Below are 134,908 nucleotides of genomic sequence, written 5' to 3'. Positions count from 1 at the left end.
GTATCCCATTCTTCCCGGATCGAAGAAAAACATATCCATCTCCTTTTCAAGGCCAATAGGCCTGCGTCAAAAGGCACGTCCAGGTCAACAGGGGGCGTAACAGCAAAAGCCTTCGATGACTGTAGCAGCAGAGGGGCCCATGGCATAGCAGTCGGATCAGTAAAGGAGCCCGCAGCTCCCTCACTGTCTGGCAAGCCACATGTTTGTGATTGTGGCTCCACATGGCTCTTTAAGACCTCAGAGGCTGCTCGCCAGGTGCCGAGCAATCCCACTGCAACCTTGTCGTTTTTAGTTGCAGAGTCCCACACCTTGACCTCAGTTGGGTCCCATATTTCAGTCTCATAATCTGTCCGATTGTTAATAAGGAGAATAAGCTGTAAGGTTACCAGGACAGTCTTTGTTCCTAAGGACGTATGATTCCCCATAATGTGCAACTGCTTACCAGCGAGAGGCAGTTGTGTGCACGGGTCCGCTTCTCTCAGATCGAGCTTCTCTCCAGCTCCAGTGCGCCTGTTTCCAGCGACTTTCTGTATGAGTTTCTCTGAGCATTTGCTGAGTTTGGCCGAACCTATCTTCATGAGGCAATCAATGTGCCTGTTCCCGTCCTGGTCTCCATTCTGCCAGCCTGTTCCTCTTCACTTCTTTTTCCTGCTTCTTTATTGATGTAACTGTGATAAATTAGTAGGGGTTTGTTCATTGTCCTTGAGAATTTAAAGAATCTACTGAGGAGATAAGGTTTCACAACTCACGGCATTGTAACATGGGGACAAAGCAAGACATCCTGTTTTGCCCCCACCTGAACACAAGCACAACGCATGATCACCGGAGGAAGAACAACGACCCCCAACAACAGACTGCGCAATCTCAGGACAGGTCTCGACAAGTCGACAAGTCTCGACAGGTCTCGACAAGTCTCGACAAGCCGGAACTTCAATGCTATAAAACAGCGACACTGGAAAGGGGAAGTTGCGTGCCGTGGTGGAGCAGAGACTCCCCAGCCGCCCAGCGCTGTTTTGCTTGTGTCTGCTTACTTGATTAATAAAATAATTTCAATAGACCAGTAAATTGTGTGGTCTAATTTATAACAGTAACTTCATCGTGTTGCCTTTTTCTTTATCTTGAGGGCAGCCTCCCCTCTTATACCCTTCTCTCCACAGCAGTTCTTTTCAAAACAACTTTTAATTGGTAACAACAACAGCAAACACCCAGAAACATCCATGCCTTAATGGCTGGAGAACAAGAGAACCATCTGGAGAACAAGAAACCGGAGACTGCATGGAGTCTCCTGAATCACCCTTCTTTGTTCCCTCTAAACTCTTTTATATTCCTGATGGCCTGGTCGTTAAGAGTCTAATGTTATCTCAACCAGGGGGCTTTCCAACCCCCATGGCCACATTCCCAAATCTCCCCCTTCTTTATTAACATCAACCATTTTCTCGACATGAATTACTGCTCCATATATAACATGGGGAATCATACGTCCTTAGAAACAAAGACTGTCCTTTTTTTTATCTTCATATTAGTTGCATTTTCATGTAAAGCCACACACATCAGGCCTGACAATCTTTTTTGCCAAAACATTTATTCTGAGAAATTTTAACTTCCTTTCTGATCTGGAATATCCTTTGATACAGTAGATATCACTAGTTTCTGTATTAAAGGAAATGCAAAAATCTTTGTAAATACCCTCTCATCCTATCCAAAGATGCAGTCCTCCTTGTCCTGGTCCAGCACTACCACATTTCCATCAGCCTGTTTCTTTTGAAGATAAAATCTGAAAGGGATAAAGAGCGTGCTAGTAGCCGAGGAGCTTGTGAGGAATGTTTTAACAATTGGACCCTCCAAGAACGGACTGATGAAATCCAGTTATTAACAACAGAAGAGACACGAATTGAGGATATTAAAAAGAAGATAAGGGATTGTGAGGACTGTTTTAACAATTCGTGTCAATAAAGAACAGTCCTGTCTGCCTCTGGGTCCTGCACTAGCAATTTAATTCTTGAACCACAGATGCAGTGTGTCCCAGTCTCCCCCTCATTCTAGTCGATTTATCAAGTCTTCAGAAAATACTCCTCAAATTTATGAACCTGTTTGCTTTTGTTATTCCAAACTTCTATTTCTAACAGTTACAGCCTTTTTTTTTTTTGTCTTCTTGGAGATTAACTTAACACTGCTATAGGCGTGACTGTCCCTGTGAATGGCTGGTGAGGAATGTTTTAATTACTGGTGAAGTGTCAATAAGAAAGCTATTTGTGTTTGTATGAAGTCTTTGATGTCTGGGGGTTTCAGAAGAGCTTGGTCTGTTTCAGAACAACTGATAACAACTAGTGACTGTTATGGGATACTATGCAAGCCTCTGATATCTGGCCAGGTGGCCAAGAGATTAAGAAGAAAAAAAAAATTCAGCGTGAAATCTCTAGGGGTCTTTCAGCATGAAAAACCCCTAGAGACCCCCAGAGGGACCACCGGAGACTGATGCGCATGCTCCAGTAGGAGGGTTTGGATTCCGGAAACTAATTATAATAACCCTGTTTTTTTTAGAAGTAGTAATGAATATGTATTAGTCGAGGAGTATAAAAATCAGCTACTTGATGTGGCTGGGGTGCGTCCTGGTGGAGTGGAGACTCCCGGTGCACCCAGCGCTGTTTGCTTACCTCTATTCTTTTAATAAATCCTATTTTTTTATTTAATCCTATTTTGAAGACTGAGCCATTTCTAACAAGCTGACACAGAGAAATTGAAGCAACAGATTCCCTGATAAGTTGTTTCAGGTTCAAGGTCAGTCAGACATTTTCCAGTCAAATAAGATTCTTAGTCCCTGTGTACAGCCAATTAAATTGCCCAGCTTTCTTATCTTCCTTCTGCCTCAGCTTTAAACAGCATGTGTATGGATACTGCACTGGCCCTTACTACAAGAAAACTTTGGGGAAGAGTGTCCTTCATTACAATGTCTCAGGCTTGTTATATATGGAGTGGTAATTCGTGTCAGAAAAATGGTTGATATTAATAAAGAAGGGGGAGATTTGGGAATGTGGCGATGGAGGTCGGAAAGCCCCATGGTTGAGATAACATTAGACTCTTAACAACCAGGCCATCAGGAATGTAAAGAGTTTAGAGGAAACAAAGAAGGGTGATTGAGGCGACACCCTGCTGTCTGGGGTTGGTAATCCGTAGATACTGGAGCGGAGAAATAAACTATTAGAAAATTACCAAAAGGGGTTAAGGAAGGAAAGAGGATTATCATGGTAGTAGGAGCAAAAGGTGAGCCCTTTAAGGTTCCTATATTGGAAAATGTAGAAATAGAATCAGAAAAGAAACTGTGTCTCAATGACCTATTGCTGGTGCCTGAAGCTGAGCAGAATCTATTAGGAATAGTAAGATTAGGGTTGGAAATCAAGAGCCAGGGGGGAGAATTAAAAATTCAGCGATATACCCTAACCCAAGAAGATGAGGGAGAAGTAGACCCACAGGTATGGTATTAAGAGGGAGATTCAGGAAAATTAGATATGGAACCCTTGGTAGTAGAAATAGTGGATCTGCAACAGCCAATAAGGATTAGGCAATATCCTATCCCATTGGAGGGGAGAAGAGGACTCAAACCAGTTATAGACAGGTTGCTCCAAAAGGGGATGCTGGACCATGTATGTCCCCACATAGTACCCCCATTTTGCCAGTAAAAAAGGCTGATGGATCATATAGGTTGGTTCAGGATCTTAGGGCTGTGAATCAGCGAACCATAACCAATTTCCCAGTGGTGGCAAACCCATATACTTTATTAAACCACCTAACACCTCAGCATAAATGGTATAGTGTAATAGATATGAAGGATGCTTTCTGGGCCTGCCCATTAAGTGAAGGGTCTCGGAATTACTTCGCCTTTGAATGGGAAGACCCCGAAACAGGAAGGCGACAACAGCTTAGATGGACTGTACTTCCTCAGGGATTTACTGAATCCCCAAATTTATTTGGCCAAACCTTAGAAAAATTATTACAACTTTTTGAGGTAAAGGGGGAAGTGAAATTGTTGCCATATGTGGAAGACATATTAATAGCGGGGGAGACTGAAAAAGGGACACGGAGAAGCACTATTGAATTACTTAATTTCTTAGGGAATAAAGGGTTGAAGGTCTCAAAATCTAAATTACAGTTCGTGGAAAAGGAAGTAAGGTACTTAGGACATTGGCTTAGCCAAGGAAAGAAAAAATTGGATCCTGACAGGGCATCTGGGATTTTAGCCCTATCATCACCCAAAACGAAGAAGGAAGTGAGGCAACTGCTTGGCCTCTTGGGATATTGTAGACCCTGGATTGAAGGGTTTAGCGAAAAGGCAAAATTTTTATATGAAAAACTGACTGGAGAAAAAATTAAGTGGAATGAGGAAGATGAGGAAAAGTTGAGGTTGATCAAGAAAACGTTAATAGAAGCTCCAGTGCTGAGCCTCCCAGATTTAGAAAGACCCTTTTATTTATTTGTAAATGTTTCTAAGCAAACTGCATATGGAGTACTAACTCAAGAATGGGCAGGAATCAAGAAACCTGTGGGATATTGTTCCAAGCTATTAGACCCTGTGAGTAGGGGGTGGCCAGTGTGCTTACAGGCAATTGTGGCTACTGCCTTACTGATTGAGGAAGCTAGAAAAGTCCCTTTTAGGGCACCTCTGAAGATATATACTCCACATAATGTTAGGGGAGTACTCCAGCAAAAGGCTGAAAAATGGTTAACTGATAGTAGGATGCTGAAGTATGAGGCCATCCTGATCGACTACCCTGATTTAGAACTAAAAGTAACTGCTGCACAGAGCCCTGCACAATTTCTATATGGGGAACCCCTAACAGAACTACAACATAACTGCGTGGAAGTGATTGAATTGCAAACCAAAATCCGACCCGATCTCGAGGAGACAGAATTAGAGACAGGGGAAAAATTATTTATTGATGGATCATCCAAAGTAATAGATGGAAAAAGAAGATCAGGGTATGCCATCGTAAATGGGGATATGGTCCTAATAGAATCGGGACCACTCAGCGCTGCCTGGTCCGCTCAAGCATGTGAACCTTATGCATTATTACGAGCCCTAGAACTATTGAAAGGAAAAAGTGGCACTATTTATACAGACTCTAAATATGCTTATGGAATAGTCCACACATTTGGGAAAATTTGGGAAGAAAGGCACCCAGGGAAAAGGGCTGATTCACCAAACTTTAGTTACTCAAATATTGCAGGCATTGAGAGGACCTAGGGAGATTGCTGTGGTACATGTCAGAGGACATCAAAAGGGAACTGGCTTCCACATAAGAGGGAATAACCTAGCGGATAGAGAAGCTAGGGAAGCAGCTCTTAGGAAGCATGATGTAGTCCTAACCCTACAAGAAACGGATAACGGAAAAGGAACACAAGAGAAAAAGTATACAGAAGCAGAAATAAAAATCATAAAGACCATAGGAGCAGAACTGAAAGAAGGAAAATGGATTCTGCCTGATGGAAGAGAAATACTGCCAAAGGAACAAACTAGGCGTGTACTTTTATGGTTACACCTACAAACCCATTGGGGAACAAAAGCATTGAGTGATGAATTTCTAAAATGTTATGGGTGTGTAGGAATATATGAGATAGCCAAACAAACCGTCCAAGGATGCTTAATGTGTCAAAAGGTAAATAAGAAGGCGATTAGGCAAGCACCTGCTGGAGGAAGAAGGATTGCATATCAACCATTTGAGAGGATACAGGTGGACTTTACTGAACTACCAAAGAAACAGCTATAAGAATGGTGGAAAAGGGGCGTACACATGCATCACGAGTAAAGGGACCCGTAACAGGAACCTGGAAGGTTGAGTCTACTCCTGGACATCTGAAAGTTAAGCTTAAAAGAACTTGAAGTATATCAGGGCATACCTACCCTTTGGATGCTAATTGTATGCATATTAAATCTTGCATTGATTAGAATATTAGCAACCATTGGAAACTCATATAAAGGCCCTAATAGAAGGATTTGGGGACCCCAAAATCCCATAGGGGGAGTGCCACCTCCAGTAGAGATACCCGCAACATTTTGAATTACCTGAAAATTTAAAATAATAGGTGGGAAAATTTACCTAGATGATTGGTTATCTGCTTTGAATCGAGCCCCCAGTAACTCGTGGAAAAGTTGAACGCAAATAGAAGAACCATCGGGTGTGTAAGTCTGGACCATTTCCTAAGAAGCATCAGGGAGAGGGCAAGACCGGAGAAGGGACCAGTACTGCGGCTCAAGAAGGTTTACCAAGGGCTGCAACCCCTTAGGGTAATAACCGCCGGGTAACATGGCCTTTACCGGACCTCTCCTAATTACATGCTATTGGTCTCAGAATTGTAGTGAATGTATTGTTAACACTGAGGGGAAGAATTCAGGAACAAACACTACTATGCCTGTTAAACCTATGCTATAGAAATCAGAATATGCTCAATGTAATGAAAGCAATAAGATAACCAGTTATGAGCCGAAAGAGGTCCCCCATTAATGGTGGATAGAGGTAAGAGCTAATAATGAAGGAGGGTTAATTGGGAAAAGTACAATTATTATACACCCTGCGGAATCATGAAATTGAAACATGAGCTAAATATGGGATTCCAACCATTGCTAAAAACTTGTTTATAAATCTTACAGAGAATATTGTGAAAGCATTCTTTTATGGTTCAATTGGCCGTGGCCAAATTCGAAGACAAGACACAAATTAATGACATTCAAAAGAAGAGGAGGGATTGTTATATATGGAGTGGTAATTCGTGTCAGAAAAATGGTTGATATTAATAAAGAAGGGGGAGATTTGGGAATGTAGCGATGGGGGTCGGAAAGCCTCATGGTTGGTGATAACATTAGACTCTTAATGACCAGGCCATCAGGAATGTAAAGAGTTTAGAGGAAACAAAGAAGGGTGATTGAGGCGACGCCCTGCCATCTGGGGTTGCTTGTTTTCCCCTCTGTTAAGGCATGGAAGTTGCGGGGGGGGGTTGCTGGTTAGAACTGTTAACATTTATTGTTTAATGTTATATGATAATAATATTATTAGTGTGATTTCAAGGGTTAACGAAAGGCGGGAAAAGCAATCACGTTTTGTTGCTTTCGGGAACCTTGTGGTGGGCAGAGCATGTGCAGAAGAAGAGGGAGACAGTCGAAGCCGCTCCTGCAGTCTGGAACAAAAGGTTGCTAATGGTGATGGGGAAACCGTGAGCCTTTCACCCACAACGACCATGTAGTGGGTTTACGTGGCAAGGTTTTGGTAGCAGGGGGCCATAGGGGTGGCTTCTGTGATAAGGATCTAGAAGCTGCCCCATGTTTGGCAAGGGCCCCACTGTTTTCCAGAGCTGAGCCAATAAGCGATGTTGTTTTGCGCCTCTGTGAGAGCATGTTTAAGACAGGGAAAAAAACGCTGTGCCACACAGCAGCTGGGAGAGTGAAAAGAGTGAGGAACAGCCTTGCAGGCGCCAAGGTCAGTGAAGAAGGAGGGGGAGAGGTGCTCCAGGCGCTGGAGCAGAAGTCCCCTGCGACCTGTGGTGAGGACCATGGTGAAGCAGGATGTCCCCCTGCAGCCCATGGAGTACCACGGTGGAGCAGGGTTCCACGCTGCAGCCCGTGGAGGAGACCACGGTGGAGCAGGTGGCCCTGCACCGACGGAGGCTGCCGCCTGTGGAAGACCCCTGCCGGAGCAGATTCTGGGCCGGACCTGTAGCCCGTGGAGAGGAGCCCACGCAGGAGCAGGTGACCTGGCAGGAGCTGCTGCCCGTAGGGGACCCAAGTTGGAGCAGTTTTCTCCTGAGGGATGGACCCCGTGGTACGGACCCATATCTGGAGCAGTTCTGGAAGAGCTGCTGCCTGTGGGAAGCCCACGCCGGATCAGTTCATCAGGGACTGCATCCCGTGGGTGGGACCCCACAGCACAGGGGACAAGAGTGACCGAGAAGGAGCGGCAGAGAAGCGCTGTAGACTGACCATAACCCCCATTCCCCGTTCCCCTGCGCCGCTCGGGGGGAGGAGGTGGAAGAGGGTGGATGGGGGGGAAGGTGCTTTTGGTTTCTTTCCTTTGTTTCTCACTTCTCTAGCTTGTTAGTAATAAGCAATAAATCTTACTATCTCCTTATGCCGAGTCTGTTTTGCCCCTTACAATAATTATTGCGTGATTTTCTCATCCTTATCTCAACCTTTGAGCCCTTTTCACATATTTTCTCCCCATTCCTCTTTGAGGAGGGGGAGTGAGAGAGTGGCTGTGGTGGAGCTCGGCTGCCCACTCGAGTGGAACCACGACAGACCACCACAAAGAGAATTATAATATGAAGCGGGGATAGGATATACATATGTATAGGCGTACTCGGGTTTCTTGTAAATATGTAACAGCAATGTCCTATATATATTTGGAAAGTTCGACGGTTGCGTGTGCGTGTTGGTAGAGCATAGACTCCCCGCGCACCCAGCGCTGTTTACTTGCCTTTTATAAATATTCTTTTATGTTACTAAATTCAGATTGAGTTGAGACTTCATTTATAACAGGCTCATTTGTTTTGTCAACAAACTGGAGTGTTTTTGAAGCTGCCGTGTGAACCACAGGGAAGATGCTACAATAATGTATTATCTGGAGAAGCATTTAAAGATAGTGAGGAAGTCGGATGTCACTGGGACATGATGCTTCTTGTTTCTATGGTGAGGGTGAGCAAAGGGAAATAATCCATGAAAAACACACAGGTACACTCTTTCCCTCCCTTTCATTATTATCTGCATCAGTTATACCAAGATAGGATTTAAAATAATTGTTTAAACATTATGAGTTTTAAAATAGCTTACTGCTGACAAATAGTGTCACATTCTTACTGTCTGTCTGCCTGCATTTCTAAAGCTTATATTTGTGCAAAATCTATTTTGGCACCTGCATATTGACAGTAATGGAGAGTGATAGTTATTTGCAGAGAATGAGGAGGCAGTATGATATTCCCCTTGTCTCGCAAGCCCAGGTAGGTCATATCTGAAATAGACTGGTCACCTTTGGGTGAGGGGGAAGTGGGTGTACTACTTTACACAGCCTTTCTATATTTGGCCTCTTTCTTGATCCTCCCTATTTTTTACAATTTATATCTCATTAATGGGCATAATCAGGTAAAGAATGTAGCACAAAACACAGGCATGTTGTGCCTCCTAGCATCTATCAGTCTCTGGTCTTGGTTTCAGCATTCATGGTAAAACTAGGGGGCTTAATCAAAGAACTGTATGCATTTGCTTTCTCTCCAAGACAATTCACTGTGTGCTACATATCTACAACATCACTTCATTAACTGAGCTAAATGAGATGCAGATGACTTTATAGGCTTTAGTGATCAACCTTAGCCCTACTTCTTATTTCTTTTCTTTTCTTTTCTTTTCTTTTCTTTTCTTTTCTTTTCTTTTCTTTTCTTTTCTTTTCTTTTCTTTTCTTTTCTTTTCTTTTCTTTTCTTTTCAGTGATTTACCAAAAACAGTGAAGCCCAGTGTTACCAGTGTCCTATAGCTCCATTGACCCAGGCAAGTTACTTAATCTCTCCATGCACAGATTTTACAATCTCAAAAAATGAGATAACAATTCTCTACTACTTTTTGCACAGCAATATGACAATAAAAGTTTTAGAAGAGAAAGGTGCTATCTAATACTATACTGCAGCTGGTCCTTCTCCCTAGATAGTGACAAGGATTAGTTTTGTCCCATCCATGAGAAAACTTTTATGTAATTATATCTGGATGTTTACAAACTTCATGTTTTCGGGCAGCGCTTGCTTCTGACCTCTGTAGTGTCTGCAAGAAGCTTGGAGAATTCTGTGGTCTAAAATAAAGAAAACCAATGTGTAATGAAAAAGCATCTAAATGTGGCATTCTTGTAAAGCTTGAAACATGAGCAGTTAGTCAGGGATACATAATGCAATGCCCTCATTTTCTCAAACTGGAGCTCTTTTAAGCTTGAATCCCCTGCCTTTGCTGTTGACATTCAAATTGACTTTTTGCATTTCATAATGGTAGTTCCTGTCTTGCTTTCCACTTTATCTGCCAAACCTACTGCTGGGTCTTTCTGAGATGCACAAGAGTCAAGGATAAAGCTGACTGAAAAATGCATCGCTTATTTCAGTCATTTTACTAAAGTACACTCTAGTACGAGCAAAGCAAGACAGCAAATTATTAGAATTGGACTGCTGTCATCAATTGCTTTCTCATCAGTGGCTCAATTTTCTGACAAGCCCCAGTTCTTCTTAGATTACTGCCATAATAATAATAATAATAATAATAATAATAATAATGCAGTCCAGTAAGCACTCAGATAAAAACAAGGCAACCTCCCAGTTGTTTGGACAGGAAAGTGCCATGTTATTGTCAGAGAAGGCTGTAATCTACAAGCAACCTACAGAAGTGCCCCCAACCCACTGCTCCCAAGCTACAGCACTGCCAGGGGCTCTTGTCTGCATGTTCTTCAGTATCCTTGTGTCTGCAGGATTGGTATGATTTATCTGCTTTCAAAATTCATTCCTGTCTGTTGGAGAAAGAATTAGACACTAGAAAGGAACTTACATGAAATGCAAGTCATGGGGGAGGAAAGGCTGCACTTTCACTCCCTGAGCTCCAGTCCTGAAGGTACAACTTTATACTTTATGGCTTCTAGCAACTTTTATTGTTATGAAGAAACACCTGTTGGCATTCCAGACCCTGGATTTGTGCATCTGCTAGCCTGCCCTACAACAGGAGTTCTTCAGACACAAAACATTCCCTCTTGTACAGTTGGAAAGTGTCTAGCCTGCATAGCTCTGCAACAAATAAGTAGGTAGATTTGGGAACAGAAACCACACATATTTTGTTTTTACAGATGAACCAGGGCAAATTGTATTGTCAACACCACCAGTCTGTATCCTGATAATCCCATTGACCTCAGCAGAGTGTAACTGAGAAGAAAATTCAGCCGCAGTGCATATCCCTTATGGCTTACCATAGTACATAATTATTGCTGTTTGTTATTTCTGTTGCAGTAGAACCCACGGGATCAAATAAAGATCTGGATCCCCATTGTGCTAGGTGCAATGCAAACATATAAGCAGTCATGGTGCCTGCACTAAAGAGCTTACAGCCCTGTCTCTTAGGAGAACATTTCTTAGTCTAATAGACTTCTTTATTAAGAACTGTTAATTACTTAATTCAGCCTAATTTTTTTCTTTGCTCAGTTTCTTCTGTTTTTCCTGCTTAGCCCCCCTAGACCATCTGTAATAATTCTCCTTCCTCTGTAGTATTGACAGCTTTCTACACCATGCAAGCAACTATTATTCCCCCTTTTGCTTCTTGATAGTCTCATCAGACACTTCTCCCTCAGCCACTTTCTGCTTTTCAAACATTTTTGTTAAAAACAAGCATTTCTTTTTATATTTTTCATTGCAACATCTTCTTTAGATCATTATTATTCCAGTATGGCTGAGTGGCACTACAGTTGTGCTGTAGTGCCACAACAGCACAAGTTGTGCTGTAGTGCCACATGGCCCTGGGCCATGACGTGAAGTTTCCTTGCAGAACTCCTCAAAAGCACAATCGCACTCTCTGTTGTTCCCTTTCCTTGTCTTTTAATACCAGAGAAATGGCTCATTGTCACCTCACAGGCTTCCTTCACTGTTATTGCAACCTAAATATCACGTCTTCCATTTACTGAATGTCTGTTTCAGACTACCTCTTTGAGCACCTCTCTCCAGAGACTGACTTGAGAGATCAGTTAAAATTTTACAGGTGCATTGGGATATATGAGATTGCTCTGCAAATTACTCAAGGGTGTCTAATATGTCAGAAGATAAATAAGAGAAGTGTGAGGCAAGCACCTACTGGGGGACGGAGGATCGCATATAGGCCATTCGAAAGAGTACAGGTTGATTTCACCGAGCTACTGAAAATAGGACGATATAAATAATTGTTGGTGATAGTGGATCAACTAACCCATTGGGTAGAGGCCTACCCCGTGGCGAGGGCAACTGCTTCTAAATTTGTGATTGAAAATATAATACCACGCTTTGGGTTGGTAGGGAGTATTGACTCTGACCAGGGGACACATTTCACATCTAAGGTGTTACGGGACTTAACCACAGCCTTAGGCATTAAATGGGAATACCATACTCCATGGCATCCACAAAGTTCAGGACGAGTTGAGAGAATGAATCAAACAATTAAGCAACAATTGGCTAAATTAATGATCAAAACCCAACTGTCTTGGATAAAATGTTTGCCATTGGCATTATTGAATATTAGGGCTATGCCCCATAGTGAAACAGGTATCTCACCTTATGAGATGTTATATGGAATGCCATATTCCCAAGGAATGCCATTGGACTATTCTTTGATAGAGAATTATGAAAGCCAGAAATATGTGATCATGACAGGGAAACAACTACAACAATTAAGGGAAAAGGGACTTTTAGCACAAAACACCTGACTGGGGTTTGCTATTCATAAGATACAACCGGGAGACAAGGTCTTAATAAAAACCTGGAGGGAAGAATTATTGAACCCCTGATGGGAGGGACCAGGGTGAGCGAACGGCTGTGTGGTGTTTAGCCAGCCGGGTTAAACCACAGCAGACTGTTATATTTAGAGTACATAAGTAAGTCAAGAAAGGCTAACTCCTGCAGTGTCCTAGTATTGATAAGGATTGTATCAATAACCAAGTTTCCATAGTATGGAAACAATGACAAATCTGGCCTCAGTTCTTGACAACTTACAGAATCACAGAATCACAGAATTGTCTAGGTTAGAAGAGACCTCAAGATCATCGAGTCCAACCTCTGACCTAACACTTAAAAGACTAGATGTCTTTTAAAGACCATTACTTTATATGTTTTTTAAATTATAGAAGTCCATCATTCCCATCACCCTGAGTAGTACAAAACACTAACCTTTGATTTGTGTGAAATTAATTCTATGTTTTCCAGTGCATGGCAAATACTATTTATTCACAATTTTTCTACACAGTTTTTCTACACAGACATTGCAAGGTATTTACATTTTGCATAGCTGTGAAAAGGCTGAACTGAATCAGCAGCATGCTGAAAATCCACAAACCTGGCTTAAAAGACTCCTCTCCTCTCCTCTCCTCTCCTCTCCTCTCCTCTCCTCTCCTCTCCTCTCCTCTCCTCTCCTCTCCTCTCCTCTCCTCTCCTCTCCTCTCCTCTCCTCTCCTCTCCTCTCCTCTCCTCTCCTCTCCTCTCCTCTCCTCTCCTCTCTCTGAGGTTCACAAAGACTTAATTAATACAAGATTGAAATGGCTGTGCAGCTGGGAAGCCAACAAACTTTTTGGTGCTCATCTGATTTCCATTCTGTCCTGTCCAGTCTTGTCTTGTCTTCTTCTGGTTCATTATGCAGTCTCAGTCAGAAAACTATGTATTTATCCAAGTTGTTTTCTCACCAGTTCAAACAGAAACAAACAAACAAACAAAAAACAAATAAATAAATCCTGTTAATTTCTGTTTTATAAAAATATACCCATTTCTATGTAACTGTTAAGAACAGAGGAAATCTAAGACACAAAAAGATTTTTGCTCTTGATGTGGGTATTGATCTTTAAGAGGTTGTTATGCAAACTGGGACCAGAAGCAAGAAATTGTGAATTAGTAACTACAATTTTTTAAATTTTGTCCTTACTGGAATTTTCTAAAATAATATGGAGAGAACTCAACACACTGCAGAAATTTACTTTGGTTCAGGACTAAGGAACATTATAAATAACAGAAGTAAAGTTGTACTTTGTAAAAATAGCGAATGAAAACAAGTGAACATGACTGTTTGGGGCATCCATCTTCCAAGCCAGGATGATTCGCATTGCATTTGTGTAAGTATCTGGATTGAATAGTATCCATTGCTGTGTGATTTTATTTTTTCAAGGTATATAAAGAAAAAAAAGCAAAACCATAGAATGATCCTCTCCTCATTCCTTTTTTCTCTGACACACCAACATTGACAATTAAGAGTCAACACTGAGAATTATACTAGCTTGGGCATCATCAAAAATTGTGTGGTTGGTAATTGAATAGTTTGTCCTTCGTTATATAGTGCAAGCTAAAGAAAAGTACTGGACTCACAGAACATTATCTGGGATGTGATTCAAGAACAAGAAAACTCTGTTTTACTCATGAAAAGAAAAAAAAGTGCGACTTTGTAAAGATTATTTTTGTCTTCAGACTTCTCTTTCAGGCAGTGTTTCTGGGGCTGAAGTTCAGATATTATTGTAAATATTAAAAAAAGCATTATTCTGGATACTCAAAACTGTAAAGTGACAGAGGTGTTGTGTTGTAAAACCCAGTGTAAAAAACAAAGCATCATCACTGCTCAAAAAAACTCATTTTATACCAAAAGATAGATGCTAGGAGGCACAACATGCCTGTGTTTTGTGCTACATTCTTTACATTCTCTATATGATCCATCAGCCTTTTTTACTGGCAAAATGGGGGTACTATGTGGGGACATACATGGTCCAGCATCCCCTTTTGGAGCAACCTGTCTATAACTGGTTTGAGTCCTCTTCTCCCCTCCAATGGGATAGGATATTGCCTAATCCTTATTGGCTGTTGCAGATCCACTATTTCTACTACCAAGGGTTCCATATCTAATTTTCCTGAATCTCCCTCTTAATACCATACCTGTGGGTCTACTTCTCCCTCATCTTCTTGGGTTAGGGTATATCGCTGAATTTTTAATTCTCCCCCCTGGCTCTTGATTTCCAACCCTAATCTTACTATTCCTAATAGATTCTGCTCAGCTTCAGGCACCAGCAATAGGTCATTGAGACACAGTTTCTTTTCTGATTCTATTTCTACATTTTCCAATATAGGAACCTTAAAGGGCTCACCTTTTGCTCCTACTACCATGATAATCCTCTTTCCTTCCTTAACCCCTTTTGGTAATTTTCTAATAGTTTATTTCTCCGCTCCAGTATCTACGGATTACCAACCCCAGACAGCAGGGTGTCGCCTCAATCACCCTTCTTTGTTTCCTCTAAACTCTTTACATTCCTGATGGCCTGGTTGTTAAGAGTCTAATGTTATCTCAACCATGGGGCTTTCCGACCTCCATCGCCACATTCCCAAATCTCCCCCTTCTTTATTAATATCAACCATTTTTCTGACACGAATTACCACTCCATATATAACAAGCCTGAGACATTGTAATGAAGGACACTCTTCCCCAAAGTTTTCTTGTAGTAAGGGCCAGTGCAGTATCCATACACATGCTGTTTAAAGCTGAGGCAGAAGGAAGATAAGAAAGCTGGGCAATTTAATTGGCTGTACACAGGGACTAAGAATCTTATTTGACTGGAAAATGTCTGACTGACCTTGAACCTGAAACAACTTATCAGGGAATCTGTTGCTTCAATTTCTCTGTGTCAGCTTGTTAGAAATGGCTCAGTCTTCAAAATAGGATTAAATAAAAAAATAGGATTTATTAAAAGAATAGAGGTAAGCAAACAGCGCTGGGTGCACCGGGAGTCTCCACTCCACCAGGACGCACCCCAGCCACATCAAGTAGCTGATTTTTATACTCCTCGACTAATACATATTCATTACTACTTCTAAAAAAAACAGGGTTATTATAATTAGTTTCCGGAATCCAAACCCTCCTACTGGAGCATGCGCATCAGTCTCCGGTGGTCCCTCTGGGGGTCTCTAGGGGTTTTTCATGCTGAAAGACCCCTAGAGATTTCACGCTGAATTTTTTTTTTCTTCTTAATCTCTTGGCCACCTGGCCAGATATCAGAGGCTTGCATAGTATCCCATAACAGTCACTAGTTGTTATCAGTTGTTCTGAAACAGACCAAGCTCTTCTGAAACCCCCAGACATCAAAGACTTCATACAAACACAAATAGCTTTCTTATTGACACTTCACCAGTAATTAAAACATTCCTCACCAGCCATTCACAGGGACAGTCACGCCTATAGCAGTGTTAAGTTAATCTCCAAGAAGACAAAAAAAAAAAAGGCTGTAACTGTTAGAAATAGAAGTTTGGAATAACAAAAGCAAACAGGTTCATAAATTTGAGGAGTATTTTCTGAAGACTTGATAAATCGACTAGAATGAGGGGGAGACTGGGACACACTGCATCTGTGGTTCAAGAATTAAATTGCTAGTGCAGGACCCAGAGGCAGACAGGACTGTTCTTTATTGACACGAATTGTTAAAACAGTCCTCACAATCCCTTATCTTCTTTTTAATATCCTCAATTCGTGTCTCTTCTGTTGTTAATAACTGGATTTCATCAGTCCGTTCTTGGAGGGTCCAATTGTTAAAACATTCCTCACAAGCTCCTCGGCTACTAGCACGCTCTTTATCCCTTTCAGATTTTATCTTCAAAAGAAACAGGCTGATGGAAATGTGGTAGTGCTGGACCAGGACAAGGAGGACTGCATCTTTGGATAGGATGAGAGGGTATTTACAAAGATTTTTGCATTTCCTTTAATACAGAAACTAGTGATATCTACTGTATCAAAGGATATTCCAGATCAGAAAGGAAGTTAAAATTTCTCAGAATAAATGTTTTGGCAAAAAAGATTGTCAGGCCTGATGTGTGTGGCTTTACATGAAAATGCAACTAATATGAAGATAAAAAAAAGGACAGTCTTTGTTTCTAAGGACGTATGATTCCCCATGTTATATATGGAGCAGTAATTCATGTCGAGAAAATGGTTGATGTTAATAAAGAAGGGGGAGATTTGGGAATGTGGCCATGGGGGTTGGAAAGCCCCCTGGTTGAGATAACATTAGACTCTTAACGACCAGGCCATCAGGAATATAAAAGAGTTTAGAGGGAACAAAGAAGGGTGATTCAGGAGACTCCATGCAGTCTCCGGTTTCTTGTTCTCCAGATGGTTCTCTTGTTCTCCAGCCATTAAGGCATGGATGTTTCTGGGTGTTTGCTGTTGTTGTTACCAATTAAAAGTTGTTTTGAAAAGAACTGCTGTGGAGAGAAGGGTATAAGAGGGGAGCCTGCCCTCAAGATAAAGAAAAAGGCAACACGATGAAGTTACATCAATAAAGAAGCAGGAAAAAGAAGTGAAGAGGAACAGGCTGGCAGAATGGAGACCAGGACGGGAACAGGCACATTGATTGCCTCATGAAGATAGGTTCGGCCAAACTCAGCAAAATGCTCAGAGAAACTCGTACAGAAAGTCACTGGAAACAGGCGCACTGGAGCTGGAGAGAAGCTCGATCTGAGAGAAGCGGACCCGTGCACACAACTGCCTCTCGCTGGTAAGCAGTTGCACATTATGGGGAATCATACGTCCTTAGGAACAAAGACTGTCCTGGTAACCTTACAGCTTATTCTCCTTATTAACAATCGGACAGATTATGAGACTGAAATATGGGACCCAACTGAGGTCAAGGTGTGGGACTCTGCAACTAAAAACGACAAGGTTGCAGTGGGATTGCTCGGCACCTGGCGAGCAGCCTCTGAGGTCTTAAAGAGCCATGTGGAGCCACAATCACAAACATGTGGCTTGCCAGACAGTGAGGGAGCTGCGGGCTCCTTTACTGATCCGACTGCTATGCCATGGGCCCCTCTGCTGCTACAGTCATCGAAGGCTTTTGCTGTTACGCCCCCTGTTGACCTGGACGTGCCTTTTGACGCAGGCCTATTGGCCTTGAAAAGGAGATGGATATGTTTTTCTTCGATCCGGGAAGAATGGGATACATAAGGCCTGAAGACCGAGTTGCTTGACAACTTAAAGCGAGACATATTGTTCAAAAGGAATGGAAAATGGAGACTTGTTTGTAATCAAGAAAAGGAATGGAAAATGGAGACTGTTAAGTCATGGAACTTAAAGGATCGTTTGTTACCTTTTCTGATCGTACATATGTATAGGTGTACTCGAGTTTAGTAAGTCATGGAACTTAGAGGATTGTTTGTTACCTTTCCTGATTTTATGTATGTATAGGCATACTTGTGTTTAGTATGTAAAGCAATGTTCTGTATATTTAGAATGTTTGATGTTCGTGTGTGCATGTTGGTGGAGCGTAGACTCCCCGCACACCCAGCACTGTTTACTTGCCTTTTATAGCTTTTAGAAATATTTGTTTTATAAATATTACAAAATTCAGATTGAGTTGAGACCTCATTTATAACACCCATAATGCGCAACTGCTTACCAGCGAGAAGCAGTTGTGTGCGCGGGTCCGCTTCTCTCAGCCTGAGCTTCTCTCCAGCTCCGGTGCACCTATTTCCAGCGACTTTCTCTATGAGCTTCTCTGAGAGGTTTGCTGAGTCTGGCTGAACCTATCTTCATGAGGCGATCAATGTGCCTGTTCCTGTCCTGGTCTCCGTTCCGCTAGCCTGTTCCTTTTCATTCCTCTTTCCTGCTTCTTTATTGATGACATAACTTCATGAGTTATGAGTCTGCTGAGATTTCTGTGTGCAAATTACAGAAAAGATGAAGAAATTACACAAAGGAACCTGGAGACTTTAGAAATATGAGCAGGAAAATGTGAAATGAGGTTCAGTCTGGAACAGTAGAAAAAAAACATCATCTAATGTCTCTGGAGAGAGGTGCTCAAAGAGGTAGTCTGAAACAGACATTCAGTAAATGGAAGACGTGATATTTAGGTTGCAATAACAGTGAAGGAAGCCTGTGAGGTGACAATGAGCCATTTCTCTGGTATTAAAAGACAAGGAAAGGGAACAACAGAGAGTGCGATTGTGCTTTTGAGGAGTTCTGCAAGGAAACTTCACGTCATGGCCCAGGGCCATGTGGCACTACAGCACAACTTGTGCTGTTGTGGCACTACAGCACAACTGTAGTGCCACTCAGCCATGCTGGAATAATAATGATCTAAAGAAGATGTTGCAATGAAAAATATAAAAAGAAATGCTTGTTTTTAACAAAAATGTTTGAAAAGCAGAAAGCGGCTGAGGGAGAAGTGTCTGATGAGACTATCAAGAAGCAAAAGGGGGAATAATAGTTGCTTGCATGGTGTAGAAAGCTGTCAATACTACAGAGGAAGGAGAATTATTACAGATGGTCTAGGGGGGCTAAGCAGGAAAAACAGAAGAAACTGAGCAAAGAAAAAAATTAGGCTGAATTAAGTAATTAACAGTTCTTAATAAAGAAGTCTATTAGACTAAGAAATGTTCTCCTAAGAGACAGGGCTGTAAGCTCTTTAGTGCAGGCACCATGACTGCTTATATGTTTGCATTGCACCTAGCACAATGGGGATCCAGATCTTTATTTGATCCCGTGGGTTCTACTGCAACAGAAATAACAAACAGCAATAATTATGTACTATGGTAAGCCATAAGGGATATGCACTGCGGCTGAATTTTCTTCTCAGTTACACTCTGCTGAGGTCAATGGGATTATCAGGATACAGACTGGTGGTGTTGACAATACAATTTGCCCTGGTTCATCTGTAAAAACAAAATATGTGTGGTTTCTGTTCCCAAATCTACCTACTTATTTGTTGCAGAGCTATGCAGGCTAGACACTTTCCAACTGTACAAGAGGGAATGTTTTGTGTCTGAAGAACTCCTGTTGTAGGGCAGGCTAGCAGATGCACAAATCCAGGGTCTGGAATGCCAACAGGTGTTTCTTCATAACAATAAAAGTTGCTAGAAGCCATAAAGTATAAAGTTGTACCTTCAGGACTGGAGCTCAGGGAGTGAAAGTGCAGCCTTTCCTCCCCCATGACTTGCATTTCATGTAAGTTCCTTTCTAGTGTCTAATTCTTTCTCCAACAGACAGGAATGAATTTTGAAAGCAGATAAATCATACCAATCCTGCAGACACAAGGATACTGAAAAACATGCAGACAAGAGCCCCTGGCAGTGCTGTAGCTTGGGAGCAGTGGGTTGGGGGCACTTCTGTAGGTTGCTTGTAGATTACAGCCTTCTCTGACAATAACATGGCACTTTCCTGTCCAAACAACTGGGAGGTTGCCTTGTTTTTATCTGAGTGCTTACTGGACTGCATTATTATTATTATTATTATTATTATTATTATTATGGCAGTAATCTAAGAAGAACTGGGGCTTGTCAGAAAATTGAGCCACTGATGAGAAAGCAATTGATGACAGCAGTCCAATTCTAATAATTTGCTGTCTTGCTTTGCTCGTACTAGAGTGTACTTTAGTAAAATGACTGAAATAAGCGATGCATTTTTCAGTCAGCTTTATCCTTGACTCTTGTGCATCTCAGAAAGACCCAGCAGTAGGTTTGGCAGATAAAGTGGAAAGCAAGACAGGAACTACCATTATGAAATGCAAAAAGTCAATTTGAATGTCAACAGCAAAGGCAGGGGATTCAAGCTTAAAAGAGCTCCAGTTTGAGAAAATGAGGGCATTGCATTATGTATCCCTGACTAACTGCTCATGTTTCAAGCTTTACAAGAATGCCACATTTAGATGCTTTTTCATTACACATTGGTTTTCTTTATTTTAGACCACAGAATTCTCCAAGCTTCTTGCAGACACTACAGAGGTCAGAAGCAAGCGCTGCCCGAAAACATGAAGTTTGTAAACATCCAGATATAATTACATAAAAGTTTTCTCATGGATGGGACAAAACTAATCCTTGTCACTATCTAGGGAGAAGGACCAGCTGCAGTATAGTATTAGATAGCACCTTTCTCTTCTAAAACTTTTATTGTCATATTGCTGTGCAAAAAGTAGTAGAGAATTGTTATCTCATTTTTTGAGATTGTAAAATCTGTGCATGGAGAGATTAAGTAACTTGCCTGGGTCAATGGAGCTATAGGACACTGGTAACACTGGGCTTCACTGTTTTTGGTAAATCACTGAAAAGAAAAGAAAAGAAAAGAAAAGAAAAGAAAAGAAAAGAAAAGAAAAGAAAAGAAAAGAAAAGAAAAGAAAAGAAAAGAAAAGAAAAGAAAAGAAAAGAAATAAGAAGTAGGGCTAAGGTTGATCACTAAAGCCTATAAAGTCATCTGCATCTCATTTAGCTCAGTTAATGAAGTGATGTTGTAGATATGTAGCACACAGTGAATTGTCTTGGAGAGAAAGCAAATGCATACAGTTCTTTGATTAAGCCCCCTAGTTTTACCATGAATGCTGAAACCAAGACCAGAGACTGTCTTTATTCCTGACTGAGAGGCAATGATCTGGTTCCTGGCTTTCTGAATCAGTTGCTGCATGATGATAAATAAGTAGTTTATATGCTTTTTGTCTCTGTTTACCTGTATGTCTGACAGTGACCCCTCTCATGAGGTGCTGCCAATCTGTAGCTCTCAAGCTCTAGTCTGTTTCCTGATAGCAGCTCTGTGTTTCCATCATTTCCCCTCCCTGCCTGAGCAAAACTGACACTGTAGAGGTATGGTTCATCCAAATTTGAGATGTCTGTTTTAGGGTGAGGTGAATCATGCTTGTTTCTTTCCATTTACTACAAAGGGAGATAAAGGGTGACTAATCAAGACATAGATGTCTGTAGCATAGACATCTAACATTAAGTGAGATGAATTCCACTTTCAGTCACCTCAAGTCTGACAAAGACTGTGACAGCCAGCTGAGTTCATCAGGTTTCTGGGTGCATGGCACTACGTGAAAGTATATCTAAGGTTGTTTCAAGACCAAATTATCACCTTTTCATGATGCTCAGAGCCCAAGTTAGTTAGCATGGAGGACACAAGCTGGCCCCATGCAGAACCAGAGTATCTTTGCATGATTCACTTTAAATAAATGTTTCTGGGAAGTTTGGTGCAGACAAGACCATAGTAACTTTATAGGTTTGACATGATTTGATGCTCAAGCATTGTTCTTTCTGTGCATGAGTTGGGTCCATGCAGAACTTCTTGTGGATTTCTTCTTTCCAAGTTTCTAAAGCAGCAGTGCTGCCCAATGCATTTTCAAAACAAAACATATGTGCTGGCCACACTTGCCTCTTGAATCTGTGGAGAGAAGCTGTACCTGTGTTTGTGGAAACCATCCTGGGTTTAGAGGTACTAATGTTTTTAATGTATATTTTTTTTCTATCGTCTATATTATGTCAAACCCTATTACTTGGATAATGACAATCTGTCTGAATAGGTTGGATAGTCCTTTTCCATGACCACCTCACTGTGTTTGACGTAAAGAAAAGCTCAAACCTGCAAAGCTTAATTTTCTTAGATGTTTAGCCACTAAAGGCTTTTGGAGAGATTTGGTCAGCCAGTACATATCTTCTCTCCCAAACAGAGCCAAACAGAGGGCAGTGTTTTCAATAAAAATAATATTTAAATAAAATATTTTATTCCTGTAAAAAGTCTGTCTTGATAAAAAACACATTCTTCACTGAAAGCAACATTTCAAATGAAAATATACACAGAATAGATGTGTTGTGCAGAGTTAAGTCTGAGCACACAGGAAGATAAATTATTGCTTTTGTAGAGTGAGGGAACGAACTGAAAGACCAGCAAGGGAGGCACAATAGTAACCAATGGAATCAATGACTAAGTCAGTTTTATTTCTAGCAATAGAGGTAGAGAGGAAAAAAAGACACATTTAGGAGATATTAAACAGGCAAAAGTGACAGGATTTAGAGTCTGAATATGGAGTTCTTCCTTAAGAACAAACTGGCTTTTGAATTAAACCATCCATTAGCATAGTGTCTTCAAAAGGAAATGAAGCAAAAGCTGCTACATATGCATCTTCCCACTAACAAAATTATAGACCATTACAATCCAGGAAACAGATTGTTCGCTGACAGATCAGTTATGAGGAGGGTTTCCAATAGCACTGACTATGATCAAGGAAAGCATTTAAACATATGCTTAAGTTCATCCATCCATCAAAGAAACAGAAGTAAATAAACCTCAGTGTGATAGTAACTTTGTAGCTCCCAAGTTTTAATGTATTTATTCTTGCCATCTTGCCAGTTAAAAGTTCTATTTATTATCCCTGATTTACAGGAGGGATCTTAAACACATTTAGAGCAAGTTTCTAATTCCCACTGGCTTCAGTTCTTTGGAGGATCTGGGGCTGTAGATTTGCATGGTGCAATGAAGCACAGTACAGAGAGACCTGAATCACTGTCAAGTCTGCTTGCAAGCTGAGCACAGCACCATCCTAACGCCACAGTGTTGCTTCCAGCCCTGCAATAGAACTCCTGCATGGCATTGTCTTTCCGTGGGCACATCATCTCAGAATAATGCTAGCTTGGAGGGTGCTGTGCTCCGTTAAGCAGTGTAGATTTAAATATCTTTGCATAGGTCACCCCTCAATTCCCCAGCATATAGCAGGTCTGAATCCAGCTTTATGACTGGCACTATTATCCTAATGGATACACTATTTTTCTCTAAGAAGCTGTCCTGGTTTTAGCTAGGATAGAGTTGGTTTTCCTCCTAGTAGCTGGTAGGGTGCTATGTTTTGGATTTAGGATGAGAAGAATGTTGATAACACACTGATGTTTTGGTTGTTGCAGAGCAGTGCTTACACCGAGCCAAGGACTTTTCAGCTTCTTGCTCTGTCCTGTTAGCGGCCAGGCTGGGGGTGCAGCAGGAGCTGGGAGGGGACAGACCCAGGACAGCTGACCCAAACTGGCCAAAGGGATATTCCATACCATCTAACGACATGCTGGACGATATACAGGGGAGGGTAGCCAGGGTGGAGGGGGCCGGGCTGCTTATCAGTCAGCTCATAGGCTTGGCATTGGTTACTGGGTGGTGAGCAATTGTACTGTGCATCACTTCTTTTGTACATATTATTATTATTATTATTATTATTTTATTTTCTGTCCTAATAAACTGTCTCTATCTCAACCCACAGGCTTCAGTTTTCTTGTTTCTCTCCCCCATACAAGACAGGGAGTGGGGAGGGTGAGTGAATGACTGTGGTGTTTAGCTGCCGGCCGGGTTAAACCACAACATAGTCCATGACTGACTTCAGGCTCCATCTGTCATCGCAGTCTTTCAGGGCAGAAGAGACGGTGTGTGTTGTTGGATTGTCACACACTGAAGCCCATTCTCATTCCATCACATTGCTTTGCTTGTCCAATTCTATCAAAATTCATTCATCAGTATCTGCGTGGTTGTTACTGTGATACCATTAATAGGACATGGACATAGAAATTCTAATAGTGATGACATACAGTATTATAGAATAATTAACATGATACAATTCAACTCATGGGCTACTCTCACCCAGTATTCAAATCCCTTGAGATACACACCGGACCTCCCCATTCTTTTGCATTACCCACCAAGTGCATCCAGGTCCCTGAGCAAAAGCAATTCCACGAATGGGTTTGCCTTTTCCTGAGGCAGGAGTAGCCCAGACTGTTTTACCCAGCATATTTCTTACATGCACTACAGGAACTTTATCCCCTTCTACAGTATGTAACAGGTTTGATTGGGCAGGTCCAGCTCGGTTGGCAGATCCCCTAGTATTGACTAACCAGGTGGCCTTTGCCAAATGCGTATCCCAATGCTTGAATGTCCCAGCACCCATTGCTTTCAGCGTAGTCTTTAACAGTCCATTGTATCGTTCAACTTTCCCGGAGGCTGGTGCATGATAGGGGACGTGATACACCCACTCAATACCATGTTCTTTGGCCCAAGTGTCTATAAGGTTGTTTGGGAAATGAGTCCCATTGTCTGACTCTATTCTTTCTGGGGTGCCATGCCGCCATAGGACTTGCTTCTCAAGGCCCAGGATAGTGTTCCGGGCAGTGGCATGGAGCACAGGATATGTTTCCAGCCATCCGGTGGTTGCTTCCACCATTGTAAATACGTGGCACTTGCCATTGCGGGTTTGAGGGAGTGTAATGTAATCAACCTGCCAGGCCTCTCCATATTTATATTTCAGCCATCGTCCTCCATACCAAAGAGGCTTTTGACCGTTTGGCTTGCTTGACTGCAGCACATATTTCACAGTCGTGAATAACCTGTGCTATAGTGTCCATGGTCAGGTCCACCCCTCGATCACAATCCCATCTGTATGTTGCATCTCTACCTTGATGGTCTGAGGTGTCACAGGGCCATCGGGCTATAAATAATTCACCCTTATGTTATCAGTGCAGGTCCACCTGAGCCACTTCAATCTTAGCAGCCTGATCCACCTGCTGGTTGTTTTGATGTTCTTCGCTAGCCCGATTCTTGGGCACATGAGCATCTACGTGGCGTACCTTTACAGCCAGGTTCTCTACCTGGGCAGCAATATCTTGCCACAATGCAGCAGCCCAGATGGGTTTGCCCCTGTGCTGCCAGTTGCTCTGCTTCCATTGCTGTAACCACCCCCACAGGGCATTTGCTACCATCCATGAATCAGTGTAGAGATAGAGAACCGGCCACTTTTCTCATTCAGCAATATCTAAAGCCAGCTGAATGGCCTTCACTTCTGCAAACTGACTCGATTCACCTTCGCCCTCAGTAGCTTCTGCAACTCATCGTGTAGGACTCCATACAGCAGCCTTCCATCTCCAATGCTTTCCCACAATATGACAGGACCCAGGGCATATTTCTTCTTAATTTCTGGTAACTTGTTGTAAAGTGGGGCTTCTTCAGCACGGACCACCTCCTCCTCTGGTGATATTCCAAAATATTTGCCTTCTGGCCAGTCCATAATCACTTCCAAGATTCCTGGGCGAATGGGGTTTCCTATTTGAGCCCTCTGAGTAAACAGTGCAACCCACTTACTCCATGTAGCATCAGTTGCATGATGTGTAGAGGGGACCCTTCCTTTGAACATCCAGCCTAGTACTGGCAGTCGGGGTGCCAGGAGCTTCAGTACCGACCACTTCCGAAGCAGATCGAACTCCTTCATATGCTGCCAATATCTCCTTTTCAGTTGGAGTGTAGCGGGCTTCAGATCCTCTGTATCCCCGACTCCAAAACCCCAGGGGCCGACCTTGAGTTTCCCCAGGCTCTTTCTGCCAGAGGCTCCAGGTGGGGCCATTCTCCCCGGCTGCGGTGTAGAGCACATTGTTTACATCTGGTCCTGTTCGGACTGGCCCAAGGGTTACTGCATGAACTATCTCACGTTTAATCTGTTCAAAGGCTTGTCGTTGCTCAGGGCCCCATTGAAGCTCATTCTTCTTACGGGTTCCTTGGTACAGCGGGTTTACAATCAGACTGTAATTTGGAATGTGCATTCCCCAAACCCCCATGACACCTAGGAAAGTTTGTTTCTTTTTAGCTAGTTGGTGGAGACATAGCTGTTATTTTGTTGATCACATCCATTGGGATTTGACGACGTCCATCTTGCCATTTTATTCCTAAAAACTGGATCTCTCGTGCAGGTCCTTTGACTTTATTTTGTTTTATGGCAAAACCAGACTTTAAATGGTTTTGGACTATTTTCTTCCCTTTCTCAAAAACTTCCTAGCTGTGTCACCCCACACAATAATGTCATCGATGTACTGCAGGTGTTCAGGAGCTTCCCCCTGTTCCAGTGCAGACTGGATCAGTCTATGGCTGTGTTTCCACCCCTGGGCCAGCCGATTCCAAGTATATTGGACTCCCCTCCAAGTGAAAGCAAACTGCGGCCTGCACTCTGCTGCTAGAGGGATGGAGAAAAATGCATTAGCGATATCAATTGTGGCATACCACTTGGCTGCCTTCGATTCAAGTTCGTACTGGAGTTCCAGCATGTCCGGCACTGCAACACTCAGTGGTGGTGTGACTTCGTTCAGGCCACGATAGTCCACTGTTAGTCTCCACTCGCCATTAGACTTTCGCACTGGCCATATTGGACTATTAAAAGGTGAATGAGTCTTGCTGATCACTCCTTGGCTCTCCAGTTGACGAATTAGCTTATGGATGGGAATCAGGAAGTCTCGGTTGGTGAGATATTGCCACCAGTGTGCAGTTGTGGTAGCGATTGGTGCCTGCTGTTCATCAACCCTCAGCAACCCTACAACAGAAGGCTCCTCTAAGAGACCGGGCAAGGTAGACAACTGTTTAATGTCCTCTGTCTCTAAGGCAGCTATGCCAAAAGCTCACCGGAACCCTGTTGGTCCTTGAAATATCCTCTTCTAAGAGGATATTTCCTCTTCTATGCCAAGGATACACGGAGCACCCAGGCCAGTCACAATACGGTGCTTTTGCCACTCATTCCCAGTTAGACTTATTCAGCCTCCAATACAGTTAACTGCTGGGATCTGCCTGCCACCTCATAAATACAGATAGGTTCTGGCCCTTTATAGCTTGATGGCATTACAGTAGACTGTGCACCGGTGCCTACTAAAGCCTTATACTTCTGTGTGTCTGATGTGTCAGGCCATCGAATCCACACAGTCCAATAAACTCGATTGTCCCTTTCCTCCCCCTGGCTGGAGGCAGGGCCCCCCTAATCCTGGTCAGAATCTTAATTTCTATGTCTGGAGAACTGTCTGATGGAAGTTGTAGCAGCAAGTTTCTCAGAGAGCACCTTTTTCCTGATTGTTTTCTTTTGCAACTCACGTACCTGTGCCTCTAGGGTCACGGTCGATTTTCCATCCCATTTTCTCATGTCATCTCCATGGTCACGTAGGTAAAACCACAGGGTGGCACTGGGTATGTACCCATTATGTTGTCTTCCTTGCACAGAAGGACACTTACCCCTGATAGCTGAGACAGTGGTTTGTACAGGTGGGGAGGAAGATAAATTCTCTTTAAGTTGGTGGACCTCTTCAGAAAGTTTCTCCACAGCCGAGACGCAGGCCCGTAGGGAAGAGGAGAGACTTTCTTCATACTGCTGGAGTTGTTTAGCCACTTCATCCACTGTGGGTTCCTCATCTTCTTTTCAGGCCATTATTGCCAATGAGCTGGCATATGATGATGGTGCACTCCGTACAAACTTCCGCCACATGGGTCGTGTACACCTGACTTCATCTGGATCTGTGGATATTTGTCCGTTGCCTAGGTCTCTATAAATCACCTCCTGTTCAGCTAATTCCCTCAGGTACTGGATTCCCTTCTCCATAGTGGTCCACTTGCCTGGTAGACATACAAGTTCTTCCTTGAAGGGACACCTTTCTTTCACAGCTGAGAGGAGACGCCTCCAGAGGTTGTAAGATCGTGCTCCATCTCCAATTGCTTTGTCAGTGCCTGCATCTCTAGCAAGGGATCCCAGCCTCCTGGCTTCCCTGCCCTCTAATTCCAGACTATTGACTCCAGTGTCCCAGCACCGAAGCAGCCAGGTGACAAGCTGTTCACCTATACAATGACCAAAATCTTTTTGCACATCTCATACCTCATGCTTGTATAGGTTTTGGTTAGATACTGATGTTTTTGCGACATCTTCATCCTCCTGCTCCTCTGATGGCCTGGCCTTGTCTTCTCTATACTTCGACTTAGCAGAAGACTCTCTGCGTTCTAAATGACCTGACTCTCTATACCATTTTTTCACCTTGGTTACAGGTGCAACTGACACTGGTACAGTTTGTTTCCCTGGCTCAGCGCTGTGGCCCATTGTAGGGCTTGGAGTGGTCACTAGGCCTGTCTCAGGGGTTGAAGTGGCCGCAGGGTCTGTCACTGGGGCTATATTGTCATTCAGTGCAGCTTGGTAAGCATAGGCCAAGGCCCAGCATGTTGCAGTGATTTCTGTATGTCTGGTACTGCCAGGATTATGACACACCTCTTTCAAGCACTCTACCAGTTTTTTAGGATTTTTCAGGTGTTCAGGGGTAAATTTCCAAAGCACTTGTTATAAATGGCTCAGGATTCAAATTAGGATTAAATAAAAAAAATAGGATTTATTGAAAGAATATCACAGAATCACAGAATTTCTAGGTTGGAAGAGACCTCAAGATCATCGAGTCCAACCTCTGACCTAACACTAACAGTCCCCACTAAACCATATCCCTAAGCTCTACATCTAAACGTCTTTTGAAGACTTCCAGGGATGGTGACTCCACCACTTCCCTGGGCAGCCTGTTCCAATGCCTAACAACCCTTTCAGTAAAGAAGTTCTTTCTAACATCTAACCTAAAACTCCCCTGGCTCAACTTAAGCCCGTTCCCTATAAGCCCATTAAGCCTATATAAAGGAATAGAGTTAAGCAAACAGCGCTGGGTGCACCGGGAGTCTCCGCTCCACCAGGACGCACACCAGTTACATCAAGCAGCTGATTTTTATGCTCCTAGACTAATACATATTCATTACTACTTCTAAAAAAAAAAGATTATTATAATTAGCTTCCAGGGTCCAGTCCCTCCTACTGGAGCATGCTCAGTCTCCTCTGGGGGTCTCTTCTGGGGGTCTCTAGGGGTCTTTCATGCTGAAGGCTCGTAGTCTTCCTCTCCCCCTTTGTACTTACTTGGCACCATGCCAAGTTTATAGAACATTCTCTGCAGGTCTTGTCTCCCAGCCTTCCTTCAGCTCCTTTTTCCTTCCTCTTAATCTCTCGGCCCCCCTAACCAGATACCAAAGATCCGCATAGTATCCCGTAACAGTCACTAGTTGTTATCAGTTGTTCTGAAACTCCCAGACATCAAACACAAACAGCTTTCTTATTTGACGCTTCACGAGTAATTAAAACATTCTTCCCCAGCCATTCACAGACACATCTATAGCAGTGTTAAGTTAATCTCGAAGAAGACAGGAAAAAAGGCTGTAACTGTTAGAAATAGAAGTCCGGAATAACAAAAGCAAACAGGTTCATAAATTTAAGGAGTATTTTCTGAAGACTTGATAAATTGACTAGAATGAGGGGGAGACTGGGACACACTGCATCTGTGGTTCAAGAATTGAATTGCCAGTGCAGGACCCAGAGGCAGACAGGATTCAAACAGAATTGTTCTTTATGGACACGAATTGTTAAAACATTCCTCACAATCCCTTATCTTCTTTTTAATATCAACAATTCGTGTCTCTTCTGTTGTTAATTACTGGATTTCATCAGTCCTTTCTTGGAGGGTCCAATTCTTAAACATCATAATTGACACATCCCCTTCCTTTTTTAATGAAGTTATTACAAATGTACTATTTATCACCCGGTGTATTAATAATGTAAGACAAGGTATCATATAAGGTATAAACAATAACATCATTACACCACATAACAATAAAAATAACACTCTTTTAACCCATGGTCCACCAGGCAGCCATGAAAATAAATCCCACTCCATATCCTTCCAGGTTTGTGTTTGCTCGCTCACCTCCCCCCTCCTTCTCTGGGATGGGAGAGAGAAATGGGAAAGTGAAGCCTGTGAGTTGAGATAAAAACAAGAAAATAATAACAATAATGATGATAATAGTACTACTAGTAATAATGTGTACGAAACAAGTGATGCACAATGCAATTGCTCACCACCTGCTGTCCGATGCCCAGCCTAACCCCGAGCAGTCCGGCCCTCCTCCCAGCCTGCCTGCTGGCAGGACAGTGAGAAGCTGAATTTGGCTTGGTCCTTGGCTTGGTGTAAGCACTGCTCTGTAACAATTAAAAACAATTAAAACATCAGCATATTATTAACATTCTTCTCATCCTAAACCAGAATATAACATTCTATCAGCTACTAGGAAGAAACACCCTTTTTATCAATCTTTAAACAGCAATTACTAAAGCTAAATTTTCCACAGACTTCTCCTTCTTGTGCTAGTAAATAATCCAAAGCTAGGCAATTTTGATACAAAGCAGTTTTCATCTTTATAACTCATTTAGATCAGTTTTCATCATTTATAACTATTTCTATTACAGCTAATAACCTAATTATTCTATTAAGTATATATACTGGAGTCCTATAGCCCCAGGATCTGTCTTCTGCCCATGTAGCTGGATCATAATAGGCAAACGCCTTCAGGGTCGATTCAGGCTTGTGTTACTGTTCAGCCTGTCAGGGTGATCCAGCTCCTGGAAAACGAATCACAATTTTATATAGGTTAAAAAAAGGTTCTTATGTTATTTTCTCAGGACAACCTGACCTTAGTGTGGGAGAAGTCCGGTCGAGGCCCTCTCACTCGGCAGTCAATACCCATAGGGGTTGCCTCCCTCGGTAGACCATACACACCGCAGTGGAGGGTCCTGCCCCGGTCATGCCTTCTCCCGCCTTCTCCCTTTTCTCCCTTTAGGCTTGTCCCCTTTATTTGGCATCCTTAATTCATGCAGAGCCTCGTTGCCAGAATATTAGTTCTTCCTTAGCTTGAGTTTCAGTTTCCCAGGAGCAGACTCAACCCTCCAAGTTTCAGTAGTTACTGGTCCTTTTATTCTGGATGCGTGGGTCCCTTTCTGCAGTTCTCACAGCTGTTTCAGTAGTCAGTAAAACAAGGTACAGTCCCTCACATCGGGGGTTCAGTGATTCTTTCCTCTCGTGGCTGCTTGTTGAAACACTTTCTTATTTATCTTCTGACAAGTTAAGCAACGGTTATGTAGTTTGCTTTGCCGTAGCAGGATTCATCTGATAGCCATGGCTACATTCACATTTGTAGCCACCTTTCAGGTTGATACACATTTGACTACAGATACCAGGGTTTTGGCATTCATCAATATCTCCACAGTTTCTCTTGTTTACAAACTCAAACTCAGCTGGACAGTCACATTCATTTATGTTGCATTCCTTCAGGGGCTCATCACTCCAGTCCTTGCAGTCTCTCTGCTGGTTACACACTTTATTGATATCTATGCATTCTCCACTTCTGCACTTGAATTTGCCAGGTCCAGAGCACTGAATAACATTGTTACAGTTTGCTTCATCAGTGCCATCCAGACAGTCTCTCACACCACTGCACTGCCTACTCCCATGGACACAGTTCTCATCTTCACATCTGAACTGGTCTGGTCCACAGGTCCAAGAAGGGCAGTTAATTTAATCACTTCCATCCTTGCAATAAGGATCTCTGTCACATCGCCACTTCTTGTAGATACATTCACCTGAGCCGCACTGCACCTCACTCACAGAACACTTCACCGGAGGTGCAGGCTGGCAGCCACACTGCTCCAAAGATTCATCCGAGTGGTCGGAGCAGTCACCTTGACCATTGCAGACAAAGCTTTTGGAAATACATTGTCCACTACTGCATGTGAACTCTGCTGCACTACAAGTCACATTGCCACAATTCTCTTAATCTTCTCCACTGTCACAGTCTTTTTCACCATCACAGTTCCATGACACTGTTCTCATATGACACAGCTCAGCACTTTCGTCAGACCCATCTTCACAATCCGGATCCCCATCACACTGCCGTCTGTTTAGCACACACTGACCACTGTTGCACACAAAGTCAGATTCAGCACACATCTTCTTCACACATCTTCTTCACACAAGCACTCTCATCACTGCCATCTGAGCAGTCTTCACATTTTGCTCTAGCACCGTCGGCAGCAGTGCACAGGCCGGCGAGGGCGAGCAGCAGGCAGAGTGCCCTGCACCGTCACCTGTGTCACTTATACTACTCCTATTACCCATGCTGTTAGTGTCAGTGGCATCCTCCTTGTACCGTTTCTGTCTTTGTCTCCCCCCTTTTCTTTTTGCCACTGGCCATTCACCACAAATGGATAAGACACATGATTACTAGTTAGGAAAGAGAGTGTAACGTCTGCTATACGGCTGCAGGCAGTGCCAGTTGCAACCTTAGAAGCTGTTTGTGAAAGAGCCTGCCAGTGGTCTTTTGGCAGTGTAATCTGCGTCTCTGCACTCCTGCCCTGCAATAGAGCTAAGTCGTCATTAGTAATAGTTATAACACCGATCTGGGGACTAATAGTCTTTTTTGCATTGCAAGATAAACCTTTTATAAAAAGAATGCTAGAGTGAAGCAGCACAGCCGCTGCTGCCGCTGCCTCCATGGTTATGTCAGACAGGCTGCAGGGTCCTGATGTCCGCCCCTCTGCTATGTGCCGACTCGCCTCACGGTGAGAGTCGACTGCCGGTGTCCACTGACGCCTCTGGTCTCCCGTAGCAACTCGATCTCGGATGTCCCGAAATTACTTCAATTTCCCCGCGTTTTGCAGCTTCTGTCAGGTCTATTCTGTGTCTCTCAGAGCCGTCCGTGGCTCTGCAGCGTCTCTCAGGGCTCTCTCCGTCCAGCGGTAGTCCCTCCGTAGTGTCTCGGGTCTCCCAGTGCCGCTCCGGTCTCTCGGCCTGTTCAGGTCTCAGTGAGTCCAGGTCTCGGCCTGTGCGGGCCTCATATGTTTCAGGAAGCATGTCATATCATGCTTCTGCCTTTTTCTTGTCACAGTCAAAACATTTAAGAGCAAAAATAGGATACACAAGATACACAAGATACACCGGGCCCATATATTAGGCACCACCACTCAAACTTGGATAAAACAGCACTTCTTTTCAGTCTGTCAAGCACTTCGTTCGTCTCTGCCCACTCCCCTTGTGGAGAGTACGGAACAACGGATTGGAACTCTGCACTCGCTTTGCAGCAATGCTGCGTCTCACTCACACAGCACAATCGCACACGGAGGCCTCCAGCACATCTCATTCATACCACAGGAACATAATTTAGAATGATAACCAACCAAACAAGTATTGTCTCTGACTGTGTTCTTCGTGAAGTGACTTGTAACACTTTGTTTCAAACCCTTACATTTACACAAATACTTTCAACACAAAATACATACAATATGCAAATATTACAATATACAAAATGTCAACACAAAATACATACCTAAAACACATACAATTATTAACACTCCAGTTAGTATCCCTCCAGCAGCTGAAAACATACTGTTTGTCTGCAGTTTCAGGAGATCTCTGCTCCTGCGGTGAGCAGCTGAGAGTGGAGTCCCCTCCGAGCAAAACACTCAGGGTGCACCTAGGGGCGTCCACGCCGCAGCCGATCCCGCAGCCGAGCAGAGTGTCTCCTGCCTGGCTCACCAAAATGACTCACAGAAAGCTGACTCCACAATCCGTAAGATTGTAAAGTAGGTATGTTTACTCAGTTCTGGGCAGCACGGGGCGGGTAGTCCCACCAAAGTTGTGCATGCAAACGTGGCAACTTGCTTTATTGAAGAGTTACATATACATGAACATTCCTATACATATACATATGCATAGCCTGTCCCTTTGTGAACAGTCCTCCTTATCTCAGACCCCTTGATTAAAGTCTGAACCATGAGGTTGTTTTTGATCTGGTTCTCGGGGTCCGAGAGGCTCCTGTTATCTGGTGGTATAAGTGCAGCACAGGCACAAATGTAGCACATATTCATTCTTAATCAATTGCTCTCTAATTTCTAATTCCAATGTTTCAGCTTGCTCTTTTCCGGATCCACGGGTATTCTACTATTAATGTTCAAAGCCTGACAGACCCCGTCCTCCGTGGATCAAAATACATGGGGTCTTAAGGGTTCTTTTGGTCATTCTATCATATAATACTGGATCATTTTCGATTTACTCTTTAATTTTCTGGGGCCCCTATTGTTCCAATTTCTAATCATTATTCATAATGGACTTTTTGGTCATATATCTGGTAATTTGCTCCCTTTCTGGTCCTTGGTCTTCGATTTTATCTGACCCATCCGGGAATTTTACTTGTGGCAATTCCCACAGCCCTTGGTTGCCCCCAGTGAGAATGTCTTGCAGGGGGTTTAGGACCTATCACCCACCCACGTATCACTCCATTCACCCCCCAACAGGAGATTAGAACCAGTGAGAAAACAAAAAGACCTCCACGCTGACTTTAGAAGTCTCAGTTACACTCTCACACACAAACACTGGCAACCGCACCTTTACCCAACTGGACGGTATCTTACGAATCAGTCGTCTTCGTCCAGAATCCAACTGGACGGTATCCACAAGCATCTCTGCTGTCTTCGTCTGGGATCGAACCAGATGGTATCCACAAACGACTGTCGTCTTCATCCGGTTCGATTTCGGACACCGGAATCCAACCGAATGGTATCCAAACGACCCTGTCGTCTTCGTCCGGATCTTCGCGTGCAGAATTACGGGCAAAAAACAGCCGGCAAGGGAGCTCAAAAAAATCAAATTCTTTGCTTACCTTTATTCAGGTTCAGGATGGCATTAGTCCCGATCTGACTCAAACAGGAGCCACCAAATGGTGGGGCGCCTCTCCTAGATTAAATCAGAATTCAGGAACTATAGCCATCCCGGACGAGCCCTCAAATTGTTATAAATGGCTCAGGATTCAAATTAGGATTAAATAAAAAAAATAGGATTTATTGAAAGAATATCAAGGAATAGAGGTAAGCAAACAGCGCTGGGTGCACCGGGAGTCTCCGCTCCACCAGGATGCACACCAGTTACATCAAGCAGCTGATTTTTATGCTCCTAGACTAATACATATTCATTACTACTTCTAAAAAAAAAAGATTATTATAATTAGCTTCCAGGGTCCAGTCCCTCCTACTGGAGCATGCGCAGTCTCCTCTGGGGGTCTCTTCTGGGGGTCTCTAGGGGTCTTTCATGCTGAAGGCTCGTAGTCTTCCTCTCCCCCTTTGTACTTACTTGGCACCATGCCAAGTTTATAGAACATTCTCTGCAGGTCTTGTCTCCCAGCCGTCCTTCAGCTCCTTTTTCCTTCCTCTTAATCTCTCGGCCCCCCTAACCAGATACCAAAGATCCGCATAGTATCCCATAACAGTCACTAGTTGTTATCAGTTGTTCTGAAACTCCCAGACATCAAACACAAACAGCTTTCTTATTTGACGCTTCACGAGTAATTAAAACATTCTTCCCCAGCCATTCACAGACACATCTATAGCAGTGTTAAGTTAATCTCGAAGAAGACAGGAAAAAAGGCTGTAACTGTTAGAAATAGAAGTCCGGAATAACAAAAGCAAACAGGTTCATAAATTTAAGGAGTATTTTCTGAAGACTTGATAAATTGACTAGAATGAGGGGGAGACTGGGACACACTGCATCTGTGGTTCAAGAATTAAATTGCCAGTGCAGGACCCAGAGGCAGACAGGATTCAAACAGAATTGTTCTTTATGGACACGAATTGTTAAAACATTCCTCACACACTGGAGGTGCCCATTGCTCTAGATGCCTGCCCATATCCTCCCACTCTCCCTGCCACTCATAGCTATCCTGACTCAGGACAGATCTCTGGATGGCACTCTTAAGTATTTGTTTAACCTGAGACAAAACCTGAAGTGCATTCAGGAGACATAACAATAAGGACATGCTGATCTGAACATCCCAAGGATATTCAAAGATTTGGAAAGCTATCATAACTCACCTGGAGAAGAAAGGGAGAGTGAACAAATGGGAAAAAACATCTTCCCCTGACCCGTCCATAGATTGTCTCCCTGAAGAAAAAGCATGAAAGTTGTAATTATTAATAGTTTCTGAGGTAGGATTCCCAAAGTATGGAGTTGATGACAATGCTGAGTAGAAATACGAGATAAGTCTCATGGCCGGTAATTTTATCATATCATAAGCCAGTGTTACACAGTACAGCAAAATAATAGCCATATACCAACTCCCAGAAGTGAGAAGCAATATGACAGGGAAAACATACACTAAGTAATGTGTTATATAACTCAATTCGGAAAACAGGCACAGCAGACTTGAGATCACAAAAATAGGCATTTTGATTAGTAACTATTAAACTGATGTAATTCTTATCAGAATCTTGTTTTAACACACTCTAGTCAGATCCGTCACTATCTCAACCCTTCGTGGCCCCACATTGGGCACCCAAAGGTCTGTTGTGGATTAACCCAGCCGGCAGCTAAACACCACAGCCGTTCGCTCACCCTCCCCCCTCCATCTCTGGGATGGTAGAAAGAATCAGGAAAATGAAGTCTTTGCCTTGAGATAGAGACAGTTTATTAGGACAGAAAATAAAATAATAATAATAATATGTCCAAAAGAAGTGATGCACAGTAAAATTGCTCACCACCCGATGACCGATGCCCAGCCTATCCTTGAGCAGTCCGCCCCCCCCAACCCCGGCTACCCTCCCCTATATATTGTCCAGCATGACGTCAGACGATATGGAATATCCCTTTATGTTGTCGATGGAAGAAAGACAAGCGCACTCAATATGAGCGATCAGCAAGCTCCATTTTATTTCCCGAATAGCCTAACTTTTATAGTGAACTTAACAGGGGCGGACAGTGTCTCACACAAGATCATTGGTCAAAAGCACTCAGACAAACAGTTACAAGAAAACAACCCCACCTGCAAGAAAAGAACCCCTTGTGATTAGCAGTCACGTAAACCTTGTCCTTGAAGCCAGCTGCTGGTAACAGTATTTTTCGGAGTTCCTTAATTGGGCGATGTGGGAGTCATTGCCGTGGGAGCTTCTCACAGTTACTCTGGCAGCTTGGTTTGCTCAGCTACAGCAGGCCCTGAGATTTTCTAAGGCCTACCCCTGGTTGCTTAAAGCAAGCTCAAATTGAACAATTGTTCCACGGGCACATGTCCACGTCCTGTATGCCAATTCCCAACAATTCCCCCTTTTTCTTTTTGTACAAACAGTTCTTGGTTTTACATCAGATGTCGAATACATAACATAACACAACTATACAACTTAACCCTAATAACACTACAATTACTATAAGCACTTAATGGTAACACAATTTAATAGTAAGTAACACAACTTAATAGTAACACACTTAAACCTAATCACTTGATGGTGATCGAAGGCTGTTCTTGACAGTCCTTGAGGTGTCACAGCCCACGTCATTGTCAGAATAATTATCAGGAACCTCTTCATGGTCGTCTTCGGTGTGTGCAGATTCTAAAGCTGCTTCAGTCCACTTTGCAGTGATCCACTGGGTACCTGTTTCCGGCACCACTTCAAAATCTCTATAACATTTTTGCAAGTAACCCTTTAACCACATTTATCACAATACTACATGCAATGATGATTGACACCACAGCGAACAGAATCCTTAATCCCCCTTTGACTAATCCCAGTAACCATCTATGCATTGTTTCAACCAAATCAGTGAACCATTGATTGAAAGGATTGATACCATATTGAATCTTTCTCATGTGCTCTTTCAGGAAAGTAATGAATTTGTGAGTTGACTCATTATGATCAAAAAGGTTTAAACAGTACATTCCCTTAAATTTCTCCAAGTGGCTACTTCAAACAATGACTCCGTACTTGTGAAACATGATTTTGCTCGACCGATCGCAACTAGTCCTGCTAGTTGCTTACAATCGACTCCCCGTTTTTCTAAAAAGCGCTGTAATAAATCTAGGGCTACTTCGTCCTCCATTTTTCTATGATTTTTGCCGGCACCAATTTCCTATGCTTTCAGCCTGCACTATGGCAATATCCTGCACTATGGCAATATCCTGCACTATGGCAATAACCTGCACTATGGCAACCTTCCTTCCTGCACTATGGCAATAACCTGCACTATGGCAAAAGCGCGCTCTCACTCACACAGTACACAGCACAATCGCACACACAGAGCACAATCACACACCCAGAGGCCTCTGGCACATCTCAATCTCAGTCATACCACAATCTCATTCACAAGAATATAATTTAGCTGCTGACTCTATCTGCTGTCTACTCTTCAATATTCTCCTTCTGGCGACAGCCGCCTGTGTCTTCAACGGCTGGTTTTACGCATTGGCTAGGCACCCAGATTGCACCTGTAGGGGAAGAAACACAAGCGTAACCGCGCCCCAGGTAGATCACTTCAGCAGGGCCTAGCCATTGCCCTGTTTTCATGTCTCTGTATAACACCTTCATGCCTGGTGGCTTAGAAGTTTCTGCCCCGGCATGGTGACGTACTATAGGGGGCTCAGTGCTGTCCCCAAACACACATAAATGGTTAAGTACAAAGAGAGCCTTTCCTATTCTTTCTTTTACGTCTTCAATGTCTCTGAACTTTTCTAAGTATCGTTTCATTGTTCCATTTGCCCTTTCCACTATCGCCTGTCCTGTGGAGGAGTGTGGGATACCAGTAACATGATTGATATTCCATAATTGCATAAATCGTTTCAGTGGCCCACTATTATAAGCTGGACCATTGTCAGTCTTGATAGTGCTAGGTACCCCTAACACAGCAAAACAACTAGTGAGGTGACGCCGCACATCCCAAGCCTTTTCCCCGGATTGTGCAGTATCCCATATCATGTGGCTATAGGTATCTATCGTTACATGCAAGTATTTTAACCGTCCCAAGGCTGTAACGCGAGTGACATCCATTTGCCACACTTCATTAGCTTTCAACCCTCTTGGGTTAACTCCACACCCGAGTCCCATTCCTAAATTATGATGACTACATATGGGACAAGCCTTCACGATTGCTTGAGCGTCAGCATTAGACAAATTGTAGGCTCGAGCTAGTCCCTTCGCGTTCTGGTGAAATATGGAATGAGCTTCTCGAACTCGGCAAAATGGTGATAGTGGAGCTTCAGTGACTGTAGCAGCAACTAATCGGTCGGCTCGGGCATTGCCTTCTCCGAGCCCTTGTTCCCATTGATGACTGCGAATATGAATCACTGCATACGGCTTACTTCTCTGTGCGATTGCAAGCTGCAAACTTGTCAATAGTTGAACCAGTCGTCCATTCTGCACTTCTCGCAAACTTGAGTCCTCAATGCGATTGGCTATGCCTACTACATAAAGAGAGTCAGATCCAACATTCAACGGAACATCTTTCCATTTTACAAACGCCCATACTACTGCGAACAGTTCTAGTGTCTGTAATGAATCCTCTTTCTGAGCTTGCAAAATCTGATGTTGCCAGCCATGCTCATCCTTCCATGTCACTGCAGCAGTTCTGGAGTGCTTACCGGCATCTGTAAAGACTGTTATTGTGTCTGCAACTGGTTGGGGTGATCGCTTTGGTCTACTTATCCAGCCCTGGTTTTTCATCCAGGACAAGACAGGAGATTCATAGAATCATAGAATCATAGAATATCCTGAGTTGGAAGGGACCCTTAAGGATCATCAAGTCCAACTCTTGACACCGCACAGGTCTACCCAAAAGTTCAGACCATGTGCCTAAGTGCAGAGTCCAATCTCTTCTTAAATTCAGACAGGCTCGGTGCAGTGACCACTTCCCTGGGGAGCCTGTTCCAGTGTGCAACCACCCTCTCTGTGAAGAACCCCCTCCTGACGTCCAGCCTAAATTTCCCCTGCCTCAGCTTAACCCCGTTCCCGCGGGTCCTGTCACTAGTGTTAATGGAGAAAAGGTCTCCTGCCTCTCGACACCCCCTTACGAGGAAGTTGTAGACTGTGATGAGGTCTCCCCTCAGCCTCCTCTTCTCCAGGCTGAACAGGCCCAGTGACCTCAGCCGTTCCTCGTACGTCTTCCCCTCCAGGCCTTTCACCATCTTCGTAGCCCTCCTCTGGACACTCTCCAACAGTTTCATGTCCTTTTTATACTGTGGTGCCCAGAACTGCACACAGTACTCGAGGTGAGGCCGCACCAGCGCAGAGTAGAGCGGGACAATCACCTCCCTTGACCTACTAGCGATGCCGTGCTTGATGCACCCCAGGACACGATTGGCCCTCCTGGCTGCCAGGGCACACTGCTGGCTCATATTCAACTTGCTGTCTACCACGACCCCCAGATCCCTCTCTTCTAGGCTGCTCTCCAGCGTCTCATCACCCAGTCTGTACATGCAGCCAGGGTTTCCCCGTCCCAGGTGCAGGACCCGGCACTTGCTCTTATTGAACTTCATGCGGTTGGTGATCGCCCAGCTCTCCAACCTGTCCAGATCCCTCTGTAAGGCCTTTACGCCCTCATTTGAGTCCACAACTCCTCCAAGTTTAGTGTCATCAGCAAACTTGCTCAAAATACCCTCTATTCCTACATCCAGATCGTTTATAAAAATATTGAAAAGTACCAGCCCTAAAATGGAGCCTTGAGGGACCCCACTGGTGACCGCCCGCCAGCCTGACACAGCCCCATTTACCATAACCCTTTGGGCCCTGCCCGTTAGCCAATTGCTCACCCATCGTATGATGTTTTTATTTAGCTGTATGGTGGACATTTTGTCCAGTAGGATCCTATGGGAAACCGTGTCAAAAGCCTTGCTGAAGTCCAAAAAAATCACATCAGCTGGTTTCCCTTGGTCCACCATACGGGTGATCTTATCATAAAAGGAAATCAGGTTAGTTAGGCAGGACCTACCCTTCACAAATTCATGCTGGCTGGGACCAATGACTGCTTTGTCCCCCAGGTGCGCCTCAATAAGTCCGAGAACCAACTTCTCCATGATTTTACCAGGCACTGACGTGAGACTGACAGGCCTGTAATTGCTAGGGTCTTCTTTCTGACCCTTCTTGAAAATTGGCACAACATTTGCCAGCTTCCAGTCTACCGGGACCTCTCCAAATTCCCAGGATCGTTGAAAAATAATTGAGAGAGGTTCCGCGATGACGTCCGCCAGCTCTTTCAGCACCTGGGGATGAATCCCATCCGGACCCATGGACTTGTAGGGATCCAGGTGGAGTAGCAAATCCCGCACACGTTCAGGGTCGGTTGGGAGTTTGTCATCCCCACCGTCCCGGCCCTCCAGCTCAGGGTACCCTGGGTCCCGAAGCCCATCATCGGCATTGAAGACAGAGGCAAAGAAGGCGTTAAGCGTCTCTGCTTTGCCTATGTCACCGTCTGTGAGGAGACTTTCCCTATCAAGGAGCGGCCCTATGTATTCTTTAGTTCTCCTTTTTCCATTTACATATCTAAAAAAAACCTTTTTATTTTCTCTCACAGACACAGCCAGCTTCAACTCTAGCTGTGCTTTGGCCACACGAACTTTCTCCCTACAAACACGAACAGCATCCCTGTATTCTTTCCATGACGCCTGGCCCTCCTTCCAGTAGCGAAACACTCTCTGTTTCCGCCTAATCTCCATTAGAACGTTCCTGGTCAGCCACGCCGGCCTCCTGCCCCGCCTGCCTGACTTGCGATATTTTGGAATTGCCTGATCTTGTGCTTCTAGGAGGCATCGCTTAAAGAGTGACCAGCACTGGTGGACATCGAGGCCTTCAAGAGCAGTTTCCCAAGGGACCTTGCTGACTAGTTCCCTGAGCAGCCTGAAGTCCGCTTTCCCCATATCTAGGGATGAGGTTTTGGTGGCACTTTTCCTTCTGTCACCATAAATTTTGAACTCAACCACTTCATGGTCGCTATGACCGAGGCGGCCACCAATCACCACATCTCCCACCAGACCCTCTCTGTTTTCTAGCAACAGGTCTAGGAGGGCACCTTTCCTAGTTGGCTCCGTTAGCACCTGCACCAAGAAGTTATCATCTAGGTGCTTCATGAACCTCCTGGACCTGCTCGTGTCAGCCGTGTGGTACTCCCAGTTAACGTCCGGCAAGTTGAAGTCCCCCATAAGGACAAGGGGAGTTAATCTCGAGGCCTCTCTTAGTTCTGTAAAGAATAATTTATCGGCGCTATCGTCCTGGCCAGGCGGTCTGTAATAGACTCCCACAACGACATCCCCTTTATTCGTTCGTCCCTTGATCCTTACCCAGAGGCTCTCAACTTTGCCATCGCCGACCTGAAGTTCCACACAGTCCAGCCCCTGCTTCACATACATCGCTACCCCACCACCTCGCCTACCCTGCCTGTCCCTCCTGAAGAGCCTGTAACCATCTATCGCAACACCCCAGTCACAGGACTCATCCCACCAGGTTTCGCTTATGCCGATGATGTCGTAGTTGCGGGACTGGGCCAGGACTTCTAGCTCATCTATTTTATTCCTCATACTGCGTGCGTTTGTGTAAAAGCATTTCAAGTGTGTCTCCTTACACTCAGCACCTTGTGGATCTGACCTAAGGACCTCACTGGCACACAGCCCCTCTGATTCTAGCGTACCATCCCTTAGGTCTTCACCGGTGTGCCTGGTTTTAGCCCCTTCCCCCTTCGACTCTAGTTTAAAGCCCTATCTATCAGCCCTGCCAACTCCTGACCAAAGATCCTTACCCCTCTCCGAGAGAGGCGCATCCCATCCGGTACCATCAGGCCCGGTGTAGCGTAGACCTTCCCGTGATCAAAGAAACCGAAATTCTGCTGGTCACACCAGTCTCGAAGCCACGAGTTTATGTGAACAGCACGCCTTTCAGCTTCGATCCCCCCTATCGGAAGGACAGAAGCAAACACCACCTGCGCCCCTGATCCTCTAAGTAGTCGCCCCAAATCCCTAAAGTCTCTTTTGATCGCCTTCGGACTTCTCGTTGCTACTTCATCGCTACCAGCCTGAAAGACCAGTAGCAGGTAGTAGTCAGTGGGCCGTACCAGGCGCTTGACTTTCTTGGCAAAGTCTCTCACCCGAGCCCCAGGGAGGCAACAGACTTCTCTGCGGGTTGGGTCCGGTCGGCATATCGGTCCCTCTGTCCCTTTCAGAAGGGAGCCCCCCATAACAATAGCCCTTCTTTCTTTTTTGAAGGATGATGTGGCAATGCGACGTGTAGGTCGCCTTGTCTTAGGCGCCCCCTCCAACTGGGACGGGTTTTTATCTACTTTGTCATTTAGATTGTCTTGTTCTAGTCCTTCATATCGATTATTTAAGGGTAGATGAGAAAGTGAGGTGGGCAGAGAGAGGGCTCGCCTACCACCCCGAATAGGCACCTGCCTCCATTCCCCCCCTTGATCTAGGTCTCCTCCTGCTGCCTGGCAGGAGGAGGGAACCTCCGTCTTCTGCGTAACAGGAGATGCCTGTGCCGTGGCAGTCTCGTGAGCCTGCCTCAGAGAGGGTAGAGTGCACCTCCACCAGTCAATTTCCCTCTCTGATTCCCTGATGCTCCTGAGCCTGTTCACCTCCTCCCGGAGCTCCGCTACCTGGCTGAGCAGTTCTTCAACCTGGGCACACCTCCCACAGGCATACCCACCACTGCTGTCGGAGACCGACAGAAGGCTGGGGCACACTCTGCAGCCCAGGACCTGGACGGCTGCGTGTTTCCCCGAGCCCTCTGTCTGAGTAGCCACACTGGCGACCGTGGCTGGAGATGCCGCACGAGATGCGGAGGCCACGGTTTTCTGCCTGGTCGATACCATGGTCAGGTTCTACGCAAGCAGGTTACAAGCACCGAAGGGAGAGGCAGCTGCAACAGAGCGACGATGGGCCCCCCGCTCGCCCTGCCCGCACGAACTGCGGCGCAAACTGCCACGCCCTTCGACGTGCCACGCCCTGTTTGCCCGTCCTGTTCGCCGCGCTCCTGGTCGCTCGCGCTCCCTAGGGGCAACTTTTAAACAGCCTGGGAGGGGGCGCTGCTGGCTCCGCCCTCGCCTCGTCAGCCTCCCTCGCGAGGACAGCCGGGTCCCGGCGGCTCCCCCGAGTGGCCTCGATGCCGGACAAAAAGCCCTGCCCGCCTCGGTCCCCTGCTCCGCTGCAGAACACGTCTGCCCCGGAGCCGATCGCCTCAGCAAATGGCTCTAAAACGGTGGCAACGCCTGATTTAAATAGCCCGCCACTGACGTTGCTGGCTCCGCCCTCGCCTCGTCAGCCTCCCTCGCGAGGACAGATTGTAATGGTTTTGCTATTAACGTGGCTCCATCATGCAATAGAGCAGTTTGCAGTTCCTCAGAATTTTGTATATACCATTCCAGATCACTTGACTTTATGGGTAACCATATGGTGTTAGGAGGGACCCCGTCTACTTGCAAGGTTCTACTTCGTCCCTTTTTAATTAATTCTGCTAATGTGGTGATTTTTTCTTGAATTGTTCGTCATGGCCGCAATGGAGGAGCTAGCCATTCTAGTACCACCGTATCTCCCTGCTTCTCCCCCGTTTTTATTTTTTGCTGTGTTATCGCACCCATCAAATATTGGGGGCCACACAGAATGGTTAGATCAAGAGGCGCACCCTCTATACGCCGATGTGTAGCCCGTGTTGTAATCATTGAGGCTATTAGCTGTAGTGCTTGTTTTTGTTGGTCTGTAAGCTGAATTGGTGCTGCTGGATCTGTCCCTCATAGCAAAGGTCGTAGTTGATTTAACAGCTCGTTGGGAATACCAACCACTGGTCGAATCCATTGCAAATCACCCATCAACTTCTGGGCGTCGTTAAGAGTCTTAAGGTCTGATTGTATTGTCAATTTCTGCGGTTGGATCGTAGCATCGGTGATATGCCATCCAAGATATTTCCATGGGCTTGTCTCCTGTACCTTCTCGGGGGCAACTACTAATCCTCTCTGTTTAAATTGCTCCGTTAGTTCATCCTTTTGCTGTGAAGAAAATGGTGTTGACTGGGCCAATAGAATATCGTCCATATAATGATAGATTATTGTTCCTGACCATTTTCGTCGCAACGGCTGTAGAGCATCGTCGACATAGAGTTGACATAGAGTTGGCGAATTTCGCATTCCCTGTGGCGGGACCATCCACTCAAATCTCTGGTCCGGCCCTTCTCGGTTTATTTCAGGAAGTGTAAAAGCGAATCTTTGTTTATCATTTTCATGGAGAGCAATTGTGAAGAAACAGTCCTTTAAGTCCACTATGAGTAAATGCCATCCTTCAGGTATCATTGCAGGATTAGGCAACCCTGGCTGCACTGCTCCCATATCGTACATCTGCTTATTTACCGCGCGCAGATCGTGGAGCAGTCGATACTTTCCCGACTTCTTTTTAATCACAAAGATAGGTGTATTCCACGGGCTTGTTGACAACCTTAAGTGCCCCTGTTGAAACTGTTCTTTAACCAGCTTATGCACTTTTATCAGACTTTCCCTCTTTAACGGCCATTGCTCGACCCACACGGGATCATCATTCTTCCACCGGAGCGGGATCGGGAAAGTCCAAACAATGGCCATATCTATAAAGGGCATTCCGAGGTAAGGACCATTCCCATTTGAGCAAGGATGTCCCGCCCTATTAGTGCGTGCACTCCGTCAGGCAATGGAATAACAGAGACACAACATTTCACCACTTTGTCCCCTATTGTCCACTGCAGGGGTGGTGACTGACGGGCAAGTGTCATTCCTCCTACCCCGGCCACTGTGGCATTGGTTTCAGATGTTGGCCAATGCTGCGGCCAGTTTTGTGTGCTGATTATAGATACATCGGCTCCCGTGTCAAGTAACGCATTGATTCTTATGGCTTCTTCTTTATATCGCACCGTGACCACCTGTCGTGGTCTTTGCCGTAACCCCACAGTTAACAAAGCCACATTTCCCGTAGAGCCAAATGCTCCTTGCCCTCGCGGTTGCTCCTGCATGGGCGAGATAGCTTCAGCAAGATGTGATAACGGAACCAATTGCGCTACCTTGGTGCCCTTAGGCACAAATAACGGTGGAAACAACATATGGGCCATTATTTGAATTTCTCCTTGATAGTCTTTATCAATAAGTCCCACTAATACTTGTAGTCCCAGCATGGTCGCTGATGACCTCCCTATAAGTAATGCTCCCACAGCTTGTCCATTAATACAAATTGGTCCTTTGACACCTGTAGCAATGCAAACAGGTTTTGAGTCCATCAGCGTGCAATCTACTGCTGTTGCCAAGTCTAAGCCGAGGCTCCCTCTTGTGGCTGGTCGGAGAGGAACGGGTTCCCCCTCGGTGTTGCTGTGTATGCAGCCGCGTTTTGTGTCATCGCGGGGCGACTCTTCCCGCTGTTCTGGCCGTTTCCCGACACGTTGCATCGACATGCCACTTCATTGTGATTGCTCGACTGACAATTTGAGCACCATACTGCCCCAGCTTTGCAGTTTCGTCTCACATGTCCAAAAACACCACAACGATAACATCGCAAGCGGTGTGGTATTTGGCCACTAGGGGGTGGTACTTGACCACCAGAGCGTGAACCGGCGGTTTGCAAAGGAGCAAGAGCTGCAAGGACCTGACTCTGTGTAAACTGAGCATGCTCTTTCATAGCCTGTGCTTGTTCTCACATGCTGTCACCTAATTGCTTTACTGCTTCTACTAACATAGCCTGTGGGCCTACTGGTACCTGAGCCATTCTTTCCAACCCTTCCTCGATTGTCCATGTCCCGGGTAAGGAAGCTAATATATTGCGAGTAGAGGGGTTGCTATTCTGAATTGCGCACTGTTTTAATATCATGCCCTTGAGGTAATCAGGCACCCCAGCCGCCTGTATGGCGTTTGCTACGCAGTCAATAAAAAGCCCAAATGGTTCCTCTCTACCCTGTTTGATTCCCATGTAGGAAGGTATTCCCCCTGGCCCCTTTATCCGATCCAATGCTTTTCTGGCCATTCTCATTGATTCCTTCGCTTTATCAGGTCCCAGCAATGCCTGTGCTTCTGTCCTAAAATACGGTCCTACCCTCATCAACTCTTCCAGCGTGACCCCATGTAAAGGGTCCCCAGGTGCTCTTATCACTGCGACTGCTTCTTGACAAGCAGCCTGCCAATGGGCATTAAATAAGAGCTGCTGGTGTTGGGTCAAAATTAACTTCATTATGCTGCATATATCTCCTGGAAGCAAAATATTTGTTCCCCAAATATAGTTCAATATCTGTCTCGTAGGTTCACCTTTCAGACCTGACTCGTTTACTGTGGACCGCAGCTGAGTTAACAATTTCCAGTCCAAATTCACTAGATTAACCGTAACATTACCCTGGGCATCCGGTGGTGAATATACTACAGGGAAGGCCTCTTGAACCAACTGTGCAGCTATCCCGTGTTCACCCTCGCGTAGAGCCTCATCTGCTATTTGCTTCCACACCCTCTGCCTCTCTTGAACACCTTCTGTAAACGGGCTTGTATTTTTTCTTTCTGGTTTTTGCTCTCTTATTTCCTCATCCATTTCCCCACTTTCGTGAGAAGGAGCCAGTGGTGCTGCTGGTGATGGCGGGAGCACCAACGCCGGCTCTGAGAAGGATGATGAGAGAGGAGGAGGCTCCCATTGCCCCGTAGCCCCCTGAGGCAGCATTATCATCGTCACTGAAGGCGGCAATGGGTAATCCCCAGCTCCCCCCATCCCTCCCTGTTGAGGGTTAACACTACCAGCACTTCCTGGCAATCCCAGTCGTTCTGTAGCGGCAGCAGCGACTCTCTGCTCAGCCTGATGTATAGCTAAGGCATTAGTGACTGCTCTCCAAGGCTTCAATAATTTTTTAGCAGCCTTATTTTCATTAATAACTTCATCAAACAATTTGTCCCCAAATTTACACCACTCTGCTTGTTCAAAAACTGTATCCAGATTGATAAAACAACCCCGTGCTACTCCATATGCTAATAATCCTGGTAAATCCTTTTTCCAGTCTATACCCTGCGTGCTCCGCTTTTCTAAAAAGCACTTGAGCAAATCATACGCCACTTGTCTCTCCATGCCTTTATTTATGCTGTTGCAGCCTTTGCTAGACCTCGGCGGCGCGTGACCGGCTGGACCGTCTATAGGTGCTCGCGGGTGCGGGGATTCCGCGTTGTCGTCCCTTTCACCTTCCGAGCTGCGGGTGCGGGGATTCCACGTTTTCGTCCCTTTCACCTTTCAGACCTCGGCGACGCATGACTGGTGGTAGTCTCTCCGTGTGCCTCGGGTCTCCCGGCGCCGCTCCGATGTCCCGGCGCCGCTCCGATGTTCTGGCGCCGCTCCGATGTGTCGGTACCACGCCGATCCGACGTGCAGGTCCCGCGCCGATCCGATGTGCCGACGCTGCCGCTCTGATGTCCCAGCGCCGCTGCGATGTCCCGCTCCGCTGCGATGTCTGTCCCGGCGCCACTGCGATGTCCTGTTCAGGTCTCAGCCTGTTCGGGCGCCATTTGTTGTCGACGGAAGGAAGACAAGCGCACTCAATATGAGCGATCAGCAAGCTCCATTTTATTGCCCGAATAGCCTAACTTTTATAGTGAACTTAACAGGGGCGGACAGTGTCTCACACAAGATCATTGGTCAAAAGCACTCAGACAAACAGTTACAAGAAAACAACCCCACCTGCAAGAAAAGAACCCCTTGTGATTAGCAGTCACGTAAACCTTGTCCTTGAAGCCAGCTGCTGGTAACAGTATTTTTCGGAGTTCCTTAATTGGGCGATGTGGGAGTCATTGCCGTGGGAGCTTCTCACAGTTACTCTGGCAGCTTGGTTTGCTCAGCTACAGCAGGCCCTGAGATTTTCTAAGGCCTACCCCTGGTTGCTTAAAGCAAGCTCAAATTAAACAATTGTTCCATGAGCACATGTCCACGTCCTGTATGCCAATTCCCAACACCTTTAGCTAGTTTGGGTCGGCTGTCCTGGGTCTGTCCCCTCCCAGCTCCTGCTGAACCCCCAGCCTGCCTGTCAACAGGACAGAGCGAGAAACTGAAAAGTCTTTGGCTCGGTATAAGCACTGCTCTGCAACAACCAAAACATCAGTGTGTTATCAACATTCTTCTCATCCTAAATCTAAAACATAGCACCCTACCAGCTACTAGGAGGAAAACCAACTCTATCCAAGCTAAAACCAGGACAGGAGCTGGACAGTTCTGTTAGCTTATCTGTATATTTACTTGGAGATAAGCACTTCACAGATTCACAGAATGACAGAATTGTCTAGGTTGGAAGAGACTTCACTACAGCCTCCTTTAAGGTATCTGTAAAGAGCAATAAGGTCGCCCCTGAGCCTCCTTTTCTCCAGGCTGAACAAGCCCAGCTCCCTCAGCCGCTCCTCGTAGGACTTGTTCTCCAGGCCCCTCACCAGCTTCATCGCCCTTCTCTGGACCCACTCAAGCACCTTCATGTCCTTCTTGTAGCGAGGGGCCCAAAACTGAACACAGTACTCGAGGTGCGGCCTCACCAGAGCCGAGTACAGGGGGACGATCACCTCCCTAGCCCTGCTGGCCACACTGCTTCTTATGCAAGCCAGGATGCCGTTGGCCTTCTTGGCCACCTGAGCACACTGCTGGCTCATATTCAGCCGACTATCCACCATCACTCCCAGGTCCTTCTCTGCCTGGCAGCTTTCCAACCATTCCTCTCCCAGCCTGTAGCTCTGCTTGGGGTTATTGCGCCCCAGGTGCAGGACCCGGCACTTGGCCTTGTTGAACTTCATGCAGTTGACCTCAGCCCATCGGTCCAGCCTATCCAGATCCTCCTGCAGAGCCTTCCTGGCCTCGAGCAGATCGACACATACACCTAACTTGGTGTCATCTGTGAACTTATTGAGAATGCCCTTGATCCCCTTATCCAGATCATCAATGAAGATATTAAAGAGGACCAGCCCCAGCACCGAGCCCTCGGGGACGCCACTAGTGACTGGCCTCCAACTGGACTTGACTCCATTCACCACGACTCTTTGGGCCCAGCTATCCAGCCAGTTTCTAACCCAACGAAGCGTGTGCCAGTCCAAGTCAAGAGCAGACAGTTTCTTGAGGAGAATGCTGTGGGAGACGGTGTCAAAAGCCTTGCTGAAGTCAAGGTAGACCACATCCACAGCCTTTCCCTCATCCACCCAGCATGTCACTTTGTCATAGAAGGAGATCAGGTTCGTCAAGCAGGGCCTGCCTTTCATAAACCCATGCTGACTTGGCCTGATCGCCTGCTTGCCCTGCAAGTGCTGCTTCATGACACTCAAGATAATCTGCTCCATGAGCTTCCCTGGCACTGAGGTCAAACTGACAGGCCTGTAGTTCCCCGGGTCAGTCCTCCGGCCCTTCTTGCAAATGGGCATCACGTTTGCTAGCCGCCAGTCGACTGGGACCTCCCCCGATTGCCAGGACTGTTGATAAATGATGGAAAGCGGCTTGGCCAGCTCCTCCGCCAGTTCTCTCAGTATCCTTGGGTGGATCCCATTTGGCCCCATCAAGTTGCGTACATCCAAGTGTTGTAGCAGGTCGCCAACCATTTCTTCATGGATAGTGAGGGCCACATCCTGCTCCCCATCCCCTTCCACCAGCTCAGGGTACTGGGTATCCAGAGAGCAACTGATTTTGCTGCTAAAGACTGAGGCAAAGAAGGCATTGAGCACCTCCGCCTTTTCCTCATCTTTTGTAACAGGGTTTTCCCCCGCATCCAGTAAAGGATGGAGATTCTCCTTTGTCCTCTGTTTTGAGTTGATGTATTTGTAAAAACATTTTTTTGTTGTCTTTAATGACAGTAGCCAGATTGAGCTCCAGATAAGCTTTGGCCTTCCTAATTTTGTCCCTGCACAGCCTCGCAACATCCTTATAGTCCTCCCAAGTGGCCCACCCTCTTTTCTGAAGATTGTAAACCCTCTTTTTCCTCCTAAGCTCAAGCCACAATTCTCTGTTCAGTCAGGCCGCTCTTCTTCCGCACCAGCTCATCTTTGGGTCATGGGGACAGACCGCTCCTGTGCCATTTAGATTTCCTTCTTGAAGAGTGCCCAGCCTTCCTGGACTCCTCTGCCCTTCAGAACCGCCTCCCAAGGGACTCTGCCAGCCAGTGTCCTGAACAGTTCAAAGTTGGCCCTCCGGAAGTCCAATACATTGGTTTTACTGGTCCCCTTCCTGGCTTCTCCAAGAATGGAGAACTCTACCATTTCATGGTCACAATGCCCAAGACAGTTTTCAACCACCATATCTCCCACCAGTCCTGCTCTGTTTGTGAAGAGAAGGTCTAGCGGGCCACCTCCCCAGTAGGCTCTCTAACCAGCTGCGTCAGGAAGCTATCTTCCACGCTCTCCAGAAACCTCCTAGACTGCTTTCTCAGGGCTGTGTTGTGCTTCCAGGATATGTCAGGGAAGTTGAAGTCCCCCACAAGAACAAGCGCTGACGATTTCGTTTTGACGATTTCTGACGATAACAGACCCCCACCAGGATGCTTGCCTTGTTTGCCTTCCTGCTGATCCTAACCCAAAGGGACTCAACCTTATCATTCCCAGCTTCAAGTTCCATGACATCAAAACTTTGTCTGATACAGAGAGCCACGCCACCACCCCTTCTGTGCTGCCTGTCCCTTCTGAAGAGCTTATAGCCAGTCATTGCAGCACTCCAGTCATGAGACTGGTCCCACCACGTTTCCATGATGGCAACCAAGTCGTAGCCTGCTTGCTGCACGATGGCTTCCGTCTCCTCCTGTTTGTTACCCATGCTGCGTGCATTAGTGTAGATGCACTTCAGCCAGGCCATTGCCTTATCCCCCGGCCTTGCCATTGTTCCCCCAGCACAGCTCCAACAAGCCTTGTTTCAGCCCTGTCCCTCTTCTCACCTAGTTTAAAGCCCTCTCAATGAGCCCTGCCAGCTCCTGGCCTAGGATCTGTTTTCCCCTTAGAGAAAGGAACCCATCTGCGACCATCAGGCCGGGTGCCGAGTAAAGCGCCCCATGGTCAAAAAAAGCAAAATTTCTGTGTTGGCACCAGCCTCTGAGCCACATCAGGTGGGCTTTCCGTGTCCTCTCTGTACCCCTCCCTGCCACCGTAGGGATGGATGAAAACACCACTTTGTCAGGTGCTTCCCAGAACTGGGGCTGAAACATTACTACAGAGCAGGATTCCTGGGAAACAGGAAAAAATACTTGCTAAATTTCCAGGGAAATGGTATTCTCAGTCACACACACACATTTTATCTTCCTCTTTCTTTAAAACTTCTGAATAATTCTCAACACTTTTTTTATAAAATAATTTATTTATTTATTTTTAAAGTGAAACTTTACATTGCAACCTTTAGTAATCAACAACTGACTTAGGCATTAATGAACTAACTTTTCCATTAGGTAACAGTCAATAAATTGCTGCAGTCTTATATCGTCTCTGTGCTCATGTCCTGGTTTTCTACAACTGCTAATTTAAAATGTTTTTCACTGTTGCAAAGAGCACAATTAACTGCTAAAGAACAATTTTATTGCCCTAAAACAGTAATATATTTGCATCCATTACTATGAATCTTAAAGCCTATTACTGATATAAAAGAGAGGATAACAATATGAAGGGTTTGAAGGACAGTAGATAATAGTCTGAAAAGGAATTTGAAATGCCTGAAGTATCAGACTTAAAATAGGAATGATAAACAAGTTCATTATTTGTTAGTGATGGTTATGCTGGAGAGAACATTTTTCATATTATTTTTTTCCTTTTTAAAGTTTTATGGAGAATATATTTCAGTCCTAAGCTGGGCATAAATTAAACATGTTTTACCCAGCTGTTCAATTAAGAAATAGCAAGAACTAATGAGCTGTATAGTGATAAAGCTGTTAAGCCGATGTGAAAGGACTATATGGGGCAATCTATGACAAATAAATCAGAGAAAAGTAGTCCCATTTCTGTAGCTACTTGCTCCTGAACACATATTTGGGTTGAACTCAGCTCTATACTACCTTGAGGTACATGTGGAGACAATCCTACCTCAACTGTTTGGTGACCATAAAGGAAAAAATAGCTATAATGTGAAGGGACCATAAATAAAAATTTGATTTCCAAATCCTTCATTCTGAGAGGTTTTTAAGCAGTGCCTGATTTATTCAGTGGGACGGGGTAACCCTGGCTATACGTACAGAGTGGGCGACGAGATCACAGAATCACAGAATTTCTAGGTTGGAAAAGACCTCAAGATCATAGAGTCCAACATCTGACCTAACACTAACAGTCCCCACTAAACCATATCCCTAAGCTCTACATCTAAACATCTTTTAAAGACCTCAAAGGATGGTGACTTCACCACTTCCCTGGGCAGCCTGTTCCAATGTCTAACAACCCTTTCGGTAAAGAAGTTCTTCCTAACATCCAGCCTAAAACTCCCCTGGCTCAACTTAAGCCCATTCCCCCTCGTCCTGTCACCAGGCACATGGGAGAACAGACCAACCCCCACCTCTCTACAGCCTTCTTTAAGGTATCTGTAAAGAGCAATAAGGTCGCCCCTAAGCCTCCTTTTCTCCAGGCTGAACAAGCCCAGCTCCCTCAGCCGCTCCTCATAGGACTTGTTCTCCAGGCCCCTCACCAGCTTCGTCGCCCTTCTCTGCACCCGCTCAAGCACCTCGATGTCCTTCTTGTAGCGAGGGGCCCAAAACTGAACACAGTACTCGAGGTGCGGCCTCACCAGAGCCGAGTACAGGGGGATGATCACCTCCCTAGCCCTGCTAGTCACACTGTTTCTGATACAAGCCAGGATGCTGTTGGCCTTCTTGGCCACCTGAGCATACTGCTGGCTCATATTCAGCCGACTATCCACCATCACTCCCAGGTCCTTCTCTGCCTGGCAGCTCTCCAACCATTCCTCTCCCAGCCTGTAGCTCTGCTTGGGGTTATTGCGCCCCAGGTGCAGGACCCGGCACTTGGCCTTGTTGAACTTCATGCAGTTGACCTCAGCCCATCGGTCCAGCCTATCCAGATCCTCCTGCAGAGCTTTCCTACCCTCAAGCAGATCGACACATGCACCTAACTTGGTGTCATCTGTGAACTTATTGAGAATTCCCTTGATCCCCTTATCCAGATCATCAATGAAGATATTAAAGAGGACCAGCCCCAGCACCGAGCCCTCGGGAACGCCACTAGTGACCGGCCTCCAACTGGATTTGACTCCATTCACCACGACTCTTTGGGCCCGGCTATCCAGCCAGTTTCTAACCCAACGAAGCGTGCGCCAGTCCAAGTCAAGAGCAGCCAGTTTCTTGAAGAGAATGCTGTGGGAGACGGTGTCAAAAGCCTTGCTGAAGTCAAGGTAGACCACATCCACAGCCTTTCCCTCATCCACCCAGCGCGTCACTTTGTCATAGAAGGAGATCAGGTTCGTCAAGCAGGGCCTGCCTTTCGTAAACCCATGCTGACTTGGCCTGATCGCCTGCTTCCCCTGCAAGTGCTGCATGATGACACTCAAGAGAATCTGCTCCATGAGCTTCCCTTGCACTGAGGTCAAATTGACATGCCTGTAGTTCCTCGGGTCAGTCCTCCGGCCCTTCTTGTAGATGGGCGTCATGTTTGCTAGCCGCCAGTCAACTGGGACCTCCCCCGATAGCCAGGACTGTTGATAAATGATGGAAAGCGGCTTGGCCAGCTCCTCTGCCAGTTCTCTCAGTACCCTTATATGAATCCCATCTGGCCCCATCGACTTGTGCACATCCAAGTGCCGTACCAGGTCACCAACCATTTCTTCGTGGATAGTGAGGGCCACATCCTGCTCCCCATCCCCTTCCACCAGCTCAGGGTACTAGAGATGCTGGAGAGGAGCCCTGCAGAGAGGGATCTGGAGGTTGTGGCTGACAGCAAGTTGAATATGAGCCAGCAGTGTGCCCTGGCAACCAGGAGGGCCAACCGTATCCTGGGATGCATTAAGCACAGCATGGCTAGTCGGTCGAGGGAGGTGATTGTCCCGCTCTACTCTGCGCTGGTGCAGACTCACTTCTAGTACTGTGTGCAGTTCTGGGCACCATAGTACAAAAAGGATGTAAAACTGTTGGAGAGTGTCCAGAGGAGGGCGATGAAGACGGTGAAGGGCCTAGAGGGGAAGACGTATGAGGAGCGGCTGAGGTCACTGGGCCTGTTCAGCCTGGAGAAGAGGAGGCTGAGGGGGGACCTCATTGCAGTCTACAGCTTCCTGACAAGGGGGAGTGGAGGGGAAGGTGCTGACCTATTCTCCTTAGTCACCAGTGATAGGACCCATGGGAATGGTGTCAAGCTGAGTCAGGGGAGGTTTAGGCTGGACATCAGGAAGAGCTTCTTCACCGAGAGTGTGGTCGCACACTGGAACAGGCTCCCCAGTGAAGTAGTCACTGCACCACACCCGTCTGAATTTAAGAAGTGTTTGGACTGAGGACTTAGTCACATGGTCTAAAATTTTGGGTAGACCTGTGTGGTGCCAGGAGTTGGACTTGATGATCCTTATGGGTCCCTTCCAACTCGGGATATTCTATGATTCTATGATTTCTGAAATTCAAGAAATTCAGCTTATGATTTTTCGGTGCCTGATTTTTTAGATTCTGCTCTCTGAGGCTTTGTTTAAAGGTAGAGCTGCTCAGCCTCTCTGGGAATAAGCCAATAAGGGTATTTGGCTTGTAGAGAAGCTTGTCTTCAAACATAACACTTCCTTTGGAGTACCCGGGCATATACTGGTCATTTTCATCATGTATGAAATTGGACATGGTCAGACAAAAATTATTCACCTTCACTTAGAAATTTTCCTCCTCATATATCAGCTGATTCACTTGTTTTAGGACTCATGAAATTTAAAGTTTTCCACACAAAGACCAGTCTTACACATACTTGAAGACTCAAGTCGTCATTACTTTCTTTACTACTTCCAGTGTGAGTGGTTGAATTCTGTTCATTTTACTCTCTGTAGCAGTTGAGATTGATAAGGTATCTGAGCTATTTCCTTAAACTATTGCACTGCAATGTTTCTCAAATGGTTACAACTTCAAAATCAAGAGCTCATCAAATCTTTACATTTTCTTAGATTTTTGAAACTATAAGCACTCAATAAACCTTAACCTTCCAGATCCTTCTGGGAAAAAGTTGAAAAGACAAGTTTACCAGAGTGGCCCTTCTTGAAGGATGTTCAGTAGAGATGGATAGAGGTCTTTTGATTTACTCATCTTGAGATTAGATACCAAGAGTTTCACCATTAGAAATATAAATGGAACCAGATGCTTTAACAAGTGATTGCAAAGATGTACTCCACTTCCATTCACATCTCTTAATATGTAGAATAAATCCATATTTTAGTGTCTTTTGTTCTTTTTTTTCCTTTTTCTTTTGCATATCTTGTTTAGTTTAGTTTTGCATCCAGCATGTTTAATTAATTCCCCAAATTTCCATGACACTTAATATAATGGGATCCAGTCTGCTTATGATTTTCAGGTACCACTGCATCTTTATCATCATCATCATCATCATCATTATTATTATTATTATTATTGCAGTTGTCATTGTCATTAAAGCACCCTCATCTCTAAATAGAAGAGTTACCAGTATAAAAATCTAATTATGGAAATAATAAATAGGTGCAAATTTGTTGCCAGACTTAATTTTTTAGAATCCTTCTAAAGCCGATGAAGAGAAATTCACCTGAAAAGAAAAAGATAGAGAGGAGAAAGAAGAAGAAGAAGAAAAGAAACTAAAACGTTGATACTCCCAGATAGTTTTTATTCAGCTAGTCCAGAGACACTGTACTCATAAATCTGCACTATATTTTTGAGGCCTGAGGGGGTGTTTCAGCTAAATACAAGTGTCAAGACAGTTTCCAAAAATTATTGATAGGACAAAGGAAAGCTAATTAGATACAAATAGAGTACAAACAGACCAACACAAAGTTTCCATAAATATTATTCAAAGTCTGCATCAGTAGATTATTGTAGTTGTTAGCAGATTTGTATTTTCTTCAGTTATAATATTTATTTATTTATTTTCACTGAAAATTGGATTTATCATTACATAAAGTGAAAAAAAGAGCATCTGTATATGACATGAATGCAACGCTAAAGTTTTCATGGTGGGAGTAAAGATGGTCTCAGATAAGTCTTCAGCTGAACTCTGTGTGGCTGTAATAATGGTCTCACTGTAAGAATGACCAGGTTCATTACATAACTCCTTTAAAATGACAAAATATAAGGTTCAAACACCCTTAGGAAATGTGGTGGTTTTACTCAGGTGGGCAGCTGACCTCCACCACAACTGCTCTCTCACTCCCCCTCTCCTCAAAGAGGAAGGGGGAGAAAATACAACACAGAGAACTCGAGGTTTGAGATGAGAAAGGTTTAATTAAAGGGAAAGGGAATGGGGAGGAAAAAAGAAACAAAAGAAACAATCAGTCCGCGTGGAAGCACAGAGAGAGAGAAAAAAAATTATTCTCTACTTCCCATCAGCGAGCAGTGTTCGGCCACGTCCTGGGAAGCAGAGCCTCAAATGTGTAGTAGTTGTTCAGGAGGAACAGCCCCCTCCCCCACGAGAGCCCCCCCTTTTATTGCTGAGTGTGACATCAGGTGTTATGGAATATCCCTTTGGTTGGTTTAGGTCAGCTGCCCCGGCAATGTCCCCTTCCCATCACTTGCCCACCCCCAGCCTCATGGCTCTTGGGGGCTTGGAAGGAGTCCTGATGCTGTGTCAGCACTACGCAGCAATAGACACAACACTGGAGTGATATCAGTGCTGTTCCAGCTATGAGTGCAGAGCACAGCACTGTGTGGGCTGCTGCAGGGAAAAGGTGACTCCAGCTCAGACAGACCCAACACAACTTCCACCCCTTATTCCATAACATTTGTGTCACAATCAGTTACAGTTTAGTATATAGATGTTCTCATCACCATTGTTTTCTGTCCATTGAAGCATTTTTATGTCTGTACTTCTCTTTATTCTATAGGTCTTTTCCCAAAATGCTCATAAAAACTTTTGATGGTTTCAGCTTCATCTGTCAAAGTGGTCACTCAGGTCAGGTGGATTTGGATGTCTGGACTCCAGCACCAGCTTAGCTCACATCACTGTTGCACTTGCCCGGTTCCTTGCAAAGTTGACCTGTCATTGGTTCTGCAGTGTCCTCCTACAACACATAACTTGGATAACAGATTAATTTTCTCCCAGTGTTAAATCTCCTTGAGGCACACACTTGATATCCCCATCTTTCTGCATTACCCACCAGGTATACCCTGGTCCTTGGGCAAAGACAATCCCACGAGTGGGTTTGCCTTTTCCCATGGCAGGGGCAACCCACACTGCCTTCCCCATCCACTTCCCCACATGCACTACAGGGACTTTATCTTCTCCCACAGTGTGTAGGGGTTTTGTTTCATCAGGACCAGGACGGCTTTCAGACCCCCTTTTGTCCCAGCACCCAATGCTCGCAGCATAGTTTTTAACAGTCCATTGTACCTCTCAACCTTCCCAGAGGCTTGTGGGTGATAAGGGATGTGATATACCCATTCAGTGCCATGTCTCTTGGCCCAGGAAGTGACCAAATTGTTTCGGAAGTGACTCCCATTGTCAGACTCAATTCTTTCTGGTGTACCATGTCGCCACAGCACCTGTCTTTCCAGTCCCAAGATAGTGTTTCGGGCTGTGGCATGGTTTACTGGATATGTTTCCAGCCACCCAGTAGTTGCTTCTACCATGGTGAGTATGTACCGTTTGCCTTGGCGGGTTTGTGGAAGTGGTCTGATGTAGTCAATCTGCCAGGCCTCACCATATCGAAATCCAAGCCATCTCCCCCTTATTCCAGGGAGATTTTACCTTCATGGCTCGTTTGATTGCAGCACAGGTCTCACACTGATGGGTAACCTGTGTGATGGCCTCAATGGTCAGATCCACCCCTCGATCACGAGCCCATCTGTATGTGGCATCCCTCCCCAGATGTCCTGATGTTTCATGGGCCCATCGAGCTACAAACAGCTCACACTTACGTCCCCAGTCCAGGTCCACCTGAGCTATTTCAATTTTCGAAGCTCGATCCACTTCTTTGTTGTTCTGATGTTCTTCAGTAGTGCGACTCTTGGGCATGTGGGCATCTACATGACGTACTTTAACATCCAGGTTTTCTACCCGGGCAGCAGTATCTTGCCACAGGGTAGCAGCCCAGATAGGTTTACCTCTGCGCTGCCAGTTGCTCTCTTTCCATTTCTGCAGCCACCCCCACAGCGCATTTGCCACCATCCATGAGTCAGTGTAGAGATACAGTACCGGCCACTTTTCTCTTTCAGCAATTTCTAGGGCCATTTGTATAGCTTTCACTTCTGCATACTGACTCGACTCACCTTCCCCTTCCATGGCCTCCACAACTTGTCGTGTGGGACTCCACACAGAAGCTTTCCACTTCCGATGGCTCCCTACCACACGGCAGGATCCATCAGTAAACAACACATACTGCTTTCTGTCTTCTGGCAACTCATTGTATGGTGGTGCCTCTTCAGCACGAGTTACTTCTTCTGTCGGTGCTCTGAAATCCCTGCCCTCTGGCCAGTCCATAATCTCTTCCAGGATTCCTGGGCAGTTGGGTTTCCCCATTCGAGCCCGCTGTGTAATTAACGCTACCCATTTACTCCACGTAGCATTGGTTGCATGATGTGTAGTGGGAATTTTCTCTTTGAACATCCAATGTAACACAGGTAGCCGTGGGGCCAAGAGGAGTTGTGCTTCTGTACCCAAAACTTCTGAAGCGGCTCAAATCCCCTCATATGCCGTGAGTATTTCTTTTTCAGTTGGGGTGTAATTGGCTTCTGATCCTCGATAGCCCCGGCTCCAGAACCCCAAAGGTCGGCCTCGAGTTTCTCCTGGGGTTTTCTGCCAGAGGCTCCAGGTGAGCCCATGCTCCCCAGCTGCAGTGTAAAGTATGTTTTGCACAGCTGGTCCAGTACGGACAGGCTCAAGGGCTACTGCATGAGCTATTTCTTGTTTGATTTGTTCAAAGGCCTGTTGTTGCTTGGGGCCCCACTCGAAAGAGTTTCTATTTCGAGTCACTCGATATAGAGGACTCACAAGCTGACTATAGCCTGGCACATGCATTCTCCAAAATCCCACAAGGCCTAGGAAAGTTTGTGTTTCTTTTTTGCTAGTTGGCGGAGACATAACTGTTATTTTGTTGATCACATCCGTCAGAATGTGGCGACGTCCATCCTGCCATTTTACCCCCAAGAACTGGATTTCCTGTGCAGGTCCCTTGACCTTATTCTGTTTAATGGCAAAGCCAGCTTTCAGGAGAATTTGAATTATTTTCTTCCCTTTCCCAAAAACTTCTGCTGTGTTTCCCCTTATGATGATATCATCGATGTACTGCAGGTGTTCAGGAACGTTCCCCTGTTCCAGTGTCGTCTGGATCAGTCCATGGCAAATGGTAGGGCTGTGCTTCCACCCCCGGGGCAGTCGATTCCAAGTATACTGAATGCCCCTCCAAGTGAAAGCAAATTGTGGCCTGCATGCTGCTGCTAGAGGGAAGGAGAAAAATGCATTAGCAATATCAATTGTAGCATACCACTTGGCTGCCTTTGACTCTAGTTCATACTGGAGTTCTAGCATGTCTGGCATGCTACGAGTGCAGAGTACAGCACTGTGTGGGCTGCTGCAGGGAAAAGGTGACTCCAGCTCAGACAGACCCAACACAGGAAATCAGCCAGTTTCTCATTACAAGGTACCAGAGGCTAAAACATGTGGAATGTGGTCATGGTATGCAGCTTGGTGGGACTGAGGTAAACGCAGTCATAGATGGATCACTCAGTCTGCAAACGGTGATTCCTCATAAATCATTATGAAAAATATACTGACTGTATCAGTTCATAAATTCAAGGCAAGTGTCTATTTCCATAAGACCCAAGCAGACAGTGTTAGAGATGCAAACATGCCACCACCACATGCAGTAGTTAACGTGCTAGCATTTTAACAAATTGAGCCACTTCACAGGACTATTTATCAGTTCAAGCTATTTAGAAATGTTGCTACCATATGTTTTCCATTGAAATTAATGCTAAACACTGCTGTTAGGAATGTTTTAACAATTCGTGTCAATAAAGAACAGTCCTGTCTGCCTCTGGGTCCTGCACTGGCAAATTAATTCTTGAACCACAGATGCAGTATGTCCCAGTCTCCCCCTCATTCTAGTCGATTTATCAAGTCTTCAGAAAATACTCCTCAAATTTATGAACCTGTTTGCTTTTGTTATTCTGAACTTCTATTTCTAACAGTTACAGCCTTTTTTTTGTCTTCTTTGAGATTAACTTAACACTGCTATAGGTGTGACTGTCCCTGTGAATGGCTGGTGAGGAATGTTTTAATTACTCGTGAAGTGTCAATAAGAAAGCTATTTGTGTTTGTATGAAGTCTTTGATGTCTGGGGGTTTCAGAACAACTGATAACAACTAGTGACTGTTATGGGATGCTATGCAGGCCTCTGATATCTGGCCAGGTGGCCAAGAGATTAAGAAGAAGAAAGAAAAGAAGCTGAAGGACGGCTAGGAGACAAGACCTGCAGGGGATGCTGTATACACTTGACACGGTGACAAGGAGTACAAAGGACGAGAAAAAAACTTGGAGAGGAAGACTACGAGCCTTCAGCATGAAAGACCCCTAGAGACCCCCAGAGGGACCACCGGAGACTGATGCGCATGCTCCAGTAGGAGGGACTGGATCCCAGAAGCTAATTATAATAACTGTTTTTTTTAGAAGTAGTAATGAATATGTATTAGTCTAGGAGCATAAAAATCAGCTACTTGATGTAACTGGTGTGCGTCCTGGTGGAGCGGAGACTCCCGGTGCACCCAGCGCTGTTTGCTTACTTCTATTCTTTTAATAAATCCTATTTTTTTTATTTAATCCTATTTCGAAGACTGAGCTATTTCTAACAATTTGGGGGCTCGTCCGGGATGGCTATGGTTCCTGAATTCTGATTTGATCTAGGAGAGGCGCCCCACCATTTGGTGGCTCCTGTTTGAGTCGGATCGGGACTAATGCCATCCTGAACCTGAATAAAGGTAAGCAAAGAATTTGATTTTTTTTATTTTTTTGATCTCCCTTGCTGGCTGTTTTTTTTGCCCGTAATTCTGCGTGCGAAGATCTGGACGAAGACAACGGAGTCGTAAGTGGATACCGTCCGGTTGGGTAAAGGTGCGGTTGCCATTGTTTGTGTGTGTGAGAGTGTAACTGAGACTTCTAAAGTCAGCGTGGAGGTCTTTTTGTTTTCTCACTGGTTCTAATCTCCTGTGGGGGGGCTTGGCCTGTGAAGGGAGTGATTCTATAGAAGTGGTTCCTATAGAATTCAGGGATACGTGGGTGGGTGATAGGTCCTAAACCCTCTGCAAGACACTCTCACTGGGGGCAACCAAGGGCTGTGGGAATTGCCACAAGTAAAATTCCCAGATGGGTCAGATAAAATCGAAGACCAAGGACCAGGAAGAAGGGAGCAAAAAGTCCATTATGAATAATGATTAGAAATTGGAACAATAGGGGCCCCAGAAAATTAAAGAGTAAATTAAAAATGATCCAGTATTATATGATAGAATGACCAAAAGAACCCTTAAGACCCCATGTATTTTGATCCATGGAGGACGGGGTCTGTAAGGCTTTGAACATTAATAGTAGAATACCTGTGGATCCGGAAAAGAGAAACTGAAACATTGGAATTAGAAATTAGAGAGCAATTGATTAAGAATGAATATGTGCTACTGTGCTGTGCTGCGCTTATACCTCCAGATAACAGGAGCCTCTCGGACCCCGAGAACCAGATCAAAAACAACCTCATGGTTCAGACTTTAATCAAGGGGTCTGAGATAAGGAGGACTGTTCACAAAGGGACAGGCTATGCATATGTATATGTATAGGAATGTTCATGTATATGTAACTCTTCAATAAAGCAAGTTGCCACGTTTGCATGCACAACTTTGGTGGGACTACCCGCCCCGTGCTGCCCAGAACTGAGTAAACATACCTACTTTACAATCTTACGGATTGTGGAGTCAGCTTTCTGTGAGTCATTTTGGTGAGCCAGGCAGGAGACACTCTGCTCGGCTGCGGGATCGGCTGCGGAGCGGACGCCCCTAGGTGGACCCTGAGTGTTTTGCTCGGAGGGGACTCCACTCTCAGCTGCTCACTGCAGGAGCAAAGATCTCCTGAAACTGCAGACAAATGGTATGTTTTCAGCTGCTGGAGAGATACTAACTGCAGTGTTAATAATTGTATGTGTTATTCTTAAATGTCCAGGTATTTTGTGTTGAAAGTATTTGTGTGATTAAGGAGGTATTGGGGAGGTATTGGGGAGGCAAGGACAATCCCCAGACATGGACTGTATATCTTGAAACAAGACACTGGAACTCATGATAAGGAAGCGGCAGACGGACAGAGAAACAAATGTAAGGACTATAAATCTCAAAACTGGACATTGGAATTCATTATAAAGATACAACAAATGGAAGAATTAGCAACAACCAGCTCTTGCAATTAAGAAACCTGCCAATTCAGCAGATTCCTGACCAAAGGTGAAAAGTACACTGTGAGGAAGACTCGGGGTCTTCCTCCCAAAGACCCCTGCCCACGTCCCAAAGACCCCTGCCCACAATTCTTGGGAGGCTCTACACAGGCGCAAGGTGCCAAAAGGCTAATTAGCATGAGAAGCGAGGGAAGGCGGGGATAGGTAATGAATATGTATAGGCGCTTGTAGAATATTGATAGATTGATTGTATAAATTCAAGACTGCTTTCCGCTTTGGGTATGCACGATAGATGGAGAGATTCCCCGTGCATCCAGCGCTGCAATAAAAAATATACCACTTAAAGGAATTTCGGCTTCGATCTTTGAATCATGTGTAAGTGTAAGGGTTTAAAACAAAGTGTTACAAATCACCTCACAAAGAACACAGTCAGAGACAATACTTATTTGGTTGGTTATCATTCTAAATTATATTCCTGTGGTATGAATGAGATGTGCTAGAGGCCTCTGTGTGCGATTGTGCTGTGTGAGTGAGATGCAAAGCGAGTGCAGAGTTCCGATCCGTGGTTCTGTACTCTCCGCAAGGGGAGTGGGCGGAGACAAACGAAGTGCTTGACAGACTGAAAAGAAGTGCTGTTTTATCCAAGTTTTGAGTGGTGGTGCCTAATTTATGGGCCTGGTGGTGTATCTTGTGATCCTATTTTTGCTCTTAAATGTTTTGACTGTGACAAGAAAAAGGCAGGAGCATGATCTGACTCTACTGTCATGCTTTCGGCCGTGCTTCCTGAAACATATGAGACCTGAACAGGCAGAGAGACCGGAGCGGCGCCGAGAGCCTGGAGCGGCGCCGGGAGACCCGAGATCGAGTTGCTACGGGAGACCAGAGGCGTCAGTGGACAACGGCAGCCGACCCTCACCGTGTGGCGAGTTGGCACATAGCAGAGGGGCGGACATCAGGACCCTGCAGCCTGTCTGACGTAACCATGGAGGCAGCGGCGGCTGTGCTGCTTCACTCTAGCATTCTTTTCATAAGAGGTTTATCTTGCAATGCAAAAAAGACTATTCGTCCCCAGATCGGTGTTATAACTATTACTAATGACGACTTAGCTCTATTGCGGGGCAGGAGTGCAGAGACGCAGATTACACTGCCAAATGACCACCGGCAGGCTCTGTCACAGCTTCTAAGGTTGCAACTGGCACTGCCTGCAGCCGTATAGCAGATGTTACACTCTCTTTCCTAACTAGTAATCATGTGTCTCATCCATTTGTGGTGAATGGTCAGTGGCAAAAAGAAAAGGAGGATGCCACTGACACTAACAGCATGGGTAATAGGAGTAGTATAAGTGATACAGGTGACGGTGCGGGGTGGCGGCAGGCGCTGCCGCGCTGCAGGGCACTCTGCCTGCTGCTCACCTTCGCCTGACTGTGCACTGCTGCCGACAGTGCTAGAGCAAAATGTGAAGACTGCTCAGATGGCAGTGATGAGAGTGCTTGTGTGAAGAAGACGTGTGCTGAATCTGACTGTGTGTGCAACAGTGGTCAGTGTGTGCCAAACAGATGGCAGTGTGATGGGGATCCAGACTGTGAAGATGGGTCTGACAAGAGTGCTGCGCTGTGTCATATGAGAGCATGCCGGGTAAATGAAATCAGCTGTGGTCCTCAGTCAACCCAGTGTATCCAAGTGTCATGGAAATGTGATGGTGAAAAAGACTGTGACAGAGATCCTGATTGCAAGGATGGAAGTGATGAAATTAACTGCCCTTCTCGGACCTGCAGGCCAGACCAGTTCAGATGTGAAGATGGGAACTGTGTCCATAGGAGTAGGCAGTGCAGTGGTGTGAGAGACTGTCTGGATGGCACTGATGAAGCAAACTGTAACAATGTTATTCAGTGCTCTGGACCTGGCAAATTCAAGTGCAGAAATGGAGAATGCATAGATATCAACAAAGTGTGTAACCAGCAGAGAGACTGCAAGGACTGGAGTGATGAGCCCCTGAAGGAAGGCAACAAAAATCAATGTGACTGTCCAGCTGGGTTTGAGTTTGTAGACAAGAGAAACTGTGGAGATATTGATGAATGCCAAAACCCTGGTATCTGTAGTCAAATGTGTATCAACCTGAAAGGTGGCTACAAATGTGAATGTAGCCGTGGCTATCAGATGAATCCTACTACAGGAACCTGGAAAGGGCCATATGGCAAAGCAAATTACATAACTGTTGTTTAACTTGTCAGAAGATAAAAAAGAAAGTGTTTCAACAAGCAGCCATGGGAGGGAAGAATCACTGAACCCCCGATGTGAGGGACTGTACCTTGTTTTACTGACTACTGAAACAGCTGTGAGAACTGCAGAAAGGGACCCACGCATCCAGAATAAAAAGACCAGTAACTACTTAAACTTGGAGGGTTGAGTCTGCTCCTGGGAAACTGAAACTCAAGCTAAGGAAGAACTAATATTCTGGCAACGAGGCTCTGCATGAATTAAGGATGCCAAATAAAGGGGACAACCCTGAAGGGAGGAAAGGGAGAAGGCAAGACCGGGGCAGGACCCTCCACTGCGGTGTGTATGGTCTACCGAGGGAGGCAACCCCTATGGGTATTGACTGCCGAGTGAGAGGGCCTCGACCGGACTTCTCCCACACTAAGGTCAGGTTGTCCTGAGAAAATAACATAAGAACCTTTTTTTAACCTATATAAAATTGTGATTCGTTTTCCAGGAGCTGGATCACCCTGACAGGCCAAACGGTAACACAAGCCTGAATTGACCGACCCTGAAAGCGGGCCCAACCCCTTGATTGAAGGCGTTTGCCTATTATGATCCAGCTACATGGGCAGAAGACAGATCCTGGGGCTATAGGACCCCAATATATATACTTAATAGAATAATTAGGTTATTAACTGTAATAGAAATAGTTATAAATAAAACTGGAGATGCACTTGGATTAATTGCAAAGCAAAATACCAAGATGAGAACTGCTTTGTATCAAAATTGCCTAGCTTTGGATTATTTACTAGCACAAGAAGGAGAAGTCTGTGGAAAATTTAACTTTAGTAATTGCTGTTTAAAGATTGATGATAAGGGTGTTTCTTCCTAGTAGCTGATAGAATGTTATGTTCTGGTTTAGGATGAGAAGAATGCTAATAATATGCTGATGTTTTAATTGTTGCAGAGCAGTGCTTACACCAAGCCAAGGAAGTTTCAGCTTCTCACTGTCCTGCCAGCAGGCAGGCTGGGAGGAGGGCCGGACTGCTCGGGGTTAGGTTGGGCATCGGACAGCAGGTGGTGAGCAATTGCATTGTGCATCACTTGTTTCGTACACATTATTACTAGTAGTACTATTATCATCATTTTTGTTATTGTTATTATTGTTATTATTTTCTTGTTTTTATCTCAACTCACAGGCTTCACTTTCCCATTTCTCTCTCCCATCCCAGAGAAGGAGAGGGGGAGGTGAGCGAGCGGCTGTGTGTTGTTTAGCTGCCCACTGGGTTAAATCACAACAGAAAGAAAAGCTGTAAATGAACTTCTAAAGGAAATTAGAAAATTGGCACAAACCTGGAAGTATATGGAATGGAATTTATTTTCATGGCTACCTGGTGGACCATGGGTTAAAAGAATGTTATTTTTATTGTTATTTATTATTATGTGGTGTAATGATGTTATTGTTTATACCTTGTATGATACCTTGCCTTACATTATTAATACACCGGGTGATACATAGTACATTTGTAGTAATTTCATTATAAAAAATAAGGGGATATGTCAATTATGATGCTTAAGAATTGGACCCTCCAAGAACAGACTGATGAAATCCAGTTATTAACAACAGAAGAGACACGAATTGAGGATATTAAAAAGAAGATAAAGGATTGTTAGGAATGTTTTAACAATTCGTGTCAATAAAGAACAGTCCTGTCTGCCTCTGGGTCCTGCACTGGCAAATTAATTCTTGAACCACAGATGCAGTATGTCCCAGTCTCCCCCTCATTCTAGTCGATTTATCAAGTCTTCAGAAAATACTCCTCAAATTTATGAACCTGTTTGCTTTTGTTATTCTGAACTTCTATTTCTAACAGTTACAGCCTTTTTTTTTGTCTTCTTTGAGATTAACTTAACACTGCTATAGGTGTGACTGTCCCTGTGAATAGCTGGTGAAGAATGTTTTAATTACTCGTGAAGTGTCAATAAGAAAGCTATTTGTATTTGTATGAAGTCTTTGATGTCTGGGAGTTTCAGAAGAGCTTGGTCTGTTTCAGAACAACTGATAACAACTAGTGACTGTTATGGGATGCTATGCAGGCCTCTGATATCTGGCCAGGTGGCCAAGAGATTAAGAAGAAGAAAGAAAAGAAGCTGAAGGACGGCTAGGAGACAAGACCTGCAGGGGATGCTGTATACACTTGACACGGTGCCAAGGAGTACAAAGGACGAGAAAAAAACTTGGAGAGGAAGACTACGAGCCTTCAGCATGAAAGACCCCTAGAGACCCCCAGAGGGACCACCGGAGACTGATGCGCATGCTCCAGTAGGAGGGACTGGATCCCAGAAGCTAATTATAATAACTGTTTTTTTTAGAAGTAGTAATGAATATGTATTAGTCTAGGAGCATAAAAATCAGCTACTTGATGTAACTGGTGTGCGTCCTGGTGGAGCGGAGACTCCCGGTGCACCCAGCGCTGTTTGCTTACCTCTATTCTTTTAATAAATCCTATTTTGTTATTTAATCCTATTTTGAAGATTGAGCCATTTCTAACACTGCATTTATAAATGGTAATTTATGACTCATAAACGTCTCTGCTATTAGAGTCATTCTGCCACTGTGAATAGAATTGATAGCAGTTTCTGCACTTTGTGTTTTGTTGTTTTCACTTCCCTCATTTTAGAGATATTGTTGATATTAAATCTTTAGTGCCTCATAAAGGATGTTATTTAAAAGGCTGCATGTATCAGAAAGAGGTTATTTTTGTGTGCTATCCACTCTGTAAATTGATTTCAGCTTCCAAGGTAACTTTTAGGACTAAATATTAAAAGAAGACCTTTGGAATATGCAAAATGATTAAATAGTTTTCAGTTACAATAAAACTGGCTTAAAAATAATGAATAAGCAAACAAATAATACCCGTTTCCCTTCTCCTCCCCCTCACAGCAAATCCATTTTAACCTCTGTACAGAGAAGGTGAGCCTGAAGTTACATTCTCTTAAATCCCTCTCATGCCAGAATGCAAATGCTCAAGCAGATTTGCCTAAACAGTTTTGCTTGCTTCTTAACTTTGGATTTAATTTTGGTCAAAATTCTTGACAAAATCTTTTTAATACACTTTATGAAAATGTTAACTAAGAGCTTACCTGTGAATGCTACTTGCTAAGGATAAAGAGCTGCATAGTGGGTCTTGTTGAAAAGCCTGTGTTTATCAGAAAGGATTACTTTCACTGTGTAGGCTGATTGCAAGTTCCAAGGTGAATTTTAAGACTAAATTTCCAGAGAGTGCCTTTAGAGTGTCTCTTAAGATGGCAGTCATCCTGATGTTTATACATCTAAAGTTACTTTACAAATAGTTTTGTGAATATACATGTATTTTCCCACTATGGAAAAGACAGGTCACTTCATCCTGTCTGTGAACATGACATGAATTGCTCTCAAGAGGGCACTAAAGAAGGAGCTGTATGAGTTAATTTAGACCAGACACTTGATTTTTAAATAGCTCAGATTAGGAAGGTGGACTTTCAACCTGGGCAAAAAAGACTTTCACGTGTCTAGTGCATCTGTACAAACATCCAAAGATATCCAAGGAAATTAGATTTGTGTCTAGAAAAGACGGTCTCAAAATATATCATCAGTTTTCAAATATAAATCTGTGTGAACACAGATGCACAGCTGACTCCTCATTTTGAAAATTTCTCCACAATATATGGATGATATTTGTATGGTTGCCTGTGTTATCTAATCTGAGGAAATATGTTTCATTGCAATGATGTCACTCATTATTTTTGTAAGAACCTCGTTGTAGACACACCACACAGCACTGATGAAAACTGTTCTATTTAGTGCTGATAGATGTATTTTATACAACCCCCATTCTCCATGGTATTTTGCCTTTGACTGAGCAATATGAGTGTAAGGCTTCAAATCAGAAGTGTTTTGGGGGGATTACTTACAAAACATTTCTAAAGAACTACCCATGTAAATCTTCATTTCTTATTTGGCTGGCTACTGGCAGGGTGATCTACTATGGACATTTTACATATTTTTTAAAGTGTGACCTTTGTGACTATAGGCAGGTCATTCAGTCCACTATATTTTATTCAGCTGTGGCACAGAGATAACGGTGTGTGCTTACCTCAGAGATGCTGTGTAAAAAACATCTGTTCCTGAGTGAGACATAATGAAATTATATTATTTTGATTCTGGCTTGTACTTTGAGCATTATGGCTTTCACAGCTGACATGGAGTCCTGTGTGGTCAGCAGATGAGCAAGAATGCCGAAGGAAATAGAATTGGTATCATTCAGTTTTATTTCCCCGTTCTAAGTGTTGTTAATTGTTCAGTGAAAATGCCAGTTTGGGGTTGTTTTTATTATTATTATTTTTCTTTTCAGGAAACCTTTGCCATCTCACCTCAAATTGGAAGTAAATGGCCTTTCAGAGTTCTTGAACTGAAAATAAACAAATAAATAAAAGTTGTGATTCCCACAAAAATGTTTCCTTTAGAATCTTTTTTATTATTTAATTGTTATTCAAAAAAAATCTGTTTGTTTGTTTTGATGCTTATGAAATGCCAAAACAATTCATCTATTTATTTCATAAAGGCTAAATTAAATCCAGGCTTGAGAGCTTGACTTTCAGAAGTGGAGGTCACTTACTGCTCTGGCTAAAGTAAAAATCATGTTCATAAACTTAACACCTCTGACTCATGAAAATGTTACTTAGAAATGTTTGCCTTTGTTTTAATAAGTCCATTACAATATTTGTGTCCACTGACTGGAGAAAAAAAAAAAAAAAAAAAAAAAAAAGGTGCCTTTCAAAGAACCAGTTAGAAGTTTGGGCTCTTATGTATTGCTAAATTCAAGCATCAATCCTTTACAGTCAGTGTGATTTTCATTCAAAATCAATAAAAATTAAAACCAACAGATGGCAAGGGTTAAAGAATATTTTCTGGCAAAGGAATTGCTTTTCAGCTGAATGAAAAATTGGAAACCTTATTTATATTACTTCTAACTTGGATCTGCTCTTAGAGACCTTCTGTGCTGCAACCGCCTTCTTCTGAGGTCATTTCCAATTCTGAACTACTCGTGTGTGTGAGGAGAAAAGGGCATTATTTTACTATTGAAATAGGGTAAAATGCTGAGGGATAATAATTGTAATTTAGGATTTTTTTTTATGCTGAATGTTTTATATTCATTCTTCCAGTAGCAATGCCATATAAAAAAAAAATACATGGCATAAATAAATATTGAATTTTCAAATTGAAACTGTTTCCTTCTGAACAAGGTGGCAAGGGATTGAACGTACCCTGTGATTCATTTGATCTATTTTCAATGTCCAGAAAGGATGAGATAAACTGCAGCCTGGCCTGTCTGTTCCCAAATCAGACTAAGCTGACTAATACAACCATATAGGTCTGGAGTGTAATCTTTTTTTTTTTTTTTTTTAAATCAGCTAAATAACAGGGAAAAAAAAAAAAGAAGAAACGTTTCATATCCCTATATCCCTTGAGTTTCTCATGATAACCATAAGTAAGTACTTATGGGAAGATGGAAAAAAGAAATATATTTTAGAATGATATAAAAAATGGATAAAAGCTGAATCTAACCCTAAAAAGGAAGGAATAAATAAATAAATCACAGAATCACAGAACTGAAGGGATCGGAAGGGACCTCGAAAGATCATCGGGTCCAACCCCCCTGCCAAAGCAGGCTCCTTAGAGCAGGCTACCCAGGTAGGCATCCAGACGGACCTTGAATATCTCCAGAGTAGGAGACTCCTCAACCTCCCTGGGCAGCCTGTTCCAGTGCTCTGTCACCCTCACCGTGAAGAAGTTCTTTCGCATGTTGGTACAGAATTTCCTGTGCTCCATTTTGTGGCCATTGCCCCTTGTCCTGTCCCCACAAACGACTGAAAAGAGGTTGGCCAAATCCCTCTGTCTCTCACATTTAAGATATTTATATACACTGAGGAGATCCCCTCTCAGTCTTCTCTTCTCCAGGCTGAACAGACCCAGCTCTCTCAGCCTTTCTTCATAGGGAAGGTGCTCCAGGCCCCATATCATCTTTGTGGCCCTCCACTGGACTATTTTTATGAGAAATATATGATAATGATAATAAGAAAGAAATAGAAAAGAAAAATGCCATGTCTAGAATACATTATTTATGAGTTTTCCTTAAAATAATGCTCCTAAAAATCTATCTGATTTAAAGATGGGAATAAGCTTCAGAACAGCTATTGTAGAAGACCCTTCCACTAGACTGAATCTGGAAATGGTGCAGTCTGCTTAGAAAAGAAAGATCCTACTTAAACCGGTACTATAACAGTTTCTGGAATGCCATTGCCAGCTCCTCAGGAAATCTCTGTGGTGCTGACAACTTTAAAGGTATACATATAGGCTTCTAAATATGGATTTACAAATTTAATTTTAGGGATGTCTTTTGTTTCATTCTGTTTTTTTGTTTGTTTGATTGGTTTTGTTTTCATTTTTGTTTTAAAATATCAGCACAATGCTGATATAGAATTGACTTTGTTTCCACAACCAACAGAATAAAATCCTTTTTTTTCTTACCATTTGTGTTAACAGTTGTTTAAACAGTGATCTGTAAACATTTTTTGCTATTAATGTTAATTTCCCAATACAGTTGTTCACTATAATAGTTTTATTAAATGCAAATAAACCGTAACAGGCAGAAAATAAAAAAGAACATTGATAAAACTTTTCAAGTAATATCTCTTATTGTTGTCTGAATTTGAAATTATCAGTTTTCAAAGGCTGAAGCTCTGTTTCAAGATTGCTCCTACAAGCAGCTATTTTTCTCCATAAACTGTAGAGGGAATCTAGAGTGACTAGCTCAAGTGTAGCTATGTACACTGAAGATGTTAAACTTAGGTAAGAGGCATGAACAATATGTCTATAGAGTCTTCCAAATTCCTGAACTTGGTTGACAGAAGGTTAGATACTCTGAAAGACATGCTAATGTTGTTATCTTAGAAATATGGAGAGATGCCGTAGAGGGATGTAGAAGAGCAAGATATAGAAAGCATCAGAAAAGATTGCACTCCTTCTTGGGATTTTAATTAGACTTACCTCTGGACATTAAAGTGCTTCCTAGGAACTTAGAGTTAAGATTCTAAAAAGAATAGATTATCTTGCCTGCTTTTTAACTCTTTCCTGTGTTGCTTGCAAATAAAACAAATTACACTTAGAATACAAACAAGTTTCTTATCACTGATTTTAAATGCTATTTTACCCCTAAGGAGACAAACTTTCTTATGTGATGCTGATATCAAAAATAGATAATAAATTAGGGTCAAAGAGTGAAACAATATTTTAATTTTATTTTAACTTCAATTCCCCCTCCTTATTTTCCTCAATCTATTGCAAACTTTTTTTTTTTTTTTTCTATTTTTTCCCCCAAGCTTCTGGCTCATAACCAAAGAGGAGTACATTGAGGAAAGACAGCCCACTTCCTATTGAAAGCACCTGTTTTAAGGGCTGTCAGACAATTTGTCATCATAAACATCAACCCTACCCTTTTGTGGGGTTTATTTTTTTTTCATTCAAAATTACTCTATAATTTCATAATGTTAGAAATGGCTCAGTCTTCAAAATAGGATTAAATAACAAAATAGGATTTATTAAAAGAATAGAGGTAAGCAAACAGCGCTGGGTGCACCGGGAGTCTCCACTCCACCAGGATGCATGCCAGTTACATCAAGTAGCTGATTTTTATGCTCCTCAACTAATACATATTCATTACTACTACTAAAAAAAACAGGTTATTATAATTAGCTTCCGGGGTCCAGTCCCTCCTACTGGAGCATGCGCATCAGTCTCCGGTGGTCCCTCTGGGGGTCTCTAGGGGTCTTTCATGCTGAAGGCTCGTAGTCTTCCTCTCCAAGTTTTTTTCTCGTCCTTCCCCTTTGTACTCCTTGTCACCGTGTCAAGTGTATACAGCATCCCCTGCAGGTCTTGTCTCCTAGCCGTCCTTCAGCTTCTTTTCTTTCTTCTTCTTAATCTCTTGGCCACCTGGCCAGATATCAGAGGCCTGCATAGCATCCCATAACAGTCACTAGTTGTTATCAGTTGTTCTGAAACCCCCAGACATCAAAGACTTCATACAAACACAAATAGCTTTCTTATTGACACTTCACGAGTAATTAAAACATTCCTCACCAGCCATTCACAGGGACAGTCACACCTATAGCAGTGTTAAGTTAATCTCAAAGAAGACAAAAAAAAGGCTGTAACTGTTAGAAATAGAAGTTTGGAATAACAAAAGCAAACAGGTTCATAAATTTGAGGAGTATTTTCTGAAGACTTGATAAATCGACTAGAATGAGGGGGAGACTGGGACACACTGCATCTGTGGTTCAAGAATTAAATTGCCAGTGCAGGACCCAGAGGCAGACAGGACTGTTCTTTATTGACACGAATTGTTAAAACATTCCTAACAATAATGTTATAATGATAATTACAGAACAATAACATTTTTATATATTCAGCAGGTTCTTACCTAGCAAAAAATATCTTACGCATTAGTTAAAGTGATAGGCATATATTTTCAGTGAAAGATTTTTCCTCCATCTCCTCAGATGGAGCATTTTCCAACTAAATTATCACCAAGCTTGGTAGCTTCAGAAAAAAAAAATGCATTAAAAAAAATCAGTATCATCTTGTGACTTACGTAGCTGGGGAACAGATGACTCTACTTAACACAAGATAGGAGCTATGTGGGATATGTCAGTTTAGCAATATAGTGGTCACTTGTTTGGTTTAGATTAATGCATTTCTTCTTGCTTCTCAATGTAGAACAAGATCAGAAGATATAGAACTCATCCCTCCTCATGATAAAATAAAAGACCATGGCAACTATTACATGGATTTACCAGTGTAGGGTGAATAGTGGAAACAAATTCTCAGTGTACATCATTGACACAGATTTCTTTCTACCACCTACACTAGAGCCAGTCCTGGAATCAGAGGTGCAGAGCAGACAACTTCATATAGGATAATGTGGGCAATTCAGGTGTGTAAGAGTATTGATGCACCAGCAAACACGGGAGGATCTTGCCAGGAACTCAGCTGGGAGGGCTGCATGATTTACTGGATAACTTGTTGCTTAGTTTGGCTACAAGGTAACACCCAGGAAATTACAGGAAATCCGAGCAAGGGACAACAGTAATAAGTCCCAGAACTACAAATAAACTCCTGATCCCCCAGTTTGTATCTGGAATTTGGGATCTCTCTCTCTAGCAAAAGTATTTGAAAGATTAGTGTTCAAAATTAAGCTAGTTACCTCCTCCTATAATTCGTGGAGAAAAATAACTCCAGAGAATCCCAGACACAAAGATGGATCAAGTATGCCTCTGGCACATTACTTTGAGTCTCCTCAGTCAGAAAAAATGGGTCCAGCCCAGAAACTAGGTCTAATCAAAACTGTCATGTGAATACCCAACAAATTAATCCATAGTGTCCAAAATTTTGGTTTCTCCTGGGCCTGCATGACCATTTTCATGAATGCTTTTGGTCTGGATTTACCTCTGAGAGGTAACTGTTTTGTAAGGGGCTTGTCTCTTTCACTGCAGGTCAAAGATCATTTGCTGCTTAAAAAGTCAAACTGACTTGAATGATTTGATCACCAAAACCTACCCAAGATGGAATTAGTTATTCTCTATTCAGAAAATCAGTGGTGATCTAATCCTTTCGAATTTGCCATCTTGTGGAGATCTGGATCTCACACACTTGCAGAATGTAAACTCATATCCAGAGTGCTTCATACCCACTTTAAGTCACCCATGAGAAATTATGTAAGGTTTGGACAGGGTGCAACTGAAGTGCAACTTAATTAAAATTAGTAAGAATTAGCTACACTAACAGAGTAATATCCCTTCCACACCTCAGCTAGCCCACCCAGGGCTGGTATAGGTACAATCATATGAGCTCGTGTTTCATTTTGTGCCTCTAGGAGCCTGATCTGCTAAGATGCATTCCTGAAGATGCTTCTGGCTGTCTATATTTATCTCTTACCATCTACATTCTTTTGAAAGTTTGGTCCTAATTTCTTGTCTATATCATGGCTACTAACTGAAAATAAATACCTGAGTCTCAAATCCCCGCTGTTTCCATCTACCTTCCTGGATTTTTTTCCCCCTGTGTTGTCTAATGTATTTGTAAAAGAAGTCCCAAAACAACCACTCTGACTTCTCTTTTCAATTCAGTACACACTTTACTGTTCTTTCAACCTTTATAATTAATTTGCCTCCTTAAACATCTCTTTATCTTTCAGCCATGTCTCATACTTTTTAGTTTCCTACCCCTCCCAGTGAAATCTGCACCATCCTGCTATACCAAAGACCTCAAAGCTGAAAGAATAGCTTTAATTTCACTTTGCATTGCTTCGCTTTTATAATAATAAACCACCCGCAAACACAGGCAATTTTTTGACTTGATTTAAAGCCAGCTCTCTGATGTGTCTCCAGCTTTGCCTTCTGACTTTGTTTGTGCAGATGTAAATTATTCAATGAGGGATGTTGTAGGCATGCCGGCATGCCTCCTTCATTAACGTCAGTGGGACTTGTGAGGCTAAAGGAAAATCTACCCTCCCCACAGGCATCTCATGTTGGAAATTTATACTTCATGGCTGTCTAGTAGAACAATATATCACCATACTCTTCATAACTGTTATTCATTCTCTGGAAGGAAAACACACACACAAAAAAAATCTGGTGTTCTTTGCATTATACAGATCCTTTACTACATTAAAAAACAAAACAACAACAACAACAAAAAAAAAACACGTAAAAATAAAAAATGCTTCTGGTAGCATTTACCACTCAGTACTATCAAAATGTGAAAGGCAAAGAAGTGCCCAAAAGTGGGTGTCATTTGTGATGCTGTAATTAATCACACATAATTGCTTAGAGACTGTGTAGTACCTACTAAGTGATTTTGTAAAACATGGTTAGACCACAGATGTAATCCAGTTGTACCCTTTGTACCCTTTCCTAGATTTCTCTGCTGAATGGATTGTTTAGTTAAAGCACTGACAGCCCACCACCAGTTAATCATGTGATCCATACCAATTCACTATTTGGCCCATGGGCAATATAGTATCATCACTGTTGCAAAGCACAGAATAAGAAGACAGAGACATAAACTAACAGTTTGGGACAGACAGATTCATCTGATTAATTTTAATGAACAACTAGGCCAGGAAAGCAAACCCGACCATCTGTGCTGCAAAGACACTGAATGCTGGAATTTTTCCCCCCTCATCATCATATTGCTATCTCAGTACATGTGCTAACTTCAAACCTTTCCCATAACACATGCTTCAATTGCGATCATTTGGATGCAATTTGGTTTATGCTTCCATTTCCCCCCTGTTGATATGAGTGGGGTGGTTGTTGTTGCCGTTGGAAATGCTTTGACATCTCTCTCTCAATTTTCTTAATATTCTTCTCAGTGACCTTGTCCAATCAAATCTAACAGGTACTGGCATACACACTTATGACTCGATCTGAAAATATGCACAATTATGTGCTAGTCATTTCTGATTTGTAACTGACGGTGCTTAAAAAAATATGCATCTAGCTTCCTAATGAAGTAAACAAACTGCCCTGTTGCAGAATCTGAGGGTACAGGAAAAGGCATCTTACATGTTCTTTTATTGCATATTAAACTACTAAACTTGGAGTAGTGACAAGTGACCCACAAGCAAATACAAATAAATTAAAAAGATCCCAGTCACTTAAAGAAACCAAGAGCAGTGTGAGAGTCAGCAGCTCTTTCAGTCATTTTTGCCTGGACTCATTTACCCACATTTAGGCCCTCAGTTTATGCTTCTGGTCTTCCCTGGTTTCCTTTGATGCCATGAAGATGGACAGAGATGTCTTCTGCATCACCACGATGATGAGCTCCATTCAAGATCTCATTCAGCCTCTGGAAACACTACTTGCTCTGCATATAGGAGTGTGGAGGAAACAGGCTCCTGATCTCACAGAATCACAGAATTGTAGGCGTTGGAAGGGACCTCAAGAGATCATCGGGTCTAACCCCCCCGCCAAAGCAGGTTTCCTAGAGCAGGTTGCCCAGGTAAGCATCCAGACGGGCCTTGAATATCTCCAGAGAAGGAGACTCCACAACCTCCCTGGGCAGCCTGTTGCAGTACTCCATCACCCTCACCGTGAAGAAGTTCTTTCTTATCACAGAATCACAGAACTGTCTAGCTTGGAAGAGACCTCAAGATCATCGAGTCCAACCTCTGACCTAACACTAACAAGTCCTCCACTAAACCATATCACTAAGCTCTACATCTAAACATCTTTTAAAGACCTCCAGGGATGGTGACTCCACCACTTCCCTGGGCAGCCCATTCCAATGCCTCACAACCCTCTCAGTAAAGAAGTTCTTCCTAATATCCAACCTAAAACACCCCTGGCGCAACTTTAGCCCATTCCCCCTCGTCCTGTCACCAGGCACGTGGGAGAATAGAAAAATCTCCACCTCACTACAGCCTCCTTTAACATACCTGTAGAGAGCAATAAGGTCACCCCTAAGCCTCCTTTTCTCCAGGCTGAACAAACCCAGCTCCATCAGCCGCTCCTCGTAGCACTTGTTCTCCAGGCCCCTCACCAGCTTCCTTGCCCTTCTCTGGACTCGCTCGAGCACCTCCATGTCCTTCTTGTAGCGAGGGGCCCAAAACTGAACACAGTACTCAAGGTGCGGCCTCACCAGAGCCGAGTACAGGGGGACGATCACTTCCCTAGCCCTGCTGGCCACACTGCTTCTTATGCAAGCCAGGATGCTGTTGGCCTTCTTGGCCACCTGAGCACACTGCTGGCTCATATTCAGCCGACTATCAACCAATACTCCCAGGAGTATTGTTGGTGCGGAACTTCCTGTGCTCCATTTTGTGGCCATTGCCCCTTGTCCTGTCCCCACAAACGACTGAAAAGAGGTTGGCCAAATCCCTCTGTCTCTCACATTTAAGATATTTATATACACTGAGGAGATCCCCTCTCAGTCTTCTCTTCTCCAGTCTGAACAGACCCAGGTCTCTCAGCCTTTCTTCATAGAGAAGGTGCTCCAGGCCCCGTATCATCTTTGTGGCCCTCCGCTGGACTCTTTCCAGGAGATCCTTGTCTTTTTGGGACTCGAGAGCCCAGAACTGGACACAGTACTCCAGGTGAGGCCTGACCAGGGCAGAGTAGAGGGGGAGGATCACCTCCCTTGACCTGCTGGCCACGCTCCTTTTAATGCACGCCAGGATCCCATTGACCCTCTTGGCCACCAGGGCACACTCCTGGCTCGTGGTCAACCTGTCGTCCACCAGGACCCCCAGGTCCTTCTCCTCAGAGCTCCCCTCCAGCAGGTCATCCCCCAGCCTGTACTGATACATGCGGTTGTTCCTTCCCAGGTGCAGGACTCTACACTTGCTCTTGTTAAACCTCATTTGGTTTCTTCCTGCCCATCTCTCCAGCCTGTCCAGGTCTCACTGAATGGCAGCACAGCCTTCTGACGTGTTGGCCACTCGTCCCAGCTTTGTGTCATCGGCATACTTGCTGAGGGCAGACACTATTCCCTCATCAAGGTTGTCGATGAAGATGTTGAACAAGACCGGACCCAGCACCAATCCCTGGGGAACACCGCTAGTCACAGGTCTCCAGAAGGACTCTGCGCCGCCAATCACTACCCTCTGAGCTCAGCCAGTCAGCCAGTTCTCAACCCACCTTACTGTCCACTCCTCTATCCCATGCTTTCTCAGCTTTGCTGGCAGGATGTTGTGGGAGACAGTATCAAAAGCCTTGCTAAAGTCAAGGTAGATGACATCCACTGCTCTCCCCCCCATCTACCCAGCTGGTGATGCTATCATAGAAGGCAATGAGGCTGGTCGAGCACAACTTCCCCTCAGTGAATCCATGCTGACTACTCCTCATAACCTTCTTCTCTTCCAATTGCTTGGAAATGGCATCCAGAACAAGCTATTCCAACACCTTTCCAGGGACAGAGGTGAGCCTGACTGGCCTGTAGTTTCCCGGATCCTCCTTCTTGCCCTTCTTGAAGATCGGAGTGACACTGGCTATCCTACAATCTTCAGGCACCTCTCCTGTTCTCCAGGACCTTTCAAAGATGATAGAGAGCGGTTCGGCAATCACCTCTGCCAAGTCCCTTAGCACACGTGGATGCATCCCATCAGGACCCATGGATTTGTGTGTGTTGACCCCACTCAAATGCTCCTGAACCGCTCCCTTGTCAACAAGGGGGTTGATCTCCACTTCCCAGGCTCTTTCTCCTCCCTCCAGGGTCGAGGAGTCCCGGGGGGGAGTCCTTGAAGCAAAGACTGAAGCAAAGAAGGCATTCAGTATCACTGCCTTCTCCGTGTCTCCCATTACCAGGACACCCCCCTTGTTCAGCAAGGGACCTGCATTATCCCCAGTCTTCCTTTTACTGTTTACATACTTGAAAAAAACCTTCTTATTATCCTTTATCTCTTTTGCAAGTTTCACCTCCAGGTGGGCTTTAGCCTTCCTTGTCATGTCCCTGCAGGCCCTGACAACATTTCTATACTCCTCCCAAGAGGACAGGCCCTTTTTCCACATTTCATAAACCTTCCTCTCCCTTTTGATCTTATCAATGAGCTCCTTGCTCATCCACGCAGGTTTCCTGCCCCCCCTTCCCCAACATCCCTACTCTTAGGGATGCACCGATCCTAAGCTTGGAAGAAGTGCTGTTTAAATGTAGCCCAGCTCTCACAAGCACCCTTGCCTTCTAGCAACCTAGCCCATGAGATACTCCCAAGCAGGTCCCGGAAGAGGTCGAAGTTGGCTCTCTGAAAGTCCAGGGTTGCAATCCTGCTTTTAGCCTTACTTCTTCCACCAAGTTCCATCTTGAACTCCACCATCTCATGGTCGCTGCATCCCAAGCTGACCTTGACCTTCACATCCCTAACAAGGCCATCCCTGTTGGTAAGAACAAGGTCCAGGAGCACTCCCTTCCTCATCGGCTCCACCACCTGCGTCAGAAAATTGTCTTCAACTCAATGTAGGAACCGTTTGGACTGCGCGTGCCTAGCCGAGTTGCTTACCCAACAGATGTCTGGAAAACTGAAGTCCCCCATGAGAACCAGCGCCCGTGATCATGAGGCTACTACCAGCTGCTTGCAGAAGGCCTCATCGACCTTTAAGCAGAATCTGAAGTGCATTCAGGAGGCAGAACAACAAGACTATGCTGGTCTGAGTATCCCAAGGACATTCAATATCTTGGAGAGCTATTGTAACAAGCTCGGAGGATAAGAGGGTGGTGAAGGAGGAAGGGAGAATGATCAAGTAAGAAAAAATATCTTCCCCTTTCCCCTCCACAGATTGACTCCCTAATGGAAAAAAACAATAGGTATAATTGCTAATAGTTTCCAAGATACAGTTTCCAAAGTACAGAGTCGACGATGTTACTGAGTACAAATACCAAGTTAGAGTCATGACCAGATATCTCATCGTCTCGTAAGCCACTGTTACAACACACAGTACCATAATGATCTGAAACCAGGGCCCAGAGAGGATAAACAACATGACAGAGAGCAAATACGGAAAATAATGTACTATAATACTCAATTTGGAAAACAGGCGCAGCACAGTTGAGATTAAAGCAATCAGCATTATGACAAGTGACTATTAAGCAGGTCTAATACTTACACCAATTTTAGTTTAACACACTCTGGTCAGATCTGCCGTTATCTCAACCTTTCGGGCCCCACGTTGGGCGCCAAAAAGACTGTCGTGGTTTAACCCGGCCGGTAGCAGAACGCCACGCAGCCGTTCGCTCACCCTCCCCCTCCCTCTCTGGGACGAGGGAGAGAAATGGAAAGTGAAGCCCGTGAGTTGAGATAAAGACAGTTTAATAAGACAGGAAAATAATAATAACAAAAATATAATAATAATAATAATAATAATAATAATAATAATAATACAATGATGATAATAGTACTACTAATAATAATATGTACAAACAAGTGATGCACAATGCAATTGCTCACCACCCGCTGACCGATGCCCAGCCTAACCCCGAGCACTCCGGCCCCCTCCCCCCGGCTAGCCACCCCTATATATTGTTTAGCATGACGTCAGATGGTATGGAATACCCCTTTGGCTAGTTCGGGTCACCTGTCCTGGGTCTGTCCCCTCCCAGCTCTTACTGCACCCCCAGCCTGCCTGTTGGCAGGACAGAGCAAAAGGCTGAGATGTCCTTGGCTTGGTATAAGCACTGCTCTGCAACAATTAAAACATCGGGGTGTTATCAGCACTCTTCTCATCCTAAGCCAAAACATAGCATTCCACCAGCTACTAGGAAGAAAATTAATTCTGTTCTAACTGAAACCAGGACAAGCAGTTTGCTCCTGAGTGTAATAAATGGCTAAGTCCCAAATAGGATTACAATCAAAGTTTACAATTTATTAAATGAATAGAGGTAAGCAAACAGCTCAGGGTGTGCCGGGAGTCTCTGCTCCACCAAGATGCACACCAGTTACGTCAGGCGGCTGGTTTTTATGCTCCTAGGCTAATACATATTCATCACTACTTCTAGAAAAGGCAGGGTTATTATAATTAGTTCCCGGAATCCGAACCCTCCCACTGGCACATGCGTATCAGTCTCCCGTGGTCCCTCTGGGGGTCTCTCGTGCTGAAGGCTCGTAGTCTTCCTCCCAGGCTTTTTTTCTTGTCCTTCTCCTTTGTCCATCTTGGCCGGATGTCAGAGACTTGTGCAGCATCCCCTGCAAGCTTTGTCTTTTAGTCGTCCTTCAGCTTTCCCCTTCTCCTTAATCTCTTGGCCAGATATCAGAGACTTGCATAGTGTCCCATGCAATAGTCGTAATAGGTAGCAGTTATTCTGAAACCCCTTTGTTTTCTTATCCCCTACTGACACGAATTGCTGGACCATTCCTTTGCAAGATACAAGAACAAGCACTATATACGTTACCAATCTGTTTTTCTTAGACTTGTGGTTATACAAGGGTATGTGAGACAGAAGGTCACATTCATCATACCATGTGGCCCTAGCATTGTTCCATATTGACACAAACCAGATGATGGACCCCGTGGTATGGACCCATATCTGGAGCAGTTCTTGAAGATCTGCTGCCTGTGGGAAGCCCATGCCAGATCAGTTCGGGAAGGACTGCATCCTGTGGGAGGGACCCCACAGCGCAGGGAATGAGAGTGACTGAGAAAGAGTGGCAGAGATTAAGTGCTATAGACTGACCACAACCCCCATTCCCCTGCGCTACTCGTGGGGAGGAGGTGGAAGAGGGTGCATATCTCCCTATGCTGAGTCTGTTTTGCCTGTCATCTCCCCATCCTTATCTCAAACCTTGAGCTCTTTCTGTCATATTTTCTCCCCCTTCCCTTTGAGGAGGGGGAGTGAGAGAGCATCTGAGGTGGAGCTCAGCCGCCCACCCGAGTAAAACCACTACAGTTCTGGCTCTTTATAGCTTGATGGCATTACAGTATACTGTGCACCAGTGTCTACTAAAGTCTTATACTTCTGTGTGTCTGGCGTGCCAGGCCAGTGAACACACATGGCCCAATAAAACTGATTGTTCCTTTCCTCCCCCTGGCTGGAGGCAGGGCCCCTCTAATCCTGGTCAGAATCTTAATTTCTGTGTCTGGAGGACTTCCCACTATAAGTTGGAGCAGCTAGTTTGTCAGAGAACTCATTTTTTCCCGATTGTTTTTCATTGCAACTCACGTACCCGTGCCTCTAGGGTTGAAGTAGATTTTCCATCCCATTTTCTCATGTCATCTCCATGGTCACGTAGGTAAAACCACAGGGTGGCGCTGGGTATGTACCCATTATATTGTCTTCCTTGCACAGAAGGACACTTACCCCTGATAGCTGAGACAGTGGTTTGTACAGGTGGGGAGGAAGATAAATTCTCTTTAAGTTGGTGGACCTCTTCAGAAAGTTTCCCCACAGCTGAGATGCAGGCCTGTAAGGAAGAGGAGAGATTTTCTTCGTACTGCTGGAGTTGTTTAGCCACTTCATCCACTGTGGGTTCCTCATGGTCTTTCCAGGCCACTACTGCCAATGAGCTGGCATATGATGATGGTGCACTCCGTACAAACTTCCGCCACATGGGTCGTGTACACCTGACTTCATCTGGATCTGTGGATATTTGTCCGTTGCCTAGGTCTCTATAAATCACCTCCTGTTCAGCTAATTCCCTCAGGTACTGGATTCCCTTCTCCATAGTGGTCCACTTGCCTGGTAGACATACAAGTTCTTCCTTGAAGGGACACCTTTCCTTCACAGCTGAGAGGAGACGCCTCCAGAGGTTGTAAGATCGTGCTCCATCTCCAATTGCTTTGTCAGTGCCTGCATCTCTAGCAAGGGATCCCAGCCGCCTGGCTTCTTTTTCCTCTAATTCCACACAATTGTCTCCGGTGTCCCAGCACCGGAGCAGTCAGGTGACAAGCTGCTCACCTATACAATGACCAAAATCTTTTTGCACATCTTGTAGCTCACGCTGGTATAGGTTTCGGGTAGTTATTGTTGTTTTTTTCGACATCTTCATCTTCATCCTCCTGTTCCTCTGATGGCCCGGAGTCATCTTCTCTATACCTTGTCTTAGCAGGAGTTTCTCTGCGTTCTAAACAATTTGACTCTCTAAACCATTTTTTCACCTTGGTTACGGATGCAACTGACACTGGTACGGTTTGTTTCCATGGCTCAGCGCTGTGGCCCATTGTAGGGCTTGGAGTGGTCACTAGGCCTGTCTCAGGGGCTGAAGAGGCCGCAGGGTCTGTCACTGGGGCTATATTGGCATTCAGTGCAGCTTGGTAAGCATAGGCCAAGGCCCAGCATGTTGCAGTGATTTCTGTATGTCTGGTACTGCCAGGATTATGACACACCTCTTTCAAGCACTCTACCAGTTTTTTAGGATTTTTCAGGTGTTCAGGGGTAAATTTCCAAAGCACTGGAGGTGCCCATTGCTCTAGATGCCTGCCCATATCCTCCCACTCTCCCTGCCACTCATAGCTATCCTGACTCAGGACAGATCTCTGGATGGCACTCTTAAGTATTTGTTTAACCTGAGACAAAACCTGAAGTGCATTCAGGAGACATAACAATAAGGACATGCTGATCTGAACATCCCAAGGATATTCAAAGATTTGGAAAGCTACCATAACTCACCTGGAGGAGAAGAAATGGGTAGGGGAGTAAGGGAGAGCGAACTAGTGGGAAAAAAACATCTTCCCCTGACCCCTCCATAGATTGGCTCCCTGAAGAAAAAGTGTAAAAGGTCCAATTATTAATAGTTTCTGAGGTAGGGTTCCCAACGTATGAAGTTGATGGCAATGCTAAGTACAAATACCAGGATAGTCTCATGAATGGTAATTTCATCATATCATAAGGCATTGTTACACAATACAGCAAAATAATAGCCATATACCAACTCCCTGAAGTGAGAAGCAATGCAACAGGGAACACATACACTAAGTAACGTGCTTTTTGACACATTTTGGAAAACAGGCATAAAAAACTTGAGATCACAAAAATAGGCATTTTGATTAGCAACTATTAAACTAATGTAATGCAAGAATCTTGTTTTATCACGCTCTGGTCAAATCTGTCATTATCTTAACCTTCTGTGCCCCACACTGGGCATCAAAAAGGACTGCTGTGATTTAACCCGGTCGGCAGCCAAGAGCTGTTCACTCACCCTCCCCCCTCCATCTCTGGGATCACAGAATCACAGAATTTTCTAGGTTGGAAGAGACCTCAAGGTCATCGAGTCCAACCTCTGACCTAACGCTAACAGTCCCCACTAAACCATTTCCCTAAGCTCTACATCTAAACGTCTTTTGAAGACTTCCAGGGATGGTGACTCCACCACTTCCCTGGGCAGCCTGTTCCAGTGCCTCACAACCCTTTCAGTGAAGAAGTTCTTCCTAACATCTAACCTAAAACTCCCCTGGCTCAACTTAAGCCCATTCCCCCTCGTCCTGTCACCAGGCACGTGGGAGAACAGACCAACCCCCACCTCGCTACAGCCTCCCTTGAGGTACCTATAGAGAGCGATAAGGTTGCCCCTGAGCCTCCTCTTCTCCAGGCTGAACAAGCCCAGCTCCATCAGCCGCTCCTCGTAGCACTTGTTCTCCAGGCCCCTCACCAGCTTCGTCGCCCTTCTCTGCACCCGCTCGAGCACCTCCATGTCCTTCTTGTAGCGAGGGGCCCAAAACTGAACACAGTACTCGAGGTGCGGCCTCACCAGAGCTGAGTACAGGGGGACGATCACCTCCCTAGCCCTGCTGGTCACACTGTTCCTGATACAAGCCAGGATGCCGTTGGCCTTCTTGGCCACCTGAGCACACTGCTGGCTCATATTCAGCCGACTATCCACCATCACTCCCAGGTCCTTCTCTGCCTGGCAGCTCTCCAACCATTCCTCTCCCAGCCTGTAGCTCTGCTTGGGGTTATTGCGCCCCAGGTGCAGGACCCGGCACTTGGCCTTGTTGAACTTCATGCAGTTGACCTCAGCCCATCGGTGCAGCCTATCCAGATCCTCCTGCAGAGCTTTCCTACCCTCAAGCAGATCGACACACGCACCTAACTTGGTGTCATCTGCGAACTTACTGAGGGTGCACTCGATGCCCTCGTCCAGATCATCGATGAAGATATTAAAGAGGACCAGCCCCAGCACCGAGCCCTGGGGGACGCCACTAGTGACTGGCCTCCAACTGGACTTGGCTCCATTCACCACGACTCTTTGGGCCCGGCTATCCAGCCAGTTTCTAACCCAACAAAGCGTGCGCCAGTCCAAGCCAAGAGCAGCCAGTTTCTTGAGGAGAATGCTGTGGGAGACGGTGTCAAAAGCCTTGCTGAAGTCAAGGTAGACCACATCCACAGCCTTTCCCTCGTCCACCCAGCGCGTCACTTTGTCATAGAAGGAGATCAGGTTCGTCAGGCATGACCTGCCTTTCGTAAAGCCATGCTGACTGGGCCTGATCGCCTGCTTGCCCTGCAAGTGCTGCATGATGACTCTCAGGAGGATCTGCTCCATGAGCTTTCCTGGCACTGAGGTCAAACTGACAGGATGGTAGAGAGAATCAGGAAAATGAAGTCTTTGCCTTGAGACAGAGACAGTTTATTAGGACAGAAAAGAAAGGATAATATTATAAATAAAGATACAACTCAATCTGAATTTAGTAGTATTTATAAAAGGCAAGTAAACACCGCTGGGTGTGCATGGAGTCTATGCTCTACCAACATGCACACACTAATATCAAACTTTCTAAATATACAGAACATTGTTTTTACATATTAAAAGCGAGTACGCCTATACATATGTACAATCAGAAAAGGTCAAAGTTTTAAAAGGCAAGTGTTTAACAAACAATCCTTTAAGTCTATTACTATTAATGTCCATGACTGGGGGAGTGTAGTTGGAGTTGGTAATCCTGATTGAAGTGCTCTCATATCTTCCATGACTTCATTAATTTTTCTCAGATCACATAACAGTCTCCATTTTCCAATCCTCTTCTTGATTACAAACAACAGTCTCCATCTTCCATTCCTTTTCTTGATTACAAACACCGGAGAATTCCAGGGCTAGTCGTGGGAACAATATGTCTCGCTTTAAGTTGTTAAGCAACTCAGCCTTCGGGCCTTATGTATCCTAATCTTCCCAGATCGAAGGGAAACATATCCAGCTCCTTTTCAAGGCCAATAGGGCCTGGGTCAAAAGGCACGTCCAGGTCAACAGGGGGCGTAACAGCAAAAGCCTTCAATAGCCGTAGCAGCAGAGGGGCCAATGGTGTAGCAGTCGGATTAGTAAACGAGCTCGCAGCTCCCTCACTGTCTGGCAAACTACACATTTCTGACTGTGGCCCCACATGGCTCTTTAAGGCCTCAGAGATTGCTTGCCAGGTGCCGAGCAATCCCACTGCAACCTTGTCATTTTTAGTTGCAGAGTCTCACACCTTGACCTCAATTTGGTCGCGTATTTCAGGATCATAAACTGATTGTTAATAAGGAGAATAAGCCGTAAGGTTACCAGGACAGTCTTTGTTCCTAAGGACGTATGATTCCCCATAATGTGCAACTGCTTACCAGCGAGGGGCAGTTGTGTGCGTGGGTCTGCTTCTCTCAGTTTGAGCTTCTTTCCAGCTCCGGTGCTCCTATTTCCAGCGACTTTCAGTACGAGCTTCTTTGAGCAGTTTGCTGAGTTTGGCCGAACCTATCTTCATGAGGCGATCAATGTCCCTGTTCCCATCCTGGTCTCTGTTATGCTAGGCTCTCCTCTTATACTCTTCTCTTCACAGCAGTCCTTTTCTAAAACAACTTTTCATTGGTCAAACAACTTTGCCCAGCAACAGCAAACACCCAGAAACTTCCATGCCTTAATGGCTGGAGAACAAGCAACCCGAGAGGCCATCATTAAGAGTGTGATGTTATCATCAACCATGGGGCTTGCTGACCCTCATGGCCACACTCCCACATCTCCCCCTTCTTTATTAACATCAACCATCTTCTTGACACGAATTATTACTCCATATATCACAATAATAATAGTACTACTAATAATAATGTGTACAAGCAATCCCTGAGCAGCCGACCCCCCCCCCCAAGCCAGCCACCCCTATATGTTGTTTAGCATGACATCAGATGGTATATAATACCCCTTTGGCCAGTTTGGGTCAGCTGTCCTGGGTCTGTCCCCTCCCAGCTCTTGCTGCATCCCCCAGCCTGTCCGTTGGCGGAACAGAGTGAGAAGCTGAAAAGTCCTTGGCTTAGTGTAAGCACTGCTCTGCAACAATTAAAACATCAGTGTGATATCAACATTATTTTCATCCTAAATCCCAAACACAGCACCATGCCAGATGCTAGGAGGAAAATTAAATCTATCCTAGCTGAAACCAGGACACCCAGAGCATGTAAAAGAAGATATCTGAGGCTAGGCAGCATAATCCAATTCATAGAATTCTCAGTTTTTCAATTCAGAATGTTATTTCTTTATACATATATATATGTATGTGGGAGTATCGCCATTGGGGTCCAGAAGCCCTATGGTTAGTGATAACATTGGAGTGGTGATCATGAAGCCATGAGGAATGTAAACAAGTTAGAAGGGACAAAGAATGGGCAATTCACGAGAAAGGCCTTGCTGTCCAAACTGCTTGTTTTCCAATCGTTAAGACATAGAAGTTGCTAAATGTTTGCTGTTGCTGGGCAAAGTTGTTAACCAATGAATAGCTAGTGGGAAAGTACCTTCTGCTTAGGTTTGGGAGAGAATTACTTGACACCCTAAACACTCTTTAATAAACTTGTGGCAAAAGTGACTAATTTATAGCAGAAGAATTCAGTTATTTAACTGATTATGTGGCTGATAAAAATTATTGAAAATATCCCAGTAAGGATTTATATAGTTACAATATTATTAAAAGTTTATAGCCACTTCCTAATTGGCATCAGTAATGAAAACTAATATAGCTACATGCACTTAAGTATTTCACCCGCTAATATGGAAATGAACAGTGACATGAAAGTACTAATAATTAATGCTGCATATATTGTATTAGACAAATAGTATGTCCAAAGCTTTGCCAAGAGAAGGAAATACTGTTATTCGTCTTGTGTGCAATATACAGTGGTACCAAGTTAGTGTTTTAGCTAGAGATGCTGAGAATAATAGTTAATGATACGAATACATCAAAAAGAGATGCCATATCACAGGAAAAAGGCAGCAACAGTGCTGAAACCAAGGCAGAAGTTTCCAATACATCTCCTTTTGTGATGTGAAAGTTATGTTATAAATGAAGATACAACTCAATCTGAATTTAGTAGTATTTATAAAAAGCAAGTAAACAGTGCTGGGTGTGCGGGGAGTCTATGCTCTACCAACATGCACACACAACCGTCGAACTTTCTAAATATATAGAACATTGCTTTTACATATTAAAAGCGAGTACACCTATACATATGTACAATCAGAAAAGGTATCAATTGAAACATAAACATGGCAAAGTTTTCCGAATTCTGGCAAGTGTTTAACAAACAATCCTTTAAGTCTATTACTATTAATGTCCATGACTGGGGAGCATAGTTGGAGTTGGTAACCCTGGTTGAAGTGCTCCCATATCTTCCATGACTTCATTAATTTTTCTCAGATCTTATCCTGAATCACCCTTCTTTGTTCCCTCTAAACTCTTTACATTCCTGATGGCCTCATTGTTAAGAGTCTGATGTTATCACCAACCATGGGGCTTGTCGACCCCCATGGTCACACTCCCACATCTCCCCCTTCTTTATTAACATCAACCATCTTCTTGACACGAATTATTACTCCATATATCACAGTTAGATGGTATCTTTCTGTACCTCAAATTCATATTTGCAAATACAGATTGTATCAATTTTCTCTCAGTGTGTGGTAAAAAACCTCTATACTGGAATGGGGAAAAAGCATTGGCAGCATGGCTACAGAACTGCAAAGGCAAGAAATATCAAAACATCTGGGGATCTCATAGGTAGATTCTAAAACAGCAGTAAAAGAATCATTTGACGGGTACCTGGTGTCCCTGCACAGTACATTTAGACCATCATCACAAGAAAAGCATCCAACATGGTCAGTTGAGAACTAGCCTGCAGGAAGCATGGAATACAGATATATATTCCTGATCTCGTCCTTTTCCAAATCTTCTCAAACTCTAGGACGTTATCATGCATCAGGATTACAATCCTAAACTCTCTGAAACATATTTATTACCATTTTTTTCCCAAAGCAATGCAGTGTTTTCTTGATATTCATGTGAGAATCCGGTGATTAAATCAAAACATAAAAAGTGAGTGGCCCAATTATAATCTACCCTTTTTCCTGAAATAGTTCAAGTGTAATCTCTATCTTTCTGCAAGAGCCTTCTAATAGACAGCATAAAGTTAAATTTTGTATCAGTGTCGTGGTTCCGCTCGAGTGGGCAGCCGAGCTCCACCACAGCCACTCTCTCACTCCCCCTCCTCAAAGAGGAATGGGGAGAAAATATGTGAAAAGGGCTCAAGGATTGAGATAAGGACGAGAAAATCACGCAATAATTATTGTAACAGGCAAAACAGACTCGGCATAAGGAGATAGTAAGATTTATTGCCTATTACTAACAAGCGAGAGAAGTGAGAAAACAAAGAAAAAAAGCAAACCAAAAGCACCTTCCCCCCCATCCACCCTCTTCCACCTCCTCCCCCCGAGCGGCGCAGGGGAACGGGGGAATGGGGGTTATGGTCAGTCTACAGCACTTCTTCTCTGCCGCTCCTTCTCGGTCACTCTCGTCCCCTGTGCTGTGGGGTCCCACCCACGGGATGCAGTCCCTGATGAACTGATCCGGCGTGGGCTTCCCACAGGCAGCAGCTCTTCCAGAACTGCTCCAGATATGGGTCCGTACCACGGGGTCCATCCCTCAGGAGAAAACTGCTCCAACCTGGCTCCCCTACGGGCAGCAGCTCCTGCCAGGTCACCTGCTCTTGCGTGGTCTCCTCTCCACGGGCTATAGGTCCGGCCCGGAATCTGCTCTGGCAGGGGTCTTCCACAGGCGGCAGCCTCTGTCGGTGCAGGGCCACCTGCTCCACCGTGGTCTCCTCCACGGGCTGCAGCGTGGAACCCTGCTCCACCGTGGTACTCCATGGGCTGCAGGGGGACATCCTGCTTCACCATGGTCCTCACCACAGGCCGCAGGGGACTTCTGCTCCTGCGCCTGGAGCACCTCTCCCCCTCCCTCTACACTGACCTTGGTGCAAGTCTGTTTCTCACTCCCTTGACTCTCCCGGCTGCTGTGTGGTGCAGCGTTTTTTTTTCCTGTCTTAGATATGCTCTCACAGAGGCGCAAACAACATCGTTTATTGGCTCAGATCTGGAAAACAGTGGGGCCCTTCCCAAACATGGGGCAGCTTCTAGATCTTTCTCACAGAAACCACCCCTATAGCCCCCTGCTACCAAAACCTTGCCACGTAAACCCACTACAATCAGTTGATCTTTGGATGAGATAAAAAACCAAGATCAAGCACTGGAACACCAAATACTAATTATTAACTGGACATCCTAGGGCATATAAATGCATTCAGCTTTATTCATTTCCTGGGGTCCAATTAATTACTTACCAATTAATTAATTACTTATTTCTTTCTGTGAAATTACAGAATCACAGAATAGCTTGGGTTGGAAAAGACCTTAAAAATCGTATATTTCATAGAATCATAGAATCATAGAATCATAGAATATCCTGAGTTGGAAGGGACCCATAAGGATCATCAAGTCCAACTCCTGGCACCACACTGGTCTACCCAAAAATTCAGACCATATTCAATTCAGACTGGGGAGCCTGTTCCAGTGCATGACAACACTCTCAGTGAAGAACCTCTTCCTGATATCCAGCCTGAACCTCCCCTGTGACAGCCTGACCCCATTCCTACAGGTGCTATCACTTGCCACATAGATCGGCGTGCCCCTCCACTCCCCCTTGTCAGGAGGCTGTAGACCGTGATGAGGTCTCCCCTCAGCCTCCTCTTCTCCAGGCTGAACAGGCCAAGTGACCTCAGCCACCCCTCATACGTCTTCCCCTCTAGGCCCTTCACCATCTTCGTTGCCTTCCTCTGGACACTCTCCAACAGTTTTACATCCTTTTTGTACTGTGGTGCCCAGAAGTGCACACAGTACTCGAGGTGAGGCCGCACCAGCGCAGAGTGGAGCGGGACAATCACCTCCCTTGACCGACTACCAATGCCATGCTTAATGCATCCCAGGATATGGTTGGCCCTCCTGGCTGCCAGGGCACACAGCTGGCTCATATTCAACTTGCTGTCAACCACAACCCCCAGATCCCTCTCTGTGGGGCTGCTCTCCAGCATCTTGTCGGCCAGTCTGTATGTATAGCCAGGGTTCTTCAGGGAACTTCAAGTTCCACACAGTTCAGCCCCTCCTTCACATACAGCACCACTCCACTGCCTCACCTACCCTGCCTGTCCCCCCTGAAGAGCCTGTAACCATCTATTGTGACACACCAGTCACAAGACTCATCCCACCAGGTTTCGCTTATGCCAATCATGTCATAGCTGTGGGACTGGGCCAAGACTTCTAGCTCATCCAGTTTATTCCTCATACTGTGTGTGTTTGTGCAGATGCACTTCAAATGCACCTCGTTGTACACAGCACATTGTGGAGCAGACTGAATGACCTCACTAGCACACAATCCCTCTGATTCTAGTGTGCCCATTAGCTCTTCATCGGCGGGCCTGGTTTTATCCCTTTCCCCCTTCGACTCTAGTTTAAAGCCCTATCTATCAGCCCTGCTAGCTCCTGGGCAAAAATCCTTTTTCCCCTCTGAGAGAGGCACATGCCATCTGGTGCCAGCAGGCCCAGTGTTGCTTAGACCTTCCCATGATCAACAAACCCAAAGTTCTGCTGGTTGCACCAGTCTTGAAGCCATGTATTGATGAGACAGCCTTCATATATATCATATATAAGAAAATTAATGCAATGGAATGATTTAAGTTCCCATGACTGCTACATGCCATCAAAGGACTAATTCTTTTCTGGCTGTCCTGTGTTTTTTTTGTTCAAAGTTTTGACCTTCTTCACAATGACTCACTCTGGTAGAATGTTTTCCCAAGGGATGTTAGTCTAGTAGGTAAGTGATTTTATTTCAGATCTCAGTTAGAAAGTCACCTTTTGTCTGTTTACATTGCTTTGGAGAGACACATTAATCTTTGTATTCAAAAACTTTTTTCAGTATCCATTCCGTTATCTGGATTAACAAAATAAAAGGATTTGTAGAGTAGCATTAATTAGACCTAATTTTAAACATCTAACTTGTAGCTGTTTCCAGCTGAGCTGTTATTCTAGGTTATTTTAAATTCTATAGAAAGAAATAGGCAGTTTTAGGGTGGAATTAATCTTTTCTTTAATTAGACAATTTAATGTAGGACACAACAGTCCTGCTTTAAAGCACCTATTTCTTTTAATAGACTGTAAAGAGCAGCAGTGATGAGTATCTCAGATGGAGAAATCTGTACTGGAAGTGTCTAAAGTTACGGAAGATGAATCCCATCCAGAAATTAGAAGTAATGGTAACATATTTAAGACCACAAGAATATGTTTCCTCTCACTGCTCTTCCAGCTGGAGAGTGTACTGGTGTCACGGGTGTCTCCTCTAATAGTTTTGAACTTCACCCCTGAACAAGTGCAAAATCTAAAAACCTGGTAGAATGTTTGAGAGTTGTATGTCTTGACCCTGATAATGCTGGAGAACGACAGCTTTCAGCATTGTGCTGGGTCCTGGCTTACTCCTATCAAACACTGTTTAACATCATCCAGCACCTTGAAGAGAGGGAAGAAGTCTCTGAGTCTGATGACCAGATAACACATGCTGTGTCTGATCCAGAGGACCAACCGACTATGGTATCAGTCACCCCCATAGTCAAACACAGCCCTACCATTTGCCACGGACTGATCCAGTCTGCACTGGAACAAGGGGGAGCTCCTGAACACCTGCAGTACATTATTGACATCCTCGTGTGGGGCAACACAGCAGAAGAAGTTTTTGAGAAAGGGAAGAATGTAATCCAAATTCACCTGAAAGCTGGTTTTGCCATTAAACAGAGCAAGGTCAAGGGGCCTACACAGGAAATCCAGTTCTTGGGGGTAAAATGGCAGGATGGACGTCGCCATATTCCAATGGATGTGATCAATAAAATAACAGCAATGTCTCCGCCAACTAGCAAAAAAGAAACGCAAGCTTTCCTAGGCCTTGTGGGATTCTGGAGAAGGCATGTTCCAGGCTATAGTCAGCTTGTGAGTCCTCTATATCGAGTGACTCGAATGAGAAGCTATTTCGAGTGGGGCCCCGAGCAACAACAGGCCTTTGAACAAATCAAACAAGAAATAGCTCGTGCAGTAGCTCTTGGGCCTGTCCGTACCGGACCAGCTGTGCAAAATATACTGTACACTGCAGCTGGGGAGCATGGGCTCACCTGGAGCCTCTGGCAGAAAACCCCAGGAGAAACTCGAGGTCGACCTCTGGGGTTCTGGAGCTGGGGCTATCGAGGATCAGAAGCCAATTACACCCCAACTGAAAAAGAGATACTCAAAGCATATGAGGGGATTCGAGCTGCTTCAGAAGTTTTGGGTACAGAGGCACAGCTCCTCTTGGCCCCACGGCTTCCTGTGTTACATTGGATGTTCAAAGAGAAAATTCCCACTACACACCATGCAACTGATGCTACATGGAGTAAGTGGATAGCGTTAATTATACAGCGGGCTCGAATGGGAAAACCTAATTGCCCAGGAATCCTGGAAGAGATTATGGACTGGCTGGAAGGCAGAGATTTCGGAGTGCCAACAGAAGAGGTAACCTGTGCTGAAGAGGCACCACCATACAATGAGTTGCCAGAAGACAGAAAGCAGTATGCGTTGTTTACTGACGGATCCTGCTGTGTGTTAGGGAGCCATCAGAAATGGAAAGCTGCTCTGTGGAGTCCCACACAACAAGTTGTGGAGGCCATGGAAGGGGAAGGCGAGTCGAGTCAGAATGCAGAAGTAAAAGCCATACAACTAGCCCTAGAGATTGCCAAAAGAAAAATGGCCGGTACTGTATCTCTACACTGACTCATGGATGGTGGCAAATGCGCTGTGGGGGTGGCTGCAGCAATGGAAAGAGAGCAACTGGCAGCGCAGAGGTAAACCTATCTGGGCTACTACCCTGTGGCAAGATACTGCTGCCCGGGTAGAAAACCTGGCTGTAAAGGTATGTCATGTAGATGCCCACATGCCCAAGAGTCGCGCTACCTGTAGTGCATGTAGGAAAGAAAATGGGGAAGGCAGTGTGGGTTGCTCCTGCCTTGGGAAAAGGCAAACCTACTTGCCCATAAGGACCGGGATACACCTGGTGGGTCATGCAAAAGAATGGGGATATCAGGTGCGTGCCTCAAGGAGATTTAACCTTGAGAGAAAACTAATCTGTAATCTAAGTTATATGTTGTAGGAAGATGCTGCAGGATCAACGACAGGTCAACTTTGCAAGGAGCCGGGCAAGTGCAACAAAGACTTGAGCTAAGCTGGTGCTGGAGTTGCTCACCACCCGCTGACCAATGCCCAGCCTATCCCCAAGCAGCCAGCCCCCCACCCCAGTCAGGCACCCCTATATATTGTTTAACATGACGTCAGATGGTATGGAATACCTCTTTGGCTAGTTTGGGTCAGCTGTCCTGGGTCTGTCCCCTCCCAGCTTTTGCTGCACCCCCAGCCTGTCCGTTGGCGGAACAGAGTGAGAAGCTGAAAAGTCCTTGGCTTGGTGTAAGCACTGCTCTGCAACAATTAAAACACCAGCATGTTATCAGCACTCTTGTCATCCTAATCCAAAACATAGCACCCTACCAGCTACCAGGAGGGAAATTAACTCTATCCTAACTGAAACCAAGACATGACTTATAACATCCCCGTACAATTCATACTGATTAGTTCAGTCTGATTTCTCTCTCTCCAAAAGAGGAAAAAAAAAAGCCCCATAGAGGTTTGTTTCCCTCCTAAAAGAGAAATGACTACATGTTTTATTAGACTTCTTAATTTTGAGATGGTAGGTTGGGGAAGAGTTCTGTGATAAAAAGAGTCTCTAAATAAAAATATTTCTGAAGCTTGTCAAGTATGAATCATTCCAATTTTGCATATCTTTTTTATGCTGTTCATTCTTAATTAATTGACCCTCAACCTATATAAGAGAACTAGTGCTGGTTCTAGTGCAAGTTAACTATTTAGTTAATAGTTCATCTCTGACATTTGCTTGAACTTTTGATTTTTTGTGTTTTGTTGTTTCCATTTTTGTTTGTTTGTTTGCATTTTAGGCTGCACAAGAAGCACATTTTTCTTTTATAACAGAGTGGTGTGCAATTAGGTTGTCTCTCAGGAAAACATGCTCATCCACTTCTTGAAAGAAGAAAATTGCTATATTTAGCAAAATCAAGACACAAATAGAACACATCTCACATACAACTAGGTATCTATTCTAATTCATAATGATTATTTCTATATAAACAAGGGGTATGGTACAAGAATAAAACAGTTAGTGCTGAGGGCCATTTTACATTTAAAATGAATACATTTCATGTTAAGTTTAGTCTAGGGCTGTGAACTAGGACCTAGTCTAGTGAATCAAGTATGCTTTTGAAGAGCATCTTTAAGTTTTGCTTCATTTTAAAGGTTTCAATCACAGAATCATAGAATCACAGAATCATCTAGGTTGGAAGATACCTCCAAGATGTACAAACAAGTGGTGCACAATGCAATTGCTCACCACCCGCTGACCGATGCCCAGCCTAACCCCGAGCAGTCCGGCCCCCTACCCCCTGGCTAGCCACCCCTATATATTGTTTAGCATGATGTCAGATGGTATGGAATACCCCTTTGGCTAGTTTGGGTCACCTGTCCTGGGTCTGTCCCCTCCCAGCTCTTACTGCACCCCCAGCCTGCCTGTTGGCAGGACAGAGCAAAAGGCTGAGATGTCCTTGGCTTGGTATAAGCACTGCTCTGCAACAATTAAAACATCGGGGTGTTATCAGCACTCTTCTCATCCTAAGCCAAAACACAGCATTCCACCAGCTACTAGGAAGAAAATTAATTCTGTTCTAACTGAAACCAGGACACAAGTTTCTTTTGATGTTTTTACTGCTTGAAGGGGTAATGTTTCTTCACTTATCTGACTTGACTTAACACCACAATTTTCACCTAATTGTCCTAAGGAGTCTGGTTGTCTGCATTTTACAAGGTCTCCTGCTAAGCTTTCTTATCACTGTAAGCATATCTCAGTACCACATTCCCTCTTTCTAAACAATGTAACTCTGCAAAAACAACATTTCTATTCCCACAACTGCCATTCTATAAATCAAAATGTGGTCTAATCTGGAAAATTTTGTGGAGTAGTATTACACTGCCATAAAACCAAAATTATAACAAAAATAAGAAAAAAATGATTATAAAAATAATCTGTTCACCTGTGACAGACAAAAATGATCCAAGTCTTTGAAAAATCAAAAATAAAAAGATTTATTGTAAAATGATTGAAAAGTTTAGGAAGAGTTATCTTACAACAGAGAGGGACAAAAGAACATAATGAAAGGATAAAAATAAATGTCTTAGAGAATATAGATTAGGTGTTTCTCTTCCCTTCAGTTTGTGGCAGGACAGGAGAATGTGCAGTAAAATTAAGGAGGGTAGGAAGTTCAAAACAGATAAAAGGCAACAGTATTCTTTTTTCCTACAATGAGTGATTAAGCCAGGGAACCTTAAGACACACTAAAGGTGAACACTAAAGGACAATTCAAAGATAACAAGAATTGCTAAAAGAAGTTGAAATTAAAAAAAAAGAAAAAAGAAAAGTCACCTGTTTGTTAGGAAGCATTTGAAAGCTCTTTTTTGAGGTCAGATTTCTTGAACTTTCCTTTGAAGAACTCTCTTAGGTCTGGGCCCAGATCCCACAGCCTTTGGACAGAAAAGACTCTGAGCACTCAGAAGTTCACACTAGGGTTAGGTCACATGTTGTGATTTCTGTTTTAGAGTTACATGTTGAGCATCCGTCTTTATGTTCTTCACACAAAATATTACTTTACCTATGCACCAAACATTTGTTTCCAGATGCTCAGCAGACTAGGCATCTCTAAACACTGATCCTACAGTACTGTCCCTAGAGAGTTTCTCAGGATGTGCATAGCCATTTCATAAGGACACAAAGGATCTTTGTGATGTCCTGTGTTTACTGTCCCAAATTCTTTAAGACATGGTGGTGGAAAGGCACTGGGCTAGGTAGCTTAAAGGTCTGACCCAGTGTAACAACATATATGTTCCACTAAATTATGTACATAAGGCTGTCTGTACCAACACAGCCTATTATTACTTGTCCTTCCTCTCTCCTGGATTGCTTGCCTCACCAAATCATCAATATTTATCTTACATACTGCAGGTTTATGGAGTGGAGTTATGATGAATGCCTTTTTGTTTGTAGGCTGTCAAACACAACAGAGCTTCCACCACGTTGATGCCTTAGGTTGTGCTGGTCAGAAAATTACAAAAAATCAAAAACTTTGAGCAGCATCAGTGTATCTTGTTTACCTAGGGGAGGAGGAAAGGAGACATATTACCTCCATCATATCATGAATCTGAACACCAAATCTTCCAACATCTGGCACTGCAAGTGGTCATCCAGACATACTGCCTGGTCACTCTCAAGACTACTCTTTATGGTCATTAAAATGGAAATGTAGTGAGGTGGGGGTTGGCCTGTTCTCCCACCTGCCTGGTGACAGGACGAGGGGGAATGGGCTAAAGTTGCACCAGGGGAGTTTTAGGTTAGATGTTAGGAAGAACTTCTTTACCGAAAGGGTTGTTAGGCATTGGAATAGGCTGCCCAGGGAAGTGGTGGAGTCACCATCCCTGGAAGTCTTTAAAAGACGTTTAGATGTAGAGCTTAGGGATATGGTTTAGTGGGGACTGTTAGCATTAGGTCAGAGGTTGGACTCGATGATCTTGAGGTCTCTTCCAACCTAGAAATTCTGTGATTCTGTGATTCTGTATGGCATCTTACAGCCATGAATGTCATTTTGCTTCCAGCTTCCCCAATTATCCCCTCCTTTTCACTGCCTTCCCACTCTCTGGTGGTGAGAGAAATATGTTTCCAGAACTGTCATTTTAAAGAATAAATACTTGAACTATCAATAACTATGCACTTTGCCCTAGCTGAATGAAAACATCCTTTGTGAGAATAGAAGCAAATAATACACAGCTAAGTGTATTTTATATATATTATATATTTTATATATTTTATATATATATTATATATATATAATACACAGCTAAGTGTGAAGCTACCTGAATGTACTTATTTCAGCTAACTATTTCTGTATTATAATAGCCTGTTTCCAGTAGATCAAAGAAACCTGGCAGTGTTGTTTTTTTCACACTGTGAGAAGCACAAACATCGTTTAAATGCCCCCTCAAAATACTCAGGCATCAAAAAATCCATTGAAGGCTTGGACTATTCTCAAGCTGGCATTCAGCCAACATTGTTATTGTCGTGGTTTAACCTGGCCGGCAGCTAAACACCACGCAGCTGTTCGCTCACCCTCCCCCTCCCTCTCTGGGACGGGGGAGAGAAATGGAAAGTGAAGCCCGTGAGTTGAGATAAAGACAGTTTAATAAGACAGGAAAATAATAATAACAAAAATAATAATAACAATAATAATAATAATAATAATACAATGGTGATAATAGGAAAGTAATAATAATATGTACAAACAAGTGGTGCACAATGCAATTGCTTACCACCCGCTGACCGATGCCCAGCCTAACCCCGAGCAGTCCGGCCCCCTCCCCCCGGCTAGCCACCCCTATATATTGTTCTAACTGAAACCAGGACATGCTGCATCATGAGGGAAATAACAGACAGGAAAAAAACAAACTGCAAAGAAGACAAGCCTTTAAAAACAAATCTAAGCAACAACAAGCAAACAACACAATAACACAATTTTAAATTTCAGTAGTGATAAAGTTTATTGATAATTGTTTATTTACTGATTTTGTTCTACAAAAAAAAAAAAAGGCATTTTAAATGCAGACTTCTAGTATTCTGTTTGAAGGGTTTTTCTAACCCTTAGCCTTGTGTGTTTTATTTCTTTAAGATATGTTTAGCACATGGATGTGCTGATGAAAGTAGTGTAGTTTCACTGAAGCTGACTCCGGCTGACACATCTTGAGCTGGGATCCTAGTCATGCATCTTTCCCTTTTAAGAACTGTGAAGGAGAGACCTCCATTCATATCTTAGGTTGTACAGCTCATCCACTGGAGCTGCACTTTTATTTCTGATGATAAGGAACCTTATAGTGCAACTGGTCCTAATTTAGGGGTCTCATTTAAGAGCCTAAGCACAGAAGAGCTGAAGTCACAGACAGACAAGGAGTCTGCTTTTTCTTTATTAGACATCAGACATGACAGAAATCAAAACAGAAGGTGTTAGTGTGCCAATGTTATACTATCTGATATACTGTGCTTTGGGCACCCTCATATTCAGGACAGTTGCTTAGCAACTAGGATACAGGCTTAGGACACAGAAAATTTGGGATCTTTTTCAACACGATTAGCATTACTTGGGAAAATCACCTTTCTGCATTCCTCTTTCCCTTTGTACATTTATTTATTCTGTCTCTTACCAAATGCTTCAGCAGCTTCTCTGAAGATATCACCACCTTTAAATAATGAAATTATTTTTCTCCAATGAGGTTGCAGATCCCAGTCAAGGAAACTGGGTGTCATCTCCTCTCACTACCTGTCTCTTACTACTTTATCCTTAACTACTTTCATCACAGAAACAAAAGATTTGCAATATTTGCAATCTAGGAACTGAGGCATTTCAATGGGAAAGTGTTTTTCCTCCATGTGTGTAAATTTCAGAATACAAACCATTTAAAAAAAATCTAAGTTGGCATTTGGCAGAATGTCAGTAGACTTTATACAATAACACTATCCAACCAGACATATTAGCGGAACAGAATCTGCAAGACAGCATACTTCTGGTTCTGTTAAATATTCATACTACTACTACTACTTTGAGCAAATTTGCTGACGACACCAAACTTGGAAGAGTTGTGGACTCGGGTGAGGGCAGAAAGGCCTTGCAGAGAGATCTGGACAGATTGGAGAGCTGGGTGATCACCAACCACATGAAGTTTAAAAAAAGCAAGTGCTGGGTCCTGCATCTGGGACAGGGCAACCCTGGCAATATGTACAGACTAGGTGACGAGACGCTGGAGAGCAGCCCCGCAGAGAGGGATCTGGGGGTTGTGGTTGACAGCAAGTTGAATATGAGTCAGCAGTGTGCCCTGGCAGCCAGGAGGGCCAACTGTATCCTGGGATGCATCAAGCACAGCATGGCTAGTCGGTCGAGGGAAGTGATTGTCCCACTCTACTCTGCACTGGTGCAGCCTCACCTTGAGTATTGTGTGCAGTTCTGGGCACCACAGTACAAGAAGGACGTTAAACTGTTGGAGAGTGTCCAGAGGAGGATGATGAAGATGGTGAAGGGCCTAGAGGGGAAGACGTATGAGGAGCAGCTGAGGTCACTTGGCCTGTTCAGCCTGGAGAAGAGGAGGCTGAGGGGGGACCTCATCGCGGTCTACAACTTCCTCACGAGGGGGAGTGAGGAGGCAGGTGACCTATTCTCTGTAAACACCAGTGATAGGACCCGTGGGAATGGTGTTAAGCTGAGGCAGGGGAAGTTTAGGCTGGACATCAGGAAGAGCTTCTTCACCGAGAGCGTGGTCGCACACTGGAACAGGCTCCCCAGTGAAGTAGTCACTGCACCACACCCGTCTGAATTTAAGAAGTGTTTGGACTGAGGACTTAGTCACATGGTCTAAAATTTTGGGTAGACCTGTGTGGTTGGTGCCAGGAGTTGGACTTGATGATCCTTATGGGTCCCTTCCAGCTCGGGATATTCTATGATTCTATGATTCTATGATTCTATACTACTACTACCATTAGCAAATAACGACAGGTGGAAGAATAGTGGGGCTAACATTAGACTTTCATGAGAGCTTTATTTGCTTGACTGATGGTTCATAACCATTCAACACAGAGAGAGCTGTGAGGATTTGTCATCCAAGCTAGGAGCTCCGCCCGATCAGCAGATGAATGAAATGTTGGCTCCAAAGTCTGTAACCCTTTGGTTTCATGAAAGTTTCCTGCATCCTGATCTCAGTGCAGCTGCCATCTCAGAGAACAGGGTGAGAGTAATTGTGTTGGCTTGCCTCCAAAGCCCGAAGGAGTAGTCACTTGCTACTTTCCCAGATTATCTGCCAAGCAAACAGAAAGGTTAATGATGTAGAGCTAGATTACTTTGCTAGAAAGAAATGAGCCAGTTTGATCCAAAAATCTTTATTGTGTGTGAGGGAGATATGTTAAAAGGGTTCAGAACTGGAATATGTTGTCTGCTCTATTTTGTCTTTGAACATGAGAGTGTTTGCCTTCTGGGAGGTATGGTCTTGTAGGAAATGGCTTTTTGCTGTACATACATCTTTGTGCTGGAAGATTGTCCTTTAATTTTAAGACATTAATAATAGTTCTGCTGCTTAGAAAACCACTTTTTTCATGACATATCACTGGGAGAAGCATTTGAATATATTTGTCCCTGGAATAGATTGAATACAATTAGCTGAAATATGTGCCTATAAATACATAGATTTACCAAAAATGTATAAATACATGTATGTGCGTGTGTATAAAAACATATGTATATGCCACGAGCACATGATTTCTGGTGTTCATTTTGAGATAAATGCAAAACAGACCGAGCAAGTCAAATACAATAACTTTAAAACAACACGGGGGGGGGTGTGGGGGGGTGGAGACAGAGAAAAAAGAAAATAAAAGATGAAGAAAGAAAGTAAAATAAGAAAGGCAAGGCAAGGCAAGGCAAGGAAAGGGAGCAGTCAATTGAACAAATGAACAACCACAAGAACATCAACAACAACAAAACTACAGGATGGGAGTGTAAAAAAGAATTATCCATGGCTAAAGACAGTAGAACATATGGAGGTGTTCATAAAGGCTTTTTTTTTCTTTTTAATGAGAGTCTGCTTTGCAGAAAAGTTTAATATTAAAGCAATAAAGCAAAAATAAACTTTATGAACCCATGGAAATGTAAGTCTTCCAGTCTTTAGTTGAAAACAAGAATATTCTGGCCTGGAAATAAAATACTGAATCCAAAGCCCAACAGATTTCTCTCCACTGTTGTTCATCGAAGTTATAATTCAGAAACATTTATTTTACATCCTTCCATTACAGTCTGATTCTTTGGCTGACCCATATTTACCATCTTACTTATTGACTAAAAATCCCTTTGTCCTGCAAACTTCCTTCACTCAATAGTGGCTTCCAAAAAAATAAAACATTATATAGAACAGAAAAATGTGTTCTGCTTGGTTCTGCATTTCATCAATTTTAGGGTTAAGAGCTGATGAAGAAGCAATGTATAATATTGTTTTATCTCTCTTCTGCTGATTACTCTCAGTCTAACACTTTATTGCAAATTGTGGATAGATTAAAATGACTTTAGGAATTTTCCATCCTGCCATTTAAAAATTATTCCATGATTTTTTAAAAATTAAGATGGTTAACTTCAAAATCCAAACTTCAGGTAAGCTGTGGTACATTAATTTTTTTTTGGTTAGTTAGTCGGTTTTGTTTGGTTCTCCCTTGTATTTCAGTAACTAGATTCTCATTAAACTATTACATTTTTATATTACATTTACTTTTATTTTATATTTTTTATATTTACTTTTATATTTTATATTACATTTACTATTTATATTACATTTCTCCTTCTTAAGGTTATGCCAATATTTTTTATTTCAGTTTAGCCCAGGCTAAAGGTGTCTGTAGTGTGTGCATTCCTCAGCATACCTGAAGATCTAGATCTTGGAGACCCACCATTCCCACCTCAGGGCAGGTGTGATCTCTGTTGTGCTGTCTTGGCACCTTAGTTACCCAGACCTGAGGAAAAACAAATGAAAGGTTGTGATATATGTTCATCTGATTCGTGTCAGTATGGAACAGTGCTAGGGCTGCATGGTACGATGAATGTGACCTTCTGTCTTACATACCCTTGTATAACCACAAGTCTAAGAAAAACAGAATGGTTAATGTATATAGTTCTTGTACCTTGCAAAGGAATATTTTAACATTTCGTGTCAATAGAGAGCAGTTCTGTCTGTCTCTGGGTCCTGCACTGGCAATTTAATTCTTCCACAGATGTGGTTTCTTCCCTTTCCTCCCAGTGTCCCAGTCTCCCCCTCATTATAGTCAATTTATCAAATTTTCAGAAATATTCCTCAAATCCATGAGCCTATTTGTTTTTGTTTTTCCGAACTCTTATTCCTAACAGTTACAGCCTTTTTGCCTTCTTTGTGGTTGATTTAGCACTGCTATACTGGAGTGTCCCTGTGAATGGCCTGTGAGGAATGTTTTAACAACTCGTGAAGTGCCAATAGAGAGCTATTTGTATTTGTATGTTCTTTCTTTGAAGTCTCTGATGTCTGGGGGTTTCAGAACAACTGCTAACAACTAGTAACTGTTATGGCTTCTGAATGGGACACTATGCAAGCCTCTGATATCTGGCCAGGTGGCCAGGAGATTAAGGAGAAGAAAGAAAGAAGCTGAAGGACAGCTAGAAGACAAAACTTGCAGGGGATGCTGTGTAAGCTTTTGACATGCTGCCAAGGAGTACAAAGGGGAAGGACAAGAAAAAAAACCTGAGAGGAAGACTACGAGCCTTCAGCATGAAAGACCCGCAGAGACCCCCAGGGGGACCACCGGAGACTGAGAGTATCATAACTAAGATATGCTTGACTAGAGTCACTCAAGCTCCAGCTAAAGGATAGAAAATAATATAAATTGACCTAAGAGAGAGGGGATGTCAGGGAAGGATACCATTGTTAGGAAAGATACCACCGTCAGGGGAGATACCATCCTGAGGGAGTACACCATCCCGAGGACCTCCTGACCCCAGGGATCAGTCGACGGGCTGAGCCTTTCTTCCCCCCCCCCATTGGGATGCCTTTGGGTGAGATTTGAACACTTGGTTATACTGGGTGTCTCTGCAGAAACTTAGAAATCTCTATAGAGTCTTTGTGCCTTTTAACGCGTTAATTTCCAGGCTGCGCACCTGTGTATTTCATGCATGCTAGCTTGCTTTTGCAGAAAGTAGATTATTGCCGGCAGTCCAAAGAACCTGTGTACCTGTTGCTGTAATAAATTGCACTTGATTGCATTGTTCCTAGCCATGATCGCTCTCATTAAACATGACTAGAGTAAGGGTGGTTATATGTTATTGGTGAATCTGTGACTGTGGTAGTTCAGTGCTCTGAATCTGACCAGACCCTTAATGGTTAAGGCGTTATTGGTGAATCTGTGATTGTGATAGTTCAGTACCCTGAATCCAACCGGACCTATAATGGTTAATCGGCTACATCCCTTAACGCGACACATACATGTGAACTTTAAACATCCCTCAAATGTTTTAAAGGCTCTGCTGCTTCAGAATGTTTGGAGTGGGACTGAATCAGGCAGAGAAGTTTCTGAACAAGAAGTTATTGAAATCCATATAGCTCCATCTCAAAAAAAAAATCCCTTTACTTTTAAAAGTGTGGACACAGAGACAATCTGAGGCAGGGTCTGGCCCACAGTCCCCCAAGAAAGCTGTGGCAAAGGGAGGAGCTGGAGCCTGGCTTTCCATCCACTGGGTGCAGGAAACAAGGGTGTTCCCCAGTGTGCTAGAACACCACATATTTCATAAACTCAGGTTCAAACAATACTAATTTTCAAACTCTTTATTCCACAAAACATAAGTAATTGCACAAAAGAGCATTCGTACTTCCTTTTTGAGGTTACAGAGATGTAGCCAGTGGCATGGACATTCTTTCCTCCACAGCTTTAATAGAAAACAAATCCAGACACAAACATGTGGGTCAACAAACCGACCTGAAAAGCCTCAGGACAAAAACATCCTACATTACCAGTAATGTTTGTTAAGGATACCAGAGTTGTTGAAAAACAAGGATCTGCCCTACACAAAAACTCCTGGCCCAACACACTCCTTGTGTCCCAGTATAAACCACCAGCTTGCTCCTGCTGAATCTGTCCTCCTGATTCTTTATCACAGCTAAATCAAAAACATTTTTCTGCCCAATAAAACATAATAGTATCCCATATCTGATTTTTTTTTTTTTCAGTTCCAGGCAATCTGTACAGTTTGGTTGGACTAGATGGTCTGTGAAGGTCCCTTCTAACTGAACTATTTATTCTGTTCTGTTCTGTTCTGTTCCATTCTGTTCCATTATAGATTTAAATATTAATTTTGCACCATGCCCTGCTTTGATACCACCCTGATTTTGTTAGAACTGTGCGCCATTCTCACTGTAACATTAAAATCCCAGATTGTCTATGGGATAATTCTTTCTTTTGCCAGAGCAGAGCTAGACAACCTGTAGTACCTGTTCCTTTTTTTAGGGAATGGGCAAAGCTGCTGAGCAGCATTTCCCAGCAGAGAGCACCTCTGGGTGCCTGGGGTGCTGGTGAGAAGTGTCGTGCTCTGCAAAGTCCCTGCTTTTGCCCATCCATATACGTTTCATGTTTCTGGCTGTTTTCTCCATGGTAATGTGAGAGAAGCAGGATTCCTTCCATCCTGTCATATATCAACACTGAGTGAAGGTTAAAAATTATCCTGTTACTACTACTAGCTGATGTTGCCAGCCTCGTGGATTGCTACAGTACTTGTAGTTTAGTGGCAATTATGTTTCTAAGACAAACAGCCTCACTGACTCTATTTCTCAATCCCCACACTGGAAAGGCTCTCAAAGAAAGTTTGATACCTGAATTTTCATATCTCCACTGGGCAGATGTAATTGCTGATTTCACTACATGTCTCTTGTTGAGCCAGGGGAGTTTTAGGTTAGATGTTAGGAAGAACTTCTTCACTGAAAGGGTTGTGAGGCACTGGAACAGGCTGCCCAGGGAAGTGGTGGTCACCATCCCTGGAAGTCTTCAAAAGACGTTTAGATGTAGAGCTTAGGGAAATGGTTTAGTGGGGACTGTTAGCGTTAGGTCAGAGGTTGGACTCGATGATCTTGAGGTCTCTTCCAACCTAGAAAATTCTGTGATTCTGTGATTCTGTGATTCTTATTGTGTCTGTTAAGATTTCAGCTTTATTTCTTGAATAAGTTTTCCCCTGCTGCATTCTCTTCTTACTCCAGCTCACAAGCCTATATCAAACATGTTTTCAGAGCCTTTTTGTAAATTCATTTTTGACAGTTCCTGGTTTCTGATCATTTTATTATGTCTCCTATAAATTGGTCTCTCCAAAATAATGAGCAAGGCCATGGTCCTAGCAGACATGAATGTGGTTGTGCCCATGAACATACAGAAAAAATATATAAACCACTGAGGTAGGACTTTGAACTCATTCATAGATTGAATTTTGTACTTCAGTAGTTAAACATGGTCCCTATAAGGACAAAAAATTCAAGGCAACGGTGACATGGGAACATGATGATAGTCTTTATGTTTTTGGATAGGAAAGTCCAAAGGAAGAACCAAAAAGGCTCAGCAGTTAGGACATTAGATCTGCTTTTGCACCCTTTCACTATTCAAATAACACTGATAATGTTAAGCAAATCAATCCATTACCGTGTTTATACCAATATATATATTTTTCCCCTAAAAGGAAAAAAAATAAAAAAGCAAAAAGTTTGCTCAATATATATATATATTTCCCCTGACAGATAGATAGAGTGGAACAAAATCTGTTTCTAGACTAGGTCTTAGCCTTTTTGCTCTTCAAGCATAAACCAGGGATAACAGCACTCTCCTGTCTCTCAGGGGTGTTTTGTAGATAAATACATTAAAGACTAAGAGGTGCTCAACTTCCAGATAAGTATTTTAGGCAGTTCCTGCTGAATTCCCAAATGTTTGCTTTCTAAAGCTCTGTAAAATTACTGGGCGCGATGCTTCCTGCTGTATATTGTCTTAACATTTGCCCCTGTTCAAACAAAGCAGGTGAAAAACACTGTTGGATTGTGTACTCATTTACACTGATGTGCAAATGTCCCCCTGAGATTCAAGGATCAAACTCTCAGTGTCCATAGCAATGTATGATACAATAGTGAAGCAAAAGTGATGATAAAGAAAGCATGCCCAGGAGAAAAGGGCTTGTCACTGCTTCTTACTTGGACTCCAAGAAATTGCTAACAGATTCCTCCAGAGAACTGATATAGCTGTATGCATAAAACAACTAAAATATTCATTACACACAAAATGAGTGAAAATGTACGCCAATAATTTCTACATATGATGTTTTTAAATATGATACAGATGACCAAAGGTCTTTATCTTGACCCCTTCTCCCATTACAATGCTGCCACTCATGAGCATTTATTTATAGCCAAGCCAGCAAATATGACAAATAAACTTACTTTTTATCTTTTGAGGTGTAAAACACTTTCCAAAGAGCAAATGTAGCTCACTCACAGGAAACTACATCCAGGCAATGGTAAAATTTCAAAATCAATCTCTGAGCCATCAAGAAATACTTTTTGAAGACAGTACAAGTAACCCAAACTCAATTTTCTTGTACATTTAAAGTACAACTACAAGCTAAGCAGCCCTTTGCCATTTCCACTTGACTCAAGCTTCAGTCAGGACAGCTGTAGGTAAAGAAAAGCAAAAACTTGTAATGGTTAAACACTACATAATGGTGCTACAAATTCCACTTTGCATTAGTGGGAGCAAGGAAAACATGTATGCAGTATGCTAGAACACTGGGAAAAATTAAAAAGTCCAAACCTCTTTCCCAAACAACATATTTATAATCGGTCTTCTTCCAGAATGTCTTTTTGACATGTACAGATTAACTTCAGTGGGAAATTACTGTGTGTGGTGGCTACATAAATAAGTTTTGTCTGGTGGATGGATATTAGAATTTGCTAAAAATGTTTTCTTAATGGGAAAAGGGGTTGGATTTTTCCCCCCACAGTAGCTGTAAAACCAGTCAAAGTCAAAGTGTCCTGTGGCTTTGAGGGGTCTGGTTTGGGATGCAGAAAGCTGTCTTTCCAAGGACTTCCTTTGTGGGCCTGGAAGAAGTTCTGTAACCTTCCAGGGACTTAGTTTCTCATTTAGAAATTAGTGTAACAGTTCAGTCTCTTTGCTATGGATTTCCCAAGATCAGTTCACTGAGACCTTTCAGGCTTTCTGCTATCTGAAACTTTTAAATATGAAAAAATGGAGAGGTCAGTTTAGTGGTGGTGTAATGCTGGTGCTTTGCCCTAGAAATGTTAGACAAAGGCATTACAGATGACCTGTGTAATCCTGGCATAACTTCAGGCAGCAATAAGAAAATATTTAGCTCTCAGTGTGTTCAAAGGAAGATTTTCAATCTCAGGAACTTGGGCTATATAGGCTGTATTCATTCAATGTTTAAAATTGCATATCAAAGACCAATAATATTTCCAGATTCCTATCTAATAGGCCTTCTGTTGTTGAACATTGTGATCCTAAAAGCAGTTCAGTTTCAATTTTATTGGTTACTGTTTAGGAAAGAAGAGAAAGGGAAAATAACATATTTTATAAGTCTTTATTTTTAAATGTTGTGGTCAAAGGAACATGGAATAAATCAAGCAATTCCTTCCTGAAAAAGAAGCAAACAAACAAACAAAAAACAAACAAAAAAAAATCACACTACCCCCAGCCCAAACCAAAACATAACCTAAATTAAAATGGATAAAATGAGCAGTAAAAAAAAAAAAAAGCCATGTTCCCAGAATGATGTGTTAGGAAAACATCAAGAAGGAAAGGACACACATTTGCATACTGCATAGGGCATGGCTGTGATTTTGCTGTGAGGCACAAAGGACTTGGAGCCTATATAAAACATGTAAAGACATCAAAGCATATTTCAGCATCCTAGTCAGAAATGATCCTGCTCAGTGTCAGCTGGCATTTGGGCAAGCATCAGCAATTCAAGGTGAAAAAAAGAGCAGCAGTGGCAGGAAGAGCTTTCTGTTTATTCCTAGTGGAATATAATGCACTATCTGTCTCTGTTACTAGCCAAGCAAAGACATTTTTTCCCCCTTAGGAAACGTTTCCTGTCTATTCTTTCAGCATTAAAAGTAAAACCTCATATAACAGTATTCTCTTACAGAACAGAAGTACAAAAACTGCAATCATAAACAAAGCCTTTGTTCCAATTGGAAATCTAGAGAAGACTCCAAAGTTTAGTCTGGTGAAATAACCAAATATGGTAACACCAAACTGAATGCACACTGAATGCATCTAGCAGTATTTCCATATGCAGCCTGTCCATATAGCATCGGGAAATGCTTTTCAGAGAGCAGTCCCTCAAATCCTTAAGATGACTTCATTCAGGGATGACGAAAACAACAACAACAACAACAACAAAATCCTTTGGCAGGTTGCTAATAGCTCAAGGCTTCTGTCTTTAATTGGTATAAATAATTAACCAGTATTGTACATGGATGACTAAACATGATAATAGAGATGTTTCCATTTGAGGTTAAGAATACATCCTTTATAATATGAAATAAACCAGGCAGTTTGTAGAAGCAGGTTGCTTCTTATTGAATTGAAATGGAAATGTTCACAAATCATATTCCACTCTCCAAAACACTCAGAGCAATTTTCAAGAATGCTAAGGGCTGTGGTTTCCAGGGGAGGAAAGTGGAAGACCAGGGTTTTTGGCCTGGTTATTAGCATAGTTTATAAAATATTTCCCAACTAACCTAGATGTCTAATGTAGTTTTTACCTGTAATCTGCAGGTAAACACTATATGTAGTATGATTTGAAAATAAAAATTTTTTACAAGATAACCAGACAGACAAAAAACCCACTTTGCATTTTGCATAGGTCAGACCGATGTGATTGTATGATTCTTGTAAATAAACAAACAAATCAACCACCAACAGCAATAACCTGGTCAGGAACGTTTCCTGTAGCAATTAGCATTACAGAAACATTGACACTGACTTGTGAAACAAGGATAGAGCAGAGACCTCAAACCAGGCCCTACAAGTCATTCCCGCAGCCTGCATCAGCAAAACAGGACCAGGGTCTACTTCCCTTGGCTGTATTTCCCAACACTGCATGTCCAACACGAAGCCTTAATGCTTTTATAACACACAAGAATAATATATATATTGGAAATCAGTATTTTTCTTTTTCTTTTTTTTTTTTTAATCTCATTGAACTGTTTTGCACTTTTTTGTATTTGAGTCTTCTGAACTGACCTTCTGACTCTGGAGAGACCATGTGTTCATGCCTAAACATGCGTGCAAGTGCATTGCCATATATGATGGGTTCTTTGCTTTCCAGGTGAAGAAAATGAATTGAATCAATGGTATTTAATCAGCCTAAATAACAGTTCCAAGGGCAGGGTAACTAAAGCACAAGGTTTTACTTCAGTTTTACTAATCTATTTTCAGGAAAAAAAAAAAAAGAAAAGAAAAGAAAAGAAAAGAAAAGAAAAGAAAAGAAAAGAAAAGAAAAGAAAAGAAAAGAAAAGAAAAGAAAAGAAAAGAAAAAAAGAAAGGAAACAAAAGAAAAGAAAAGAAAAGAAAAGAAAAGAAAAGAAAAGAAAAGAAAAGAAAAGAAAAGAAAAGAAAAGAAAAGAAAAGAAAAGAAAAGAAAAGAAAAGAAAAGATGTACTTTTTTTTTTCTTTTTTCATTTTTTTGGTACATGTACTAAAACTTAGTACAGATCAGCCTCATCATCCAAGGTTGCACTGCTCTCAAAAAAGACCAAAACCAAACCAAACAAAACAAACTAACAAAAAAATCCCCAAGGAAAAAAAAAAAAAAAAAGAGAGAGAGAGAGAAATAATGATCATTTATGAATCCATCAAATACATTTATAGGATCAAAATTTGAAATGTTTTATGGTAATGTAATTATTCTTTCATAGGTCTGGCTAATCTTATGAAAATCTGGGGAAAAGGAATATATTGTCTTACTGCTGACGGAACTAGGTTTCTCTGTACATACTGAACAGCATGGCCAGCTAGCTGTTTACTGCAAAATAATAGGGATGTTTTGTGAAACTGTCTATTGGCCAAAGTCCAACTTTTTTTTTTCCTGGTAGTAAAGTGTTTTTAATGAAACTTTCAGTATGAGAGATCAAATCTGGAATTCTTGATCCTAATGAGCAAGAACAAAGAAATCCTAATAAAATACAACAACCAAATAGTTGGTTAGTAACCTCACGAAGGTATTCACAGGTGTTCATATGGTTTACTTCAAGCAATTCAGGATCACAGTATGTATGAATGATGCAATTCATAGCACCCAAGTTAGAAAACTAAAAATAAGCAAAACAGCCCTCTTTCTCACTCATACACACATGCACATTATTCTGCTCCTCAAGGTTTAGTACATTGGTCAGAAATCAAGAAAGCTTCTATGACTAGCAGATAGCAGGCCTTTTGTTTTTATTTTTTTCCAGCAAACAGCTGCATTTTTTGGTAAAAATGTTAATGATTCATCACTTTTTCATCACAAATTATCTAATTTCAGATAGAAAATGAACAAGCAAAAAAAAAATGGAAATATTGGAGATTGAACTGTTCATGTGTAATGCAATAATGCAGTGAGACACTGCACTATTTCTTGGACAAATGGAAGAGTCCAGCTTGCTGCAGTGTGTGTCTCTTCCTGCCTGCTCTGATCCTTCAATTTAGGAAAAAAAAAAAAAAAAAGTCACACCTTTTCATTCATCTGCTTTGGATGTTAGCTCATTTCTGATGTGCAATGGGAAAATGTCTGTGACCATTTGGCACTGTGCTCTACTGAGTTGCACTATAAACACTGAGTACTATCTCTGATTCCTTCAAGGCAGTAGAGACCACGATGAATTTGTTTTATTATTCTATTGGTTTATTTTCTGTTGAAAATAAAACATTGGTCTGGACAAGCAAGAGTTTTAATGTTAGCCTGCTGGCATCCTAAGTAAGTCAAAAAATCTTATTGTCTGAAAAACAAAAGTAATCTTTGATGTTTATTTTGGTAATGTTCTTTGTTTTAAAGAGTGGAGCTGGCTGGGTAAACCAGTGAAACTAACCTCAGACTCCTCATGTGCAAAGCAGACATAACGATTATCACTTCTTTTTTAGGAAACTGAGAACTATTGATGAAAGAGCTATAACCATTTTTATTGTCTTTATTTTGTTCTTGCTATCTGATGCCAATCATGAAAATTTTCTTATTAAAGGAGAGATTTTAATATACGAGTGTTACACCTGCTACTAATAACATTACTGTAACTGAAAGAACTGTGAACATATGGAGTGAAATTCTGTATTCTCTTAAATCTGCATGAGCTCTTTTATTGCCTTAAATGAAGGCAGGCTATCTTTCTTGTTTTGTACCAATCATGCAATGCATTTACTTTGGGATTATTAGGTGTAGAGTAATGCCTGGAGGCTGTGAGCACATTTAAGTATATACTTAGTGACACTCTGGTGAGCTTATGAAGGAAAGACAAATAAGAGAAGAAAGGCTCAGCAGAATGGAAATCCTGAAGTCCTCTATCCTACACCCATTCTTCATGTAAACCATTTGTATGCTTTCACTTCTTTTCCCTGTTTTCACAGACTGTTATGAAGCATATTTTATTGCCACTTGGAGTAATAAGTACTGCATCTAATTTTTTGCCTTTAAAGATCAGAGAATGGAAATGAGAAAGAGAGATTGGGACTAATGTCAAGCTCTGAAAATGTTATTTTTTGAACACTTGAATTTAAGACCTGAATTAACCTGTCCCAATCTCTTCAAATGTTACAAATCAAAACTGAAATATAGAAAGCATTTACTTTGGTGCTCTTGTGTATTTGCCTTCATTCAAAGGAGCAGAGAAGATGTTCCCTGTAAGGGAATGGATCTCCAGAATATCTTTCTGGCAGGTTAATCCACTTGAATTCTCTCTCCTGTAAGGACAAAAGGTTTAATGTTCTGCTTAGTTTAGTACCAAAGGAGTAATTAGCAGGGGTAAAACAAAGATAATGAATGAATAGGAACACCAAATATCCTTTTTAAGGAAGACTTACTCCCTGAAAACAGGTATGCTTTACATGAAAGCACAAGAAAGACACTTCAGAGACACAAAGCGTTTGTAAAACTGCAGAATTCAGCCCCTGGAGGACTTCTCCTGCAAAGGAGGATCCCTGAGTAGCATCACTCCCTTGCAGCTGTTTCTGTGACAGCTGCTCCCAACTCCTCCATCCACAGCACAACACAGCTCCTGTTCAAAGTGTGGGTTGTCTTAAATCATAGAATCATGATTCATAGAATCATCTGGTCCAACCAACCCCCTACTACCAATGTCACCCACTAAACCATGTCCCTAAACACCACTTCCAACCTTTCCTTAAACACCCCCAGGGACAGCAATTCCACCACCTCCCTGGGCAACCTATTTCAATGCCTGATTACTCTTTCTGAGAAGAAAAGAAATCCTGGCATACCTGAACCACTGGGAGGTTTTTCAGCAGCAAATAATAAACCACAATGTCTTGAAAAGTGCTACATCTTATTCCAGAGGTATGGTGAGTGCTAGGAGCAGAAAGACATGCAGGTAAGTAAACAGAGGGAGTTCTTGCTGTCACCAGCTATGCAAGGTGACACCTTTCCTTGCTTTCTCCCATATTTCCTCAGTGCCCTGTTAAACTAGCTCAGAAAACCCATAGATATTCTCATCTGGTTTCTGGAGATCAGGCAGAACTCATCTCATCTCAGACCCTAGTTCCCTCATTCTTTACTCCGGATTTTGAGCTTTTTTTATATATATTCATCTTCCCATAAAGATCTGAGTGTTGCCTCCTAACCAATATTTTAGCATTAAAGTCTTTTCAGTGTCTGGATTACCTCATGTGCAGAAATATGAATTAGGGAAGCAGAGAGAAAGGAGTTTGACACATAGCATGAGAACAAGAATTTACCAATTTCCATGCAGCTGTAGTGGGTTTCTTTTGTTGTGCCCCTGGGCCTCAGTAGATGTTTAGGAATAATGCCATTTCCCGATTTTTTAATATTTTAAAGCCAGCCTTGATTTGGCAGCTCTTGACTTCTAGGCAACTTTGGTGGCATCTTCCTTGTCCCTTCAGCTTTTCAAAATATTTTCTGTGTTTTGTTTAGTGTTTCTTTTATTATTATTGTTATTATTTATTTTTAAGAGCTTTTTCTGTAGCTCCTTTGAGACATTTGTCCTGAATTCTTTCCTACTACTCACTCTCCCACTGGTATCTCTCTTGCTTAAGAACAAAGATCTTTTTAACTTGGTCTTTAAACTTTTACTTCATAAAAACCTCCCTCTTTTCTCAGCTGCTTTAAGCAGCACCATCCTCTTCCTTATAAAGGATTCGACCTATGCTTTGGTTCTTTTTAGTGGGATTTCCTTCCCCACCAGCACTCAAAACACATGATGTTCATCATCTTGTATCTTAAATACTGGCTAAAAAAAATGCATTTTACTCTACTGTCTTCTCAGATCTGGTAGAAAACTATTTTCCCGTACTGCAAGAGAATATCAGATTTCTGATATTTTCTAAGAAATGAGTCTAAACAAAAATTTAAGACTACACGTAGTAGACGGTGCATGTTGTCATGCTAAGGGGTGTGGCCGATTAACCGTTATGGGTCTGGCTGGATTCAGGGTACTGAACTATCACAGTCACAGATTCACCAATAATGCATTAACCAATATAGGTCCGGTCAGATTCAGAGCACTGAACTATCACAATCAGGGATTAACCAACAACATAACATGCTGTTGTGGTTTAACCTGGCCAGCAGCTAAACACCACACAGCCATTCGCTTACCCTCCCCCCTCCCCTTCTGGGATGGGGAGAGAAATGGGAAAGTGAAGCCTGTGATTTGAGATACAGACAGTTTATTAAGACAGGAAAATAATAATAACAATAATAATAATAACAATGATGATGATAATAGTGCTACTAATAATAATGTGTAAGAAACAAGTGATGCACAGTGCAATTGCTCACCCCCCGACCGATGCCCAGCTTATCCCCGAGCAGTCCGGCTCTCCTCCCCCCGGCTAGCCACCCCTATATATTGTTTAGCATGACGTCAGATGGGATGGAATACCCCTTTGGCTAGTTTGGGTCAGATGCTCTGGGTCTGTCCCCTCTCAGCTCTTGCTGCACCCCCAGCCTGCCTGTTGGCAGGACAGAGTGAGAAGCTGAAAAGTCCTTGGCTTGGTGTAAGCACTGCTCTGCAACAATCAAAACATCAGCATGTTATCACCACTCTTCTCATCCTAAGCCAAAACATAGCATTCTGCCAGCTACTAGGAAGAAAATTAACTCTGTCCTAACTGAAACCAGGACATCTATCCACCCCTTATTCCATACCATTTATGTCATGCTCAGGTTACACTCTTTCACATACATTCTAATTAATCACCATTTTCATCTAGGGTATATATTAATCATGGTAGTGATGACATACAGTATTATATAGTAATTAACATGATACAATTCAACTCGTGGGCTACTCTCACCCAGTATTAAAATCCCTTGAGATACACACCGGACCTCCCCATTCTTTTGCATTACCCACCAAGTGCATCCAGGTCCCTGAGCAAAAGCAATTCCATGAATGGGTTTGCCTTTTCCTGAGGCAGGAGTAGCCCAGACTGTTTTACCCAGCATATTTCTTACATGCACTACAGGAACTTTATCCCCTTCTACAGTACGTAACAGGTTTGATTGGGCAGGTCCAGCTCGGTTGGCAGATCCCCTAGTATTGACTAACCAGGTAGTCTTTGCCAAACGCGTATCCCAATGCTTGAATGTCCCAGCGCCCATTGCTTTCAGTGTAGTCTTTAACAGTCCATTATATCGTTCAACTTTCCCGGAGGCTGGTGCATGATAGGGGATGTGATACACCCACTCAATACCATGTTCTTTGGACCAAGTGTCTATAAGGTTGTTTCGGAAATGAGTCCCATTGTCTGACTCTATTCTTTCTGGGGTGCCATATCACCATAGGATCCAGGATAGTGTTCCAGGCGGTGGCATGAGGCACAGGATATGTTTCCAGCCATCCGGTGGTTGCTTCCACCACTGTCAGTACATGGCGCTTGCCATTGCGAGTTTGAGGGAGTGTGATGTAATCAATCTGCCAGGCCTCTCCATATTTATATTTCAGCCATCGTCCTCCATACCAAAGAGGCTTTGACCGTTTGGCTTGCTTGATTGCAGCACATGTTTCACAGTCATGAATAACCTGTGCTACAGCGTCCATGGTCAGGTCCATCCCTCGATCACGAGCCAATCTGTATGTTGCATCTCTACCTTGATGGCCTGAGGTGTCATGGGTCCATCGGGCTATAAATAATTCACCTTTATGCTGCCAATCCAGGTCCACCTGAGCTACTTCAATCTTAGCAGCCCGATCCACCTGCTGGTTGTTTTGATGTTCTTCAGTAGCCCGATTCTTGGGCACATGAGCATCTACGTGGCGTACCCTTACAACCAGGTTCTCCACCTGAGCAGCAGTATCTTGCCACAAAGCAGCAGCCCAGATGGGTTTGCCCCTACGCTGCCAGTTGTTTTGCTTCCATTGCTGTAACCATCCCCACAGGGCATTTGCTACCATCCTTGAATCAGTGTAGAGATAGAGAACTGGCCATTTTTCTCGTTCAGCAATATCTAAAGCCAGCTGAATGGCCTTCACTTCTGCAAACTGACTCGATTCACCTTCTCCCTCAGCAGCTTCTGCAACTCATCGTGTAGGACTCCATACAGCAGCCTTCCATCTCCGATGCTTCCGCACAATACGACAGGACCCATCAGAGAACAGGGTATATTTCTTCTCATTTTCTGGTATAGTGGGGCTTCTTCAGCACAGACCACCTCCTCCTCTGGTGATATCGGGGTGTTATCAGCACTCTTCTCATCCTAATCCAAAACATAGAATTCTACCAGCTACTAGGAAGAAAATTAACTCTATCCTAACTGAAACCAGGACACACACCTTCACTCCAGTTGCATTCAATGAGAAATATCATGGCTAGTAACAATGCAGTTAAGTGCAATTTATTACAGCAACAGGAACACAGGTTCTTTGGATTGCCGGCAATAATCTACTGTCTGCAAAAGCAAGCTAGCATGCATGAAATACACAGGTACGCAGCCTGGCTATTAACGCGTTAAAGGTTCTATAGAGATTTCTAAGTTTCCATGGAGACACCCAGTATAACCAAGTGTTCAAGTCTTACCCGGGGCGGGGAGGGGGGGGAGGGAGTGCTGGGGGGCAGGGGAGGAGAGGCTCAACCCATCAACTGATCCCAGAAGTCAGGATGGTATCTTCCCTGATGATGGTATCTTCCCTAACATCCCCTGTCTCTTACGCCAATTTATATTATTTTCTATCCTTTAGGTGGAGCTTGAGTGACTCTAGTCAAGCATATCTTAGTTATGATTGGTGAAAAGTTCTCCCGTCACCGTTTAAAGTAATAGGCTCCGAGAAATTCAGAGCGCATGCTCAGTGAGGGGTGGTCGCACCTTGGAGGCGGTTGGCTTTTGGGATGGAGGTGTGTTTTGGTATTATAATGATGTTATAATGAGCAAAAGTACACCAGGGTACAACATTTGTCAAAAACATGACAGGTCCTTGACTCAGGGTAACAATAGGTGCAGCTTATCTGTCTCGGTATGCACAAGACCAATCGAGTCCCCACCTGTTCACAGAGCCTAGCCGTGATGTCTCCACTCTGCTCTACACTCTGTACTGTTCCTTAGAGTTAGCACACCAGGTTCCCCTAGTGCGGTAACATCTAAGGTTGGAAGCCTAGGGAACGCTCAGGTAATGCAGCTATGCCCTACCCTGAAAGCCTCTTCAATGCTGTACATTTCCTTTAAAATGTGAATATTACTTTAATTTTCCTAGTCACTTCAGGCAATTGCACCACAGTATGAGTGTCCAAAGAAAAAATAAATAAATAAAAAAAAATAAAAAAACAGGCCTAGACCCAGAACAACACTAGGAACACTAAGTTTGACAAGGACTTCTGTTAAAATAAATAACAAAACACTGGAGAACAAATATGAAATCATAGAGTCATAAATCATAAAGATTGGAAAAGATCTCTAAGATCATCTGGTCCACCCATCCCCCTACCACCAATATTACCCACTATACCATGTCCCTAAGCACCAGGTCCAACCTTTTCTTAACCCCAGGGACGGTGACTCCACCACCTCTCTGGGCACCCCATTCCAATGCCTGGCTACTCTTTTTGAGAAGAAATGTCTCTTAATTTCCAACCTAAACCTCCCCTGGTGCAACTTCAGGTCATTCCCTCTAGTACTATTGCTAGGTACCTGTGAGAAGAGGCTGACCCCAGCTCCCCACACCTTAATTTCAGGTAGTTGTAGAGAGCAATGTCTGATTTAAGACAGACAGTATTCTAGCAGTGGCAGATATATCTTCCATTTCCTTTTTTTATGATCATCTTAGCAACACATTTAAATTATGTTTCCTCATTCAGTTGGTTGCATTGCATAAATCCCATCCTGAAGAACACATGATTACTGCCCAAATGTTCTTCTGCTTGTTTGGTTTCTATTAGCTCACTACCCCTCCACAATGTGGGAACACAGTAATTTGAGATGTATGGAGACAGCTTCTGGCCACTAAAAAATTATGTAAATATCTCTTGAGCAATAAATATATTGGAGTAAATGTCCTGGCAGTATTTCAGTGTTCTGAAATATGTCTGTTTCCCTGGCAATTTCAACCTTAGTGTCTAGATTAAGTTTGATGTGGCATTTTTGTTTCCTGAAGAATTAAGTGAGAACGCTGGCCATCTCTCATGTCTTATTGGGGATGCTAGGACTTCACACAGGATAAGGACAATACCAATACTTTTTTCTAATGCAGGATCACTGCCTGGGTGTGCCATCTACAGGCTCTGTGTTTTCAAATATCACAGGGCAGGGTCCCAGAAATCATAACAGAGAAGTGAGACTATATGTATAGTCAAATACAGGTAAGATTATTATCTTCCATGAAGTCTAATTGTTGCAATAAGGTAGGAGGTATCTCTAAGACCTTTTTTTCCACAGAAGCAGAATGGAAAGGCCTTAATATTACCTATTGGCTACCTCACCGTAAGAGACTATTTAAACATACAAGACTAACAGTCCATAATTTTCTTTAAAATGTGAATATTACTTTAATTTTCCTAGTCACTTTAGGCAATTACTTCACACGTGTTTGTAAAATAAATATTTGTTTTGTTTTCTTTTTACTGAAATAAGTAAAAAAAAAAGTCTTATATATATAAAAATAATATTTTTATTTAATATATACAAACAAGTTCCCTGGGTTCTCTTTCACTTGGATCAGTTCACTGTGAAAATGCTTGAGGGACTCAGGGTAGGATTCTGTGGACTGGAGATGGGAGGAGAGCCCTTTCTTGTGCAGTGCATCTCTAGAAGCACTTTGGATTAAATTGATCAGGGGACTCTAGGTAAGAACTGAACTGAAACTGTGTTCATGAGCGTAAATTCAGTGTGGTGATATCACTATCTGTATCTCTGTTCACAGCAGCTATGTGCTACAAGTCTTATCCTTCACATAGTTTTGGTTGCATCTTTACAGTATATTGTATAAGGCTTAGGGTGTAACATCTTCTCTTGTACCACCTGTTATAAATGGCTCAGTCCCAAAATAGGATTATAATCAAAGTTTACAATTTATTAAAAGAATAGAGGTAAGCAAACAGCGCTGGGCGCATCGGGAGTCTCCGCTCCACCTAGACGCACACCAGTTACATCAAGTAGCTGATTTTTTTGTCTGTACTAACCAGGGGTGATTTGTTATCCCAAATCCTCGTGCCATCATATTAATGACTGTTTGCACCAAGGGACAGCGAGGGTAATCCCCCATCTACAGCAGTGTCAGCTCTGCTGTGATTGCTATGTAATTAATCCAAGACTGATGCTGGAATGAGGACATTGTATTCTGATGCATAATGAAACTTACTAATGGTGTCCTGCATAATTTATGGGATTTAATCATTCTAATGTAGATATAAGTATAATATGTAAACAGTTGTGTGTTTTTTTTTTTCATTAACTCTATGAACTAACTTACTATGAGAAATTAAGGGTTGGGTTGTTTAATTTTGCCAGCTGTTGTTGAATTGGCCCACTTTAGTGAAATACAGTAATAATTGATTTCCTGTAAAACACTGAAAGCAGCTACCACTGTTATATATGGAGTGGTAAATCTTGTTGAGAAGTTGGTTGATATTAATCAAGAAGGGGGAGATGTGGGAGTGTGGCCATGGGGGTCGGAAAGCCCCGTGGTTGATGATAACATCAGACTCTTAACGATGAGGCTATCAGGAATGTAAAGAGTTTAGAGGGAACAAAGAAGGGTGATTCAGGAGATGCCTTGCTGTCTGGGGTTGCTTGTTCTTCCTCTGTTAAGGAATGGAAGTTGCTGGGGGGTTGCTGGTTGGAACTGTTAAAATTTGTTGTTTAATGTTTTATGATAATCATATTATTAGTGTGGGAATAGAAATGTTGTTTTTGCAGAGTTACATTGTTTAGAAGGAGGGAATGTGGTACTGAGATATGCTTACAGTGATAAGAAAGCTTAGCAGGCGAACTTGTAAAATGCAGACAACCATACTCCTTAGTACAATTAGGTGAAAATCGCGGTGTCAAGTCAAGTCAGATAAGTGAAGAAACATTACCACTTCAAACAGTAAAAATGTCAAAAGAAATTTGAAATTTAACAGGCCGGCAACTGAAGGCCATGCATTGTTTGTGAAGCATCAAATAGATTGTGAACCTGGATTACCCACTCAGTGGGGAAACAGGGGAGGGTCCTGTCATAAAAAAGTATGTAAACTGTGTTTTGGAACTAGTAGATGCCCTCTCTCCTGCTTGTAGGGTGCCCGCCATTACAATCACGAGTAAATTACTACTTCACTGAGATCCTCGCCTGAGCCTAAATTATTGGCTACGGAGTGTTTCTCACAATTTGGGGGCTCGTCCGGGATCCAGTCACCTACTGGGGAGCCCCACCGCCGCAGCAGCAGGAAGGCATGCCCCTCTGATTTCAGCGGTCCTGTGCATTGGCGGTGGTGGTTCTGCAGAAAGCTGACAGAGGGCTGGTTAAAGAGGCAGGATCCGTGAAGTAGTGGGGAAAGGAAGAAGGTAGGCACTCTGGGTTTTTAAGAATCGATCCGGTAACTCTGTGCATAGACCAAGGTAAGAAATATTAAGTATTGCCTTGGGGATCGGATGAGACTCTGTGTGAAGAGTCTCGGGAAATCTGGTGTATGGTAAGCCCTCGCACAGGAAAGTGATGGGTAGTACACCCCCATTTTTCAGAATGTTAGTGTGTGGTACACTGCAGAAGGGAAATTTCTTTAGCAACATACTGACGAGGGCTAGGAAAAATGGGAAATATGAGTTCCAGGGGACAGGGAGATATCCCTGTGGGAGTGGAGTGCCTACCAATAGTTCTTCCTGAAGAATGATAAGAAATTGGAAACTTAATCCCAAAATTAGAGGAGATTTTAAAAGAAAAAAAGAAAAAAAAAAAAAGTTAAATACTCTGTATCAGTCTGGACAAAAGAACCAATTAAGGAAACAGCAGTATTTTGGCCAAAATACGGCTCTGATGAAAATTCAGGCTTTAAATTTATGTGTAAACAATAAGATTCCTTTTTCGGAGAAGGAGCCAAGTTATGCTCCCTATAATCCTAATATTGTACCCGTGGCAGCAGCAGTCACTCCAGGAAGGGAGACAGGGACTGCAATTAACACTGTCCCTAAAGAAGGATCGTACTCTAGGCTCTGGCAAGAATTAGAACAAGGTAGAAGATATATTGAGAATTTTGCCTTCCCTGATACTAACAGTACTAACACTAACTGTGTATCCTCTTAGGTGAACTACCCCCCCTCCTTACCAGCAGAGAGGTTAAGACTTTTAAGAAGGAGAGGAAGTCTTTATTTGAGGACCCCAACAGCCTAGCTGAACAATTAGACCAGTTCCTACGACCTGATTTATACTCTTGGGGGAGGGAATTATGTCTATAAGTATGTTGTTTACAGGGAAAGAAATGGGAATGATCAGGAGGAGAGCTGCTATACAAGAATCGGAAAGAGCTCATCCTCCAGGACCAGGGGTAATACCGGCAGGGCAGAAATACCCACTTGCCAATCCTGGCTGGAATAATAATAGTGTGCAACACAGAAATCATATGAGAGACTTGGGGTCAGAATGAGAAAGTACTCGGGGATGAGTCCCAAGGACTCAAGGCTCTTCCCAAGGGCTCTTGAAAGTTCATTGTGTGATTAAAGCCTGGCAAGATATGCATAAAATGCTCCAGAAGGTGGGGGGATGTAGTGAACAGTCACTGGGGGACCCTCCTGCGGGAGGCCCTGGAGGTGTGTGTCCGGAGGGGAGATGAGAAGGAAAAGCAGAGAGCAAAACTAATGGTATTGACACTGCAGCAGGTAGTGAGGCAGAGGGTTGGAGAAAGAGGAAGAAAATCTTCAGGAGGAGTCAGGGCCAGGATGGAAAGGAGAGGAAGAGAGATGAAGGAATGGCAGGCAAAGAAGGCTGCCTGTGTTGTGGCCTGAGTCCTAGCAGGGACAGGCTTTGATAAGATGTTTTAAGTGTGGCTAGGCTGGCCACTTCGAATAGGAATATCCGGAGTGGAAGAAGGAGGAAAGAAGGAAAATGGGATGAAATGTGGTATACTGATATGTTGTTTTAGCATCCTGGAGGGAGAAAGGTATGAAATTAAGTTGGCCCTTGACTGAGACTTTGGTGAAAGTACAGGCTGTAGAAACAAAGATAGAAAGAAGTGTTAAAAAAAAAAAAAAAAAAAAAAAAGGTTACTGAAGGTGTTAAAGGTGTGGTATGTAGCGTTTGACAGAGCTGTTTGAAGTTGAATGAGCAGGGAAAGGGGATGTAGGCATTATCTAAGTAACAGTCTAGAAGTTTTGGTATATTTGCTGTGGTGTTTGGTCAGTTTCCCAAGCATCGGGGAGGGGGACGGGAGGGGGGAACAGCCTGCTCCACCAGGGGCCTGTTTACTTGCCTTTTATAAATATTACTAAATTCAGATTGAGTTGTATCGTCATTTATAACAGTGTGCTACCAGTCTTCCAGATGACTTACCCAGGTTTTAATTAGTGTCTATCTTTCTTTTCTTTGTGGAGACATACACTTACTAAAATGACTCAATGCTTTGCACCATGAACAGGTCAAAATATCCACCTGTCAAGTGGGTTTAGAATTGCATGGAAGGAGGAATCTACTTGCAACATTTTATTAATGGAACAGATTTGTTATAAATGAAGTCTCAACTCTGAATTTAGTAACATAAAAGAATATTTATAAAAGGCAAGTAAACAGCGCTGGGTGTGCGGGGAGTCTATGCTCTACCAATACGCACACGCACCCGTCGAACTTTCCAAATATATATAGGACATTGCTGTTACATATTTACAAGAAAACCAAGTACACTTATACATATGGATATCCTATCCCCGCTTCATATTATAATTCTCTTTGTGGCGGTCCTTGCGGGTGAAAGGCTCACAGTTTCCCATCACCATTAGCAACCTTTTGTTCCAGACTGCAGGAGTGGCTTCGACTGTCCCCCTCTTCTTCTGCACATGCTCTGCCCACCACAAGGTTCCCGAAAGCAACAAAACGTGATTGCTTTTCCGGCATTTCGTTAACACTTGAAAGCACACTAAACAATAAATCTTAACAGTTCTAACCAGCAACCCCCCCACACAACTTCCATTCCTTAACAGAGGAAGAACAAGCAACCCCAGACAGCAAGGCATCTCCTGAATCACCCTTCTTTGTTCTCTCTAAACTCTTTACATTCCTGATAGCCTCATCGTTAAGAGTCTGATGTTATCATCAACCACGGGGCTTTCCGACCCCCATGGCCACACTCCCACATCTCCCCCTTCTTGATTAATATCAACCAACTTCTCAACAAGATTTACCACTCCATATATAACAGATTGCATATTTCTCCAAATAGAAATGGGAGGAATTGTGTGATAGATGAATCAAAACCTTCCAGTTATTGAAAACCAACAGATGAGACAGACTTCTCTTATCTCAGTAGCCGGATTGCAAGATGCTGATTAACTAGACCTGAATGAATCTTCTGCCCAATGGCTCTAAATGCTCATAAGAGATTTATGTATCTGATGATTTTTCTGTATCATATTTTACATCTTAGCAATATGGATGTGATGTGTGAGTGTGTACATATACATATATATTTATATGTATGCATACACATCAGTGTAGGCATACACATTAAACTGTTATTGTAAAATTATTGTAGTTTTTATCTTAATTTCCACAACAAATTAGCCCATTGTAATAAATGGCTCAGTCTTCAAAATAGGACTATAATCAAAGTTTACAATTTATTAAAGGAATAGAGGTAAGCAAACAGCGCAGGGTGCGCCGGGAGTCTCTGCTCCACTAAGACGCACACCAGTTACATCAAGCAGCTGATTTTTATGCTCCTAGGCTGATACATATTCATTACTACTTCTAAAAAAAACAGGGTTATTATAATTAGCTTCTGGAATCCAAACCCTCCCACTGACGCATGCACATCAGTCTCCGGTGGTCCCTCTGGGGGTCTCTGCGGGTCTCTCGTGCTGAAGGCTCATAGTCTTCCTCCTTCTTGTCCTTCTCCTTGGCTGTATGTCAAAGACTTGTGCAGCATCCCCTGCAAGCTTTGTCTTTTAGTTGTTCTTCAGCTCTCCCCGTCTCCTTAATCTCCTGGCCATATATCAGAGACTTGCATAGTGTCCCATGCAATAGTCATAATAGTTAGCAGTTGTTCTGAAACCCCCCAGATATCAGAGACTTCAAGGAAAAGACTACAAATACATTTCCCTTCAAGCTCTCTATTGACACAAATTGGTAAAACATTCCTTTGCAAGATAAAGAACTATATACATTAACCACTCTTGTTTTCTTAGACTTGTGGTTATACAAGAGTATGTGAGACAGAAGATCACATTCATCACACCATGCAGCCCTAGCATTGTTCCATATTGACACGAATCAGATGAACACATTTCACATGGATTACCCAGTCAATGGGGAAACAGGGGAGGGTCCCAGTCCTCGAGAAGTAAAGTATATAAACTGTACTGTGTGACTAGTAAGTGTGCTTCTGCTTGTGGTATGCCCACCACTGCAATCGCAAATAAAATTGCTACTTCACTGAGATCGTTGCCTGAGCCTATGTTATTGGCTCAGGCCAATATGATGTGAGTGTTTCTCACATCTGTAAGAGAGAGATGAAGTTATGTCATCAATAAAGAACTAGCAGTTACTGATCCTAAAAGAACCCTGGTGTCCTTGTGGTCTTTACGCCACAAAAATATCCAGGAAAATATCTGTATATGCTTCTCCTCCAGAAGACTAATTTTTAATATCCTAAATATATGCTGTTGCTCATCTGTGGGAGAATCTTAGCATCAGAAAAAGACACTGCTACCAGCAGAAGACATAGAACATACTTAATTCCTTTTTTTCACACATAAAAACATCCATTACTTTGTGTTAGTTGGGCAAGAGATGTCAGTCAGAAACTGCATTTATTCTAATTAATATTTGCTGAATTTTAATCTACAATCATGTGCTGCTTCTTAACATGGTTAGTTTTCTAAGTAAGTCTCAAAAGGTTTCTTATTAAAACTTTATGAATCCATGAAATATATGCTTTCTGAATTATCTTTTTTTTTTTTTCCTGGAATTTCAAAGAACTTATGATTTAGTATGAACATTTTGCTTATGGAAATGTATGCAGTTTGAGTTTATCAAGGTCTAGTTATTCAAGTTATGCTGTTTTTCCCTCAATTAGATTGCTCATCCAGTTCCACAAGAACAAAAGTACTATTACTTTGTTATCCATTGGATATCTCCATGTTGTCTTCTCAGAAGAAACACAAGATAGTCACATTGACTAGTACTCTGGTATGTTGGTTTGTGTCCGTGAATTTACTCACCAGCTGTCATCTGGACAACGAACTTTGGAAGATGATTTTGGCCTTAGGGAAAGTGCTTTTAAATAGTTTATCTGTATCTCCAAATGCACAAATATTTTCATAACCATGGTTAGTAGTTAGAGATCCTCAAAGGTCCTTAGGGATGAGATATCTAATCAAGACTTAATTGGATACCCGCAGCAACTAAGTTTCTGTAACTGTCTCTGCATGAACTTAGCAAGTATGAGGCAGTGATTTGTCTTAATCATTTTTGGTGATGCATTAAGCTATGTGAAATTACTTCATATTAGTTAGAAACTAAGATTAAGCAATCAGACATTTACTCCAGTTCACTTAACACGCAGTCAATTCTTAAACTTGCTGATCTTATGGGTATTTAAAACTTGCTGATCTTATGGGTATTTATTTGCCTCTCTAAGGATATATAACCAGCATGCAAAGCCATTACTGTCCTGTAAACAATTTCACATTTATAACATCCAGGTTTACAACCTACCCAATGTTTCACAGACAATACATGGCCTTCAGTTGCTGGCCTGTTGAATTTTAAATTTCTTTTGATTTTTTTACTGTTTGAAGTAGTAAATAGGGGAAGAAAAAAAAAAAAAGGTTTGATAAGAATAAATACAAACGAAAGGTTAATTAAAGGAGATAGGAACACTTGCACTATAGGACTGGCACATGGACAAAACATCAGAATAGGACTTAAGTGACCTGTTTCATGTTACCTGTTCTGCCACAAGTTTCTTGTATGACATGGGAAAAATTTGAATTATTCATCATTTAAATGTCCATTTTATCAATATATACTTCTTCCTTTCTCCTTCACTTGTCATATACATTTAGATTAGCATTTCTGCTAAGCAGAAACCATTTCTTCTAGTGTTGCTAAACACCTAGTTACAAAAATCATCTGGAAATTCCAGGTTGAAACTGAAGAATGAAGCACGTATAGCAAAATTCTGACTTTTTTCAGGTAGCTGAATTGCCAGCTACAGCTTCATTCTTCCCTTCTTTCATGTGTCACACATGCTGTCTGAGGGATAGAGAATATATCCTGTTGTGCAGCTTCTCTCTAGTTTGGGTTTCATTTCTATGTTGAAGATAAAGTTTCCTTTTAGTCTGCTGGGAAAAAGAAAAAAAAAAAAGAAAAAAGAAGGAAAAAAACAAACTTCAGAGCAGTCTTTTGACTCAATGTACTGGCGAAGCATATTAAGTTAGGTTATGTTGCTGGAAGAACATAACAAGAAGTTGCAAGGAAGGTTCTGCTGTGAAAATACTCCTAGGTGGGCTGCCAAATTGCACCCTTTGATTGTACTGTCAGTCTAGTAAAACATCATTAAAAAAGGGAAAAGGAAGTTTGGATCCATAGAGCATTTGGTCTATTCCAATATTTCAGGTTGATTTCTCGACACTGTGGAGACATTTGCTAATTACTAAAGATCTCTGCATTCTGGTTTGCTCCCATTTGCACTTTAAAAAGCTGCTATATGAATAGGTAACAGCTTTCTAAGCTGAAAATAAGTGTGAACCATTCTAAAAGTTCACAGGTAATTTTTTTCTTCCTATTCATCAAGTTTGAGAGTGTCAGTGTGTCACCTTGTTTATCATTTATCAGTAAAATTATATTAAAGTAACCTGAAGAGTTGAATGTAAAGCTGTGCAATCCAGGAAATTCACTAGTGCTGCAGTTTCTTCCTTGGCTTAACCTCACAATCTGATATTCCTTCAGGTTATGAAATTTTGTCAGAAGGCTGCAAGGAAGACACATCTTTACCTACGGTGCATTTTGTGATATGAAAACAGGTGTTAAGGGAAGAGATTACGGCTACAGTTGAAAGATAATGAGCACTATAATACTATCAGGCTTCTCAGACTACATAGGTTGGGATAGGGATGTTAAAGTCGCAAGAAAAGGACTGATCATGGAAGAGATCACTGATACCTAACTTCACAAATATTTTGTCCTACTTCAGTCTCCCAAATAATCTTATTCTTTCATGACAGGCAATTAGCTGAAGCTCTGAATGTTGGTGATGTTCTGTCCTTCCAGAAGACTTCTGGAACCCTTTCACTTTATGGTCTTATAGGTTTCACACAGTGGACCAAGTATGCCTAACAGTGGACCTGGCATTCACATTGTAAAGGTATCATATAGCAACACTGGAAGTATTCTCATTGTGTCCAGTACCTTATGAGAAATTCTGTTCTCAGCACTACCTCATTCCTCATCCGAGGTCTGCAGATTCCTGCTGATATCCTGCAAATAGCAGCTTTGCTCTATACTAAAGAGTGGTGGACGAGCAGTCAGTGTTGAACATGGGAGTTCATGGGTTAAATCAACAGTAATGTAAGAATTTGCAATGCAGTTGGTTACAGAGGAGTTGCATCTCATTATGTGAGGAGCTGAATTTGGCCCTTAATTTTGAAAAATTGGCTTGAAGCTAAACAAGCTTCAGAATTAGTAACACATTTTCAGATAACCATGGCTCCTACATCAAAACAAGGTCAGTTGCCCCTGGAGGTGAGAATGTAGGAAGCAAATTAAAACAATCTTTTGTCATTATGCTAGTGTATACATCTAGATTAACTGTTGGTACCAGCAGGGCTTTGCTGTGATGATGCTCTCAGCAGGGCTGCAGTCCTAACCTAAGGCTGTTGCTATAGGGAAAAAAAGCTGTCATAAAGGGCGTGCAACTGCACAAAAGGGGAAACACTCCTTGATACAGCTTAAATTAATGCTAATTAAAATAAGGAATTGGTTGCAGGAGGAAGATGGTGGTGTTAATCAGCATAAGGCAGGGGACTAGAAATGCTCCACTAGGATTTGCGCCTGTATAGCTCAGTTTGTTTACAACAAACAACATCTTCTCAGCTACTGTTACTGTAGCCATGGCAACAGTATTGATTACATCTATCAACAAAGAGAGCAAAACAAAGATATGGCTGGTGTTTAAAAAAGATGAGCCATGATAATTATACACCAGGATACAGAGGACTGCAAAACAAATAGCCTGTGCCCCCAATGTATGTGACATCTCTTCTGCAGCAAGAGAAATTATATAAACTTGTGACACTAGTGTCACTGTTTCTCTAATAGGTGGATGAAAGGCATTGAAAATATTCCCACCCTTTTTAAATATTACACAGTGCCTAAATACTACACTGCTTGGCCACTTATTTATTCAATATATAAGGCATCACGGCTTGGGTGCAACAGTGACATCTGAGGTTGTCAGAGAGCATTAAAGAAATATTGCAGAATGTATCGAAAACATGACAGACACCAGTATGGTCAGATCATGCTCTCCCTTTATTAGCCAAATAGCCTGAATTTATAGCAAAATTAACAGGGGCGGATAGTGTCTCACACAAGAATATTGGTCGAAAGCACTCAGACAAACAACTGCAAGAAAACAACCCCACCTGCAAGAAAACAACCCCCTTGTGATTAGCAGTCACATAGATCTTGTCCTTGAAGCCAGCTGCTGGCAACAATATTTTTTAATTCCTCACTCGGGCGATGTGGGAACACTGTCATGGGAAATTCTCGTAGTCGTCCTGTGTGGTGGTTCCACTCGAGTGGGCAGCCAAGTTCCATCACAACCACTCTCTCACTCCCCCTCCTCAAAGAGGAATGGGGAGAAAATACGATGAAAAGGGCTCAAGGGTTGAGATGAGGACAAGGAGATCACGCAGTAATTATTGTGATGGGCAAAACAAACTCTGAATAGGGAGATAGTAAGATTTATTGCCTATTACTAACAAGCTAGAGAAGTGAGAAACAAAGGAAAGAAACCAAAAGCACCTTCCCCCCCCATCCACCCTCTTCCACCTCCTTCCCCTGAGTGGCACAGGGGAATGGGGGAATGGGGGTTATGGTCAGTCTACAGCGCTTCTTCTCTGCCGCTCCTTCTCGGTCACTCTCGTCCCCTGTGCTGTGGGGTCCCACCCACGGGATACAGTCCTTGATGAACTGATCCGGCGTGGGCTTCCCACAGGCAGCAGCTCTTCCAGAACTGCTCCAGATATGGGTCCATACCACAGGGCCAAACCGTACCTCAGGAGCAAACTGCTCCAACCTGGCTCCCCCACAGGCAGCAGCTCTTGCCAGGTCACCTGCTCCTGCGTGGTCTCCTCTCCATGGGCCACCGGTCCGGCTGGGAATCTGCTCGGGCAGGGGTCTTCCACAGGCGGCAGCCTCCGTCGGTGCAGGGCCACCTGCTCCACCGTGGTCTCCTCCACAGGCTGCAGCGTGGAACCCTGCTCCACCGTGGTACTCCATGGGCTGCAGGGGGACATCCTGCTTCACCATGGTTCTCACCACAGGCCACAGGGGACTTCTGCTCCGGCGCCTGGAGCACCTCTCCCCCTCCTTCTTCACTGACCTTGGCGCCTGCAAGGCTGTTCCTCACTCCTCTCACTCTCCCAGCTGCTGTGTGTCGCAGCTGTCCTGGTTTTGTGGGTGTTGTGGGGTTTTGGAGAATGCACATCCCAAATTACAGTCTGATTGTAAACCCGCTCTACCAAGTAACCCGTAAGAAGAATGAGTTTGAATGGGGCCCTGAACAACGACAAGCCTTTGAACAAATCAAGCAGGAAATAGTCCATGCAGTAGCCCTTGGGCCAGTTCGAACAGGACCAGATGTAAAGAATGTGCTCTACACTGCAGCCGGGGAGAACGGCCCCACCTGGAGCCTCTGGCAGAAAGAACCTGGGGAAACTCGAGGTCGGCCCCTGGGGTTTTGGAGTCGGGGATACAGAGGATCTGAGGCCCGCTATACTCCAACTGAAAAGGAGATATTGGCAGCATATGAAGGAGTTCGATCTGCTTCGGAGGTGGTCGGTACTGAAGCGCAGCTCCTCCTAGCACCCCTGTTGCAGGAAGCACGGCCGAAAGCACGACAGACACCAGCAGAGTCAGATCATGCTCCATTTTATTGCCCGAATAGCCTAACTTTTATAGAGAACTTAACAGGGGTGGACAGTGTTTCACACAAGATTATTGGTCAAAAGCACTCAGACAAACAGCTACAAGAAAACAACCCCACCTGCAAGAAAACAACCCCCTTGTGATTAGCAGTCACATAGACCTTGTCCTTGAGGCCAGCTACTGGTAACAATATTTTCCTGAATTCCTCAATTGGGCGATGTGGGAACACTGTCATGGGAACTTCTCATAGTTGCCCTGGTAGCTTGGTTTGCTCAGCTACAGCAAGCCATGGGATTTTTGCTGTTTCAAGAAATCCCTCAACAATTCCCCCTTCTTCTTTTGAGCAAACCAAGCCCGACACAACAGTTTTACAAGTAACTCTTTAGCTATACTTACAACACACAACGATGATTACCACCACCATAAACCAAATCCTTAATCCCCTTGTGATTAAACCCAGCAACCATCTACACTTTGTTTCAAACAAGTCAGTGAACCATTGATTGAAAGGATTGATACCATATTGAATCTTTCTCATGTGCTCTTTCAGGAAACTAATGGACTTGTGAATTGACTCATTATGATCAGAAAGGTTTAAACAGTACATTCCCTTAAAGTCCTCACACCCATTCCTTTGAGCCAAAAGCAAGATGTCAATAGCAGCTTGATCCTGTAAAAGCAGATGTCGCAGACTATTTTGATCTGGTAACATCTCCTCAAGTATCTCTGTCGTGGCATAGGCTTGCCTCTCGGCCCAGCATACCAATTTTTCTAAGTTGTTACGTGCGGCCGCAGATGCCACTCCAGGCACTGAAATTGCTAATGCCGCTCTAGCTGCAACCCCACACAATTCAACATTATCATTACAATCCAATGCAAGCAATGTCCATTTATGTCTGGTGATCTCACGCAACTGTAACAAGCTAGGAGCAAATACAATGAGTTTATCTATGTAACATGGACATCTGATAGCATTTGCAGGGATACCTTGCCAGGCCCCATCCCCACAAATCAGAAGCACATCAGGAGGTAAGGCCAAAGCTGTACAATTGTTCCAAACACTGTAGTTGTTACCCCTTGTCTCCATGCTATAAACCCCTAAACCCTGCTTAGCAGCGTCATTGCAATCACAGGTGTTATTTGTGTCTTTGTACCAGTATGGCCTTTTCCAGGTTCCTGTAGCAGGAATCATCTGATATCCACGGCTACGTTCACTTTTGTAGCCACCTTTCAGGTTGATACACATTTGACTACAGATACCAAGGTTTTGACATTCATCAATGTCTCCACAGTTTCTCTTGTCTATAAACTCAAACCCAGCTGGACAGTCACATTCATTTATGATGCATTCCTCCAGGGGCTCATCACCCCAGTCCTTGCAGTCTCTCTGCTGGTTACACACTTTATTGATATCTATGCATTCTCCACTTCTGCAGTTGAATTTGCCAGGTCCAGAGCACTGAATAACATTGTTACAGTTTGCTTCATCAGTGCCATCCAGACAGTCTCTCACACCACTGCACTGCCTACTCCCATGGACACAGTTCCCATCTTCACATCTGAACTGGTCTGGCCTGCAGGTCCAGGAAGGGCAGTTAATTTCATCACTTCCATCCTTGCAATCAGGATCTCCATCACATCGCCACTTCTTGTGGATACATTCACCTGAGCCGCACTGCACCTCACTCGTAGAACACTTCACTGGAGGTGCAGGCTGGCGGACACACTGCTCCAAAGATTCATCCGAGTGGTCGGAGCAGTCAGCATCATCAACACACACCCAGCTGATAGGGATGCAGGTAGAACTCTTGCACTGAAACTCATGAACACCACAGGTAGGAGGTGCACACTCCAGCTCATCGCTACCATCACTGCAGTCATCTTGAACATTGCAGACAAAGCTTTTGGAAATACATTGCCCACTACTGCATGTGAATTCTGCTGCACTACAAGTCACAATGCCACAATTCTCTTCATCTTCTCCACTGTCGCAGTCCTTTTCACCATCACATTTCCAGGACACTGAGATACACTGGGTTGACTGAGGACCACAGCTGATTTCATTTACCCGGCATGTTCTCGTATGACACAGCTCAGCACTCTCATCAGACTCATTTTCACAGTCCGGATCCCCATCACACTGCCATCTATTTGGCACACACTGACCACTGTTGCACACAAAGTCAGATTCAGCACACGTCTTCTTCACACAAGCACTCTCATCACTGCCATCTAAGCAGTCTTCACATTTTGCTCTAGCACCGTCAGCAGCAGTGCACAGGCCGGCGAGGGCGAGCAGCAGGCAGAGTGCCCCGCAGCGCGGCAGCACCCACCGCCGCCCTGCACCTGTGTCACTTATACTGCTCCTATTACCCATGCTGTTAGTGTCAGTGGCATCCTCCTGGTACCGTTTCTGTCTTTGTCGCCCCTTACTCTCCCCCTTTTCTTTTTGCCACTGACCATTCACCACAAATGGATGAGACACATGATTACTAGTTAGGAAAGAGAGTGTAACGTCTGCTATACGGCTGCAGGCCGTGCCAGCTGCAACCCTAGAAGCTGTTTGTGAACGAGCCTGACGGTGGTCATTTGGCGGTGTAATCTGCGTCTCTGCACTCCTGCCC

General features: G+C 43.5%; 1 protein-coding gene across 1 annotated transcript; it reads right to left on the bottom strand.

The window, feature by feature from the left end:
* Positions 1–47,494: 47,494 nt before the first annotated feature.
* Positions 47,495–134,661, bottom strand: LOC311220847 (very low-density lipoprotein receptor-like; the record flags this gene model as incomplete). Its single annotated transcript, XM_084304490.1, has 3 exons — positions 47,495–47,639; positions 48,138–48,443; positions 133,439–134,661. The coding sequence occupies 3 exons, from the start codon at positions 134,659–134,661 to the stop codon at positions 47,495–47,497; spliced, it is 1,674 nt and encodes a 557-aa protein (XP_084160616.1).
* Between the last annotated feature and the right edge of the window lie 247 nt (positions 134,662–134,908).

Source organism: Netta rufina (genome assembly GCF_964035555.1).
Source record: "Netta rufina genome assembly, chromosome: W".
NCBI classification, from domain to species: Eukaryota; Metazoa; Chordata; class Aves; order Anseriformes; family Anatidae; genus Netta; species Netta rufina.
This window is presented reverse-complemented; position numbering and strand designations above follow the sequence as displayed.